The 144,179-nt window shown below is 40.3% G+C and overlaps 1 protein-coding gene across 5 annotated transcripts; it reads left to right on the top strand.

Annotated features, from left to right (window-relative positions):
* Positions 1 to 20,950: 20,950 nt before the first annotated feature.
* LOC124609829 (ADP-ribose glycohydrolase MACROD2-like) lies at positions 20,951 to 121,426 on the top strand. 5 transcript variants are annotated; one of them, XM_047140107.1, is made up of 10 exons: positions 21,045 to 21,084; positions 21,281 to 21,384; positions 21,479 to 21,602; positions 34,885 to 34,977; positions 44,926 to 45,081; positions 70,004 to 70,120; positions 98,100 to 98,203; positions 98,383 to 98,413; positions 120,866 to 120,939; positions 121,053 to 121,426. In XM_047140107.1, the coding sequence occupies exons 4-10, from the start codon at positions 34,887 to 34,889 to the stop codon at positions 121,137 to 121,139; spliced, it is 660 nt and encodes a 219-aa protein (XP_046996063.1). In that variant the 5' UTR covers positions 21,045 to 21,084; positions 21,281 to 21,384; positions 21,479 to 21,602; positions 34,885 to 34,886; the 3' UTR covers positions 121,140 to 121,426. The 5 variants fall into 5 exon arrangements, with proteins under 5 accessions (XP_046996064.1, XP_046996061.1, XP_046996062.1 ...); XM_047140105.1 differs by lacking the exon at positions 21,281 to 21,384 and having other exon boundaries at positions 20,958 to 21,084; XM_047140106.1 differs by lacking the exon at positions 21,281 to 21,384 and having other exon boundaries at positions 21,005 to 21,206.
* Positions 121,427 to 144,179: the final 22,753 nt, after the last annotated feature.

Here is a 144,179-nt window from a genome sequence, read left to right on the forward strand (position 1 = left end):
TCTTGGTGTCTTACTTTGTCGCCGAGACACATTTATCTGCAGTAACGTTAGGTCTGCTGGCTCTAATCCTGAGGCCAGTCCTTCGGAATCTGTCAAGAAAGATACAAACTTTTCATCAAAAAAATGGCTCTGAGCACTATGGGACTGAACATCTATGGTCATCAGTCCCCTAGAACTTAGAACTACTTAAACCTAACTAACCTAAGGACAGCACGCAACACCCAGCCATCACGAGGCAGAGAAAATCCCTGACCCCGCCGGGAATCGAACCCGGGAACCCGGGCGTGGGAAGCGAGAACGCTACCGCACGACCACGAGATGCGGGCTAAAAACTTTTCATCTGTTATGCAGTTCTCAAAATATGATTTCGTACTTTCAAGCATTTCCAAGGTCTCAAATGCATTTTGTCACTGCTTTGGAGAGTCTTACTGGCTGTACTAATGTCAAGCAGTATCTCGTGCCAGATTACCAGAGATGCAAATTTTTATTGTATTCGCAAGTGCTGTGACTTCGTGAGTTGTCATACTATCGAATTCCTCTTATATGTGAACAAGCGCGTCATAAACTCCTCCAATTTTAAACATCAGGAGGGTAAATTCATCGATGTGGCTTTCCCACCTTGTGTCGCTTAGCGGCATCGGCTCAGGTTAGGCAGATACTTCTTGAATCCCAACGGCGAACGAAGGAAGAGAAGAAATCGTACAAGCTCTTCACTGTCGAAAACATGGGGACAGCATATTGGAGATTCATAGCAGAATCGTTTACAACAAGATTCAATGACGCCGACTGTTCGCGAATCTTTCTGTCCTTCGGGAAAAACGTACACTTTTTGTGCAAATTCAGGTTCTCGATAGAGTTTCCATACTTTCGTGACAAAAGGCAAGGTGCCACCAGTCGCTTATACCATTCTTTGCAAATTTGGCTGTAGGTAACTAAGAACGTTCGCAACAATGTCGGAAGACAGCATCCTCGCTCTTTGCGTACATCAACCAATATCTATCTGCTTTTTGTAGAGTCTTTAGAGAATTGCTGTAATGAACAGGGTTCAATCGCAGGTTGTCCGCGTTTTATGACATTCTTCTACTTCTGAAATGCGCTTAGGAGGATCTTACATGAGAAAATTCGTTTGAACACAGACGTTAATAATTTTTGCCCATCATCCATGATCTGAGTCAATTGCCATCAAGTTTTGGCTCGCCTTTAATCCAATCTGTATGGGTGACTATCGCAGCTGATGTCCTTCCCGTATTTTCCGAATCGGGCCGCCTAATTTCAGTTCAGCCTGATGTATGGTTCTCGGAAGCTTCTCTCGTAAACCACGTCTTCATTTGAGTGGAAGCATCTTGTAGATGGCTCACCATCAGCATTGCTGCTGTCTTCAGTGGTCACAGGGATGTTCTTGTCAGCTTTGTGATGGTATCCTGAAGATAAAGATGTAGTTTCAGTAGTTCGACTAGTTCCTTTGGTCTGTGGCTCACCATCCATCTTCCCACCCTTGAATCTGCTGGGTCGTTCTCGCTTTGCTTTGAAATATCGCTGTAGTGTGTACCTTTGTTTCTTATCGTCTTCTTCATTAAGCACCCATCTTTTCCTATACACACTGCTAGACAGTCTTTTTTTTCTGTTGGACATGCCTGTATCTGGTCTGTAAAGAAAAATTACTTGAAACTACCTGTTGTGTCTTCACTTAGTTTTCCTCATCTCTTCTTTGCACATTCCCTAAAGTGAAAAATTAAAGAGAAGTGGGAAGGAAATAAAGCAATGATTTCGGCATTGATCTCATGGAGCTGAGGAATCCTTTTCTTGTCCTGCATTTCATTGAGATTATATTGCATTTCATTGAGCCTACAGAATTTTCCTTCCAAATCACTAATTAGGCCTTCTGAATTTTACATAGATTGGGTTTCTGGCAGTTTGCAGAAATCATTTTTCTGAATGAAAAATCCTTGAACTTATACATCAATAAATCACGTAGGACTTCATATTGTGAATTATAGATGATGTAACAAGTCGAAATTTACACAAGGAGTGAGCTGAAGTACAGTCAACTAAATAAATAACTTGTTGCTACAACAATTTAAATTTTAAGTTCTGCTCAAATGGCTAGGCTGTTCACTCTGATTTAAATATTTTGGTTCAAAAAATACAAATGGCTAGACTGTTCATTCTGATTTTTAAATATTTTGGTTAAAAAATATACACAGACACTATACCTTAAAAGAAATATTAACACTCTAACAAGTTATATTCTTGGTTGATTAGAGATAACTGAACCTACGGAATAATTTACTGTTGTAAAGTTTTTAAAGGTAATTCCACAGATATGGCTGGATCATTCAGCATCGCTCATAGCATTTTTTTATCGTAATCTATACAAATAAAAATCAAATGCTGCATGTATCAAAAAGTTGCCTGAGAACAGCTTGACCAGTTTGGTTGATTTTTTATTCTTGTGATCGTTATTGTCACGACAAGATTTGTATGAAACAAAATTTTCAGAAAATCCAATGGGTAAGTCAGCAAATAATATCAGTTGCTGCATGTAGGAAATATTATCAGTTCAGGACAGCTCAAAATATTTGGTTGAGTTTTGTCTTTGTTGTGTTTGTAATTGTTAGGACAAGATTTGTATGAAAGAAAATTTTTGAAAAATCCACTGGAAAAGTCGAAAATTAAAATCAATTGTGAAAGATCATCACTTGAGAACCGTTCAGCCAATACGGTTGACTTTTCCGTTGTTTTCACAGTTGTGGATGGTAGCGGCATTTTTGTATGAAGAAAAATGAAAAAATTTTTGCACTCACTTTGACAGGTCTACTGTCATGTGTTTTCATAACAAAAAGAATCATATAATCTGATGATGACATATGCCACCCAGGGATACTAGATGTACTGCTAATGGTATCAGTGTCGTCCTCCAACAGATATTGTCATGGAACAGCTATCAGAGCGCCACCTGTGTCTACTTTAGTAGGGAATGCTCACAGCCAGAAAGCTCATTGTAGTGCAAAAGTGTGAAGCAAGAGGCAAACATGGCACAGAGACACTCTCACGCTTCCTGCAGCCAACTGAGTGAGTTTGAAAGAGGTCACATTGTGGTCTTCTGAGGAGCAGTATGGTTGTTTTGGAGATTTGCTAATCAAGTTGGACATGCTGCATCAGTTACGCAACGATCTTGGTATCAGTGGTCACATTCTCACACACATAGACAAGGATCTGGAAGTCCATGCAGCACAGACACCTGCCAGAACTGTCATACTGTGAGTGCAGCTGTGGCCAATCGTGTACCCACCACACTACAAATAACAATGCTTGTCAGCCCAGAAGTGTCAACACGAACAGTTGCAACCCTCTAGTCCATCTTTCACCCACACCACAACATCACCATGCACAGTTCAACTGGCACCGCTGAAAGACCACTTGACAAAACGAATGGCACTCTGTGGTCTTCAATGATAAAAGAAGATTCTATCTGCATGCAGTTGATGGTAAACTGTGGATGTGACATAGATTGGTGAGCAATCCTCTAGTCCATCTTCCACCCACTCCACAAAATCGCCATGCACAGCTCGATTGGCACCGCAGGAGGACCACTTGGCAAAACGAATGGCACTCTGTGGTTTTCAGTGATAAAAGTAGATTCTATCTGCATGCAATTGATGGTCATCTGTGGGTGCGACATAGACTGGTGAGTATTGTTTTGTAGAGTGCATTCGTCCATGACACACAGGCCACACCACGGACCTTATAGTCTGGGATGCGATAAGCTACCACGCTTGTCCATCTTTGGTGTTTCTGGAGGGGGCGGGAGTGGGGGAGGGACGCTACCTAGTGTCTGGTATGTGCAGAACGTCACTAGACAAATTATTTTGTCAATCTCGCAACAGCAAGGTGATGTGTTATGGCAACACGTTTACGCTCGCCCAACCCTGTTCTTGAAACTCAACGTGCTCTGCAAGACATGCAGACTGGCCAGCATGATCTCCGGACTCGTCACCAATCAAGCATGTGTGGGATATGATGGGGCGAGAAGTGACTCGTGCGACTCGTCAACCAACAATTGTTACAGGACTATGTGAACAGGTCGAGCTGGCATGGCATAACTTACCCGAGAACAGCATTCATCATCTGTCGATTGACTGGATGACAGAGTCAGTGACTGCATTGCTGCCCATGGAAGCTACACTATGTACTAATATGGATATTTCAGCATGGGTCGATACCTGATTCCTAAGAACCACTTGTGCTATTGATCTGTAAATATAATCATTTCATGTAAGCCAAATGTACTGTTGTAGTAATAAATCTTAAGCGAACTGGAAACCTCTAACAGTGCATGCTAATTTTTTTCTGGCAGTGTATGAAGGGAAAACCTTGTTACCGAAAATATCGAAAGTTCTTGACCAATTTACTACAACTTTTTACATGACACTCTAGTGAAAGTTTGGACTGACACAGGCTTTTGTAACACACTTAATAAACACTTCTATATGTAATATATAAAGGACGAGTGTAGTTACCAAAAATGTCGAAAAGTCCTTAACCCATTTAATTCAGATTTTTACACAATTTTCTAACATTCAGATGTTCATAGGCAGATGGGCTGTACATTTTTGTAACGTATGTGGTATATACCACAAATCTCAAAAAGCCCTTGACTGACTGCAAGAGGCATTGAAGTGTGTACAAAGCGTAACTTACATTAAAATGAGAAGTGAGAAGAAAACTATGTGAGACAAAAAAACCTACATAAAAGCGTAAGGTGGTGGTATTTTGCACCTTACAACGTTCAATTTACACCCCCGTGTGAAGCGATTAATTGGGAAATTAATGATTCATGATTAATTATGAAATTACACTCTCTATATGATGCTCCAATGAATATTCAGACAGACATAGATTATATGTCTTTATAATATATTACATATATAAATATGTAAGTGATGTATTAAGGGGAAATGTTGTTATCAAAAAGCTCAGAAAGATCCTGCAGGATTTACTTCAAATTTTTAGACAATATTTTACTGAACATTCAGACACAAATGAATATAGAGGAGGTCAAAAGATGGGGAGAATGTTATGCACAGAGTGATTTGGGGAGGGGGAGGACGATATGTATGGAGCTACTGAATATTCAGATGGAAATGGACATAAAGAGGGGACAGGAGATAGACAAAGAGAGGGGGAGGAGGTCATGTACAGGAGGTGGGGACAGAAATTTTGTACAGTGAGGGATGAGAGGATGGGCACAGACAGAGGGTAAATTGAATATAGGATGTATGTGCAACTCCCATACATATTTAGCAAATGCAAAGCATTGCTGGGTTCAGTAGTAATTTCTATAAATCTTTGAACTTATGTGTTTCTCAACAAAATACTGTAGGAGGAATAACCGTTTGAAGTCATCACCCCAACAACCTATTTTCTTGATTGTCTGTACATTAAATAAAATTTGATCTTTGCAAACCAATATATTTAATATTATAATGTTAAAATCAACTTAAATTCCTCTTTCTAGTTCAGGGCTTAACAACCGGTTTTGAGCGCGAGTACTCCCGTCTGCTCAGACACGTGCTCGCGAGCAGCTGCAAGGTCGCGGAGTAGGGAGGGAGGGGGGGGGGGGGGAAATGCGCGCACACGTTTGAACAGGGGCGCAGCGTGCCTATTGAATTCGCGCCGACTGTTTAACGTTTAAAGTACTACGATCAGCTCTAGCAGTCACTTCGCAGGTTAAGAATCATGTCAAGTCGCCGTTGTGTAACTCCAACCATGTTTTCGCAGTTCAACCCCCATTGGGAGGAATTGTATCTGTTTACAGTAAAAGATGGTGTTGCAAAATGCTTAGTACGTCACAAAACGCTGAATTCTTTTAGGAAATTTAATTTGCAGCGACATTATATGTCGTACCACGCGAAAGACTACGGAAGTGGAAAATGTGATGGACCAGATCGTGCACAGGAAGTTATTAAACTTAAAAGGAAGCTATCCGAAGAAGATCTGGATGACGAAGAAAAATCAACTGAGGCAGCTCTCAGAGTGAGTTACAAAATTGCTTTGCTTTTAGCAAAATCCCTGCACCTCTTCACTGACGGCGATTTAATAAAAGAATGTTTGGTAGTTGCAGCGGAACATTTGTGTCCATCTCAAGTTGAACAGTTTCGGATTGTGCCATTATCTAACATGACCATTATACGTCGCATATAGGACATGGCAGACCACGTCCAGAGCCAGCTTGCAAATATCTGTAAAGATTTTATGGCGTATTCTCTAGCTCTGGACGAAAGTGTTGATATCACTGGAACAGTGCAGCTTGCCATATTTATTAGAGGTGTTAATAGAGATCTTCAGGTGAGGGAGGAGCTCCTCGATGTAGTAGCCATGAAGAACACTAGAACCGGAGGTGAAATTTTAAGTAGTGTTGAAGAAAGTGTTGAAAATATAGGATTGTCGTAGAATTCTTTAGTTTCAGTGTCTACAGACGGTGCACCAGCAATGACAGGGAAAAAATCAGGTTTCATTGAGCTGTTGAAGGAGAAAATGAAATATCTGACCGTGCCGAATGAAATAATCACTGTGTGATCCACCAGGAAAACTTATGTGCAAAGAGTATCACTCTAAAAAATGTGATGAGTGTTGTTGTTCGTACAACCAATTATATAAGGAAGCATAGGCTACAACACAGGCAATTTAAAAGCTTACTTGAGGATGTAGAAAGCCAGTATGGTATCCTGCCTTATTACAGCGAGGGCCGCTGGCTTAGTCGTGGCGAATTATTAAATCGATTTTTTTTCCCTATTAGATGAGATAAATATGTTCATGGAAGTAAATAACGTGTGTTCCTGAATTGAAAGAGCCTTCATGGAAATGTGATCTGGCGTTCTTAGCAGATTTAACTAGCCATCTGAATGCTTTGAACATTTCACTGCAAGGTAAAAATCTGCTAATTACTCATTTCATAGATCGAATACGAGCTTTTAAAATGAAATTGATACTTTGGGTGAGTCAGTTGGAAACAGGAAATCTAGCTCATTTTCCTAAATTATCATCCATGCAAGATGTTCACAAAGACTGTGAACGTTATTCACATAGTTTAGTTGCCCTTAAGGAAGAATTTTATCAACGCTTTCAAGATCTGACAGCATTAGGCAGTGATTTTGATCTGTTCTCCTCTCCATATTAAGCGAATATTGAAGAGATTCGTCCTGAGCTGCAACTAGAACTTATTGACCTACAGTGTGACAGAGAATACAGAGACAAATTTCAGAACAAGAAAAACATTTTGGAATTCTGCAGACACTTCCCTCAGGATAGATTTCCTCGTTTGCACTAACTGGCAGCTACAATAATATCAATGTTCGGTTCCACGTATGTTTGTGAACAACTGTTCTCTGGAATGAAATGTAACAAGATGCGCCTGAGAAACGCATTGTCTGATCGAAATTTAAACGGCACGCTGCGCCTACAGTGCACAAGAACAATTACTCCGAACATAGACGCAATTGTAAAGGGCAAAAAGTACAAGATAACCGAGAATCCCCCACTTCAGTGACACCTTTTATTGTGTAACAGTTCACAAATTTATACGAATGTAGAGGCATACACTAAGCTAATAAAATTATGTGGCACGAGTACATTCTCCTTTATTTGTTTCATTTGTCGCAGTAATAGTTCGTGATGATATCCCTGCAGGTGGCCGTGGATTTACATTGACTGGCGGCAGCTGTTGTGTGCCCCACGTGACTCTCCCCACTCTCTGCTCTGGTCCGGTAGTGGGGGTAGCGTGCTCGTGCTGCTCCGTGCTTGCGCCTGGCTGCTCACAGCTTGCTCCACGAATACGTATGTTGCGAAGCCCTGCCCTAGTTGCACTTTTGTCTGCCTGTTATAAAATAAATAAATAAAAAAATAAAAATAAAATATTAATTATTGTATATGTATGATAGTGATTGGTTGTAATTAATATTTGCTTATCTGGAACATGGACGTTTAATTGTTTGGTATCAGACACTTGACAATGGCTTTTTCATAAATGCAATGTTATTCGTAGTTGATCGTGAAATAAGACTCAAATAATCGGACTTCGTATTTAAATCGTTTCCAAAGACTGCTGCGGTAGGTGCGGACTCAAAATGTCAATATTAGAATAATTTGCCAGCCATGTCAATACGTCGTACAGATGTGACTGTTTACTAAACATAAAAAAGTTTACACAGTTAGTTAAATCAGATATATTCAACGAATAAGCCTACAGTTAAATAATTCAACTTACTTTCATAAATATAGAATCTTTACAGGGTCGAGTGCCTAGAGAGATTGCAACTCCCAGTGTTCTTATATAACATCAAAAAGTGAGGTGTGCCAGTTAATAAAATATACGTGCTTCCCGCACCAGCTATTCTACCAGACCTACTTCTTCTTAATGAAACATAAGAGTGTCATAATTGTATTTTGTTTTATCAGCGGCATAGCGCTGCAGTTCTATGCCATAGGCTTTATTTATTTGTGAGAGATTAATGATTTAATTAAGATTTCGCGTTTCCGAGGAAACTCACGCATGGCATGCAAATGTGCCTTTATATTGCCCCCTGAATTGCGAGGCGAAAGGACACACCTGCAGGCGAGCGATTCACCTAAAGGCACAAGAAAATCTAAGTTATCTACAACTATTTACATGACATACATTATACAGTATATTATATACAAAATTTGAATGACGCACATGCGCCGTAAAAGTTTTTATGCTGGCAAAATAAGAGTGCGCGCATGCGCAGAAGCGTCTATGTGACTCTGGCACTGCCGTTATATCGTAAATTTAGATCACGCGTCACAGTATTGCAGTTCATATTGTTCATGTGCGCGCGCTTTCTTAGTCATTGCACAAAGAAAATATTCCACCAAGATTACATATGAAGAGTACATTCTATGACAGGTAACTTAATTTTAAAGTTACAATATTTGTCATAATACAATATAACTTAAGATTGTTGAATGTTCTTAGTTACATAGTATTGCATTGAAATGCTTCAAAGAAAAATGACTTTTTGTTTCAGATTCGTTATTACACTTTATATTCATCTGCTGCACAGTAATGTTTCACAGGTGTCGTGATAAAGTTTTTGATCACAGTAACATCGCTGTATAACAACGTAATTGATACATAAACATGCCCATTTACTATTTCCATTATAGTCGTTGTGATGCAGTTCGTTGTGACAAAAAGCATTGTTTATTACAGATCGGACGTGACCCGTCGAGTAATTGGTCCATATGCAGTTCGTTTTCGATATTCCGTGGAAGCTTCGTTGCAGAACCTCGGACGGCGCATAGCTGGCGTCGATCCTTGGATAGTCCAGGTAAGTGTGTCCATCACATTTCGAGAACATTCCATTTCCTGAATTTCCAACCAAAATTCTTCCACTCGACGTGTTGTTTTCTGGACAGGCATGTTGTGAGCATTTAATTCAGTTAACATCTTGAAGTTGGATACTGTAGTAATGTCACAAGACGATGCACCAATTATGCACTTCACATTTTCAGTTTTTTTTGTTAAATATAGCTCACCTAAATGTTCGTAGTTATTTATCAAAGAAATCGTTCATCGCGTTTACAAAGGTACGATGCATGATGAATATAATAACAGTTTCTCACATACGTAGTTGCGGACTTAGTAATGTACGTTAATGTCTGTGAACAGTGGTTCACTATCCAATTTGTTTTTAAAAGTTTTTCACATTTTGGCACTCGTTATTGTTCAAATTTTTACATAGTAACAGTTACATTATACATCATTTCGAAAAAACATAAGTAATCATACATATACATGTCACATACTTTCTTAGCATAAACATAATACAGTTACACATAAACATGTACATCATCATTTCATAGCTATAAATTATTACATTATGTCATTTGATTACATGAATTGCAGATATTTACATTCTCTTTTAGGGTTTTACTGGGTTTTTATGATGTTTTTTGTGATGTCATCTGAAATTAAGATAGGTTAGACACAGTATTCATTACATCAGTAGGCAAGACTAGGCGTTTTCACTACTCAATAAATATTCAAAATAATAAGAGACAGAAAACTGTTAGATTCCTCATATTTTATGCGTGCGTGTATAGTGTCTGTGTGGCCTTGGCTACTGGTAGATGCTTTTCATGCTGAGAGATGTGCGTCTAATCTATTTCTCGAAGTAAAAGATCACTTTACAGATGACATCTGTCGGTTCGTCAGGTGTCATACCAAGTCAGTGGTACCTACAGTCACATATGTTCCGTGAAAAATTAATATATCATTCACTGCTACATAATCATAAATTTTACCTTAATATTCACTCTTCTTGGTAGTGCCACGACGTTGAAAGAAAAGTTCTTCTGTCTCCAACTGCGTCACTGGTACAGCTGAAACGAAAATTTCTATACTACTTATTATCTATGTTGTAGCAAATGGAGTTTCGCGAGTTGCTTAGCAATGTTTTTATGGATATAACTTTGACATTATTTAGCATGAAATACTCTAAGATCTCGGTGTACGTATAGCCCAATAATTTTGTTCGTTCTAGGATGTTGTAACAGATACGCACCAGGATACAATATTTTAACAATAATATAAGGTCCTTCACATAGCAGACGCCACTTAGCATTGCATCGCTTGAGTGCTAGAGATTTATGATGAGTATGAAGTAGTACAAGCATTCCTGCCTTGAATTTTTGTTTTCTTTTTATTATGTTTGTGTGATGTTTGTTTCGTATCTGTGCATGATGTGTCAGTGTAGTCAATACTTCTCTTACTTTCTGTTCAGGTGTGATTTCCTTGTCTGACAACTTAGGTAATGGTTCTATGATTTTCCAGTCTAACATTTGTTTTAGTTCTTGCCACACAGCAGGTTATTGAGATGACAATACGTTATATGTCTTGTGGTAGAAGATCTTGTGAGGCTTAACTTCAATCTTGTAGACATACGTGTTGATAACACCTAATTGTTTGGTAAAAACTTGTAAATATTTGTATAACACTTCCTGTAGTTTCATATGTTCATGTACACTGAGAGCTGTAGCTTCATTTATCTTATGATCAATCAATGTTTTCAAGTCGATTAGCTCTGTGTCAGATGAGTGTGTGTGCATGTCTTGAATGTCACTGTCAAGTACTAACTGAACCTTGTACCCTGTACAGTGTTTCTCATGCTTTAGAGTTCTCCTGTCCAAATCAATAATAATTACACTGCCTTTATCATTTAAAATACATTTACCCTATAATGCAGTCCTTTTCGCTCATAATATCTAATCCTAATATGCAATTTGTCACAAGGTTTTGTACAACCAGGAATGGCCATTGTATGGTTCCATTACCTATTTTAATGTTTACAAAAACTTGCTTCTCAGCCCTACATGACTTATTACCTAGAGCAGTAGTTATTTTACAGTTCTGGGCAGGAAACTCAGGCACAGGCTCCAATTCACACATCTTTTTATAGAAATTAAAAGACAAAACGGTCACAGCTGCACCTGTATCAAAGATAATAGTAGTTGGAATCCCACCTACTACACCAGTAGTAGAGGCTAAAACAATTTCATTTGTGTTTGAATGACATTGTGTACTGTCTTGCAAAAGTTCATCTGTTATATTCTCATTTTAGTTGTATCTTACAAATAAAACAGGTAGTTTTTGTTTACAATTATTAGGCATATCAATATTTTGTTGTTCAGTGGTGGTGTCAAATAACTGATTAACATTGAAGTCGCCCCCCCAAGAATTCTTCAGCCACAACCTGGGGCATAGAAGTGACAGTTTCTAGTTTGTTGGATTAGCATTTATATTAGGAACTGACACAGATTGAGGTTGTGTATCAGGTGTCACTTTTATTATATTCACATTCGGATATTGCCTGTTGTGATCTCCAAACTTTTGCGGTTGTTGTTGCTGTTGCGCATTATGACTTTCCTGTCGGTCGTAAGGCATGCTCCAATTTTGTCCTGGTGGCTGCTGTGGTATAGCAGTGTTTGAATGAAAGTATTGATCGCTATGAGTCCAGCCTTGATGCTGTCTTGGGTCATAGTTATTATTGTTTCTATTTCTGTTTGTGTTTTTGTTGTTATAATTGTATCCGTTGTTACCATTGTTGTTGTAGTTATTACCACGGTGCCTTTTGTATGGATTGCCGCATGAAGTGTTATTACTGTTGTAACTGTTGGTTGTATTGGAATACGTGTGTTGATTTTGATTTCCGTATTGAGACGGCATGTGAGTTGGCTGTTTTTGCTATACCGCGTATCCAACTGTCGGCGCGCCAGAATTGAGTTGGCAAGCCTGCATGTTTTGCATACCACTAATATAAATATTGTGGCTGCTGTTTTGCCACGTGAAGCGCTGATCTTCTAGTAACATGTCAACCGAATCTAAAGCTGTTAAAAAATAATCTGGATCGTCATCCGGAATATGTAAGAGTTTTTCTTTAATGTTGAAAGGCAATTTGGCCTTCAACGCACGGAGTATATCACGTGTTGCGACTGGATCGACCAAAAAATGTCCCATGTTCAAGTATTTTTCAAAATATCTGCGTAAGTTACCATTTTTACTGTTAAAAGTTTCAGCTTCTAAAATTTGCCTTCTGAGTCGCTCCTGAACGGATTGCGACCAGAATTTGTTCAGAAAGGCACGCTCAAACTCACTGTACATGGTACATACGTCAGCTTGACTGTATGCCCAGACAGCTGCATCGCGTTGGATGTAACCGACAATATATGAAATCTTTTTTCGGTCACTCCAAGTGCGTGGAAATGCGTTACTAAAAGATTTAAGAAAAATCACTGGATGAATGGTTCGTTTTTCTGGGATAAAAGTCTGAAATTGCCTGTGTTTTATTAAGCTTTCTTCTTCCTTTGCATTATGATATGGATTTGTTCCACTGTAATTACCGAAATGTTCAGATGGCGAGTAATTACGGTAATGTTGCTGTGGTTTACCATGACAATAGCTTGTGTTTGTGTTTGCACGTCATGGTATGTGTTATTGTCGTGGTGTGTTTTGTTCTTGTGTGTTTGCCGTGTGCGGTATGTGTGCGTCATACTCCTATGTATATTGGTTTCTAAACTGTGCATTTTGACTGATATTTTCGTTACATTCAGACTGTGGTTGATCCGTGAATTGCTTCATTGGTGCAGTGACAGACTGTACTGCATCACTAATCAGCTGTTTCTTATTAGTGATGTATTCCACTACGGAGTCGTGCACAATTGTTGGTAAATTTTCACGTATGCATCTATCAAAATGTTTGTCATTGTTCTCTACCCAATCATGAAATTCTTTATTAATATTTTGAAAATGAGCTGTGGCATCAGATTGTAATCTGTCAGTCAGGTGTTGTTCAACATTGTCAGATTTATTCTGCACGTCAGTAATTCATTTTTCAAGGTTGTCATGTACTGAAGGATATGTTCGAATTTGTCCAGTAAGAGCTTCACACGTGACATTAAGAATTTTTACTTGTATCTGTAAAAGTGCTATGTCATTTGTAGTCTTTTCTTGTATGGTATTAAGCTTGGAAAATTTCGTACTGAGTTCAGTCATCTGTTTGGTCAGTGTGGCGTCTATAAGTCCCACACTTTAGATAAAGTGTCGTTACATGTCTTGATTGCTATGAGATCAGATGTAATTTCGTCATTTTGTGTCTTTAACTGTTCATTTTGTGTCTTTAAGGTTGCCATATTTTCTGCGTTTTGTTTCATTAGCATTTGTAATATGTTGGCAATGTTTACTGTTTGCAAGGTCTCTGCCCCAGCCGCGTCATTAGACGTGACGTCATGTATTAACATGGGCTCTGACTGAGACTTTGAAATTTTTGTGGTGGACGGCCTATTGTCAAAATTTCCGTTAACACTTGCGTCAATATTTGATGAATCGTCACTACCGGTTGCTGTCGTAAAGTCATTTTCTAACATTTGTCTCGCATCCGAGTCGGATTGCGTCTGAATAGTATGTCTTTGCTGTTCCATCTTTGCGTATTATTTTCTAGTTATGACCATGCCACATGTAAGATATGCTTTAAGAAAATTAAGTTTGACACTGGTTTTAAAATAAAATGCAGTTGAACATGAATCGCTCATAGCAACAATGGCTGTTTGTTAATTTAAAAATGTAAACTGAATATCGGATTATTCTTAATGGCTGCTGGCCATGTTACAACGTATCGTACAGAAGCCGGAAATATTGTACACTCGTGTAATGGTATTGTTGCAGAAGTTATTGTTTAAGGAAAAGTACTGAGAATGAAATTTATCACTGAAAACTGCTATGTGCGAAAGAAATACTACAGAATCTGCTGAAAAGCTAATGCACTGAATTATGCGTCTGGTCAAGCCTGCCAATGCAACGATGCTGCGTCTTACCTTATTTTGCTGGAAGCTTCGTTGCGTCTTCCCGCAAAATTTTGGAATTGGAAAATATATTCAGATTTTTGTTATTTCTCATATATTCAAGTCCAGGTCCAGAAAGTTGATTTTTCGCATGAAACAAAGAGAACAATGTAACAAATGACAAAATAACAAGTCCGACACGCAATCGCCAATATAAAATAAATAAATAAAAAATAAAATAAAATATTAATTATTGTATATGTATGATAGTGATTGGTTGTAATTAATATTTGCTTATCTGGAACGTGGACGTTTAATTGTTTGGTATCAGACGCTTGACAATGGCTTTTTCGTAAATGCAATGTTATTCGTAGTTGACCGTGAAATAAGACTCAAATAATCGGACTTCGTATTTAAATCGTTTCCAAAGGCTGCTGCGGTAGGTGTGGACTCAAAATGTCAATGTTAGAATAATTTGCCAGCCATGTCAATACGTCGTACAGAGGTGACTGTCTACTAAACATAAAAAAGTTTACACAGTTAGTTAAATCAGATATATTCAACGAATAAGCCTACAGTTAAATAATTCAACTTACTTTCATAAATATAGAATCTTTACAGGGTCGAGTGCCTAGTGAGATTGGAACTCCCAGTGTTATTACGTAACATCAAAAAGGGAGGTGTGCCAGTTAATAAAATATACGTGCTTCCCGCACCAGCTATTCTACCAGACCTACTTCTTCTTAATGAAACATAAGAGTGTCATAATTGTACTTTGTTTTATCAGCGGCATAGCGCTGCAGTTCTATGCCATAGGCTTTATTTATTTGTGAGAGATTAATGATTTAATTAAGATTTCGCGTTTCCGAGGAAACTCACACACGGCATGCAAATGTACAGGGAGGTGGGGACAGAAATTTTGCACAGCGAGGGATGAGAGGATGGGCACAGACAGAGGGTAAACTGAATATAGGATGTATGTGCAACTCCCATACATATTTAGCAAATGCAAAGCATTGCTGGGTTCAGTAGTAATTTCTATAAATCTTTGAACTTATGTGTTTCTCAACAAAATACTGTAGGAGGAATAACCGTTTGAAGTCATCACCCCAACAACCTATTTTCTTGATTGACTGTACATTAAATAAAACTTGATTTTTGCAAACCAGTATATTTAATATTATAATGTTAAAATCAACTTAAATCCCTCTCTCTAGTTGCACTTTTGTCTGCCTGTGCAACATAGTCTTTGCCTACCTATTCCTAAGATACAACAGTGAAGTAAGAATTACAGAAAAGTGCAGCCAACTGAGATGGTCTGGCTTCATGCATCAATAAGGCTTAATTTCATAAATTTTCATCACTTTCTTCTGAGTTCCCTGTTACAGACATAGCGTGTAGTAAAGACTAATGGTTCATAGTAGTATCTACAGAGGTAAGAAGAGGCAAGCAAGTGGGATGATGTTCTTTTAATTTTTCATAAATTTTTGCTAATTCTGAAATTAAGAACATAATGTAAGGTAAATAGAAAAATACTAATGCCCTTCACCAAGGTCACTCATTAGAAAGAATCACCATTGGACATATGTCAACCTTTTCATTCATTAGCTCTTTTGTGTCTAATTATTCAATAAAGGATAACAAACACTCTTCATCACAGTTACAGTTAACTTTTCTTCCCAGTTGTTTTTGTGCTAGCTATTGGGACAATGCAACTTTATTTGTGGCCCTGCCAATTTTTCAAGTAATAGTTCATAAGGAAACAAATTTTCCATTCTGCAGCCTTGGAGGGGAAAAAGTATAACTTATGTACTAATTCTACTGTGCATGAAAAACGCGTACATTTACATTAATGTAAATTATGTAATCACAAGTTACAACAATTGTGATGCACCTATTTTTCTACAGTTAGGAAAAGTAATGAAAGTGTGTCTGATCAGTCTTGACTCTCTCGTCCAACTGCCAAAACGAATTCTATATTTTTCAGTCATAAACAGTGCAAAATTACTACAATACATCTTCTAAAAATAAAGATAACAATTGACCAAATAACTATCATACTCAGCGACCACATAAATATAACAATGGCTACTCTCAAAACAAAACAGGAAAGTAATGAGTAATCACAAAATTCCCCTCCCTTCTCTCCCTTGCCTTGTCCAAAAAGGGGTTGGAAACCTGCAACAGACTAGCTGCCCTGCAGTTGTGCCACCCTGTGCAGCTACATGTTTCACACGTGCCTTTTGCCAACCCTGACTTTAGTATTCCCACTTCCAGCTCCTCAAGAAAATGTCATTTTCTGCCGTAAGATGCATAAACAACTATTAAAGGATGTCACAAAAAGGGTCATCTTAGATATCTTTGTGTCCTTGGCACTGAATCAGACTTGACAGTGAAACTGGACTATGAAGAAAACAGTTTGAAAATAACACAAAAAGAGAACAACATATTATTATTTAAATAAACAGTGATTTGCCTCTGATACCTCCATAAATGTAATATGTTTGTATTGTCTCTATTTAGCCTTAATAAAAGCACAGTGGCAGTGTTTGCAATTACATTTATTGTATGACACTTAATTAAATTTTCTATTTGTAATTTTTATAAAAGGATGTTTTCAGGTTTACAACTCATAGTTAAATATTACACAAGACAAAAACATTCTCACATGCTACACAACCTTTAATAGGTGTCGGTATTTCAAATCTGGGAGGGAGAGGAGCAGCAGAAATTTTTTTAGCCAGAGGTGTCAGGAGTCCTAAACACAGGCCAACCTCTGAGTCTCTGTAGAGTGTCATAAAATTCACTGTCTACTTTATTACCATTTTTTTCGTCATGGCCCACTGTCTTCCACTACTTTCTCTCTGTGTACTTCTTCTGATACAATATGAGGCACAAATATGACATTACTTAATCCTCCACCACTTTTAGAGCTCATGCATCTTCCATCCTCTCCTCATGTGTGTGAATCAGTTTCTTAAGGACAGTAGTACTACCTAACTTAAGGCACTTCCAAGAACAACTGATGAAGAAATTGGGGATGGAAGTCTGGTTCCAGATAGTTGGCTGCAAGCAACAAAACGTGACTTGTCTTTGTTGACTCTAAAAAAAGAAGTTCAACAGTTTCTTGCCAAGCACCATTTTTAATGTTTTACCCTGTCAATATCTAAGAACCCAGAAGCACATATAGGATCTTTACTCCTCTGTCAACAGAAGTGTACTATCGTCATCGCCACAAAAATCACTTCCAATAAACAATAAATAGTTTGTGCACGAAAAACGAATTCTGTGACAAAGCGAGTGCACTCTGTTTATCACACTGTAGTTAGCACCAAAGCGGAGAGGCCTCCTATCATGATTCGCTCTAAAACCGACAACCAGCAGATTACAAGTGAACACCTGTGAATGCGACCCACACGCGACCGGAAACCATATGCCTAGCATTTACACCAGAGAGAATTCTCGTTCGCTATTTTCCGTTTACTTGAGTTTGCTTCGGTGGAAAGAAGGTTAACATGTACTCTGCACTACTTATGTGTTGGTGCTCTGTGCCACAAAGCGTCAGATATCAAGTCACCGAACACCGAGGTTTTTTTTCATCTCCTATCTCGCACAGCATGCACCATACCACTTAGTGCTCCAGCTCTTACGCGTGGCTAAAATTCAGAAGCTGCAATCGGCATTTAGCATTTGGCTGGTGTTCACGTCACGTCGCTCACTGTATGGCGAGATCTTTGTCCTGGCCGCCGAATTTACGGAACCATTGTTAACGATTCGACCATAGCTAAATATCTGTGACAAGCAAGAATATAAATGACGCCGGCCGGGGTGGCCGAGCGGTTCCAGGCGCTACAGTCTGGAACCGCGCGACCGCTACAGTCGCAGGTTCGAATCCTGCCTCGGGCATGGATTCTAGGGGACTGATGACCTCAGAAGTTAAGTCCCATAGTGCTCAGAGTCATTTGAACCATATAAATGACATTTCCGCTAATTTCATTCACAGCAATTCAAGGTGTGCTCTTAGTTTCCTGCCTAACCACGCTTTCAGAAATTGTGAAATATTCGGAAAAGATAACAAAGTGTTCATCACAAGCTAAAATATAAATTTCATCGCTGCTCGTTTCACTCCCAGCAACAAAGCTTCATTTTTAGGTTCCTTGCCTGACCACACCCTTGGATATCGCGACATATTCGGAGAAACGGCGAAATATGTGTGGCAATCGAGAATACAAACATCATTGCTGGTCATTTCACTTGCAGGAGTTTCAACATTCGTTTTTCATTCAGACTGAAGTCACAAAATAGAAGAAACTCATTCCTGAGGGAGCACACTCTTATATGTAAATAGTATTGAATATTGCAGAACATGCTTCTATTTACATGACTAAGAAAGAAGCAGCAGCTGTGAAAAACGCGAAGATGAAAAAAAAATTAGCTTGTACCACAGCGCAAACCTACTTCCTTTGACTCCATAATCACACAATTCCAACCACAAAACCACTGATCACATACAAATCCATACATAAGTATCGCTTATCTTAGTATCTGCTAAACGCTTTTTTGTCGTTAATTGATATTTAACTGCAACAAAGCGCACCAAAAGTGACGCTTCTGAAATTCTTCAGTGCTCTATCGCCTTCAAAGACATACTATCATAACAAGCAAGTTATAACACAAAAACAACAAAATTTGATGAAATCCAATACAGATCCCTCAAAGTAGCGAGCAAGGGACATCGTGTGACCTGACCCAAATGTCTGTTGTAGCTTCCGTTCACACACGCATCCAATGTGATCCACAGCTTGTGGCTTACTGTGGTTGCATCGTGAGCTACCATTCACACAGGATGTTACAAATTCTACGTAGTTGCACAGCTTTCACTAAGGTGTCAATTGAAGTCATATCAGCGGGTAAGAATGTTATAGTGCAAGTGATGGCCTCAGAGCTGTGACAAGAGTTAAATACAAGGAAGACGAAACTCACAGACTGCATCCGAAAATATATTTCGCATAGCCATAAATCAGAGGAAACAAACACAACAAAAGACATAGCACTCAGAGACGAAAATGCTGTCTGCAATGGCAAACTAATTTATAGCTGGCATGTAATTATCGTCTGTGCACATGCCGCTCTTCCAAGATTTTAGAACCTTCTTGTATTCGTTGATATTGGCATTTCGAATAACTAATTTTCAGTCTAATAGCTGCCACATCTCACTCTGGGGGTATTTCCTGCATATGCTCCACAATTTATACAATGCTTGGTCTCACATTCACGAACTTTATGCGACTCGCTGTTTTGGTTTACCTGATTTATTTATTCCTTCGTGGGATATGTTTGACCACGCATCCTATTGGTTCAAGGCAAATGGATTCCTGCTGAATGAAAACAAAACACAGCAGTTGGTCTGTAGTCTTAGAGACAAGCTTCTGTCAGACGATCCAAGTTATGTCAAATTTTTGGGGGTATACATTGATGATAAATTATCTTGGGGTCAACATGTACAATATATTAGTGGTAAATTGTCTAGAGTTATTTACCTGTTAAGGCGACTTATGGATTGTGTTCCTGAAAAATATGTTAGAACATCCTATTTTTCATTCTTTCAGAGTATAATAACATATGGAATTATTTTGTGGGGGAACTCTAGCTGTGTACACGACATATTAATACTGCAAAAAAAAGCTATTAGGATAATCACTGGTTCTGCATATAAGGCACACTGTAAACCATTGTTCTGTGAACAGAAAATCATGACTGTTATAAACTTGTACATATACTATGTTCTAATTTATACGAAGAAGAAAGTACCAGAAACAAAAAGCAGAGAAAATGTACACAGCCACAATACAAGAAGGAATAGGTGCCTCTATATTCCTTACCACAGGTTGTCAAAGTCACTCAACAGCTACGAAATCATGGGGTACAAATTATTTAATAAACTTCCTCAATCTGTTCAAGAATTACCTGAACAATTATTCAAACAAACAATTCATGACTGGCTAGTCCTCCACCCATTCTATGACATAAGAGAATTTATCAACTGTAATATAATACTATAATGTTAACAAGAAACCTGTTGTTTCTTTCAAACTATTAATTGTATTTTAGTATGTATATGACGTTGTCTATTGCTGTAATGGCCGAATGACAATAAAATTATTATTATTATTATTATTATTATTATTATTGGTTTGCACACACACATACACACACACTGCTGCAGAAAATGGAATATAGGCTGTTTTTGTCGTAGCTCTAAAAACTGCGAAAATATACCTGCCGACTACTGTTTTCACTCTTTTTTCAGAAATAAAATAAAAACACACTGAAATCCAGCGGAGTAGAGCAGCCTTTACTGCACGTTAACTGCGACAGACTGCTCGTGTTTCGAAGTACTGCCGCAAGGTATCAGTGAGTGGCGCAACGAAGTACAACCAAGCTACGCTTTTTGTGGCGTGACAAAAGTTGCGTCTCTTAAGGTGCGCCACTAAAAACTGGGAGTTCACACAAGCAACTGCAGTATATCGCTAACTGTGGCGACACTTTCGTTGCTCCAGAGATCGAGCCTGTGGACTGAATGTGGAGCCATAATTGCATTGCAGGGGATAGCCACAGAGATTCTATGTCTCCAGCGATGTGTTTACTGAAAGTTGAAACAAATTCCGAGCGAGCGTATTGTGCTTGGAGTTGCACGTTGTTGATGCCTAAGAAATAATGTTAACGGTAGGCATTGTACGGGTTCGGGTTGTTTTAAATAAATACGCTGTGAAGCCTTTCAGGAAAATCTGAAAAGATTGAAAGTGTCGTAATTAAAAGCTATTGTTGCTTTCCGTAGCGGTGAAAAGGTGCACGAGATTTCTATAATTAAGTTGATTTATGACAATAAACAATACGTTTTTTGTTGTTTTGTTGGTTTCAGTAGTAAGGTATTTTATGCATTTATGAGGTCTGGATGTTGTATACAACCGTTAACTTGGTACAAAATAAACCGTTATTGCGTTGCTTACTGGTTTCAGCAATAAGGTATTTTATGCATGCATTAGGTCTGGATGTTTTATACATCCGGTAGCTGCTAGAGAAAGCTTTTACTTACAGTAATTTTAAGCATTTTTGACAGGTTCCCGTAACTAGAAATTTAGCGGCGATTGTCTGTGGAAATAGTCAACCTGCTCGGAAGTTTTGGTATTTGACTTGCAGTTTTACTAATATCGTGGAGAAACGTAATTTTACAGGCAGACGGGGTAAGGCTTTGTTTTCTTTCATTATCATATCCATTCAGTCGTGTATATTGTAGATTATTGCATGTATCTTTGCGATACTTGCTTCTAAGAGAAGTTACATCAACGTCAGTTATGTGATACAGTAACAAAACCATTATGGTACGTTATGTTACTTGTTGCACTGAAACCTTGCTGGAAATTGTAAATATGGTTGCCCCAGACATATTAAGACTTGTCAGTAAGGATAGACTCATGAGCTTTCTGTAGACAGCAAGTCTCAGAAGCTGTAATAGAAACTAATCAATGCCGGCTTTGGTATCTCAACAGTTACTTAGTGGACCTTTTCCCCACATTTTTCGTAATTTATGTATCTTACATGCATCAAAATAGTTACCCCTTATCTGTTATGCGTTTTCTGAATTCACCATGCGGATATTTTTTATGTTGAAAAGTGCTTATGAATTTAGCGTCAGTGTAAATATTATGCTGTGTAACAGCTTAACACAACCATAATTTGGCGCTTGCATTCGTTGGCTTCGCCAGCTCACAAACAAATTATCGCCGTATAACATAACATAGAGGCTTTGGGCTATCCTACAGGTAACTGTCACGATACCTATAAGATCTAATGACGGAGGGGATGGGTGGGGTCATTGCTTTCACACACAATCCCTTGAAGCTACTAAACTGGAAGTAGTTTTCTTCATTAGATCTTGTACGAGATGAAATGGTCTCCATAAACTGTTGTAGTATGGGGATTAGGAAATGGCTTAATGCTCCAGTCATATAATTCTTTCCTGGTGTTTCAATTCACTCACTGATATTTTGCTGACTATCTGGTAGCTGTAAACCAAGTTGCTTCAATGTTATAAAAAAGTTTTCATTTATGCCTCATACTGATTAAACTATGTTGCCAAACACTTTGCAGAAACACATTAAATGACAAAAGTCTCTGTTGGTGGGGTAAGTCGTGTAGCTAAAGAAGGTGCAAGAAACCTAACACCGGAGATGTCTTACCAGGCAGAGGTCACTGCTCACAATAAGATTTATGTTCAAACTTATGGCTCACAATCAATAGGCACTCTAATTTTAATGTATATTTCTTAGAAATGGATGTCTGAAATTTTTTTTTTTTTTTTTTTTAAAGAAGTTGTCTGTATTGTTCTACTAAGGCACATGATACACACTTGAAAACATAAGCAATGGAAAAAAGTAGAAAACAAAATTCAGTGTCCTTTTGCCAGATAATTTTGTGGGTATAAACACTACTTTTGGATTTTGTACTGCACGGAATCCTATTTAGTGATTACAGTGTGTTCATTAATTTTTTTGGGGCCATATTGTAGTGCCAGTGCTGCGTGATTTGTTGGCAACAAATTTTCATCACTGGGCGAGTGACACTGTGGTTAATATTTCCAATTGCTCAAACAGCTGTGTGTGTGTGTGTGTGTGTGTGTGTGTGTGTGTGTGTGTGTGTGTGTGTTTGGGGGGGAGGGGGTGCAAACCCATGCACAGTATTGATTTTCCTTATTTTAAAACTAGAAGAGGATCACCCAGCTTGGAACTGGGAGAAAAAAAAATGGATTTTGTAAGGTTTCCTTGTAGTCCTATGGTTTTGTGATAAGGGGTCATTAGAAATTAGGAGGAAATCAGCTATTTTTCAAGCTATAAAAGTATTATTGTTAATGTAAACAAATGAGTGCCTTCAAACAAGTGTGTAGGTGCTCTTTTACGAAAGTTTATGTTGCTTTTAGGATATTGGCAGAACTCATTTTCAGGAAAATGAAGCAGTTTGGGGCTACCTATCATAAATAATACTTTCGTGTGCATTACGATAATTCAGTGGATTAAGCACTGAAATTTTTTAAGTGAGTTCTTAAACTGTAGAATTGAATCATAATTCTTATTTATATATACAAAATAAATCAGTTAATTCGGTTTGCAATGTGAGGAGCAAATAAGTTTGGTAGTGAGCAAGTCATGACAGCCTTGTTTTTTTCTTGCTGACTGAGCTGTCTAAGCACAACACACAACCTGCTGTACAACTTCTGTCAGTACTTCTGTCCTAGTTTCCAAACTTTACAGAAGTTCTCCTGCATGCCTTGTCGGACTACTACTTGAGTTAGTCAATGGAAATGATACTTGTAACATATATGAAATTTTATGCAATATTTTTTTTAACAGTTTTATGACTGAATGTAATTTCTCAAACAAACTTAACTTTGAATAACCACTAATAAGTGATGACAACTTGCCCTTTGCAGTCATCAGCACTGTTGTTGTTGTGGTCTTCAGTCCTGAGACTGGTTTGATGCAGCTCTCCATGCTACTCTATCCTGTGCAAGCTGCTTTATCTCCCAGTAACTACTGCAACCTAAATCTTTCTGAATCTGTTTGGTGTATTCATCTCTTGGTCTCCCTCTACGATTTTTACCCTCCACGCTGCCCTCCAATACTAAATTGGTGATCCCTTGATGCCTCAGAACATGTCCTACCAACCGAACCCTTCTACTAGTCAAGTTGTGCCACAAATTTCTCTTCTCCCCAATTCTATTCAATACCTCCTCATTAGTTATGTGATCTACCCATCTAATCTTCAGCATTCTTCTGTAACACCACATTTCAAAAGCTTCTTTCTCTTCTTGTCCAAACTATTTATCGTCCATGTTTCACTTCCATACATGTCTACACTCCATACAAATACTTTCAGAAACGACTTCCTGGCATTTAAATCTATACTCGATGTTAACGAATTTCTCTTCTTCAGAAACACTTTCCTTCCCATTGCCAGTCTACATTTTATATCCTGTCTACTTCGAACATCATCAGTTATTTTGCTCCCCAAATAGCAAAACTCCTTTACTACTTTAACTGTGTCATTTCCTAATCTAATTCCCTCAGCATCGCCCGACTTAATTCGACTACATTCCATTACCCTCATTTTACTTTTGTTGATGTTCATCTTATATCCTCCTCCTTTCAAGACACTATCCATTCCGTTCAACTGCTCTTCGAAGTCCTTTGCTGTCTCTGACAGAATTATAAGGTGAGCAAGATATATGAGACAGGCGAAATACCCTCAGACTTCAAGAAGAATATAATAATTCCAACCCCAAAGAAAGCAGGTGTTGACAGATGTGATAATTACCGAACTATCAGTTTAATAAGTCACGGCTGCAAAATACTTACACGAATTCTTTACAGACGAATGGAAAAACTAGTAGAAGCCAACCTCGGGGAAGATCAGTTTGGATTCCGTAGAAATATTGGAACATGGGAGGCAATACTGACCTTACAACTTATCTTAGAAGCTAGATTAAGGAAAGGCAAACCTACGTTTCTAGCATTTGTAGACTTAGAGAAAGCTTTTGACAATGTTGACTGGAATACTCTCTTTCAAATTCTGAAGGTGGCAGGGGTAAAATACAGGGAGCGAAAGGCTATTTACAACTTGTACAGAAACCAGATGGCAGTTATAAGAGTCGAGGGACATGAAAGGGAAGCAGTGGTTGGGAAGAGAGTAAGACAGGGTTGTAGCCTCTCCCCGATGTTATTCAATCTGTATATTGAGCAAACAGTGAAGGAAACAAAAGAAAAATTTGGAGTAGGGTTTAAAATCCATGGAGAAGAAATAAAAACTTTGAGGTGTAAACAAAATTTGCTGTCTCAAGCATCAATTATCAGATTCGGAATTTCATCTGGAAATCTCAGAAAAATTTTTGATAGGCTTGAGTCATCACCTTTTTCTAATCCAATCAGTTAGAGTGCTAGAATATCACATTTAGAGGCCACATGGAGTCATCTTCATCTTCGTTTCCCCTCTATCCAAAATCTGATTGGGTTGGGTTGGGGTATCAAGGGTACTTCGCCACTTTACTCTGTCTTTCCACCATTCTTTTTCCACAATTTGGTTCCATATCAGGTTTATCTTCCTTAAACTCATCTTTATTGTATCAATCCATCTTGTTCTCAGTCTTACTCTTAGCCTGTTGTCCTCAATCTTGAACTCAGTCATTCTTCTTGGTATTCTTCCCTCTCCCATCCTCTTCACTTGACCAAACTATTTTAATCAATTTTTTCAACTTTCTGAGTCCACCTCTCCAGTCCAATTTCCTTCCTAATATCTTCATTTGTCTCTCCTTGTCTTCCCTAGTACACTTCTCAGAAACTTCATTTCACTGGATTGTATCCTACCCTCCTGTCTTCTAGTCATAGTCCAAGTACCTGAACTGTAAATTAGTATGGGTGTGAAGAAAGTCCTGTATAGCACCAGCTTGCACCTCATTGTTACTTCCCTTCCCCACACCATGCCCTTCACACACTGGTAAAATGTAATAAACTGTTGTATTCTTTTGCTAATTTCTGTCTCTAATCGACCACTACCCATTAATACACGTCCCAAATATTTAAAGTTGTCCACTATTTCAATATCCCGTCCCTTAATATGAATTTGTCCCTTGCCCTCTCTATCCACTCTGGTTGCCACCATGGTCTTGCCTTTCTCCACACTAAATTTCATTCCATATTTCACGATCTTATCATTTAGGATGTCTATTTGTTTTTGTACCTCCTTACTGCTTGTTCCCCACACCACAGTATCATCAGCAAATAGTAACAGCTTCATCCCCCTTCCTCTATGGGCTTCTTTTCTCTCTTTGACTGTTTCATCCATCACCATTATAAATAGTAGTGGTGATATCACACTCCCTTGTCTTAGTCCCGTAACATTCTTAAACCATCAGTTCTTCCAACTGGTGTCTCCACACAACTAGAGCTTTTTTCATACAGTGCCTGGATGACTTCAAGTGTTTGCTTTCCAACTCACTTTCTCTTGAATGTTGCCCATACCTTTTCCCTGGGAACACTGTCGTAAGCTTTCACTAGGTCAAGAAATGTCATCACCAGATCATTCCCTTACTCCCAATGTCTTTCCATCAACTGTCTCATACTAAAGATTGGGTCCATTGTTGATCTACCATGATGAAAACCATACTGCTCCTCTTCTAACTGCTCTTCCACTTTTTCTCTCTCTCTTCTTTCCAGTATCCTCACCATTAATTTTGCTACTTGGGGTATGAGTATGATCCCTTGATTGTTATCACATACTTTCCGGTCACCCTTCTTGAAAACTGGGATTATTATTCCCTTTCCCCATTCTTCAGGTACACTTTTATGGGTCCAAATGCATCTTACAAGGGAACCTCCCCATCGCACCCCCCTCAGATTTAGTTATAAGCTGGTACAGTGGATAGGCCTTGAAAAACTGAACACAGATCAATCGAGAAAACAGGAAGAAGTTGTGTGGAACTATGAAAAAAATTAATAAAATATACAAATTGAGTAGTCCATGCGAACATAGGCAACATCAAGGAGAATATGAGCTCAGGAGCGTCGTGGTCCCGTGGTTAGCGTGAGTAGGTGCGGAACGAGAGGTCCTTGGTTCAAGTCCTCCATCGACTGAAAATTTTAGTTTATTTATTTTCGCGAAGTTATGATCTGTCCGTTCGTTCATTGACGTCTCTGTTCACTGTAATAAGTTTAGTGTCTGTGTTTTGCGACCGCACTGCAAAACCGTGCGATTAGTAGACGAAAGGACGTGCCTCTCCAATGGGAACCGAAAACATTTGATCGCAAGGTCATAGGTCAACCGATTCCTCCACAGGAAAACACGTCTGATATATTCTAAACGACACTGGTGACGGCATGTGCGTCACATGACAGGTATATGTTGTCGGCCCACCTAACGTGTACACTTAGCGAATGGGTAAAAAGATTCTTCTACCTTGCCCGATTTAGGTTTTCTTGTGGAAAACCACTCCCAAAAAAGTGATGAAAACATAAGAGTTTGTCACATAAACTGAAAATAAAAAATTAAACTTTTCAATCGAGAGAAGACTTGAACCTAGGACCCTCGTTCCGTAGCTGCTCTCGCTAAGCACGGGACCACAGCGCTCCTTGACTCCCATTGTCCTTGATGTTGCCTATCTTCGAATGAACTACTCAGTTTGTATATTTTACTAATTTTTTTCATAGTTCCACGCGACTTCTTCCTGTTTTCTCGATTGATCTGTGTTCAGTTTTACAAGGCCTATCCACTGTGCCAACTTATAACTAAATCTGAGGGGGGTGCGATGGGGAGGTTCCCTTGTTAGTAGTCTATACAGCCACTGTAGCCCAACTGGTCCAGCTGCCTTTATCATCTTCACAGCAATTTCATCCATCCTAGGTGCCTTTCCTGTTTTCATTTTTCTCAGAGCTAGTTCCATTTCTAGCATCATTACATCCTCCTCTTCTTCCAGACCCCTGCCCTCCTGCTGTACTTCTATTTCCTTTCCATTGTCGTTCTTCACATTTAGTAGTGTATCAAAGTACTCTTTCCATCTTTTCCTTATCTCCTCTGGTTGCATTAATAGCTCTCTGCTTTCCCATTTCACTAGCTTTGTGTGTGTTTTTTTTTCCTTCCTCATACTCTTTGTAATTCCATATATCATCCTTTTACCGCTAGTAACATCTTTTTCCAACTCTTGTGTGAATTTCTCCCAGTTTTTCTCTTTTCTTCTGCTACCATTTTCTCACACTTATTTTTACTATCCTGGTATTTCCTTTTACTTTCAGGTGTTCGGTCTCTGTTCCATTCATGCCAGGCTTTCTTCTTTTCTTTTACCGGCTCCTTTACCCTCTCATTCCACCATGGTGTCTCCTTTTCCATTACCCTTCCAGACACTCTGCCACAAGTCTTCTCAGCAGAGCTTACAAATACTTCTTTGAACTTACCCCATTCCTCTTCCACATTGCCATACTCGGTGTTAGGGATTTTACGCTTGAGTAACTCCTTAAACTTTTCTTGTACCATGCCATCCTTTAGTTTCCTCACTTTTATTTTCCTTTCTCTTTCTTTCTTTATGTCTTTCAATTTATCGAATCTCACCTTTGCCACCACCACTCGATGGTCTCCATCTAAAGCCTCTCCTGGGAGTGCAGTTACATCCATCAACTGTCTCCGATTTTTCTTTTCTACCAGAAAGTAATCAATGACAATCTTCGTCCATCTATCACCCCATCCATATCTCGTAATTTTTGCAATGTCAAAAGAAGGATTCAAGAGGAAAGAGAAATTACTTTGTGGACCACTAAACAAAGATCTTAGGAAAAGACTTGCCAAATGTTACACCTGGAGCATTGCACTATATGGTGCGAAGACCTGGACATTGAGGAAGGAAGATGAAAGAAGGCCGGAGGCACTAGAGATGTGGATATGGAGAAGAATGGAAAAAGTGAAATGGGAAGACTGAGTAAGGAATGAAGAAGTATTAAGAAGAGTTGCAGATGAAAGAAACATGCTGAAAGTAATCAGAAAGAGAAAACAGAACTGGATTGGACATTGTTTGAGGAGGGACTGTTTATTGAAGGAAGGAATAGAACAAATGGTGGAGGGAAAAGGGGAAAGAGGAAAAAGAAGATATCAGATGCTGGACAATATTAAAGGAGAAAAATATTCAGAAATGGAAAGACTGGCTATGGACAGACTAAAGTGGAAGAGGCTTAACCCATGGCAAGACCTGCCATAAGGCAGAATACCATACTACTACTACTACTACTTTTACAGAACCATGTGTTGCCCACAATCAGCCCGTTTCTTTCACAGAAATCAACCAGTTTCTCTCCTTCCTCATTTTTCCTCCCATATCCATATGGGGCAATTATCTCCTTCTTCCCTAGCCTTTCTTTGCCTACCTGCACATTTACGTCCCCCATTACTATTGCTTCCACATCTGTAATTATACTCTCTAATGCCTCTAGAAAATCCTCTGTTTTCTTCTTTATTTCCTGTTTGTGCTGCATATACTTTGATGAAGTCCTTCACTACATTCCTTGTCCTGAGCCGAGTCCTTGTCGCCCTATCACTTATGTATTCCACTGCTTCCACATATTCCTCTAGGTTTGGTTTTACTATGGTACCTACTCCCTTTTTGAGTTCTTGTCCACCACTCCAGTAGAGTGTGTAGCCTTTCCTCATTTTCCTCCCTTCCATCTAACTTCACTATGTCTCATCAGTTCTATGTTCTCCTTTACCATGAAGTCTATCAACTCTTCCACCTTCCCAGTAAGGGTCATCACATTAATGATACCCACCTTCATTGTGTTGGTGCCTAGTCGCCCACTTCTCACAGTTCCCCCAGCACCCCAAGAACTGTGCATCACCTGCAGGGAATGCACTAACCTTTTCTGAGGCTGGTTTTGAAGTACCATTTCAAATATAGGCTATTATTACGATGAGATCGCCACTCCCAAAGGCATTTTAGAGCTGCTACCAACATATGTTTAGGCTGCTAAGATGGAGAACAGACGCCGTTTGTAGCCACACCTTGGGAGTACAGACACTACGGGAAGTAAGATACAAAGACAGTTCTTCCGCTTTTCCACCGTTGGGACTTGTAAAATCCTCTTCCGCTTTCCATCCGTTGTCTGTTTTCACCTGTTACCCTGGTGAGGGGCCCTTACAGGGTACTACCATCTGGAGCCAGATGGACACAAGTTTTTTAACGAGGTTGTTACTCCTCCCCCTCCTCCTTCCCCACCACTTGCAAGGTGAGACTTCGGGCTTGGGACCGGCACTGGCAGAATTTTATAGACCAAAGGGAGTAACATTACAAATAGTACAGTAATACAAAATACTAATTTTTGTATGATTTAAAGGGGCTATTATCTCCCCTCCCCCCCCCCCCCCATTTCCCCTCCCACCTCAGTGAACAGTGATGACTATGTAACATCAACCAACATGTGACACCTATTCTGGTGCTGTGAACATCTGAAAGCACTCAGAACAACAGCCATTATTTTTCCAGAGGGCATGTAGTTTTACTGTGTGATTAAATTATGATGATACCTCTTGGGTAAAATGAGGCCTGGCAGGGACAACTCAGGAACATGTTGTCATCGGTAGAAACAAAACTGGCAGCCTACGAATTGGGGTCACAAATTTCAGATCCCTTTATTGAGCAGATAGGTTAGAAAATTGATAGGGGGAAGTTAGATATTGTGGGGACTAGCGAAGTTCAGTGGCAGGATGAACAGGGCTTCTGGTCAGTTGAATACAGAGTTATAAACACCAAATAAAATAAGGATGATGGAGGTGTAGGTCTAATAATGAATACGAAAATAGGAATGCAGGTAAACTACCATGAATAGCATAATGAATGTATTGTTATAGACATGAAGCCAATGCCCGCCACAGTAGCACAAGTTTATATGCCAACTAGATCTGCAGATGGTGAAGAGATAGAAAGAACTTATGATGAGATAAAAGTAATTGTTCAAATAGTTAAGGGATAGGCAAATAAAATCGTGATGGAGAACTGGAATTCAGTGGTAGGAAGAGGAAGAGAATGAAAAATAGTAGAATTAGGTACTGGGGGAAAGGAATGAAAGAGGAAGGTGCCATCTAGAATTTTACACAGAGCATAATTTAATTATGAAAGAAGGTTGATTAAGTGGAGGAGACCTGGAGACACTAGAAGGTTTCTGATTGATTATATTATGATAAGACAGAGATTTTGGAAGCAGATTTTAAACTGTATGACATTTCCAGAGGCAGATTTGGATTCTGGCCTCAATTCATTGGTTATGAACTGTAAATTAAAATTGAAAAAAAGTGGGAAATTAAGGAGTTGAGACCTGGATAAGTTGCAAGAACTAGATGTGGTTGAGAGTTGCAGAGGGAGCAGTAGGCAACGATTGACTGAAAAGGGGAACGGAATCCAGAAAATGACAAATGAGTAGCTTTGAGAGATGAAATTGTGAAGCCAGCAGAGGATCTAGTAAGTGAAAAGAGAAGACCTAGTGGAAATCATTGGGTATCGCAGGGGATACTGAATTTAATTGATGAAAGGAGAAAAAAATATATATATATATATATATATATATATATATATATATATATATATATATATATATATATATATATATATATGATATGAATATAATAGAGGGAAACATTCCACGTGGGAAAAATATATCTAAAAAGAAAGATGATGAAACTTACCAAACAAAAGCGCTGGCAGGTCGATAGACACACAAACAAACACAAACATACACACAAAATTCTAGCTTTCGCAACCAATGGTTGCCTCGTCAGGAAAGAGGGAAGGAGAAGGAAAGACAAAAGGATATGGGCTTTAAGGGAGAGGGTAAGGAGTCATTCCAATCCCGGGAGCGGAAAGACTTACCTTAGGGGGAAAAAAGGACAGGTATACACTCGCACACACACACATATCCATCCACACATACACAGACACAAGCAGACCTAATTCTGCTTGTGTCTGTGTATGTGTGGATGGATATGTGTGTGTGTGCGAGTGTATACCTGTCCTTTTTTCCCCCTAAGGTAAGTCTTTCCGCTCCCGGGATTGGAATGACTCCTTACCCTCTCCCTTAAAACCCATATCCTTTTGTCTTTCCTTCTCCTTCCCTCTTTCCTGACGAGGCAACCATTGGTTGCGAAAGCTAGAATTTTGTGTGTATGTTTGTGTTTGTTTGTGTGTCTATCGACCTGCCAGCGCTTTTGTTTGGTAAGTTTCATCATCTTTCTTTTTATATATATATATATATATATATATATATATATATATATATATATATATATATATATGAAGCTGATAAGAAGGAATACAAACATCTAAAAAATGAGGCTGACAGGAAGTGCAAAATGGCTACATGGAAATGTAAGGATATAGAAGCATATATAACTAGAGGAAAGGTAAATACCCCACCTATTGAAAGCTGAATAGACATTTAAAGAAAAGAAAAGCAGATGTATGAATATCAAGAGCCGAGATGGAAAACCACTACTAAGCAAAGAAGGGAAAGGTGGAAGGAGGGGCTGAACAAGGGAAAGAAAGGCAGTTTTATAGAAAGGGAAGAGGACTTAAATCATGAGATAGGAGATTTGATATTGCGAGAAGAATTTGACAGAGCACTAAAAGACCCAAATCAAAACAAGGCTCCTGTAGCAGACAACTTTCCCTCAGAACTACTGAAGTTCTTGGGAGAACAGCCATAACAAAACTATTCCACTTGGTTTGCGAGGTGTATGAGACAGGCTTCAAGAGGAATGTAATAATTCCAATTCCAAAGAAATCTGGTGCTGACAGGTGTAAATATTACTGAACTATCAGTTTAATAAGTCATGACTGCAAAATAACAACATTAATGATTTACAGAAGACTGAGAGGACTGGCATGAGCCAATCATGGGAAAGATCAGTTTGTGTTCCCGAAAAGTTCAAAAATACTTGAGGCAATACTAACCCTACGGCTTACCATAGAAGATAGGTTAATTAAAGGCAAACCTACGTTAATGTCTTTCGTAAACTTGCAGCAAGCTTTTGACATTGTCAAATGGAATATCCTATGTGAAATTCTGAAGGTAGCAGGGGCTTAGTACTGGGAGCGAAAGGCTATTTTATTGAAACCAGACTGCAGTTACAAGAGTGAAAGTATGTGAAAGGGAAGCAATAATTGAGAAGGGAATGGGATAGGGTTGTAGTCTACGCCCAATGTTATTCAACATTCAACAACCAGTAAAGGAAACCAAAGAAAAATTTGGAAAAGGAATTGAAGTGCAGGGAGAAGAAATGAAAACTTTGAGGTTTACCGATGCCATTGTAATTCTGTTAGAGACAGCAAAAGGCTTGGAACAGTTGAATGGAATGGACAGGGTATGGAAAGGAAGATATAAGACGGACATTAACTAAACAGATATAATGGAATGTTGTCAGAGTAAAGAAGGCACTGCTAAGGGTATTGATCAGGAAATGAGAAGTAGATGAGTTTTGTTATTTGTGTAGCAAATAACTGATGGCCGAAGTGTTGAGGGTATAAAATGTAGGCTGGCAGTGGCAGGAAAAGTGTTTTCATCTGAAGAGGAATAATTACTTAAAATGAAATGTAGATTTAAGTGATAGGAAGTCTTTTCTGAAGGTATTGGTCTTGTGTGTAGCCTTTTATTGAAGTTAAACATGAACAATAAACACTTCAGACAAGAAGAGAGTAGAGGGTTTCAAAATATGGTGCTACAGAAGAATGCTGAAGATTAGGCAGGTAGATAACATAACCAATGAGAAGGTACTAAATAGAATTGAGGAGAAAAGAAATTGTGGCATAACTTGATTAAAAGAATGAATTTGTTGATGGACACACTCTGACACATCAGGAGGTCAACAACTTGGATGAAGACCACAACAACATTTATGTCTCCCGATCAAAGCAGCTGTGCAAAGTGTCATCATTTTTCTAAAAGTGACATAGCAGAGTTTAAAGACTATGGAAAAAAAAGTCTTCTGATGGGGGTAGCATTAGAAGGACAATTTAATCAGTAAATCAAAATAGTCTTATAGCAGTTGATATATGTAAAGCTTGATCGTATAAAATTTTCTGTATATGCTTGGAGTGAAGATGATGCATGCAAGAAATACATAGCACATAAACTATGTTGACTAACAAGGGGACCGCATCTATTTGTCGTCCCTGATTTCGTCTAAATTTATTGTATGTACTGCTTCCCTTGTTTTATGATTAATATGACTTCAGCATATGTAAATCATCAACTGTAAAATAAGAACAGTTTCTAATTTTATTTAAGAACTTCTTGTGTCCACCTTACAATCCCTTCGTAATATATTTGCAGTCCCGACTTTTCCTTCGCCTTTCCTTTTTATGCCTTCTATGGAAATATGTATAAATACAATATATTCAGCATTATTTTGGTTAATTAGCAGTGTAAGTAATGTAAAAATTGAAAATTAAAAAAGAAGTGTTTGCAGAGGGACTGTCACATTGCCATTCTGTACTTTTCCACTATGCCAACTGCTGCCTGGCTGCTGCACTGCTCTTGTAAGCGTGGCAGTCTAGAAAACCATGAAGCATCCACATTTCATAAAATTAATGAATGAGCCTAAACTATGTGTTTTGTTTTTGATGGAAAACTATTTTTTGAGATGAAGAAAGCAGACATCCACATACAATTTGTCAGGGAATATTCTCTCTTATTTCAGCAGACCTAGCTGTTATGTGAATCTAAAAGACTGTTATCTATAAAGTCTATTAAATCACATTCCAGAATATCTCATGACTTAAGTAAAAAACAGTGGTCAAATTTTCACTCATACAAACAATGGAATACTGAAAACTACAAAGTGAGCATGTGCACATGTTGGAGGACTTTTGTAAGATTTTTATTCATCATTCCTAAACTTGAAAGTCATACATAAATGTAAGATCACAGAAACGAAGCATTCTACTTTCAGGAATGGCAGGTGCTGCAAAAATTGTAAATCTCGAACATGTTGATACATGGGATCAGTACTTTAAGAAGAACAGAGACCGACTGAAAGATCATTGTAAGTACTTGTGCAAGATCTTCATTAAATTTCACAGTTCTATTTATAATAGGCCTGATCATTGAACTTGGTATTTGAACGATATTAAATAGTCATTGCACCCTCCAGTTATGCGTACCTGCAAGGATGGAACAGGAAATTTGCCTTGATTAAGAGGGTGCAGTGGACAGTAATAAGCAGAAAGTGGCATAAACATCAGCATCCAGAATTAGAAACCCCCTTCTGTTCTTTACTGTTATGCATCCCTTAAACAGAAACCCTGAATTCTGTCCTACCTAATCTGAGACTAGTTTCTTCCTAACCTTCTACTCTTTTGTCATGCATCAATTAATCAGGAATCCTGGATACTATTCCTACTTAATATGAGACCAGTTTCTTCTTATCCTTACACTCTTTTGCTGTAGGATGAAACCTCTTGTTCTGGATGCTAGTTTTATGTGACTGCACATGTGTCAGGTGCTGCATGGTAAGTAGAGTTTTTCATCCTTCTCCATCTTTATTTTGATTTATTGTCAGACAGTCTTTTAGTGAGGCATCCTACAAATAGAAATGACCTTCCTGCTGGAAATCAATGCAAAGGAAGTAGCTGTGGTTTCTTTGCTCCAACTGCTGTTGTAGCTCATGAAATGTAACAAGAAATCTGATTGCAGTTTATGTTAAAACTTCCTAACATATTTTGTAATCACTTGTCAGCAGATGTTAATCTTTGTACTACAACTATGACATAATGGGTCGTATTTTATGATAGGATGCAGTGATTTATATGAGTTACAATTTAAAATTCACTAAACAAAAATCATATAAAGCTTTGTGGTGTGATGACTGGAAGAGGCTTTGCTCTTCAGAAACTGAAATATCCAGATACATCATACAAGAATAAAACCATAATAATAGAAAAGTCTTCAGTTTGTCAGAAGTGTTATGTGGTATGCATTTTCTTTCTTCCATCCTTTGAATTAACATGTCGAGCCTATTACAGGGTGTCTCAGGCCTTACTGGGGCTCCAAACCATGGTAAAACTTGACATTTTTTGTGTGAACAGTATCACTAATAGAAGTGATAAAATATAGGAAAAAAGCCTGTGACTGGCTGAGAATTGAACCTTGAACCTTTGTATTTTTAGTTTTAATCATACAACCAGAGCCACACAGGTATAATATAATAATTTGCTCAGAAAAATTTTACATAACCCTCATGGCTTGATAGTTTTATTGTTGTAGTAGTTGTTGTTGTTGTTGGAAACTTTAAAAACTTTGTTCTCAATACTCTTTTGCCCATAGGAAGTCACTGTGGACAATTTTTGTGTGATGGAAGTTAAAGTAAGCCTGCATTCTCGGGTAAGGTCAGCAGAGCATGTTGTGGCTCCAGTCATGAATGGGACAAATATGGCTCTTCTATGCTGTTCAGCCTGCCAACAGTTTTCAGAGCATAAATCAAGCTTAGACCGTGTGCACTGCTGTTGCTTTATGTTCCCACCACAACGACATCATTGGAACATTCAGTAGCTATTGTGAGGTCAGAACATATGAGGCTATCAGCACTATAGTGGCCTAACCCACTGCACACTGGTTTGTGGGAATCGCCATTGGAAGATATTGTCGTTTGCAGAATTGATGTGTGAGGTAGTGATTGCGGCATATAGCAATGAGTGTGGTATACGTAACGTGGTATGGTGTCCGGTGATCGGCTATACATGGAGTTAACAGTAATAGTGTTTTTAGACCGTTTATTGTGTGGGTTAGGCTACTATTGTTTTGGCACACTTGGTCATAATACACAAAATATGTGGGATTGGCTGTTATTGTTTTACACGCCGTAGTCAAACATTGGACAAGATACACGAGGCATTAATGTTCATCATCCTTATCATCATTTACAGGGATGGTGTTGCCACACAGCTGTGCAGATGTCTTCAAGTTATGGTAATAGCTATGGTACAATGAGGGTATGAATTGCAGCAAGTTCATTAAATCGGTCTTTTTCAACGTGCTAATAGCGCATCCATTGGGATATAGTACGCCCAGAGTCTCAATTAATCTCAACCCTCGTTTAGCAAAACTGACATCGGCAAACGGGACATCTGGCTCATTGGAGTACTTCCAAAACATGGTATGTGGAGAGGATGCTTTATACTGAAGCCACTGAGTGTGGAACCGTTGCATCCTGGTTATTTTGTGTCGACACTTTACGGTTACATATGTTTCTCTCTAAACATACTGTGGACATGAAATCGTTTCTTGTCATGGGTATAGTGGTGAAGGATTGTTGTTTATGTGCAGTATTAATGACATTCATCCGGTCAGAGGGTGTGTATATGTTTGGGTGAAATTTCCTGTTCTTTGTGATGATACAGAAGTCCTGTAGGTATGAATGCCCACTGACCAGGAATTTGTGATGGATTACTTCCGGTGTGAGGTCTGCATGCAGCACTATGAATTGACGCAGTAAGGCCATTTTTATATTCTGATATTGCCCGCCACATTGATCCGAGTACATAATCAGTCACTTTGTTTGAACGTTATGTTTAGTGTAATGCATGAGACACAATCCAATTTCTTGCGGTCCTCGGTATGCTTCACCCTCACTCCATACATGGTGCTCTCTTGGTACATAGGTCGTCTATACCCAGGCAGTATGTCCATAGTTGTCACTTGTAGTAACAGATACCTGTTGTAAGTACCAGTGTCGGTAAAGTCCTCATCAAATCAAAGGCAATCACGGTCATATCGTTGTCCTGATGCCCTCTTCAGCTGCATCGTGATGCATTCCCATCAGCGCACTATTGGCCTTTCATTGATGTAACTCTCTTTCATGTTCCCATTTACCCTTCCCTTCTGCGGTGTCGGCTGCAGCATGTTTGATGTTATAGAGATCACATTTATGACAGGAATCACTTACAGGGGGATGAAAGGACAAGATTAAATCTTGTATTAAATATCTAACCAAACATGTAGTACAAGACCGGGTCATCATGCTCGACTTTATATAAATGGTATAACTTCCCCATGCTCAGGTCTGGCGACAAATACTTCCGATCCACTGTTTCATTCATTCATTCATTCATTCATTCATTCATTCATGCATAATGGCTCCGATATGCTGGAAACCGTTTTATGAAGTTCTCTACCTCAACTGTCTCTACTATTGATGTTTTGTTTTTAGCAGGTCATGCACCTCACTTATCGATAGGTGAGGTCTGGTGCTGCACTTTGTGTGAATCAACTCTTGTAATCCTACTATCTGGTATCTGTAAAATGGTGTTAAAGAATGTTTTACACACCTTCACATCCACTCTTCGCTCTGGAAATGGCATAGGTGTGTTGTTACTTGTCTCGACTCTGTAGTACCAGAGGAACACATGCGTGCTGTAGGGGACTACCTTCATCATAACAAAAATGTGTGCCGACTGCAAGTCGAAACTACCTAATGCATAGAACGAGTCAAATATATGTTGCTGGTGTTCAGATGAAAAATGTCGACCACATTCCTTCTGACACGTGCATGCTCAGAGGGTGGGACATTTCTTTGGCACATTTCCCTTCACATTAATGTATTCTTCCCCTTTCGGTCACTTTTCTTTTTGAGTGTTCCGTGCCCACGGGTGTGCATTCTGGACCAGTTTTCTTCCTCGTTGCGGTGCAATTACAATACCAGTACTATGATCCCTCTCTGGTACGTCTATGGTTGATGTAGTGGGTGTGGTATCCTTTCATGTACCAGATAGATTGGGCTGTGCTATCATGACATGTAACTAATCTGCTGTACCACTTGCACGCTGGCTGAATTGGCCAGGTGCACATTCCACGTCTGAGGCATTGGTAGTAGTGTCCGATCCAAATAGGTCTGAAATGGAAATATTCCTTATCTGCACCGGTGTTCATATCTGATCATATGAGTCCAAACAAGGGAACATAACACCATCATTACCTTGTAGTGCAGCTTCGACATCTTCACCAGGGCTACTGCACATGTCGTTCTGTACTACACACACACTAATGACCATTCAGTGGTGTGTCGACCACAATATTGTGAGTCTATACTGCAGCTGTGTCCTCCGCCGGCCGTCACATGCTGTATGACGTATGGTACACTGTCCCACCAGCCTACTCGCTACGCGTTGTTGTTGTTGTCTTCAGTCGTGAGACTGGTTTGTTGTAGCTCTCCATGCTACTCTATCCTGTGCAAGCTTCTTCATCTCCCAGTACTTACTGCAACCTACATCCTTTTGAATCTGTTTAGTGTATTCACCTCTTGGTCTCCCTCTACTATTTTCACACTCCACACTGCCCTCCAATGCTAAATTTGTGATCCCCTGATGCCTCAGAACATGTCCTACTAACCGGTCCGTTCTTCTTGTCAAGTTGTGCCACAAACTCCTCTTCTATCCAATTCTATTCAATACCTCCTCATTAGTTATGTGATCTACCCATCTAAACTTCAGCATTCTTCTGTAGCACCACATTTCGAAAGCTTCTATTCTCTTCCTGTCCAAACTATTTATCGTCCACATTTCACTTCCATACGTGGCTACACTCCATACAAATACTTTCAGAAACGGCTTCCGGACACTAGATGTTAACAAATTTCTCTTCTTCAGAAACGCTTTCCTTGCCATTGCCAGTCTACATTTTATATCCTCTCTACTTCGACCATCATCAGTTATTTTGCTCCCCAAATAGCAAAACGCCTTTGCTACTTTAAGTGTCTTATTTCCTAATTTAATTCCCTCAGCATCACCCGACTTAATTCGACTACATTCCATTATCTTCGTTGTGCTTTTTGTTGATGCTCATCTTATATCCTCCTTTCAGGACACTGTCCATTCCGTTCTACTGCTCTTCCAAGTCCTTTGTTGTCTCTGACAGAATTACAATGTCATCGGCAAATCTCAAAGTTTTTATTTCTTCACCATGGGTTTTAATACCTACACCAAATTTATCTTTTGTTTCCTTTACTGCTTGCTCAATATACAGATTGAATAACATTGGGGAGATGCTACAACCCTGTCTCACTCCCTTCCCAACCACTGCTTCCCTTTCATACCCCTCGACTCTTATAACTGCCATCTAGTTTCTGTAAAAATTGTAAATAGCTTTTCGCTCCCTGTATTTTACCCCTGCCACCTTCAGAATTTGAAAGAGAGTATTCCAATCAACATTGTCAAAAGCTTTATCTAAGTCTACAAATGCTAGAAACGTAGGTTTGCCTTTCCTTAATCTTTCTTCTAAGATAAGTTGTAGGGTCAGTATTGCCTCACATGTTCAAACATTTCTACGGAATCCAAACTGATCTTCCTCGAGGTCGGCTTCTACCAGTTTTTCCATTCGTCTGTAAAGAATTCACGTTAGTAATTTGCAGCTGTGACTTATTAAACTGATAGTTCGGTAATTTTCACATCACTATGCGTACATGGTGCAATAGTGGCCTATGTGCCATAGGCCACTATTGCGCCCCATTTTGTATGGCACTGCACAGTGCATAAACAACATCTGACACTGCCACATTGTCCATGGTGTCCAAATACATGTCCTACGATTGTGGGATGTAATGGTAGGGCGTAAAGTGATTTACTGTGTGAATATCTCATTTTTTCCAAAAAAAATTGTGTTAGGCCACTATTGTGCTGATAGCCTCATACAAGATCTTCCTCAAGTGACCACTCGTGATCTAAACCACCAGCTGGTAAATCCACAGCTCATAAGCATCCTAAGGATAATGTAACAGAACTGCACACTGCCTTTTTGGGTGAAATTAAGAAGGCTGTGTTTACTCAGACACTACAAAGCCATCTCCATATGATCAATATGGTCTCAAGGTATCCATTATGAACAACAGTGTAAACTACCTAGCACCATGGCACACGAAAGAAGTGTGCTAGGAAGTGCCTGTTATGGAACTTTGATAAATGGCATTTGGTTTTCTTCGGATGTGCAAATCTCATGCCTACAGTCCCTTGAGTTCAGCAGACAGGTGGTGCACTCATGTTTTAGGCTGCTGTTTGCATTCAGACATCTTTTATTGGTATCAAGGGTATTTGGAATACTGCGAAGTATTATGACAAGATTCTCGAACATGTTGTCTGGCCTCACAGTCAGCATTTTGGCAATGGGTTTGTCTTTCAAGACAAAATGCGTAATCACACTGCGGCCATATAATGAATGCCTTCCTACAGGAGGCAGTAAGGAACAGGATGGATGACATACAGTCGTCTGCTGACATGAACTCAATTGAATATGTTTTGGACCAGTTGAAACATGCAATACTTCATTGTATGACCTATCTCACATGCTAGCTGACTTTGAAGGCCGTAGTTGATGAGTGGGTCTGAGAGCAGCAACTTCTCTATCATCTGCATAACATGTTTAGACGTATTTAAGGATGCGGTGGCGCGCAGGTGGGAACAACAAGCTGTTGAATGTTGTGAAGCATCTTGCTAAACAAATTCATCTAAGTAGACAGTGATGTGGGCCTTAGAAACTGAACTGCTTCTAACAATTTTTTATTAGGGACAATAAATTGTGGAATTTTACAGTCTAAAACAAGTTCAGTGGAGTGGAGAAAAGTTAAATAAGGTAAAATAGGATATTGTAGGTGAAGCAGAAAAAATATAATTGAAATTAGATAGCTTATTTCATTTCAGAGGTAAAGAGCAGCTAAGACTTCTTGTGTAGGCTTTATTGTGAATAGGGAAGTTAAGTACAGTATTACAGTTGTTGAGGGAATCTGAGACTTCAAAAGATATTCAATAGAAATCATGATGTACTCGTATTCTGATGATGAGGAAGTATAAAGAATGCTATGAAGAAACTGTACAGGAAGTGTCATAAAAAAAACTTTCAACTGGCAGTGGTCAAAACTATACAAGATACTGGCTAAAAATAGGTATAGATTGGAAAGATATTCCACCTTATGCAAAACACTGTTTGTTTCTTTTTTGTAAGGCAGAATTGCTCTTCAATTTTTCCTAACAAGCTCAAAAACAAAGAGTATTAACATCTTAAAACATAATTAATAGATACAAAGCTATAAAGAAGCACTCACCAAGCAGGAAATCAGAAATTGAGATCTTGAGAAGCCTTAAGGATAAGAAGATATATAACACATTCAATGAAACAACAAACTCAGCATCTTAGACAAGGATTACACAGATGAAGTTGTACTTATTGAAGAAATATGCAAACAGCACAGTGTGTTGGAGTGTCAGTTAGAACAGGGCAGTTAGTGGAACAGAAGACGAGAGATTCAAATATGCAAAAAGAGGAACACGGCATAATTTCTTGAAATGAACAAAAATATTCAGATAAGTCTTTCACAGTGTCTGAAAATGTACAATAGAAACAATGACAGAAACAGGTATAAACATTAAGAACTGAGGAAAATAAAAACAAACTGATGCTGGGTAGACATCACATTTTTTGCTCCTAGATGGAAGGTAACTAATAGTAGATAAGAGATTTCTCTGAAACACAGGTACTTAATAATAAATACTTTTGCATTCCAGATGATGGCTATAAAGCCGTTCGAGGTAAGATTATGTGGGAAAACTCTTTGTAGCTAATTCTGTTTCAGTAAATATAGTTGAAGGCAAAGTGATAGAAAAAGAACTTATAAAAAATACTTATAGAATATCTGAGCAGAAAGATGATGCACTGGACGAAATAACACTCATCAGTAAAGTGACAGATTCTGAGTGTTACTCCCAAAGGAAGCTGGGGTGGTACTACAACACATGAATATTAGATCCCTTCAATACAACACGAAGAAGATGAAAAACTTTGAAACAATCTATGTCCAAAGGAATGTCATGAGTATTTATTAGTCACAGAACATCAAATATTAGATCACTTCAATGCAACATGAAGAAGATGAAAAACTTTGTAACACTCTGTGCCCACAGGAATGTCATGAGCATTTATTAGTCACAGAACATTAATGTGTCGCTTGATAACAGAACAAGAAGAAACTTCTCTTTTGTTACAGAATACAGTTGACAGTAAACATTTATGCAGAGTTCTAATACTATATCACATTTTTGACTTGGTAGAGAGATGATGCTGTCATCTTTGGTGATGGTTGCAGACTGGGCTGAGCATTAGTGTTCTCATACATAAGTATGCCTGCTGAGGCAGTTGTGTATGAAAACTCTTTGGGGTGTGTGTACTCAAATTGCACTCATTTCTTGCTGTGTCTGGCAGCGACTATGTGTACTTATTGTTTCATTGTGAGGTACCAATCGTGCCTTGGCACCTCATTCTTTGGACTGCATCACAGGAGCAATGCACTAATTGTACTACACGATAAGCAGACAAGGCATTAAAAGAGAGAGAGAGAGAGATTTACCATCCTCCCCTCTATAATCAAAAAATATTCTCTAAAATTTCCACCAACTGCATACAAAAGATGATGAATTTTAAGTGTGTGTGTGTGTGTGTGTGTGTGTGTGTGTGTGTGTGTGTGTGTGAAAAGTTTCTATTAGACTTCTATGAATAGTGGGAAATTCAAAATTGGGCAAGGAGATTCCATATTATCAAATAAATTCTTAGCAGCCATTGAGAAACTTTTTGGACCATCAAACTGATAAAACAAAAGGATATTAATGAAATGTGTGGTTCACATTTGTGTTTCTTTCAACATTATACAGTTTGCCTCTAGTGTAGATTAACTTCAACAACTAGTGGGAGAATTTAAAAGAGTGAATTTGACAGAAGACATGGAAATCAAGTTAAATAAGATTAAAATGTTGTCTGATCAACACATGAAAATGTAAATGGTGCAGATAAACAGTCTCGTGGAACCAGTTTATTTAAAGCATCTGAAGACAATATCAGGATGGACAGTGAAGGAAATAGCATTTCAAAGAGATCAGTCTTTTTGAAATAATTTGTAATAGTTGCTGTACTAGCCAACCAATGGAGTGGAAAAGATTTTACATAAAGAAATAGAAGAGTAAAAATGGTCTGGAGTGTAAACTAAACAGGATTTCAGAACTATGCTTCCAGTTTTGTCTCTTGGCAATCAGACATAGACTTTTAATCTGTAATATGAAATCCATTCAAAAACCGGTTTCCCAACAAACAATGAAGAGATGCATTTTAGAAATTATTAGGGGAAACAGGAAAGCAAATAAGTGAGCCAGTGAATGGATAGGGGTGGACAATGTGATTATGAACATAATAAAAGTGATATGGAAGTAGAGAGGACATTTAGCCAGGCAAGTGGATGAGGTGTAAGGTGGTAATGGAAGTACTCCGGTATATCCCAATAGATGAGTGATGCCCTAATGGAAAAGGGTAGGTAACAAGAGGAAACATGCAAGAGTAGAATGAGTAAGTATTTCTGAAGATTTTAATGCATGACATTTATTAAGAACTGGATGTCAAATGCCCGGTCATTCACAATGAAGACTTGTGAGATAAATATATATTATCTTGATCAGAATTGACATATGCAAATTATGATTTTATTCATGTACTGTAGACATAAAACTAACTGAGTTTTATGCCAGAGCTTGACAGAACATGACAGGAATATTAGGAAGGAAAAACTTTCCTTGTGCTTTTTATGACATTATCAGGTGAAAACAAAATGTCAAGCTGAAAATGAAATGTCACAAACACAGATAAGACATGTAACTTATACAGATCAATACATCATGAAACACAACGTAAAAAGTAATTATTTCCTTTGTAAAATCTTTGTATCTAATAATTTTGTGAGTTATCTGGATCAGTTATGTCTGTGTGAGTCACTCATCATTTTATCAGCAGTTGTGATATTCAGCTTCCACCTCGTGATGGCCTAAGAACTTGAAATCCATTTCGTAAACAAATAAATAATAATTTGCAGAATATCATAAAAATAATTTCCTTTATAACAATAGAAGTAAAATATAATTGCCATTTAATTACATTGATTGGATAAATTTTAGCTATTGGCCTCCTGTTTCAGTTGCAAATGCCAAAGTGCAATGTGATCCTGATGCACGCTATTCTCCAAATAACAATCTCAGCAAGAAAGTTTCAATATGGCAAGGAGATATAACGAAGTTGGAAATTGATGCAATTGTAAATGCAGCAAATTCATCCCTTATGGGTGGTGGAGGAGGTAAGTCATTAGAAACTGATAGTTTTGTTTTGATTTAATGTGATGAATACTTTAGTCGAGATGTATAAGTGTGACAGTTTTTCTGTTTGTAATTTTGAACTTTTTCTACTGCAGTGCAACAACAGACCTTAATATGAAATAGATAATGTGGGATAGAACAGGAAATTTAATTTCATTATACTACATAATATGCAATGATCCAGTTTTTTCTAAAATACGTCCTCAAAGTTGCAATTTGTCCTTCATGTAAAGAGGAAAATTAGAGCAATGAGCAGTAAAATAACAATAGATTAATAACTTATTAAATTTTAAAGTTTTGTGTTGGTCATATTTAAGTTTAAAAATGCTTGGAATAGTCAAACAACACACAGTAAGTCCCCCGCACATCATACAAACAGCTATTCCTTCTGTTTGAAATTCATTCCATTAATGAACCTGCAAGTCTTTTTACCATAAAGGCTTTTGCTTATTTCAGTTTAGAGGGTTAGATGTGCAGATCCTGTCAAGCCATCTGGAAACACTTTATTTAAGAACCCTTAGTCACCCAACTTTCTTGCTTTTTTCTCTAGGATCTTCAAAGTTTTATAAATATAGTACACTGTGGTTTGTGTGTAAAACCAGCTTTTTATTATTCAGCCAAAATAGAATGAATTAATGGTTTACAGAGTGAAGAATGTCAGTAATTGGATGTAACACCATAAATGTTCATCATGAAGAATTTGAATGCAACAAAACAGGCTGTGTGTGCCATAACAGTAAACAAACGTGAAAACATTGGCCAAAGTACCCCAACTTGACACCCATATGTAAAACATAGGCACCAATATACAGTTAAACCCCTGCTTTTACATTTTTCAAGGGACTTCCAAAAAGTGGTGTAAAACATGGGAAAATGTAAAATGTGGGAAATAACGTTTTACGCTGTAAAAGTTATGTGTAGGACACACACTTGCACTTTATGTATGGTATATGTACATAACAGGCATCAAAAGACTTGTCAGGGACTTGTTTATTATCTAATGAACGTTTATTACCTAATAAAAACGGCTGATGTAACTGGAACTCATAATTGTCTGGGAAGTAGGAACTTTTGACTCAATTTCATCTGTCATAATCGATGTTTTTGAAAGCCTGCAGCTGTCATTCATTATTTAAATAATGAAATCTGCACTAGTTACATATTTTTTCATGCTTAGCTTGAAGTGTTCTGAAAAATTTTTTCTCGTTGTCAAGTGCAAATACTAAGTAAGTATTTTGTGGTGTTTGAATATGTGTTATTCTGTGTTTCTTGCACTGTAGTCGCTTTTTGAGGTTATCGGGTACTGGGCCTCATCAGTTATGTAGAAAACCACACACACACACACACACACACACACACACACACACACACACACACAAAATCACTCACATTGTTTGTGTAACTTTCCAAAAAATACATATATATAAATACTGCACTTGGGAATGAGAATAAATTCTCGAAACACGTTTTGCAGCATGAATAAAATATGTAACCGGCGCTGTGTTTAAACTGAAAACATTTGAGCAATGCAAAGTGAATAACGGTGTAGCCAGACACCGGAACATGCTAAATATGGTTCGACAAAGGTATCAGGTGATCACAACAATTACGAGACTGCATCTGCGTAGTAGACACAGTTTGGAAATGGTTGTGATTTGTCATGATATCTTCATTTGAACGAACCTAGTTTCTCCCATCAGCCACCACGCCAAGTAGAGCTTGGCAGCGGGGGCAGATACAGCACAAATTGTTCCAACTTTTACACATTTATCGGTTCAAATCCACTGAGTAGAGTGTCCTGGTGTCAAGAAACTTAACCAAGTAATATTTGTAAACACTACTGAATGGCCAACATCATCCCAGTGTCATTTTTTCTGCACAAACATATTTTTCGTAATGCATAAATCACAAGAAAATTATAAATTCGTTGACGCAAAATCAGGTGCAAATTAACATTGTGGGCATAGGGCATTTGACAGTACCGTTAAAAAATGTCGTAAACGGCGGAACGTAAAAGCGGGGTTGTGCTGTAATATGAATTGAATCGCCATGTTACTAACAGTACCATTTAAAATATTTGCTCTGATTTAATTAGATAAATCAATCAGTCTTGTTTTAATTTTGTTTATGTTCATCGTATAACTTCTGTTCAAGACATTCTTTTAACTGCTCTTCCAAGTTTTTCGGTGTCTCTGACAAAATTACAAAATCATCGGCAAACCTTAAAGTTTTTATTTCTTCTCCCTGCACTTTAATTTTCTTTCCAAGTTCCTCTGTGGTTTCAGTCACACCTTGCTCAACATACAGATTCAAGAACTGTGTAGGTAGACTACAATCATGTCTCATGCCCTTCTTAACTGCAGTTTCCCTTTCATATCATTTGCCTATCATAATTATAAAGGGGCATTATTGAAATAAATTTGTATCAAGATAATTATTCCTGTAAATAGATTACTCAAACAAATTAATTTGCAAATAAATTATTCATGGATAAAGGAATTATTCCTCTCCACAAATTCAAATAATTATTTGTTATTCATTGTCTGTTACTTAAATAGAAACAGTGCAGAGTACCACCCCATTTTCTTTGTTTACTTCTTGTACAGATGTGTAACTAGTGTTTGCCCCTTACATTGTGGTTATTTTTTGATAAATAAATTATTATTGGTTTTTGTAGTAGTGTCATTCAGTGGCTCAGTGGATTAAGTTCCATACTGTAAAGATGCATTTAATGGTCCTGTTTTTGCTGGTGTATGGCTTTCATTTGACTGCCCTCATATATTTCCACCTGTAATTTGCTGGATAAGCCAGTCCAAATATCTGAGGAAGGCAAGGGCACATCACTTCCAAGAGGACAACACCACTGCAATTTTCAGAAGATTGAGCACAGCTTTATTTACTTTGCAGTCAACAAATGCAACATAAAAACATGTTTTAGGCAGGTGGCCTTAGCAGTTGCAATACTGAAATGGCCCAATTCGACTGACTGCACTTGCTGGTACTTTCGCCTTTCCCCTGCCAAGAAGCAGAAGTACTCCGCCTGCGCATGAATAGACAAAGATAGTACAGGTACTAGACTCTCTTAATCTGCAATACATTCCTCCATTTTTACCAAGATTGCTAACACTTTCGGATATGGCTATTTCATTGAAATAATTGTGCAATTTGTCCAGTTGATAGTACTACAAAATAATGAACAAAGAAAGACATCAGTGGTTGCTAATGACTGACATCAACAGACGTTAAATCTCAAATCTCTTAAAATACCTGAGTAATTCTGTTGGATGCTCAAAGTTATCCAGAAGTGTTTTGGGTCTAAATCAGAGTAAGCTTTCTGTTAGAAGATAGAATAGCTTTTTGATCTGACATGCAAGAATGCAGCTGCACAAAGTCTTGAGATTCAGGAGTTTTTTTGGAACAGAAACTGGGTCTGAGTACTAAAAAGAGTTCATAATATTGCACCACACTGGTAACTTTTTTTTATCAAGAAAGTGTCAAGAGGCTGTTAAAAGACTTTTTTCACTTTCTACACTAATTGCAACTATTTCAGCAATGTTTTACCATTGATTTAAAAACAAATAGTTCACCTATATTGCTGTCCATAACCAAGGGAGGTTTACATTCGCTACAGACATAAAATAGCTAAAGGAAAGTTGAAGAAATTGGGTCATGAGTTTCAAATATGTTACGATGGAAAAGGAAATTTTATTTTTAATCTAGCTGACAAACCTGGCAATGCCTGTATATTCCTTTTTGGCAATTTTCTATTAGAAATGAAAACAAATGAACTGTGTTTGTAGCATACTGTTGAAAAAATTTTGTTTTCATGTATTCGTGAAAACACCTTTAAAATTATGAAATAGCCATACAAAGAAACATGTATAATGTACAGATGTATAAGTACAGTTCCAAATTAAGTAGAACTATTACTGTACACTGGCCACAGCTGCTTCACATGTTTACAACAAAATAGTGAAACATCTCTATGGCAACACCCCTCTATAGACGGCTCTTGTTTTTTACTACAACCATTTTCACTTTGCAGTTGAAAACAGTCGAAAGCATTGCCAGGTATCAGGTATTTCCTTAAGTTGACGTAACTGTAGAAGTATCTTAGTGGTAAGGAATAAATGTATTAAAAGTTCACACATGACGCAACATTTTTTTCATGCACCTCAGTGTGTATACATCATATCTCTTTAACTATATGTCATACAATGAAATATTTGTGTAGGTACTTACATACATGTGGATATTGTCTGTGAAATATGTAGTGAATGGAGTTAGTAGCAAAGAAGTAACAAATTTAATGTCGCACACAATGTGGGAGTTTTTCATGCATCTCATTGTTCATGGCATCATGTTGCTTGAACTATGATAGGTAGTTGATTCTTACACCCGAACGATTGTTTCCTGAGAGCAAGTGATGTATGTACCAAGTTTGGTTGAAATTGGTCCAGTGGTATAGGACGAACTGTGGAAAACACACACACACACACACACACACACACACACACACACACACACATATTTTATAATACCTCACTTTTTATAATACCTCACTTTTTATAATACCTCACAGCGGAATTTAGAGCAACATTATATTATCTAGTTTTGTGTTAAACTTGGGGAATCAGCAAGTGTGGCTTTTCAACACAAGTTTTTGCTGACACTGATCAGTTTTGAAAGGCTAAGAACACATTGAAAATGAAAATGAACCTCACTCAGAGAGATCTTAAACTTCAAAAACCGACAAAATTGTTGAATGTGTGCGTGCTCTTGTGAGATCAGACTGATGTTTAAAAATAAGGATAATGTGTGACCTGTTGAATGTTTACGAAAATGCCATTGAAAGGCTCAGGAAAAGGGTGAATCTAGTGAGACCAGACATTGTAGACAAATGGATGCTGCTTCATGATGACACCCCATGTCACATGGCCACTCCATCACAGAATGTTTGACCTCAGAAGACATTCTTGTTGTTTTACAGCCCCAACTTGATCTGAGTCCTTCTGACATATTATTTTCTCAAAATTGAAAAATGTCTTAAAAGGATATCATTTTGGGACTCTGGAAAACGTTCAGAAGAATGTGACCAACATGTTAAAGGTCCAATCAGTTGAATCCTTTCAGTGCTGCTGCCAAGACTAGGAGCAATGACTCCAACGTTGTATAGTTGCCAAAGGGAATTGCTTTGAAAGGAACAATATTCATATATTTGGAAAAAATAAATTAAAATAAAAACTTTGGTAATAAAAAAAATCAGTCTCATTACTTTTCTCATGGACCTCATATGTATGGATTTCGAACATCATTTGTGGGTTAAACCTAACGTGGAATCACAACAAAGTCACTTCCCAAATACTAGAGCAGAATTGATGATTTCTAATGTTTTGCTAAGGAGGACTGTGATTTGAGAGTCTGTATCAGTATCCTGTAGTAAAAGTGATTTCAGGAGAAATAATACTCTGCTATCCACTTTGCATTTGTGAAACAATTTTTCGGTTTTAAGTATGTCACTGTGACAAGTCTACATAAATCAACTTTCAGATGAGATGCGTGAAAAAAATGTGTTAGTCTGAAAACTAATTTAAAAGCAATAAATAATATTTGTTTAATAAATGACAAAGAATTGAAGCAATCTGAGCTCTTGATACTCACACAGCTGTTCGTCTTTTCTCCAAAGGTGTCTTTAATTTTTCTACAGGCAGCGTCTACAATTCCCTTAGTTATGTGTGCTTCTACAGCCTTGCAGTTACCCTCTTCCAGCTTAGCCATTTTGCACTTTCTGTTGATCTCATTTATTAGATGTCTGTATTCCCTTTGCCTGCTTCATTTACTGCATTTTTTTTTTAATTTTCTCCTTGTATCAATTAAATTCAGTATTTCCTGTGTTACCCAAGAATGTAGCACTGGGGTTTATCTTTTTAGCTTGATCTTCTCCTATATTCTTTATTTCATCTCTCAAAATTATCCATTTTTCTTCTGTTGCATTACTTTCCTTTGTTTTAGTCCAACATTGCCCTAATGCTCTCCCTGAACCTCTCAACAACTGCCAGAGATGGCAGTCATGTGTGCATGAGGTGTGCTTGCATGTGAATGTGCGTGTGTACGTTTCTCTTTATTTTTCTGTTGCAGGCTTTAGCTGAAAGCTAACATGTAAGTGTCCTTTGTGTGTGTCTGCAACTTAACATGTCATCATTACAGTAAGCATTGTCAATTAAGGAATCTAACATTCCATGCTCCATCCCAGGAACGCTAGTCTTATTTTTAATGTTGACTACATCCTCCTGAGTAGTTCCTGCCTGGAGATCTGAATGGGAGACTATTTTGCTTCCAGAATATTTTACCAAAGAGGATGCCATCATCATTAAGCTATACACTAAAGATTCATACTGCTGGGGAAAAAGACAACAGCTATAGTGTCCCTTGTTTTCAGCCATTCACAGTACCAGCACAGCAAGACCATATTGGCTAGTATTACAAGTCTAGATGAGTCAACCATTCAGACTGTTGTTGCCCCTGCGACTATTGAATACGCTGCTGTTCCTTTTCTGGGACCATGATTAGTCTGCTTTCTTCACAGATACCCTTCCTTTGTAGTTGCTCCTACCGTATGGCTATTGTATTGTTGAGGGGTGCAAGCCACCCTACCTCAGAAACGTCCATGTTTCATGGGGCATTAGATCCCGCATACAGTGTGTATACGACCCAGGAGATCCGGGAAAAACCTGGGAATTTTTTCATCCGGGAGAAAACCGGGAAAAACGCGGGATGTTTTTAGAATTCCGGGAATTTTTCATTGTCTTAGTTTTTAGTTAATATTTTTTTAAATTTTGACTGGTAAGAACCAATACTCTAACAAAGGATATTACTGTATCCCGTTACTTCAGAATAATACTTCAGCAATAAAACATAAATGAGAGAAAAAAGAAAATAATTTAAATTGCAAAGGAAATGCGCTATATACGACGATGACACACAGTGCTCATGCAAGTGTCTGCCAATTGAAAATGCGTCAAAGGCTTTAGGAAGACCATGCAGTGCTTCATAACAACAAATTGGCTTGAATGAGCGTGAAGTCACAACTGTTTACATTTGATTTGTTTTAGCAGCTACGCACTGGCTCATACGCATACGCGAATGATCAGCGTTGTTATAATTACTAGCGAAATCCATAGATTCAGACTACCAGAATGGAATTACCCGACTGACAGGAATAACAGGTGAGAAAGATTGTGTATTATCCTCTCGGTGTATCCAAGAAAATGAAATCTTGACAGAAAATTTTTGGCCAGATCGCTACACTAGTAAGGACCAGTAGTACAGTCCACAGCCAGCAGCCGCTTAAGATTCTGTTCTGGAAGTAATTCGGAAAATGTGTTTTTCGAATATGTAATAACGTCTAACCAGAAGCGGGATAACTAAATCTGTGATTCTGGCAAGGTTACTGAAGTTAATCGGCGAACAAATTTTGACAGTGGCAGGAATAGCTACAGAATTGGTGTTGACAAGATTGATTGTTAGAAGAAACGGGGACATCGCCCAAATTATGGAAGAATAAGACGATTCCAAATTTATATAAAAATTTCGTAATACTACTTTTCAATCTCATGCTTGAGAAGCTGGTGCGTATGAATGAAATGTGAAACTATTTCCTAACATAAAACATTTTGCTTGTAGTAGGCCTAATAGGCATTTGATATTGGTACTTCGTGGATTATATTCTGTCGTGTTATAAAAATGGCCATTTGTGCCAAAACAGTCTCATTTATTTGGTGTGTTACAAAATTGCTGCCATATTAGAAAGGCAGACAGTGACAAAATAGACGTAATCAGATCGAGAAACCACACAAGTCTTGGGTATTATTTGTATTAACAGCTTTTTCAGTATTAGATAACGACATGTCGATTTTTCATGTAGCAAAATGTTTGACTATCTTTGATGACGTAATAGTTTCTTTCACAAAAAGGAAAGCACGCCATATAAAGCTGCAGCAAGATTAGAGAGAAAAAAATGCTATGAGCTAAGGTTTGAAGAAATGTATAATTTCTTGCTTATTTCTTGTCAGTATTGGTTTTATATATCCTATATTTAATTTTATGTCACACAAAACAGCAAGTTATTAACCAATAGACAATAAAGAGTTCAGATTTTCTGAAGAGTTCTTGTTCTCTCGATTACAAATAATCCCATCCGTTATTAATTACGAGATTTATTTATTAAGAGGGGCAGGCTGTCAAACCGGCTGACTGGGAGCAGGAGAGGCACCACAGGACATTTCAGTTTCCACTCTCTGAAAATAGTTTGGATGTGCAGTAGAAAAATGCTTTATGAAGAGGTGTGGCACTGCACTTTGGCATACTTAAGACCAAATAATATGTCTTACATTTCCTCGAATACATATGTTTTATGTTTCAGACTTTTCCGAAAGATGTGCGCTACAAGATGAATGTATTTTGAAAATCCGATTTTTTTAGTATTGACCTGGTCGCAAACGTCGTAGATCCGGGGCTGGTGCGCAAAGCAGTCTGAGTTATAGTGGGTAGACTCCACGTGACCTGTATTTACATTTAGTGATTTTGCTGTTTCCCCTTCGTTTACTCTCACGTCAAATGAAAACAAAACGTATATATGTGGCCGGGAGCTATCAAGTGAAATAAAACACATTAACATAATTACAGAAGGCTAAAATATGTCATTACTTTCAGATGTTATTTTATTTCCACCTTTCTGACAGCCTAATCGCCTTGCGGAACAATGAATTTATTTTTGTCTGTTTGCTAAAGAAATTTGACTTTTGTTAACCTTTTCCGCGGAGGCAGTCAATGTATTTGAAACGAAATGTTTAATTTCACAGTACTGGCTAGTTTCAACTGTTCGCTGCGTTTCAAGTGCACATTTTCATTTTCTAGCACGTATGGCATTATGGCATAATAAAGATCCAAACATGATATAATGCAGTACTGGTGCTCCAAGAAAATTTACATCCTGAAAACCACACTGTAAAGCTTAATATCAGATCGAGGTCTACTTCATTGGGAATCTGGACATACAAATATGCACTTTAAGTATGCAATTTAAATGTGCACGTTTTAATATGGTTCACAAAATTCGGATGCTCTTGCAGTATCCTCTGATGTCTTGTTTCTTTCATGACATAATGTATGATCTTTCAGTGTTTTACACATAAGTACATACAGGCTTCCTACGTCATGATAGCTACCCGAGCGCAGTGTTGCCTGTTATCTGAGCTCTCTGGCAACTGCTGAAGCGAACCTATTTCTAACAGGTCACGGGAAAATATTGTGAATAGTGGTTTGAAAAGCGTTACTTTCAAAGTAAATATCCTTTTACGTAAGTTGAACTATGTGCAAGAATGTACCTTGAGTTTATTAAATCACAGAGCGTTTCACTCTCATTAAAAATCAACTCTTTGATGACAAGCCATTTAGAAGAATTTCAAATCCTGAAGATCAGACATTTATGTCATTATTAAAAATTTTACTGGCACATTTGCGTGATGTATCTTAAAGTGTAGCACACGCAAAAAAGATCAACAGTATACGCGAAAGCTTAGCTTCTCTTGCAGCTTGAGACCAATATTATACGTGAAAGCTTTGCTTTTCTTGTAGCAGCACTATGTATATTAATTTAAACTATTAACTTTCCCTGTTTGTGTGTTGCTACTTAACAGTGATGTTGCTGTTGGCTGACTTCATCACGTGTCCCATGCTCTGAATATCCGCTGTCATCGGCTGGTGAGATCACGTGACATGAGCTACGAACGGCTTACAAAAGCGCATCGAAATCTCGATTTCAATTATTCGGAAAGTATCATGAGGTGTTTGGTGGAATTCCAATGTGTACTTTCGTAATACGAAAATACGCGCGTACATGTTGCTGCACATCAAAGATTTTTCCAAAATGTGTCTTTTTCCCTTAGTTTCGTTTTCTAAAGTTCCGGGAAATTGTACGCCCGTGTATAAAACCATAACCATTCAAAGGACTGATAAGGGAAAATATACTGTCACCCAGGAGAAAGTGTATTTTTAACCGGGAAATCTGGGAATTTTTTTTTCCTTGTCCACGTATACACCCTGGCATATGAAAATTTTATTTTGGAGTTAAATATGAAACACTTTGCAAAATATCTGTACTGTTGGTTTTGCATCAGTGCTACCAAAAAAAAAAAAAAAAAAAAAAAAAAAAAAAAACTGGTTGTTACACAGGTGAGTAAAATACATGTTTGTCATCTGCAAGCAGGAGACACAAAAAATCGATCTTCGTTCTTAGTGTATTATTAATATCGTTTCACATTTATACTTCTGCTGAAACTACTTTTCACTTCACCGAACGCTGCACTGGCTAATGTAGCGAAGCATCAGCTCTTGTGGGTAGACAGGTAACTTGCTACCATGTCAGAAGAACTTGGTGTGGTTTATTGTTATCTCATCATTAATACAATATAAAGTTTTATCATCTTTTTGCTCATTACATTTATTTCAGTTGAAGGTCATTTGCCAGGCTTTGCACCACTGATCTTTGTTGGGTCTTTCTGCATCCCACAACAGTTATCTGATGTGACCTCACTGCATACAGTAGTTTGGTGAGGTGACATGAAATGTTAACTTGTAAGTAGATTTAGTAGAAGTAAAATAGCGTACAACCATTAGTAATACATGGCACAAAGTAAGTTAATGCTTACAAAAAAAAGAAAGAATATAAAATCCTGACAAAACTCACAGTGTAGTATAATAACTGGCAGCACTTCTGTAATCATGTTGAGAATGCCAGTACTATTTAAGCCTGAATGATCAATTCAGGATACTGTGCAATATGTAGTGTGTGTATTAGCAGTCCCTCCCCAGTTCTGAAATCAGGAATGTTCCTGCAGCAGTTACTACCTCTGTTCATTGAGATTCTCATGCAATGGATGTTGGTGGTGTATCGAAAGCACAATCAAGTCATGTGACCCTCTGCAGTGAGGGGTAGCTTGCCATCTCAGCTGTACTTGCTCTGGTCAACAAAGTGCAGTGATGCAGTGGCCTTGCATGGTAAACAGTCCCCAGTGGTGCTGTGTCAGATGCTGACAGCATGGCCAGCCATGTACTGAAAATGCAGGCTGCTAGTGACGGGCACTGGCGGGTGATGCTGTGACACCAGGCAGTAGCATAGGGGTGAGTGAGCACAGTGGCCTGAACCCTGGACCTTGGAGAAGGGCGCAGCAGCGACAGCAGGCAGACGCAAGTCTGCGGTGGCAGCGTGCATGTACGCTGGACAGGCAGCGGTTAGGGACTGAGGTGGCATAGCATCAGGCTAAGGTGTGAGGTAATTTAGCTCACTGGTTTGGCAGTCTGAGGTGTTGCACTATGCCGCCTGAGTAATATTGCGGCCTTGGCAGTGGAATTTCACAGGCAGCTAGCTGCACCTTTGGAAGATTTGGTTCACCGAATCCTAGGCTGGTGCTAAATATATGAATTACTTGAATATTACGTAGTACTCTATACATTTTTTGCATATTTAATTACACCTTTCACACTACGATCTTTCCTCATTGTAATCCAGATCACATCGCATGGAGATGAGTACAGTGACATCTACTCTAGTCCTGGAGGTGATCCACTCGGTCGTTCTGTAATGGACGGGGAATTCGGGTGGATGGCTTTCTGCCATAGACAGATAAATGCTGTACAAATGAGAATCAGGATTACAATAGTAACTGAAGATGAGATTTCTACCACCATGACTCCGTGATGGTATCTATTACATCACTGCTAAATATTTTGAAACATTTGCGCCCCGTCTGTACAGATGCAAGCTCGTCCAGAGACCTGATATGTCGGAATCCTAGGTATTGCTCAGGAAGGTGATGTTCCTAATAGATATACCGTAAAAGCTTTGTCGGGTAGATGCTGCAGTTGGTATATTAGACGCAGAGCCGTAGTCTCTGTTATTGTTGCTAGAAGCCAAAAATTGAGTTCCAGGATGTCACATTCTGTACCATTTAGTAGGAACTCTTTCTCCCATGGCCCTAATCATTCTTTCAATTTAAACCACCCTTGCTCACAGCAATTTGTGATAGCTGTAACTGGAGTATATACGGAGTATACCCATTGACGTCCTAACCGCTGAAAATGAGGTTATGTAACAAGGACATTTTGTGGGGATCCGTCTTTGGACCATTCTGTATGGGCAAATAGTAACTTTCTCTCACTTACATCACTGTAGCTCCTCTGCTATCAGCCTACTTATCGAGTACTGTTTCCTCTGTGCCCTATGATTAAATAAACATGTTTCCGAATCACTGCATACCAAAACAACTCAACTGCCACAGTTTCTTCAACGCTACACTACATGCAACTGCGCATCACTTCACTCCCCATGTTATACTTAAATCTAAAATCTGAAAATATTCATAACTATACACCACTTACACTACATAACAAAGTAAACAAACATCATCTCCTGGAACTATCATGTGAACTAAAATGAACCCTCAAATTTCAACCCTAACTAGAAACATAAGCAAGACTCCAAACAAAATACACAAAAACTACATCACCCATACATCATATATTTCTCTATCTGTATGATTTGGAGCTTGGTATAATCTCGTGCAAAAATACAAATTAAAACAAATCCTTCATAAAAACAATTCTTGTAACAAAGCCCCCAAACTTCATAATACACTATCTTTTTTTTCATTGCCATAACTTCCTTTCTTATTTGATACACAAATGTGCACGTAGTTTGCGCGGACTCAGTTTGCTCTACCTTGTACGACCGTAGGATGGATAGACAGTTCACTAGTGAGGTCATTTCAGTTACTTGATACAGACCCTGATATGACATGAACAACTGTTTGTCCTTCCTTTTGGAGTATACAGATTTGTCAACATTACCCGCTGTCCTACTAAGTACTCAGGTAGCTTTGCATTCCACTACGCTGTCCAGTCCTGTGTTTGAGGTCCTTTGCATTGGCTTTCTGTACCTGCTTCCATACCTTCCACAATGTGCTTTTGAAATTTCACACTGACTCTCCATTCTTCTGCACATTAGTTTTACATGTCTTGAACAGTAATACCATTTTCTGACCATATACTACGGTGTTTGGGGCTAGGCCTTTACTTTGGTGTATCTTTGGTAAATTATAAGCTGCAACCACATATGGCAATAGTGTATCCCACTCATCATAATGGCTATTTACATAGTGGCTTAACATTTCTCCCACTATCCAATGCACACACTTTGTTCTTCAATTTGACTGTGGGTGCCGTGCACTTGTTGTTAACTTCCGAATGCACAATAGATGACACAGCTATTACATCAGCTCCAACATAAAATTGATGCCCAGTCTGTAGCCAACATTTTTGGAACACCAAACTTGAACAGCTGTTACCACACCATTTGTTGGCTTTCTGATCCAGGATAGCTACCATTACCATGTAGCATGAGAAGTGGTGTATGGTTGTCAGCATGTAGCAGTTCCCTACTGGTGTTTGTGAAAAAGAACCTAAGATTCCATAATAATAATAATTTTAAATGGCCTACTACCCTCCAGTAATATTTGCAATGGAATACACAGGTAACTCGATTCAGCATGCTCTGCACATGGAACACATTTCTTCATGTATTGCTCCACATCCTGCTCACTGGAATGCAACCAGTCCTGTAGTTCTACGAACCCCATGTCCTGGCAACACTTTCAGTAGTTCGTCACACATCATAGCTAGAACAACTTGCAGTATGACCTTTGTTTTCTTACATAGCACATCTTTGTGCATTGCTTTACATTGCAAATAATTTGCAGTCCTTGACAACAACTTGCATTTTCTGCCACTCCATCACAGAGTGATCTTCTCTCCACAACACCACACCAATCTTCCTACTGAGGCCATCTATATTCCATATTCCTATGATTCTTTCCCGGCTTATGAATTATGTCAAAATGGGATTCAATTAGCCTCATTGACCAATATGATGGCCTATTAGATGAACCCAATAATCATTTTAATGTCATGTGATGCGTGATAACTTTAAATTTTTTGCACTGTGGATAGTACTGGAAGTATGTCACACCGTAAATGAGGCTCACCATTTCCTTCTCAGTGGAGGAATAATTTCTCTTTGCAGTTTTCAACTAATGTTAGTCATGGAGAACCACATGTTTTATCCAATCTATTTCTTAGCTTAATATGCAGCCAAGCTCATGATTACTAACATCCCATGACAACATGAACACACACTCATAATTTGGAAAAACCAGTACCATACTAGTTGTCAACAATTCTTTCAATTTTTTGAGCACTTCTTCACATTCTGGTATGCATATCTTTTTTCAAGTGAGTGAGAGGTCATGCTATTTCCACAAACTTTGGGATGAATTAATTGAACTAATTTGCTAACCCTGAAAATCTTCTATGGCTCTCACTAACCTATGATCTGTCCGTACTCCATAGTGATTAACCACTTGCCCTAAATATTGCACATCTTGTAATGCAAAGTGACACTTCTCTATAGTTAGTGTCAGGTGTGTTGTATGTAACCTTTTAAATACTTCCCTTAAGTGTAGCACATTCTCCTCCTTGTCCTTTACATAAACAATTATATTGTTAGCCTCTTAAATACTTCCTTAAACGCATAGCACATGCTCTTCCATATCCTTCGCGAAAACAGTTACATTGTCCAAACACACCATACACTGCCTTGGATTCAGCCCTCACAAAACTCCATCCCACAAATGCTGAAATGTGACTGGTGCATTTTTGAACCCAAATGGTCTATGACAATACAGGTAGTGTGCCGTAGGGACCTTAAACATCACTTTTGGTTGGTCCTACGGTGCCAGTTCTAGCTAATGGTAGCCACTTTGTAGATACAAGGTGGAAGAATACTTGCACTGCCCCAAATTGTGTAAGGTTTCAATTACTTATGGGACTGGAAATGTATCCATAATCATACAATTATTAAGATTATCTGTAGTCACAGCAATAACAATAAGCTCTGATACAATTATGACTGGTTCTCCGCAAGGACAAGTACTTTCTTCAGTAGTGCCATCCTGTAGCACATGCTTAACGAACTACTCCATCACAGACTGCACATGATGATGTACACATTGTGGTTTATAGTTCATGTCCGATTCATTCCCAGTTGATTTTCTCTGTTGTATGATTGTGGTCACTGGAAAAGGCCCATGAGGATTAAACAGTTCTTCAAACTGTAAGAACAACTCCACCATTGCTAATTTGTGCATTCTTTCTGAGTGTTTCACTTTCGCCCGCAATGCCGTTATACTTGAGGCTCGCTAATGCTTAGGGTCCAAATTCATTCTATCCAGATAATTATCTTCTAAAATCTCTAAATTGGCAACCAGCAAAACCTTAGGCAAATCCAAGTCTTCAGTCCCAAAGTTACCTATTCTGACAGTCACCACCTGCTCAATGTTTATTTCCTGAACACTTACAACACACCATGTTTTGTCTCATTCATCTCCTCTCTCAGTGGCTCAATGACACATAATACGTTTACTGGCAAATCAATTCCTACACTCATCTGTAGCTGTTTTCCCATACATTTCAGTATTTAATTGCATGTATTCATCTTTAGTGACCTTACATGCAACCTAATTGGTTAATCATGTGCGAGAAGTGTGGTCCCGAGAACAGTTTTCCCTAGATGAAACATTGTCCCACTGACTTGTACTGTGAGTTGCCCAGGGTCAGTTTTAGCATCTTGTTTATACAGATAATCCAACCTTAAGGGCACACAGTAACCATCACCAATAAGAGGGAAAACTTCCATGCATTCCTGGAAATTCTTTCTCCCCGCCTGAAAATCCAATATTGCCAATCCCAGGAAACATGGGTCATTACCCCATAACTCCACATAACTTATGCCACGGTGGGTTATACTGCCTTTCGCCCATCGGGCCAAACTTGCCATAGACAATTGCACACCTGTGTCTAACAAAACATTGTCTTCTCTTCCACCCACTAAGTCAGTTAAGCAAAATTTCACCTCTTCACTTGTATCAATTTTGCTAAACTTTACTGGGAATGCCATTTGACAGTCCTGGGTCCCCCATTGCTGCTTGATGATTAGCTATGCTGCATACTTCACTAGCCACCGCACGGTGTGTGGCAGAGGGTGCCCTGTACCACAACTAGATGTTTCCTTAACTATTCCACTCTCAGATGGAGCGAAGGAAGAACGACACTCTATATACCTCTGTATTTCTCATATCTTATCTTCATGGTCCTTGTACGAAATGTATGTTGGCGGTAGTGGGATCATTTTGCAGTCCGCTTCAAATACCAGTTAACTGAACTTTCCCAGTAGTGTTCTTCAAAATGAATGGTCTTCTTCCCTCCAGGGATTCCCACTTAATCTCCTGAAGAATATACGTAATACTTGCTTGCTGATCAAACCTACTGGTAACAAATCTAGCTGTTCGCCTCTGAATTGCTTTGATATCTTCTTTGAATCTGACCTGGTGTGGGTCCCAAACACTTGAGCAGTGCTCAAGAATAGGTCACACTAGCATCCTATATGCAACACTTTCCTAAAATTCTTCCAATAAACCGAAGTCGACCATTTGCCTTCCATACCACAATCCTCATATGCTTGGTCCATTTCATATTTCTTGGCAAAGTTACACCCAGATATTTAAAAAACGTGACTGTGTCGAGCAAGACACTACTAAGGCCATATCTGAACATTACGGGTTTGTTTTTCCTACTCGTCCACATTAACTTACTATTTTGTACAGTAAGAGCCAGCTGCCATTCATCACACCAACTAGAAATTTTGTCTAGGTCATCTTGTATTAACCTACAGTCACTTATCTTCGCCACCTCCCTGTACACCACAGCATCATCAGCAAAGAACCACAGATTGCTGCCCACCCTGTCTGCCGGATCATTTATGTACACACATCAAAAAAAGTTTTGCGTCACCTTGGTTCTGAGAGTTCCGAAACCTGTACAGAAAATTGGAATAGAGATCAACATAAACATCATTTCCGCCCCTTTTATAGCTCATGAAAACCACACATTGCATGTTGTACCACCATACAGTGAGACTTTCAGAGGTGGTGGTCCAGATTGCTGTACATACAGGTACCTTTAATACCCAGTAGCACATTCTCTTGCATTGATGCATGCCTGTATTCGTCGTAGCATACTATCCAAAAGTTTATCAAGGCACTGTTGGTCCAAATTGTCCTACTCCTCAAGTGGTTGGTGGGTCACGTCATCCATAAACAGCCCTTATCAATCCGTCCCAGGCATGTTTGATAGGGTTCGTGTCTGGAGAACATGCTGGCCACTCTAGTCGAGCGATGTCATTATCCTGAAGGAAGTCATTCAAAAGATGTGCACGATGGGGCGCGAATTGTCGTCCATGTAGACGAATGCCTCGCCAATATGCTGCTGACATGGTTGCGCTATCAGTCGGAGGATGGCATTCACGTATCGTACAGCCGTTATGGTGCCTTCCATGACCATCAGCAGTGTACCTCAGCCCTACATAATACCTCCCCTAAAACAGCTGGAAACCTCCACTTTGCTGCACTCGCTGGGCATTGTGTCTAAGGCATTCAGCGTGACCAGGTTGCCTCCAAACACTCCTCCGACGATTGTCTGATTGAAAGCATATGCGACACTTGTTGGTGAGAGAATGTGATGCCAATCCTGAGCAGTCCATTTGGCATGTTGTTGGGCCCATCTGTACCGCGTTGCATGGTGTCGTCGTTGCAAAGATGGATCTCACCATGGGCATTGGAAGTGAAGTCTTGCATCATGCAGCCTATTGCGCACAGTTTGAGTCATAACATGACGTCCTTTGCCTGCATGAAAAGCATTTTTCAACATGGTGGCATTACTGTTAGGGTTCCTCTGAGCTATAATCTGTAGGTTGCAGTCATCCACTGCAGTAGTAGTCCTTGGGCGGCCTGAGCGAAGCATGCCATCGACAGTTCCTGTCTCTCTGTATCTTTCCATGTCTGAACAACATCACTGAGAGATGCCTGGACACTTGCCTTGTTGAGAGCCCTTCTTGACACAAATTAATAATTCTGATGCGATCAAACTGTGGTATTGACCGTCTAGGCATGGTTGAACTACAGACAACATGAGCCGTGTACCCCCTTCCTGGTGGAATGACTGGAACTGATTGGCTGTCGGAGCCCCTATGTCTAATAGGCGCTGCTCATACATTGTTGTTTACATCTTTGGGTGGGTTTAGTGACATCCTTAACAATCAAAGGGACTGTGTGTCTCTGATGCAGTATCCACAGTCAATGACTATCTTCAGGTGGTCTGGGAACTGGGGTGATGCAAAACTATTTTTGATGTGTGTATATAGAAAATAGCAGCAGTCCTATCATACTTCCCTGGGGTGCTCCAGATGTTTGCCCTGTCTCCAATGAATCCTCGTCATCGAGGGCAGCATACTGTGTTCTGTTATTTAAGAAGGCTTCAAGCCAGTCACATATCTGGGAGCCTATTCTGTACGAACATACCTTTGTTAACGTCTGCAGTGGGGTACCATGTCAAATACTTTTCGGAAATCTAGAAATATTGAATCTACCTGTTGCCCTTCGTCCATAATTCGCAATATATCATGTAATGCTTTCTAAAACTGTGCGGATTCGTGGACGTGAGCTTTTCAGTTCCTAGGAAATTGGAATATATTGTAGAATTCAGCAGCAAACCGATGTTAAGGATATTGGTCTGTAATTCTGCGGGTGTGTTCTTTTACCCTTCTTACAAACAGGAGTCACCTACGCTTCTTTCCAGTCGCTTGCCACTTTCACCGGTTGAGAGATTAACGATAAATGCAAACTGAGTAAGGGGCCAATGGCGTAGAATAATTTTTGTAAAACCGAGTTGGGATTCCATCCAGACGTGGTGACTTTATTTGTTTCCATCTCTTTCCGTTGTTTCTCCACACTAGGGATGCTTATTACACTATCATCTATATGAGACTCTGTGCGATGGTCAAATGATAATGTGTTTGTATGATTCTCCTGGATGAACAATTTCTTAAACAGGGGGCTTAGAACTTCGGCCTTCCTTTTGCTATTCCCTGTCTGTACCTCCGTGTCCTGCACCCTATTCTGCCTACAGTCTCATTCCCAGTGCCCACTTTTTCTAAAAAAAAAAATCGAGTCCCTTACTCCGTCCATGAAATTTTTGGTGGATTCATGCTGGCCATTGTGACATGATTGAACTGCTCCTGTTAATATCTGCAAATATTTTATCTCCTATGATGCTGCAGTAAGCTTTTCCTCAACACTTCTAATCTTTGAACATTTATTAACTTTCTTATCTTGTATGAAGTGTAACTTAACCATATGTAACAACTGTCTCTTACCAATAAGTCACAGCTGTCAACAGGTTGTCCACAAATACTAACACAGCCTCCTGTTGAGAGGCCAGACAAACGTGTGGTTCCTGAAGAGGGGCAGCAGCCTTTTCAGTAGTTGCGGGTGCAACAGTCTGTATGATTGACTGATCTGGTCTTGTAACACTAACCAAAATGGCCTTGCTGTTCTGGTACTGCGAACAGCTAAAAGCAAGGGGAAACTAAAGCCGTAATTTTTCCCGAAGGCATGCAGCTTTACTGTATGATTAAATGATGATGGCATCCTCTTGGGTAAAATGTTCCGGAGGTAAAATAGTCGCCCATTCGGATCTCCGGGCAGGGACTACTCAAGAGGACATCGTTATCAGGAGAAAGAAAACTGGCGTTCTACGGATCAGAGCGTGAAATGTCAGATCCCTTAATTGGGCAGGTAGGTTAGAAAATTTAAAAAGGGAAATGGATAGGTTAAAGTTAGATATAGTGGGAATTAGTGAAGTTCGGTGGCAGGAGGAACAAGACTTTTGGTCAGGTGAATACAGGGTTATAAATACAAAATCAAATAGGGGTAATGCAGGAGTAGGTTTAATAATGAATAAAAAAATAGGAGTATGGGTAAGCTACTACAAACGGCATAGTGAACGCATTATTGTGGCCAAGATAGACACGAAGCCCAAGTCAACTACAGTTATGCAAATTTATATGCCAACTAGCTCTGCAGATGACGAAGAAATTGATGAAATGTATGATGAGATAAAAGAAATTATTCAGGTAGTGAAGGGAGATGAAAATTTAATAGTCATGGGTGACTGGAATTCGAGAGTAGGAAAGGGGAGAGAAGGAAACGTAGTAGGTGAATATGGATTGGGGTTAAGAAATGAAAGAGGAAGCCGCCTGGTAGAATTTTGCGCAGAGCATAACTTAATCACAGCTAACACTTGGTTTAACAATCATGAAAGAAGGTTGTATACATGGAAGAACCCTAGAGATACTAGAAGGTATCAGATAGATTATATAATGGTAAGACAGAGATTTAGGAACCAGGTTTTTAATTGTAAGATATTTCCAGGGGCACTGACCACAATCTATTGGTTATGAACTGTAGATTAAAACTGAAGAAACTGCAAAAAGGTGGGAATTTATGGAGCTGGGACCTGGATAAACTGAAAGAACCAGAGGTTGTACATAGTTTCAGGGAGAGCATAAGGGAACAATTGACAGGAATGGGGGGAAAGAAATACAGTAGAAGAAGAATGGTTAGCTTTGAGGGATGAAATAGTGAAGGTAACAGAGGATCAAATCGGTAAAAAGACGAGGGCTAGTAGAAACCCTTGGGTAACAGAAGAAATATTGAATTTAATTGATGAAAGGAGAAAGTATAAAAATGAAGCAGGCAAAAAGGAATACAAACGTCTCAAAAATGAGATCGACAGGAAGTGCAAAATGGCTAAGCAGGGATGGCTAGAGGACAAATGTAAGGATGTAGAGGCTTATCTCACTAGGGGTAAGATAGATACTGCCTACAGGAAAATTAAAGAGACCTTTGGAGTAAAGAGAACCACTTGTATGAATATCAAGAGCTCAAATGGAAACCCAGTTCTATGCAAAGAAGGGAAAGCAGAAAGGTGGAAGGAGTATATAGAGGGTCTATACAAGGGTGATGTTCTGGAGGACAATATTATCGAAATGGAAGAGGATGTAGATGTAGATGAAATGGGAGATATGATACTGTGTGAAGAGTTTGACTGAGCACTGAAAGACCTGAGTCGAAACAAGGCCCTCGGAGTAGACAACATTCCATTAGAACTATTGACAGCCTTGGGAGAGCCAGTCCTGACAAAACTCTACCATCTGGTGAGCAAGATGTATGAGACAGGTGAAATTCCCTCAGACTTCAAGAAGAATATAATGATTCCAATCCCAAAGAAAGCAGGTGTTGACAGGTGTGAAAATTACCTAACTATCAGTTTAATAAGTCACTGCTGCAAAATACTAACGCGAATTCTTTACAGGCGAATGTAAAAACTGGTAGAAGCCGACCTCGGGGAAGATCAGTTTGGATTCCGTAGAAATGTTGGAACACGTGAGGCAATACTGACCCTACGACTTATCTTAGAAGAAAGATTAAGGAAAGGCAAACCTACATTTCTAGCATTTGTAGACTTAGAGAAAGCTTTTGACAATGTTGATTGGAATACTCTGTTTCAAATTCTGAAGGTGACAGAGGTAAAATACAGAGAGTGAAAGGCTATTCACAATTTGTACAGAAACCAGATGGCAGTTATGAGTCGAGGGGTATGAAAGGGAAGCAGTGGTTGGGAAGGGAGTGAGACAGGGCTGTAGCCTATCCCCAATGTTATTCAATCTGTATATTGAGCAAGCAATAAAGGAGACAAAAGAAAAGTTTGGAGTAGGTGTAAAATCCATGGAGAAGAAATAAAAACTTTGAGGTTCGCCGATGACATTGTAATTCTGTCGGAGACAGCAAAGGACTTGGAAGAGCAGTTGAACGGAATGGACAGTGTCTTGAAAGGAGGGTATAAGATGAACATCAACAAAAGCAAAACGAGGATAATGGAATGTAGTCGAATTAAGTCGGGTGATGCTGAGGGAATTAGATTAGGAAATGAGACACTTAAAGTAGTAAAGGAGTTTTGCTATTTGGGGAGCAAAATAACTGATGATGGTTGAAGTAGAGAGGATATAAAATGTAGACAAGGAAAGCGTTTCTGAAGAAGAAAAATTTGTTAACATCGAGTATAGATTTAAATGCCAGGAAGTCGTTTCTGAAAGTATTTGTATGGAGTGTAGACATGTATGGAAATGAAACGTGGACGATAAATAGCTTAGACAAGAAGATAATAGAAGCTTTCGAAATTGTGGTGCTACAGAAGAATGCTGAAGATTAGATGGGTAGATCACATAACAAATGAGGAGGTATTGAATAGAATTGGGGAGAAGAGGAGCTTGTGGCACAACTTGACTAGAAGAAGGGATCGGTTGATAGGACGTGTTCTGAGACATCAAGGGATCACCAATTTAGTATTGGAGGGCAGCGTAGAGGGTAAAAATTGTAGAGGGGGACCAAGAGGTGAATACACTAAGCAGATTCAGAAGGATGTAGGCTGCAGTAGGTACTGGGAGATGAAGAAGCTTGCACATGATAGAGTAGCATGGAGAGCTGCATCAAACCAGTCTCAGGACTGAAGACCTCAACAACAACAACAACAACAGTACTGTGCCCAGCAAATTACATTGTACACACCTAATTGGGTGCGTATCAGCATGTTCTCTAGTGTTCTCCCCAAACTCCTTCAAATCATTGCCTGAGTCCACTTTCATGAACTAAACTCTGAACGCGATTCTCCCAAACAAACGACCAGACATTTTTAACCACTGGGACAGAAAACAAACAATTTGTTGTCACTCACCATCATTCACCACAATATGATGATGAAGTTGCTTGCTGTTCAATGTCACTGATTCTCCTGACACCATTGTAATTGCTGGCAGCACTTATGGCACCAATGTAATTGCTGCATAGTTGTGGACACAACGTAAGCCAAGATGGTCAATTCAGGATGCTGTGCAACACGTAGGGTTCTTACTACCAGTCCCAAGGTTGTCAGTTGTCAGATCAGAAATGCTCCCTCAGTAGTAACAATCTATACTCATTGAGACTGTTGTACTGTGGTGTTGGTGGTGACTTGAATGTCGTCAGGCACGACCCTGCGACACTCGGTGTCGGGGAACATTGTTGTGAAGATGGCAGCAGCTGCTCCACTCAGCATAAGACAGCAAGTTTTCTTGTGTGGTAACCATTCTCCATTGACGCAGCATCAGATACTGATACGACATGGGTGGCCAAATACTGAATGTGCCAGTTGATTGTGACAGACGCTGGCAGGCTGGGCTGTGGTGCTAGGCAGAAGTGTAGGGACAAGGTAGCACAATGCCCGTGCCATGCAAAAGCCAGAACATGGGTGAAGCAAGAAGCATCAGAGGCTGCTGGACGCGAGTAAGCAGTGGCAGAACTTGTGTACACTGGACAGACAGTGGTTCAACAGTGGGTCAGAAGCGAGGAGAGCTGGTGCACAGACTCTGAATCAGAGATGCGCAGAGGCTGGTTGGTGTCACTCTGGGGGTGATCCCAACTGGATAATTCAAGCCCTGCAGCATTAGGTCTAGGAGCAGCCCACAGACCAGTAGCTGTCATAAGCAGCAGCTGGCTGTAGTTGAGGCTGGGTGATCTTCATTGGGCTGTCTGTTGGCATCAAATACCAGTATGTCTCGGTGTCAGTAGCATTGGAATACGTCATACTGCTAGGTCTGCACTGTGAGTATTTATGGTAGATTTACCCAGCTTTGTTGTGACCAACCCCCACTACTGGTCACGTAGGGACGAAGGCAGTGCAGTACTGTGCCAAAATGTGAGGTAATTCAGCTCACTGCTGTGGCGGACTGAGGTCTCACACCGTGCCACCTCAGCAGTATTCCAGCTCTGGCAGTGGAATTCCACAGTAGCTAGCTGGTCCGCCTGAAGTCTTCTTGGAGAGGTGTTAGCACGACAGTAGAGTTGTCCAACAGGAGTCCTTATCAAGCTGGACTAATTTGAAAAAAGGGAAGACTGATTCCTGTAGAGATATGTTCATTGTGAAGTGCTTGTTTAGAGTTTATTTAATCAATGTGAGAACATCCCAGAAAACCTCACAAAATCTCAGTGGGGATGTTAAAGAAATGTGCCATATGTGGAAAGGACCGTTGCTGTTAATATTCTTAATAGTCTGTGAGCCTGCACTGCTATACAAAACAAAAATATATTACTCTCAACATTCTATATTTTACTTGATACTCAGAAAAAAATGGAATAAAAGCAGGTGTATGCAGAAGATTATTTACTGTATTTCTTCCCTCACAACATTCGCAAAAGGAAAAGGAGATGTGAGGGTAGATCGATTCTGGTACACTATATACACACCATATAGTGGCTTGCAGTGAGTACAATTGTGATCGTAGATATCAGTGGGAAAGCATGTGAATAAAATTTGTGCACCACATCTTCATAGTAACTTTATTTAAAAATAATCAGTTGTATTACTCTGAACCTGATAAACTGCACATTCATTTTGGAAGTATTTTCCTACACTACAAGAGTAACTCTGAGCAATCTATATGTCTCTCTTTGCATATACTCTTCATTAAATTCATTGACAAATATTTACCTAAATATTTTCAGTAGATATCCTTTGCATGTCTCTCAGGATGATGTTGCCATGCAGGTGTGTGTGTGCGTGCGTGCGTGCGTGCGTGCGTGCATGCGCGTGTGTCTGCTGTATAGTTTTGAAGAAAGAATTGCCATAAAGCTACTTACATTCTCAGTCTTATGTGCCTATTGATTTCTCAGGGCATCAGCTGTCTCTTCCATTATTAATATTCTACCAATGGCCTTCCATTACCATATTTGAATTTTCCTTTTTAGTTTATAATGAATATTTAACATTTCTTTACTTTGGTATTCCCTTGTTTTCTTAAAGTGGATGGTGCTATTCATCGGGCAGCTGGTCCAGAATTGAAGAATGAGTGCAAAGGACTTGGAGGCTGTGAGGCTGGTGACGCAAAAATTACAAAAGGCTATAAATTATCATCAAAATGTTAGTAAGTTTTGACTATAGTGTAATCAGAAATATTAGTTTGCAGTAGTGAAATATCGTCATGTAAAAGTAAAATTTCTGTTTATAAAAGACAAATTAAAGGTATGAGAAATAAACACACGCGCACACACACACACACACACACACACAGAAAATATTTTGAAAATTACAGCCAGAAGTTGACAATAAGTCATATTTTACAAAGTAGGATATTATGTGTTTTTACCCAGTGACAGCACCTGTAGATTGCTTCCTTTCGTGAAATGGCTAACCTGAGTTGTCTGTGCTAATCTCATCACAATGTTCTTCTTTTTACCACCCTTCCTCTTCCTTTTTGTTGCTCCCTTTCTTCCCAGTGAACATCACTTTTTTTGCTTGTCTTTATTAGTATTGCTTAAAAAGGAAGCAATCTATGGGTGCTGCCAGTGGGTGAAAACGCATAATATCCTACTTCGTAAAATATGACTTATTGTCAGCTTCTGGCAGTAATTAATAGACAAAAGTTTGTTGGTTAGAGTTTTCAATTACTGAGAACAACTAATCCCATCCAGGAGCTTAAAAGTACCAAGTAAATAATTACATGTGTGTTAACAAAGAGGCAAATGGGTTTGGCTAATATTTGCTTTCAGGAAGCACAGTTATCAAAACAGCTAGTAAAAATGCATGTTGTTGTTGTTGTTTTAACTTACTCTATATCAGCTGTACTGTGTGTTGCTATTCATGTAGGTATGTACATCCACATCTGCACTCTGCAAACCACTGTGAAGTGCGTGGCAGAGGGTATGCGCTACCATACCGTTTATTAGGGCTTTTTCCCATTCCATTCGTATAGGGAGTACGGGAAAAATGATTGTTTAAATGCCTCTGTGCATGCTGTAATTAATCTAGTCTAATCTTATCCTCATGATCCCTATGGGTGCGATATGTAGATGGATGTAGTATATTCTGAGAATCATCATTTAAAGCCGGTTCTTGAAACTTTGTTAGTAGACTTACTTGGGATGGTTTCTGTCTGTTCTCAAGAGTCTGCCAGTTCAGTTCTTTCAACATCTCAGTGACACTCTTCCACAAGTTAAACAAAGCTATGACCATTTGTGCTGTTCTTCTCTGCATATATTCAGTATCCCCTGCCAGTCCTATCTGGCACAGGTCGCACACACATGAGCAGTATTCTAGGATGAGTACATGAGCGACATCTAAGCATTCTCCTTCGTAGAATGGTTGTATTTCCCTCTTATTTTAACAATTAACCGAAACCCGCTTTACCTACGACTGAGCCGACGTGATCTTTCCCCTTTCGTGCCCTACCTAAGTGTTATATCTAAGTATTTGTTTGAGTTTACAGATTCCAGCTATGACTCACTAGTGTTATATTCATAGGATACTACCAGGTGTAGAAGTATGAAACCAGAATTTGGTTGCAATAATTACATAACTGTTGTTTGGAGGGGGGAGGAAAAAAGAAAAGACAGTTCTTCTCTTGAGGTGAACCAGTCAGTGAGCCATTTTTGTTCCATTTCCTATGAATTGGAACATTGTTCAGTGAGAGCTTGTCCCAGTGGTGCAAATAGATGATAATCGGATGGAGCCAAGTCTGGGGAATAACCTGCATGCTCTAGTATTTCCCAGCTGAATGCCTCAGTTGTTTCCCTGACCTATTTGGCTATGTGGGTAATGGGGCATTATCTTGGACCAATATGACTTTCTGACTCATTTTTATATATTCCGGTCATTTTTCACATAATGCTGGTTTAAATCAATCATTTGCTGTTGGTAGCAATCAGTGTTATCAGTGTCACCAAGTTGTAAGAGCTCATAATAGATTACATCCTTCTGATCCCAGCAAACACAGAGCATTGTCTTTTTTCCAAAGCAATTTGGTCTCGCAGTGGATGCTGATGGTTTGCCTGGATTCATCCGTGATTTACAATGCTTAGGATTTTCAAAATACATCCATTTTTCATCAACTGTCACTATTCGATGGAGAAATGACTTTCTTTTGTATCTGGCGAGCACACAAGTGGTCTTTCGATTTGCTTGTTGTCTTTCATCCAGTTCATGCAGAACGCATTGTCCTACTTTCTGCACCTTTCCCATAGCTTTCAACCACAGATAAACAGCTTTCTACATCACATTCAATTGCTCCGCGAGTTCCTGTTGAGTTTGAGTACCATCTTCATCCAATAAGACCTGCAATGTTGTCTTCAAACTTTTTTTGGTGGGTTCCCATACTCGTCATTTCTAATGTCAAAATCACAACTTTTGAATTTTTTGGACCACTCAAAACACTGTGTTTTCCAAAGAGCGTGTTCACTGAAAGCTTCAACAAGCATTTGATGTGATTCCACAGCATTTTTCTTCAAACGATAAGAGAAAACCAATGCTGTCCACTAATCATAGTTCGTAGGCACAAAACTCGACATTTTTATGGATTTGAAGCAGATACCGATGTATGAAACTTGGGTTACTGTGTGTAGACATTCGTCGTCAGCCATTACAGGAAGCAGATAGCTCTGTAGATGCGGTCTCAAGGGCCCTGTAGTGTTTTGAGTATTTCCGCGTAAATTCAAGAACCACTCGGCCTTCCACCTTCTCGAACACACGATATTTTAGATGTGAGTGGGAGAAAGGAACACTGTCTACTGCACATCACCTTTCTGTGTGTGCAGGTGTGAAATCAGTCGCGAGCGAAAGGTCGACGTGGCGGTTGAATGGCACCGACAGGTACTTGTCAGGCGATCCATGGAAGTCGTAGTGAAAGCACACGGAAGAACCAAGGAACTTCTGTGTTATTCTGTGCTGTTTTTAATTGTGACTATTGTTAGTGACAAAAGAACAATTGAGATTCTGAATTGTGAAAAAACTCTTCATCTTAGGCTTACTGAAGGCAAGATGTATTTTACAATATGTTTGTAGTAGAGACACGGTTGTTAAGCCAACTCATTTCTAAATGGACTTAAATCTGTTTCTTATGAGAGACGATAAGAGTTACTTACGAGAAGCTGAATGTTATGTGTGAAGTGTGAATTTCGTTCTTTATGCAGCTCATATATATCCGTAGCTATTGAGAAGTATTCCCTGAGTACCTTATTATTTCACAAAGAGAGAGAGAGAGAGAGAGAGAGAGAGAGAGAGAGAGAGAGAGAGAGAGAGAGAGAGTCTTAAAGGTTCCTGTGACTAGCATCATCCCTTGGAGAAGTTTGTAGAGATTTCAGAAGCCGGCTATCCGGAGGAGAAGATCGGCTGCGTATTCCCAAGTAAGTCAACTCGTGTGAGAGAAGTGGGGAGTTTGCACATACACTTCACATGTTCTTCTAGTCGTCAAAAACGTTAGAACATGGCGACCGTGACAGGACCTGAAAAACTGGAAATTTAAGACCAGAAACGAGAAACATGTATGTTGATGTTGTCATAGCACCCAAACCAAATGTGATCAAGATTTTGCTCCGAGACTTCGGAACATGACCGAGTATTCAAAAGTAAAAAAAATCTAAATTGAGAAAAAGTGGAGGAGATTCCTGTGTGTTTCTTTAAGAAGATATGCACCGAGATCACTCTGATTAAGATGATCTGGGGTAGGGAATATACAGCTCTCACATGCATCGCGGGGACGCAGACGCGGAAACCAACACCTGATGCTGCCGGCACTAGTTGCTGTTCACCAGTGCTGACCTGCTTCCACTTCCACTCATCGACACCTATGCGGAAACCAACAACCAACGCCACTGGCACCAGTTGCCGTTCACTGGTGCTGATTACACATCCACTCACCGATGCAGCCCAGATTCTACAGGCCTAACTGGTCTGAGGTAGTAAATGTAATTAAAGCTCAGAATCTTAAGATAGACTCATTACATTCTAACTCAAATGCTCAGAGGGAAGCTTGGAACATCTAGAATCTTAAGTTAGACTCAGTAAATGCTCAATTAAATGAAGCTTTAAATGCTCAGAGTCTGCAGTTAAATTTTAAACTAGATGCACAGAGTGTGACTTTAAGTAGAGAACTAGACTTGGTGAAGTCCCAACTGAATGCCCAAACAACAAATTTAAGATTGTTAAAGTCGACTCACAGAGCAAAGAATGTGGTAATCTATTCAAATACATGGATGCTTCAGAGACTGAATTTGACACCTTGAATAGTAAAGTAGAGGATTTGAAATTAGACTTTAAGAAAGAATTAACCAATTCCTTGGACATTCATGTAAATCAACTGTTCACTGACTGTAGTCAGAAACAGAATGATCAATTACAAGATTTAGCAAAAAAGTTAGAATTTGATGTTGAGGAAAAATGTAATACTGTAGAATCAGAAATCAATGGAAAGTTAGGATCATTTGAAAATGTATGCAATGTTAAGTTTGATGCTGTAAAGCATGGATTGCTTACTTTAAAAGATAGTGTTGAAAAGCAAGATAAGTTAATGCCAATAATCCAGTCGCATAGTACAGGTATAAGTATACGAGTGAAAGAAGCTTCCAAGAGAAGATAGCAAACTCTGATATAGTAAATATAGGTAGTTTGGAGGAGCAATTTAAAGGGATCATATATCTAAAAGGCACCGAGAGAATGACATTTGGTAACGTGTCGCCCATTGTTTCTTCCGAATGTTCAGATACTCAAAAGGTTATAAATGACTTGTGGAAAGAATTCAGACTTATCCAGGACAAAGTGGAAAAATGGATAACTTCACCTAATGTTATGCTGACAAGTGAAGTAGTTACTGATTTACAATGGGGAGTGAATTTGGGACTATCGAGACAATTCCCTAAATTCAAGCCTCCGAATGGGGAACCGTAAATGTTGAGAACTTTTCCTCTTGGGGAGATTTTCAAAGGAACTTTAAAGAGAAATATTGGTCTGCTAGTGCCCAGGAAAAACTAACATCAGATCTGTGGGACCCGAAATACTACAATAATACTTGGGGTACCATGAGGAAGTATTTCGATTGGCATCTAATATGGGCGAAGTACTTAGATAAGTCGAAGGAAGAAGGGGGGGTTAGTGCGAATTTTAATAAGACGATTACCCATTTATGTGAGTAAAGATATATTATGTAGTGGTTGGAAAACAGTAGAAGAGTTGTTGTCCTTTGTGGATGCACTGGATGCATTAAATAAGGGCCGCAATGAAATCTTGCACCGAAGTGATAGCCCGAACTACAAAAGAACAGTGGTAATAATTTTAAAAAACATGAGGCTAACCTAGCTAGAGTACACCAGTGCAACAGGAAAAATAGTAACAACAGTTATCAGAAAAAGCACCCACCTTCGAATTTAGGTCCAGTAACTTCTCAGGAATTTGTACCGAGTAGTAATAGAGTAAAAAGTGATAACATAGTACCTCGCTTCGGTAACCAACCTGTGATTACGGACAATGAGGAAAACATAGTGCGATCTGGATCCAGGGCCGGGACCCAGGATGTGGAAATACACTAGGAGGCCTTAGTCCATACAAGTATTTTAATTTTACCCACAAAATACCTACAAAGGAATGGTTGCTACTGGAAGAACTGAGCTTGACTACCAACAATCCACAACCTATAATAGCAGGGATCATGGAAAGTTCCAAAGTCAGCATATATATTCAGGGAGTGAGGTATCACTCATCTCCAATACATTCTTTGATTCATTACAGACTAAAAATCACTTACCGTTATTACCAGTGACCGGAGTTTACTTAGTTGGAATAACAGGAACAAAAAGTAAGATTGTAAAGTAGGAAACTCGAGTGAACTGCAGCATTGGAAATAGATTATTTCATAAAATGCTGTTAATAGTAGAGAATATCAATATAGATGTATTGTTTGGTTTAGATTGGCTATTAGAGTTTAAAGTTATCTTGAACTTTCATGAAAATCTTGTATGTTTTGGTAAAGGGGACTGTTTGTGACAGATAACTACATTGGGAAACAAACAACTGAGTGTCAATGTTTGTGATTAACAGCTACAGCACAATTGTCACCAAACATTGATAATGTAAATCATGTATCATATTGAGCTGATATACATGCCAAAGTTAATGAATTCCAAATATTAACCAAACAACGAAAGACGATGTTTATGTAAAATTCTAATGGAATATGAAATAGTGTTTTTTGATCGTTCAGTTAATCCTCTCTCTCTCTCTCTCTCTCTCTCTCTCTCTCTCTCTCTCTTTCTCTTTTAGCTGTATCCGATACATGTAAGTTTGAAAGAAGTAGTTAGGGATGAAATCAACAAAATGATTGACAATAATATTACAGAGTGGAGTTCTAGAGTCATGAATAATCCATTGGTCGTGGTAAAGAAAGCTGCAGGCAGAGTATGATTAGTATTAGATGCTCATACATTAAATAGACATATAGAGACAGAAAGAGACAGACCAATTAACATCAACAAATTGTTAACCAAATTTGAAAAGGCAAGGTTCTTTAGCACGATGGATTTGGCTGCGGGATATTGGGAAATAAAATTAGACCCGGAATCCAAAAAATATACATCATTTTTGTTTGATGGTAAATCATATCATTTTAATGTATTACCATTTGGACTACATATCTCAGTGTCTGTATTTATACGTGCACTAGATGAAGCATTAGGGAGAGATCTGCTAAGGATTTGATAATATATGTAGATGATATCCTAATAATATCGGCTACTTGGGAAGAACATTGTCAGAGTAAGACTCTGCTAGCTGTAGTCTAAATAAGCATGAATTAAATGAATATAATAGAGGGAAACATTCCACGTGGGAAAAATATATATAAAAACAAAGAAGTGAGTTTTAAGGGAGAGAGTAAGGAGTCATTCCAATCCCGGGAGCGGGAGGGGGAAAAAAGGGCAGGTACACACACACACACACACACACACACACACACACACACACACATCCATCCGCACACATACAGACACAGGCAGACATATAGTTAAAACCATATCAGCATGGTCTTTTCTGAATGTACTTCTGAACAAAAAGCAATCTGGTAGCTGGAGTCCAACCTTTTTGTTAATCATGCCTTTTGCATCCTTGTGGAGGTATTTCTATAGCAACTTTTATCCCCTAACAAATATTTTCTTATATCTGACCAAGAAATGAGATACCAATTTTCATAAATGTAGCTGCGTGAAGAGTGACAGAGCACTGAAAGACCTGAGTCGAAACGAGGCCCCCGGAGTAGACAACATTCCATTGGAACTACTGACGGCCTTGGGAGAGCCAGTCCTGACAAAACTCTACCATCTGGTGAGCAAGATGTATGAAACAGGCGAAATACCCTCAGACTTCAAGAAGAATATAATAATTCCAATCCCAAAGAAAGCAGGTGTTGACAGATGTGAAAATTACCGAACTATCAGTTTAATAAGTCACAGCTGCAAAATACTAACACGAATTCTTTACAGACGAATGGAAAGACTAGTAGAAGCCAACCTCGGGGAAGATCAGTTTGGATTCCGTAGAAACACTGGAACACGTGAGGCAATACTGACCTTACGACTTATCTTAGAAGAAAGATTAAGGAAAGGCAAACCTACGTTTCTAGCATTTGTAGACTTAGAGAAAGCTTTTGACAATGTTGACTGGAATACTCTCTTTCAAATTCTAAAGGCGGCAGGGGCAAAATACAGGGAGCGAAAGGCTATTTACAATTTGTACAGAAACCAGATGGCAGTTATAAGAGTTGAGGGGTATGAAAGGGAAGCAGTGGTTGGGAAGGGAGTGAGACAGGGTTGTCTCCCCGATGTTGTTCAATCTGTATATTGAGCAATCAGTAAAGGAAACAAAAGAAAAATTCGGAGTAGGTATTAAAATCCATGGAGAAGAAATAAAAACTTTGAGGTTCGCTGATGACATTGTAATTCTGTCAGAGACAGCAAAGGACTTGGAAGAGCAGTTGAATGGAATGGACAGTGTCTTGAAAGGAGGATATAAGATGAACATCAACAAAAGCAAAACAAGGATAATCGAATGTAGTCTAATTAAGTCGGGTGATGCTGAGGGAATTAGATTAGGAAATGAGACACTTAAAGTAGTAAAGGAGTTTTGCTATTTGGGGAGCAAAATAACTGATGATGGTTGAAGTAGAGAGGATATAAAATGTAGGCTGGCAATAGCAAGGAAAGCGTTTCTGAAGAAGAGAAATTTGTTAACATCCAGTATTGATTTAAGTGTCAGGAAGTCATTTCTGAAAGTATTCATATGGAGTGTAGCCATGTATGGAAGTGAAACATGGACGATAAATAGTTTGGACAAGAAGAGAATAGAAGCTTTCGAAATGTGGTGCTACAGAAGAATGCTGAAGATTAGATGGGTAGATCACATAACTAATGAGGAGGTATTGAATAGAATTGGGGAGAAGAGGAGTTTGTGGCACAACTTGACCAGAAGAAGGGATCGGTTGGTAGGACATGTTCTGAGGCATCAAGGGATCACCAATTTAGTATTGGAGGGCAGCGTGGAGGGTAAAAATCGTAGAGGGAGACCAAGAGATGAATACACTAAGCAGATTCAGAAGGATGTAGGTTGCAGTAGGTACTGGGAGATGAAAAAGCTTGCACAGGATAGAGTAGCATGGAGAGCTGCATCAAACCAGTCTCAGGACTGAAGACCACAACAACAACAAAGCTTTAAATTATTTAATGTAATGAAATATTTTCTTTAAAATTTTCCTCCCCTATTGCATTCGCTTAGGGGTTGAATTTCCAGAAAAACTGAAACTCATATTTTTTTATGTCGTACTGAGAAGTCAAGTACCAGTTGTCATAGATTTAGGCTTAAAAATCCTTTAGCAATTCTTTAGTAATTATTTACTTACAAAAGTTTCACCCACTGTTTTACCCCCTTAGTGGTTGAATTTGCAAAAATGCTGAAACACATATTTTTTTTATTTTCTGACTGAGAAACCAAATGCCAATTTCTGTAGTTCTAGCTTCAAAATTCCCTTAATAGTGACACACTTTCAAAAAGCCTTTCATCCTCTATTTCATCCCCTTAGGATTGGAATTTTGGACAGCCTTTTCCTAAACAATGCCTTCAGTATAAGATCCACACCCTCTCCAAACTTTCAAGTTTCTGTTCTTAGTGGTTTGGGTTGGGCAGTGATGTGTTAGTGAATCAGTCTGACCTCCTTTCATTCCTTAGGGGTTGAATTTCCAAAAACAGTTAAACATGTATGTTTTCATCTGTAACCAAGAAGCCAAACATCAATTCTCTAAGATTTAGCTGTAAAAATGCTTTTGCCATGAAATGTTTTCAGAAAATGTTTCGCTCCCTATTTCACCCCCTGGGGGCTGAATTTCCAAAAACAGTAATGTGCGTATGTTTTATTTCAAATAGAAAAGCCAAATACAAATTTTCATAGATTCAGCTTCAAAGATGCTTGCATGATGAAATATTTCCATAAAAACTTTCGTCTCTTAGTTTATCACCTTGGGGATTGAATTCTTTTATTTCTAACTGAAAAATCAATTTTAAATTTTCATAGTTTTAACTTTAAAAATGTTTTCGTAATAAAATATTTTCATTAAAAATCTTCCCCTATTCCATCCCCTACGGGTTCAGTTTCCAAAAACACTGAAACATGCCTTTTTTTATTTGTAACCCAGAAGTCAAGCACCATTGTTCATAAGTGGAGCTTTAAAAACACAGTAGAAGCCATTAGTTATGACATGTGTTTTTTTTTTTTTTAAAAGCTTCCACCTACTACTTCACCCCCTTAGGGTTTAATTTCCAAAAATGCTGAAACACATATTTCTTTATTTTTGACCAAGAAACCAAATACCAATTTGCCATAATAGTATTATTTTTGTTTTAAAAAAAGCCTTCATTCCATGTTTCACGCAATTTGGATTGGAATTTCAAGAAATGTCTTCCTAAATGACATTTGCAGTATAAGATCCACACCTTCTCCAAATTTCAGGTTTCTATCCTTAGAGGTTTGGGCTGGGTGGTGACGTGTCAGTCAGTCAGTCAGTCAGACATTGCCTTGTATATATATAGATATGTGGCTGTAGCATTTAAGTAATCTACAAGGAGCTAACCATCCACTTCCTATTTAGGGAAGCTCAGTGAAGTGCTGTGTGACGTAATGGCTTCATGATATTACTGTTAAATCCAGGGGAAGATAACATAAATCACTAACAAATAATTGTTAGCTTTACCCTCAGTTCCTCTTTGAACAAATAAGCCACACATGTCCATTCTGTAATGCAGGTATCTGATAAATAACTTTCATTTTGGGATAATGAAGTAGTGTTTCATATTTAGGAACTGGATACTATTGGTTGTGGCTATGCAGCAAGTAAGCTATGCCACATAAGGGGGCTCCTTCCATCTTGAAAAGTTCATATGCCACTACTAGACATGATTACATATTGCACCAATGCCGTAATTAATTACCCATTGTAAGCTTTCTTTTTGAGAAATATTTTTGTGTTCAAACCATTTTGCACTTAGCATTCCATGTGATAGAGAAATAAATAATGAAAATTAATTTCAAATCTTCACCTGGGCAGGAAAATGACAGAAACATGCAAACTACTCAAATCTTCATAAAATTCTTCTGGAATGTACACCTGTCCATGTTTTTAAAATTATGCAGTAGTGTTTGCAGACTACTGAAAGTGGCCATAGTTAGGATACGTAATGTTGCTCATGAAGGCCACTTGTAATAGTAGGGAAACATTGACACATCATTGTACAGCCTGTGAAAGCCTAAAAACTTACTTTAACCACTCACTTCTTCCGATTAATATACAACAAGCAGAATTAGTTCTTTTTTTCAGATGACACTAGTATTGTAATCAATCCAAGCATACATATGGTAACAGAAGAAATGGTAAACAGTGTTCTTAAAAGTATCATTGACTGGTTTTCTGTGAATGGTCTCACTTTCAGTTTTAAAAAGACACAAAATATTTAGTTCTGCACATCTAGAGGTACTGTGCCAGTAATAAGTGTTGTACATGACAAGGAAATAATTACTAAAGTGGAAGCTTCAAAATTCTTGTTTCCTTATTGGCGAGAATATAAACCGGCAAAAGCAAGTTGGTCAACTCTCAAAAGAATTTAATTCAGCCACAGTTGCACTTAGAATAAGTGTTGTGGAGAGACAAATCAGTAAGTTCACATATTCTCTATGTTTCCATTCAATAATGTCATAGAGGATAACATTCTGGCATAACTCATCCTTAAAAAGGAAAGTCTTCATCACTCACAAATACGCTATGAGAACAATATGTGTTGCTCACCCATGATCATCTTGTAGACATCTGTTTAAGGAGGTAAGCATTTTGACTACTACTTCGCAGTATATTTATTTCTTCATGAAGTTTGTTGTAAATAATCCACTGCAGTTCAAAAGGAACAATGATGTACATAATTTCAGTACCAGAAGAAAAAAGTGATATTCATTATGCCACATTAAGGGTGTCTTTAGCACAAAAAGGGGTGCGCAGTATTGCAACCAAAATTTTTAACACTTGCTCAATGATAATACAAAATGTGTTGCAGACAGCAAAGTAAAATTTGAAAATAAGCTGAAAAGTTTCTCCTTGACGGTGCCTGTATTTCATAGAAGAATTCCTATTACTGTAATGTGTAAAAGTTAGTGGCTAGGAAATAACAACTCACATATGTAAGTCTTTAAAAAACCACTTTAAATTATCAGCATGTAGGCATATTTACAAAACAATTTTTGCTGTGAATCAAAGAGAGAGAATGTACATAGAGAGGCTGTGACTCATTGTTCAAAACTCCTTGCAGTGCCACACTGTACTATTATCAACCATACTCTCGGAAGTAATTGTGTACGAGTGACTAAAATGAGGAAGTACTGCCACTTGCAGTTGGTATTCAGAAAACGGTCATCTGGCGTCAGTTGCTTGCTGTGTGGTGCGATCTTTGTCTTGACCACCAAATTTACGAAAGCATTGTTAAGGATGCCATGGCATCTGAATATCCATGACAAACAAGACTATTAATATGATTGCTGTTTTTGTAGTATTGGTACACATGTCCCGAACCTATGTTCACAGTTTCAAGTGTACAGCATACTTTGTTTGGTTTTGAAGATAGAAAGGTTAGATGTGTTGTAGTGTGCTCGGCAATTTTTGGTTATTATAAACAATGGAGCAAAGAATTTGCATCAAATTTTGTGTGAAAAATGGAATCAAGTGCCCTGAAACGCTTCAAATGTTGACAGTGGGATACAGCGAGTCTGTTTACAAGTGGTACATGCTCTTCCAAGATGCCTGAGAAGATACTAATGACAAATCTCGCTCTGGATGCCCAGCAAATCAACAACAGATGATAACGTTGAAGCTGTGAAGAAAATTGTTTTGGAAAATCATGGAATTACTGTAAGAGAAGTTGCTGAGGATGTTGGCATTTCGGTCGGTTCATGTCATGCAATTTTTTCGGATGTGTTGGGCATGAGACGCGTGTCAGCAAAGTTTGTTCCAAAGCTTCTCTATTTTGATCAGAATAACCGTCGCATGAGCATTGCTCAGAAGCTCTTGAATGTCAGTGATGAGCCTGATTTGCTCAAAAGGGTCATAACTGTTGATGAAACATGGGTTTACGGTTATGGCAGCGAAACAAAGCCCATTCGTTCCAACGGAAGCATCCCATACAGTCAAGACCGAAAAAAGCATACCAAGTTGACCAAATTAATTTTTGCCTCAAAGTCGTACGGTCAATAAGGAGAATTACCTTCATATTATGTGCAGTTTTCGAGAAGCAGTATGCAAAAAATGTTGAGAATTGTGGAAAAACAGTTCATGGCTTTTGCATCATGATAATGCTCCTGCTCATTCAACGTTGTGTGTGTGAGATTTTTTGGCAAAAAAAAACTCGACAGTTGTTCCTCAGCCACCATATTCACCAGATTTGGTTCCCTGTGACTTTTTCCTGTTCTCAAAACTGAAGAGACCTATGAAAGGACGAAGATTTTCAACGATTGAAGAAATAAATTTGCATGACTGGAAGTACTCAAGGCTGTACCAGAAAGTGCATATGAGAAGTGCTTTGACATTGGAAAAAGCATTGTCTCAAGTGTATTGCATCTGAGGGGGATTTCTTTGAAGGATACACCTCATAAACACACCTCATAAATGTCAGTGCTGCTTGTTTCACTCACAGCAGCAACATCTTTCATTTTTTAATCCAAATGAAGTTGGGAAATTGGAGAAACTCGTTCCTGATAGATCATGTTTTTGTATGCAGATAGCATTGAATGTTGCAAAATATAATTCTGTTAGATTAATAAGAAAGACACAGATTGTGTTGTTATCATTTGTCTTAGAATCTCCTTAACTGACATTTAATTATAGAAATCCGGATCTAGAGTGATGTATTTATGATAAATCTTCAATGCGCCACTGCCCTGAAACAGCGTACTGTCATTAAAAGCAAGTTATAATACAGGAACAATGAAATACGATGAATCCTCTGAAAATTAGTGAGTGTGAAATTTCATGTGACTGATTTCTGATTTCAGATAAACATCAGTCAAAAGCGGTTGTGGCTCCCTCATTTTAGTCACTCATCATTCTGTGATTGTTTTAAAAGTGCGATAGTACGTGTGCAAACTTTTAAGATGCGCATTTACCAAATTTCATTTTGAAATTATGCCTAAGTTTGCGCAGTGTATAGCTAAATGCACAAAAGCAGTAAAACTACAAATATATCCCATTTATATATAAAAACAAAGATGAGGTGACTTACCGAACAAAAGCGCTGGCAGGTCGATAGATACACAAACAAACACAAACATACACACAAAATTCAAGCTTTCGCAACAAACTGTTGCCTCATCAGGAAAGAGGGAAGGAGAGGGGAAGACGAAAGGAAGTGGGTTTTAAGGGAGAGGGTAAGGAGTCATTCCAATCCCGGGAGCGGAAAGACTTACCTTAGGGGGAAAAAAGGACAGGTATACACTGGCACACACACACACACATATCCATCCACACGTACAGACACAAGCAGACATATTTAAAGACAAAGAGTTTGGGCAGAGATGTCAGTCGAGGCAGAAGTGTAGAGGCAAAGAAGTTGTTGAAAGACAGGTGAGGTATGAGTGGCGGCAACTTGAAATTAGCGGAGATTGAGGCCTGGCGGATGACGAGAAGAGAGGATATACTGAAGGGCAAGTTCCCATCTCCGGAGTTCGGATAGGTTGGTGTTGGTGGGAAGTATCCAGATAACCCGGACGGTGTAACACTGTGCCAAGATGTGCTGGCTGTGCACCAAGGCATGTTTAGCCACCGGGTGATCCTCATTACCAACAAACACTGTCTGCCTGTGTCCATTCATGCGAATGGACAGTTTGTTGCTGGTCATTCCCACATAGAATGCATCACAGTGTAGGCAGGTCAGTTGGTAAATCACGTGGGTGCTTTCACACGTGGCTCTGCCTCTGATCGTGTACACCTTCCGGGTTACAGGACTGGAGTAGGTGGTGGTGGGAGGGTGCATGGGACAGGTTTTGCATCGGGGGCGGTTACAAGGATAGGAGCCAGAGGGTAGGGAAGGTGGTTTGGGGATTTCATAGGGATGAACTAACAGGTTACGAAGGTTAGGTGGACGGCGGAAAGACACTCTTGGTGGAGTGGGGAGGATTTCATGAAGGATGGATCTCATTTCAGGGCAGGATTTGAGGAAGTCGTATCCCTGCTGGAGAGCCACATTCAGAGTCTGGTCCAGTCCCGGAAAGTATCCTGTCACAAGTGGGGCACTTTTGTGGTTCTTCTGTGGGGGATTCTGGGTTTGAGGGGACGAGGAAGTGGCTCTGGTTATTTGCTTCTGTACCAGGTCGGGAGGGTAGTTGCGGGATGCGAAAGCTGTTTTCAGGTTGTTGGTGTAATGATTCAGGGATTCCGGACTGGAGCAGATTCGTTTGCCACGAAGACCTAGGCTGTAGGGAAGGGACCGTTTGATGTGGAATAGGTGGCAGCTGTCATAATGGAGGTACTGTTGCTTGTTGGTGGGTTTGATGTGGACGGACGTGTGAAGTTGGCCATTGGACAGGTGGAGGTCAACGTCAAGGAAAGTGGCATGGGATTTGGAGTAGGACCAGGTGAAACTGATGGAACCAAAGGAGTTGAGGTTGGAGAGGAAATTCTGGAGTTCTTCTTCACTGTGAGTCCAGATCGTGAAGATGTCATCAATAAATCTGTACCAAACTTTGGGTTGGCAGACTTGGGTAACCAAGAAGGCTTCCTCTAAGCGACCCATGAATAGGTTGGCGTACGAGGGGGCCATCCTGGTGCCCATGGCTGTTCCCTTTAATTGTTGGTATGTCTGGCCCTCAAAAGTGAAGAAGTTGTGGGTCAGGATGAAGCTGGCTAAGGTGATGAGGAAAGAGGTTTTAGGTAGGGTGGCAGGTGATCGGCGTGAAAGGAAATGCTCCATCGCAGCGAGGCCCTGGACGTGCGGAATATTTGTGTATAAGGACGTGGCATCAATGGTTACAAGGATGGTTTCCGGGGGTAACAGATTGGGTAAGGATTCCAGGCGTTCAAGGAAGTGGTTGGTGTCCTTGATGAAGGATGGGAGACTGCATGTAATGGGTTGAAGGTGTTGATCTACGTAGGCAGAGATACGTTCTGTGGGGGCTTGGTAACCAGCTACAATGGGGCAGCCGGGATGATTGGGTTTGTGGATTTTAGGAAGAAGGTAGAAGGTAGGGGTGCGGGGTGTCGGTGGGGTCAGGAGGTTGATGGAGTCAGGTGAAAGGTTTTGCAGGGGGCCTAAGGTTCTGAGGATTCCTTGAAGCTCCGCCTGGACATCGGGAATGGGGTTACCTTGACGTTGACCTCCACCTGTCCAATGGCCAACTTCACACGTCCGTCCACATCAAACCCACCAACAAGCAACAGTACCTCCATTATGACAGCTGCCACCCATTCCACATCAAACGGTCCCTTCCCTACAGCCTAGGTCTTCGTGAGCAAACGAATCTGCTCCAGTCCGGAATCCCTGAATCATTACACCAACAACCTGAAAACAGCTTTCGCATCCCGCAACTACCCTCCCGACCTGGTACAGAAGCAAATAACCAGAGCCACTTCCTCGTCCCCTCAAACCCAGAATCCCCCACAGAAGAACCACAAAAGTGCCCCACTTGTGACAGGATACTTTCCGGGACTGGACCAGACTCTGAATGTGGCTCTCCAGCAGGGATACGACTTCCTCAAATCCTGCCCTGAAATGAGATCCATCCTTCATGAAATCCTCCCCACTCCACCAAGAGTGTCTTTCCGCCGTCCACCTAACCTTCGTAACCTGTTAGTTCATCCCTATGAAATCCCCAAACCACCTTCCCTACCCTCTGGCTCCTATCCTTGTAACCGCCCCCGATGCAAAACCTGTCCCATGCACCCTCCCACCACCACCTACTCCAGTCCTGTAACCCGGAAGGTGTACACGATCAGAGGCAGAGCCACGTGTGAAAGCACCCACGTGATTTACCAACTGACCTGCCTACACTGTGATGCATTCTATGTGGGAATGACCAGCAACAAACTGTCCATTCGCATGAATGGACACAGGCAGACAGTGTTTGTTGGTAATGAGGATCACCCGGTGGCTAAACATGCGTTGGTGCACAGCCAGCACATCTTGGCACAGTGTTACACCGTCCGGGTTATCTGGATACTTCCCACCAACACCAACCTATCCGAACTCCGGAGATGGGAACTTGCCCTCCAGTATATCCTCTCTTCTCGTCATCCGCCAGGCCTCAATCTCCGCTAATTTCAAGTTGCCGCCACCCATACCTCACCTGTCTTTCAACAACTTCTTTGCCTCTACACTTCTGCCTCGACTGACATCTCTGCCCAAACTCTTTGTCTTTAAATATGTCTGCTTGTGTCTGTACGTGTGGATGGATATGTGCGTGTGTGCTAGTGTATACCTGTCCTTTTTTCCCCCTAAGGTAAGTCTTTCCGCTCCCGGGATTGGAATGACTCCTTACCCTCTCCCTTAAAACCCACTTCCTTTCGTCTTCCCCTCTCCTTCCCTCTTTCCTGATGAGGCAACAGTTTGTTGCGAAAGCTTGAATTTTGTGTGTATGTTTGTGTTTGTTTGTGTATCTATCGACCTGCCAGCGCTTTTGTTCGGTAAGTCACCTCATCTTTGTTTTTATATATAATTTTTCCCACGTGGAATGTTTCCTTCCATTATATTGATATCATTAATTTGAATCCAACAATCACGTTTGTTATTGTCACTGTTGCATTTCGAAATCTTTTCTGTCATCTTATTTTCCTCTTTCTGTTTTTGCCAGTAGTTTCACTTTGTATTCACCTTCTCCTTTTTACCGTAATCTGCTATACTATTTTATCCCGCCTGTATATATATACTCAATAATACGTAACCCACTTCCAAACCATAACCAAAAAAATATTTTTTTTTGCCGCTTTCAGCACTACCGTCGCTATAATATCCACCGTTTCTAGTTCACAAACAGCTCCTTTCACCTTTTAAACAATCATTTCGGCCAGTTCTAATAACTTTCGCTTTATTTCCATTTCCGTTTTTCCCACATCACTGATCTTTTTAGCCGCTTCCCACAGGTTTTAACGCCATTATTTCTTCGTCAGACAATTGTTAGCCTCATTTTCATAATCTGCCACCACAATACCACTCCATTTAATATACTACACGCAGTTTTTTCGAAATTTTCCCGAATTTCTCCGTCCTTTAAAGTGTTTTGGCGGCAACACAACCACCTAACCTTTATGCACATCGTTGTCTACCAACCCAAGTCCAACATAGCCCATCTGTAACCAACACCTTTTCGCCTTTTTTCATTCCAGATCTCTAGTTTCTTTCCGGTTCACCTTTATCTCTCCCCATATATTTTTATTTTCATTTTCATTTCACCTCATGTTACACTTTCCACCTTCTAATACCATGTCACCCTCACAACACCCCCACAATGACCCCATTAAGTTTTATTTACATTCCCTCCGCAAACATGCCTTCGCCCTAGCCAGATTACGCTCGCATATTTTATTTTCTCAGGCTTGTCTGACATTTGGCATTACCCCCAAAGGCTTCACACTCAAAGTTCCCATCTCTGGCTGCAACCCTTCCTTCCATCAGTCCCTATACCAGTTCCAAACTGAACAATCCATTGCCCTCACCCACCTAATCCTTCACCTACACATCAACTCAGCCAATGAACACACCCGTCAACTCCTATCCTTAATAAAAGTCCTTAATCTTTCCTCTCCCACATCCACACCGGCTGTTCAGAGCATCCTCCTACAGGCCAACCGTAAATTAGAACAGCATGCCACCCTCCACCTCAAAAAACTATCCAATCTCCTGGTTTCCCACCTCCGGAAAGGCAACTCGCTCACCCTTCACAACCTTTCCAGCAAACCTCAACCTCCTCTCATTGCACACAAACCCAGTCTCTCCCATCTACTCAATCTCCCACTTCCAGCTCCACTCCCTCCAAAACCTCAAAATTCCGATCAACACAATCTGGAACCACAACACCCTAATTCAGTAGTTAACCTTTCCTCCAAACCTCTCTCCCAATCCGAAACCTCTGTCCTATCCAAAGGCCTCACCTTCAGCCCCACTCCCAGATTCAACCAAACAGCCCTCGTCAAAGATTTACTGTCCTACACTCGTACTCTCTGCTGGAAGTATCACTTTGCCACGAAGAAAAATGATCCTAATCCTACTCCTAATGATCCGACTCCTCAAGACACCATCCAAATTGAACCCTGCCTGGAACAGTTCCGTCCTCCGTCACAGCGGGACCCACCTCCTCTTCCTCAAAATCACCCTCTCCAAACCTTCCAGGAATTTCTGACTTCCAGCCTTGCATCTCAATCCTTCTTAAAAAACCTTAATCCTACACCCAACATCACCACTGCTGAAGCCCAGGCTATCCGTGATCTGAAGGCTGACCGATCCATCGTCATTCTTCCGGCGGACAAGGGTTCCACGACTGTGGTACTTGATCGTCGGGAGTATGTGGCTGAGGGACTGCGTCAGCTTTCAGACAACACCAAATACAAAGTTTGCCAAGGTAACCCCATTCCCGATGTCCAGGCGGAGCTTCAAGGAATCCTCAGAACCTTAGGCCCCCTGCAAAACCTTTCACCTGACTCCATCAACCTCCTGACCCCACCGACACCCCGCACCCCTACCTTCTACCTTCTTCCTAAAATCCACAAACCCAATCATCCCGGCCGCCCCATTGTAGCTGGTTACCAAGCCCCCACAGAACGTATCTCTGCCTACGTAGATCAACACCTTCAACCCATTACATGCAGTCTCCCATCCTTCATCAAGGACACCAACCACTTCCTTGAACGCCTGGAATCCTTACCCAATCTGTTACCCCCGGAAACCATCCTTGTAACAATTGATGCCACGTCCTTATACACAAATATTCCGCACGTCCAGGGCCTCGCTGCGATGGAGCATTTCCTTTCACGCCGATCACCTGCCACCCTACCTAAAACCTCTTTCATCATCACCTTAGCCAGCTTCATCCTGACCCACAACTTCTTCACTTTTGAGGGCCAGACATACCAACAATTAAAGGGAACAGCCATGGGCACCAGGATGGCCCCCTCGTACGCCAACCTATTCATGGGTCGCTTAGAGGAAGCCTTCTTGGTTACCCAAGTCTGCCAACCCAAAGTTTGGTACAGATTTATTGATGACATCTTCACGATCTGGACTCACAGTGAAGAAGAACTCCAGAATTTCCTCTCCAACCTCAACTCCTTTGGTTCCATCAGTTTCACCTGGTCCTACTCCAGATCCCATGCCACTTTCCTTGACGTTGACCTCCACCTGTCCAATGGCCAACTTCACACGTCCGTCCACATCAAACCCACCAACAAGCAACAGTACCTCCATTATGACAGCTGCCACCCATTCCACATCAAACGGTCCCTTCCCTACAGCCTAGGTCTTCGTGGTAAACGAATCTGCTCCAGTCCGGTATCCCTGAATCATTACACCAACAACCTGAAAACAGCTTTCACATCCCGCAACTACCCTCCCGACCTGGTACAGAAGCAAATAACCAGAGCCACTTCCTCGTCCCCTCAAACCCAGAATCCCCCACAGAAGAACCACAAAAGTGCCCCACTTGTGACAGGATACTTTCCGGGACTGGACCAGACTCTGAATGTGGCTCTCCAGCAGGGATACGACTTCCTCAAATCCTGCCCTGAAATGAGATCCATCCTTCATGGAATCCTCCCCACTCCACCAAGAGTGTCTTTCCGCCGTCCACCTAACCTTCGTAACCTGTTAGTTCATCCCTATGAAATCCCCAAACCACCTTCCCTACCCTCTGGCTCCTATCCTTGTAACCGCCCCCGATGCAAAACCTGTCCCATGCACCCTCCCACCACCACCTACTCCAGTCCTGTAACCTGGAAGGTGTACACGATCAGAGGCAGAGCCACGTGTGAAAGCACCCACGTGATTTACCAATTGACCTGCCTACACTGTGATGCATTCTATGTGGGAATGACCAGCAACAAACTGTCCATTCGCATGAATGGACACAGGCAGACAGTGTTTGTTGGTAATGAGGATCACCCGGTGGCTAAACATGCCTTGGTGCACAGCCAGCACATCTTGGCACAGTGTTACACCGTCCGGGTTATCTGGATACTTCCCACCAACACCAACCTATCCGAACTCCGGAGATGGGAACTTGCCCTCCAGTATATCCTCTCTTCTCGTCATCCGCCAGGCCTCAATCTCCGCTAATTTCAAGTTGCCGCCACCCATACCTCACCTGTCTTTCAACAACTTCTTTGCCTCTACACTTCTGCCTCGACTGACATCTCTGCCCAAACTCTTTGTCTTTAAATATGTCTGCTTGTGTCTGTACGTGTGGATGGATATGTGTGTGTGTGCCAGTGTATACCTGTCCTTTTTTCCCCCTAAGGTAAGTCTTTCCGCTCCCGGGATTGGAATGACTCCTTACCCTCTCCCTTAAAACCCACTTCCTTTCGTCTTCCCCTCTCCTTCCCTCTTTCCTGATGAGGCAACAGTTTGTTGCGAAAGCTTGAATTTTGTGTGTATGTTTGTGTTTGTTTGTGTATCTATCGACCTGCCAGCGCTTTTGTTCGGTAAGTCACCTCATCTTTGTTTTTATATATAATTTTTCCCACGTGGAATGTTTCCTTCCATTATATAAATATATCCCATTTCACGTACATACTGTTAAAAAATATTATATGTTGGTGGGTTTGCTCATTTGTGTTATACACCAGTGAAGAAAAAACATTCGAGTGTTTTGCTTTACGTGAATATGTGAATTTATTATTTTAAGCTAGGTTTTATAATTTCCTTACATCCCATCATGTTCCATGTTCCCTTTGTTTTAACTTCCAAAAACATGGCAGAGGGTTGTTCACTCTGATCATAGTGTTGCCTCTCTGTGATATTCTATGTCTTTGATGGGAATATAAAATGACTTATTCCACATCATTACTATTTGAAATTTTAAACATTTTGAATTGACTGTGAGCCAGCAACCATACGCTTTTTATTACAGGATGTATATACAGCCAGATCGGTTGCACAAAACATGCAAATTTTGTGCAACCGATGTGGCTGTGTATACATCCTGCAATTCATCACTATTTATTATGTAAATGAGCCATGGAACATAAAACTAACTAACTTACTTCAGTTTCTTGATTTAATGGAATTATAACTAAAAACCATAAATACTTGTAAACTTCATAGTAGAATGATTTTTTGACACACACAGCTTCTTCAAGGCTAATGAGATCCCAGTTGGAAAGTATAAATCCTTCCACTCTGTGACCACGGTGCAGCATAGAGTGGGAAACACGGTCTAGGTTGCAAAAGCATCATAAGCTTTATTGACATGTTTCGCCTTTTTGAGACATCTTCAGAATTCCCACATGGGAAAAATATAGAAAAGCAGATCATGGTTATGACCATGTCTGACATAAAAAGATGGTAAAAACTTTTTTAAAATACTATGATACATCAGACAAGGTAGACTTAAATACAGAAACTACAGGTAATGCATTAGTCATAAGTAGTCAAAATTTTGGTGTGCACCTAAAACGATAAAGCAAAAGGATTTTGAAAAACATTGCCCTAGATTAGTGACAAGGAGCCAAATTGCAAATTTGTGGTGAAACTGTGAAAGAGGAGATGATCCTTATCTTCGGCAGAGGCATGCAGCTGTGCTTAGATAGGGCCACACTTCCAATCTTGACTCAAATATTGGTATATAAGTTGTGGTGGCCATGAATATATGACCGCATGTGTGCGCACAATGTAAGAATGGCGGGCAGGACACTGCTGCAGCCGACGGAAGCTCCACTACAGTGCATTTACATGTTTGAAAGTACAATAAATCAGGATAAAGTAAAACATATAGTGACAATTAACATCAATACAAATGAAAAATAGATTTAAAGTCGGTGATAAAAGTAAAACATATCTAAAAACAATTAAAGACAAAATAAAGTATCTAAAACATGACACCCTATGTTGGCATCACAAGTAAGGACAAGAAATCCACAAGAAATATGTTGTGACAATGCCACGAGATTTAAAAGTGCCGCTATGTCAGTACGCGAACACGGCGATAGAGGCGCTCCGCAGCTCGGCCGAGCGCGGGAGCGCCACCTGGCTATGAACGGCGCCGGCCGCATGTCACGGCACGGCAGTCGAATGACAGATACGGAGCTAGTAGCATGTAACCCGCTATTGTTTCTACTTTGGTATATCCACGCAATTTATTAGTGATTAAAGGTTATAACACTTTTTGGCGACGAGGTCGGATATTTTTTTTCCTGCGTTGTGGGATTGTGTGTTCGTGTCGGGGCAGACATGGAACAGATTCTGCAAGCGCTCATTGAACAACAAACACAGCTGACGGCTGCTATTCAGGCGTTGTCGACGTCGCTTTCTCATCGTCTGTCTTCCTCTTCTCCGCCTCCGTTCCCTCCTTACGACGAGGCCGCTGAAGGCTGGGAGGATTATGAGAAGCGTTTGCGGAAACACTTCTTGGCTTTCGGTGTTGTCGACGCTCCTATGTGTAAGTCGTTATTTCTATCTTGGATTTCCCCACGGATCTATCAGCTGGTATCTCAGTTAGCCCCTCTGCGGGAACCTGCCCCTCTGTCCTTCCAGGAAATGTGTGACTTATTGTCTTAACTAGTACCGAAAAAACACCCACGTCGTGGCCGCCCGCGTGGCGTTCTACCGGTGTCGTAAACAGCCCCATCAATCTTACCGGGCTTGGGCGGCGGAACTACACGGTCTGAGTAGGAGATGTCAGTTTGTCACGGACACTCATCATGAGTCTTATGCTGATTCAATGGTTCGGGACGCTATTCTACGGCTTGCTCCTGATAAAGAAGTTCGGCAACGTGCCTTACAACTGCCAAACCCATCGTTGTCGGAAGTTCCCAGCGTCGCTCAATCTTTTGAAGTGTCTCACGCTGCTGGTGCCCAAATAAACGCGTGGTGTGATGTAGGCACCGTACAGACCACTTTCGACGCGGACAATTTGCCTGTTTCACAGGGGAACGACGATGTGGCGGTGGTTCACTCGCGTCAACAACGTCGCATTGGGCCGCCACGCTCGCAGCGAAAACAGCAACCACAGAAGCAGGTTCGTTCCGCACTTCCTTCTTGTCCACGTTGTTTTGTACAGCATGACAGGGCCGCGTGTCCAAAACGTTGGGCCACGTGTATTTCATGTAGGAAAAAAGGCCACATTGCTTCTGTGTGTCAGTCCCCTAAAGTTCCTGTCGACGAGGACGAGGCATCGGACATGGATGTTAACTGTGTGCTTTCTCAAACAAATAAGTTGTTTGTTATTGTTCGTGTTCTGGATAAAGACATTCGCATGCAAGTGGACACTGGCTCTGCAGTAACTCTCATTAATTCTCGCACGTATTTGGAGTTGGGCTCCCCTACCTTGTCTCCAGTTATGCGAAATCTACGAACTTATAGTAAGCAGAAAATTCCTATCGTTGGCCAGTTTGATGCTTCCACTGCCTACAAGTCTGTTGTTAGCCCCCTCACGTTTTATGTGGTGGACCATGCGGGCACTGAAAACCTGTTCGGTTATGATGCTTTCCAGTTATTCGGGTTCTCCATTGATGATGATGATGTGCACCTCATATCTGAGGATATTCCGTATCAACAGCTGGATGGATTGTGTTCTGAATTCTCATCCGTGTTCTCTGCTGGTCTGGGTTGTGCCAAGGATTTTGAAGCCCACATTACTCTTAAACCTACAGCTCACCCTAAGTTTTTCCGGGCACGCCCTATTCCGACGGCGTTGCGTGCACCTGTCAAAGCTGAGATAGGCAGGTTAACTGCTTCGGGGATTCTCCTTCCTGTTACCTCCAGCGAATGGGCATCGCCAATCGTGGTGGTTTCTAAACCAAACGGGAGTTTGCGATTGTGTGGTGATTTTAAAGCCACTGTCAACGCTCAGAGCCTCATTGACACTTATCCTCTTCCCCGTCCTGAGGAGTTATTTACCAAGTTCGCTGGGGGCCAGTTCTTTTCCAGACTTGACTTATCGGAGGCGTACCATCAATTGCTGTTGGATGCGTCTTCCAAGGAATTTCTCGTCATCAACACTCCTTGTGGGTTGTATCAGTACCAGCGGTTACCATTTGGCGTCGCTAGCGTGCCGGCCATTTCCATTTTTCAGGGGTTTTTGGAACAGCTCACGGCTTCCGTTCCCGGCTGCATCAACTACCTGGATGACATTGTTGTCACGGGGGCCTCCGCTGAGGAGCACCTTCGCAATTTGCGTTCACTGTTTCGGGTTCTGCATTCGGCTGGGTTGAAGTGCAATCTGGACAAGTCACAGTTCTTCCAACCCTCCATTGTGTATCTTGGTTTCCACTTGTCCCGTGAGAGTATACGTCCTCTACGACAGCATGTTGCGGCCATTACCGCTCTACCCCGGCCGTCTACGGTCAAAGAACTTCAGGCGTTTCTAGGCAAGATTGCTTATTATCACAAATTCTTTCCATCCGCGGCGGCGGTGGCTCATCCTCTGCATCAGCTGTTACGCAAAAACGTCCCTTTCTGTTGGTCTGACGAGTGTGAACAGGCTTTTGTCCGCCTGAAGGCTCATTTGCAGTCGGCACCTTGTCTTGCCACATTCCGTCTGGGTCAGCACTTGGTTCTGGCGACTGACACGTCGCAGTATGGCCTAGGGCTGTTCTCGCCCATCGGTATGAGGATGGGTCGGAACGACCCATCGCCTACGCTTCCAAGACCCTCAACGATGCCTAACAGCGTTACTCTCAAATCGAAAAGGAGGCGCTCACTATCATTTATGCTCTAAAAAAGTTCAGCGTTTTTTGTATGGTTCTAAGTTTCACCTCATCACCGAACACAAGCCGCTGGTCTCTCTGTTCAGCCCCTCGGCGTCACTTCCGGATAAGGCAGCTCACCGCCTGCAACGTTGGGCCTTATACTTGTCTCGTTTTCACTATGAGATCCACTATCGCCCCACGGCCCAGCACGCCAACGCTGACGCGTTGTCGCGTTTGCCGATGGGCCCCGACCCGGTTTTTGATCGAGATGAACTACTCTGTTTCCACATTGATGAGGAAGAACGTCGTGCGGTCGAGGGTTTTCCACTTACAGGTTCACAGGTCGCGTCGGCTACTGCGCGGGACCCAGTCCTGCGTCAGGTGATCGGTTTTGTTCAACGGGGTTGGCCGGACAGGACCAAGGGCCGGGCATCGGATCCCCTTCGCAACTACCATGCCTTGCACCTTCATCTGTCTGTTCGTGAGGGTGTCGTTCTTCTGGCCACGGATGGCGCATCTCCACGGGTCGTGGTGCCAGCCTCTCTTCGCAAGGATGTTCTCAAACTATTGCATGAAGGCCATTGGGGGATTTCTCGGACTAAGTCCCTGGGCCGCAGGCACATTTATTGGCCCGATATTGATTCGGACATCGCCCACATGGTCGCTGCGTGTGGTCAGCGTGCTCAACAACTGGCTGCACCCCGTACAATGCCCTCTCCGTGGCCTGATCCGGCGCAGCCGTGGGAACGGGTGCACGCTGACTTTGCCGGCCCCTTCCTCGGCACTTATTGGCTACTGTTGATTGACGCCTTCTCGAAGTTTCCGTTTGTTGTTCGATGTCCGTCGCCCACCACTGCGGCGGTGACACTGGCTTTGTCCAAAATCTTTGCACTAGAAGGCCTTCCGTCCACGATTGTCACGGACAATGGCCCTCAGTTCTCTTCGCAGGCGTTCCGTGATTTTTGTACTGGACAAGGGATTCATCATGTTACCGCACCGCCCTTCCATCCGCAATCGAATGGGGAGGTCGAGCGCCTTGTCCGCACTTTCAAAAGCCAGATGAAAAAATTCCTTTGTGATTTTTCCACAGATGACGCTCTGTTGCAATTTCTGAGTTCTTATCGCTTCACGCCTCTTGGTGATCGCAGCCCTGCTGAACTCTTGCATGGCCGCCAACCGCGCACTCTACTGCACCTGCTTCACCCTGTCAGGCCTTGTACTGTGTCCCCTCGTGCGGGAAAATACTCGGTGGGTGCCGACATGTGGGCACGAGGGTATGGATCTCGCCCTAAATGGATTCCAGGGGTGGTCCAGGCTCTTCGCGGCCGCCGGCTTTGTGAAATACGTACAGACGACGGCATGGTTGTTCGCCATTACGACCAGATGCGCCCACGAGTGGTGGCCACGCCGGTGCCACCGCCCCTTCTTTCACCTCCACCAGCCCAAGAAGCCAGTCCTGTCGCTGCTGCTGATCTTCCGTGCGTGTTGCTGCAGCCGACGTCGCTCCCGCTTCCGAGTTCGCCGGAACCGGCCCCAGTCGCGACGCCGCCTTCTCCGGGACCCATCTCGCTGGAGCACACCCCCAGGTCCACGACACCTATGGATTCTGCTCCGGAGTTTTCACCCATCATCTCGTCCACGAGGCACGTTCCACGCGCAACCTTCCGTCCTGGACATTTTCGACCATACTCTCGTGTTTCTCCGCGGGATCTTCTCGGGGCCTCCCAAGAGGCCATGGATGTCTCCGCACTGTCCGTGTCTCCAAGGAAGTGAGTGTTTTTTTTTTTCAAAGGGGGGAAAAGTGTTGTGACAATGCCACGAGATTTAAAAGTGTCGCTAAGTCAGTACGCGAACACGGCGATAGAGACGCTCCGCAGCTCAGCCGAGCGCGGGAGCGCCACCTGGCTATGAACGGCGCCGGCCGCATGTCACGGCACGGCAGTCGAATGACAGATACGGAGCTAGTAGCATGTAACCCGCTGTTGTTTCTACTTTTGTATATCCACGCAATTTATTAGTGATTAAAAGTTATAACAAAATACATGGACATAACAGCTTGTTTACAAAATGGACAAAATATATAAAAAATTTCCAAATGTTGACTGTAGGATATAAAAATAAATTAACATTTTTGTGAAGAGATTTATGCCAGTGCCCAGTTATACTCTCTGAAAACTTGTAATCATTGACTCATAAAATGTTGACTCTTGGTAATCAGTTGGTCTCTAAGACTTAGGTGTTTAGCCACAAGAGTGTTTCACGATCTCCAATTCCAGTTGGATATTCCAACCTTATCTTCCCTCTTTTAACTTTTACAACCATATTTGTCATTGCAATGTTTCGTCTTCTCTAATAATAGTTTAGTTTTGTTACTCCATTTATGTGTGCATGTTCAATTTTTTTTAAAGTAGCGTTGTACTGTCGCATAAAGTTTTCATTACCAGTAGTTATTTTGTGTGATTGTTTTTCATCTTATTTGTTATGACTATCTCCCCTGATTTTTCTTTTTCTGTTAGAGGACTTTAATCTTCCTCCTTTTCCTTTTCTTGACCTGTTCTGCTCCATGTCTTTGCATGTCTCTTGTAACAGGTGTCATTGGTATGTCTTAAATATTTCAGATAATGCCTTCCCACTGTATTTTACAAATTATTTACTTATTTATTTATTTGCAGATGTTATTCACACTGTTGGTCCTCGAGGAGAAAACCCAGGCCTTCTTAAATCTTGTTATGATACGTGTTTGAATATACTCGTCAACAATAATCTGCGAACAGTTGTAAGTGAGGCACCTGTTTCATAAGTAAAATTTGTTAGATTTTGAATTCGACTAAGCAATGAAGTTAGTTTAGCACTTACGTAAATATTTTAAAAATCATTGTAATCAGTGATACTTAAGCAATTCATTATATAAATATTTTTAAATTGCTAAATACTTAATAGAAATTTTTGTTTCAGGCCTTTCCCTGCATTTCAACAGGAGTTTATGGTAAGTGGGACTTAAAATGTGTACCCTAAATACATAAACTGAAATCTCAATGGGCACCCAATGAGTATTATATCAGGGCAAACTCTGCCCCCATCCCCCCTTTCATCTTCCTAACTCCCTTTATTGTAATATTGGTGGTTGTTTTTCCATGAGAGAGACTGGAGATTTTGAAAAACCTACATATTACAGAGTGTAACTGTGATTGATCAAATCTCTTTGTAAGTTTTGTTAGCCAAGCACTGTTATTTCCAACAGACATTATGTTGTTGTGTGATAGGAATGAGTCTGTTGCTACAGATTTTCATTTTTCTCTGTTTTATTTTAGTTTGCATTAATCAGTTTCCTGCAGAGTACTCTTAACAGTTTACAATCTTCACAAACAGGAGCCTGCAAGGAAGAAAAGTTTCAGGCTAACATTTGGACCTTTGTTGTATAACATTGACACGTCTATTCATCGTACATCTACATCAATACTCTGCAAATCGCATTTAACTGCCTGGCAGAGGGTTCATCAAACCACCTTCACAATTCTCTATTATTCCAATCTCACGTAGCGCCCAGAAAGGACGAACACCTTTATCTTTCCGTATTAGCTCTGATTTTCCTTATTTCATAGTGGTGATTGTTTCTCCCTGTGTAGGTTAGTGTCAACAAAATATTTTCGCATTCAGAGGAGAGAGTTGGTGATTGAAATTTCGTGAGAAGATTCTGTCGCAACGAAACACGCCTTTCTTTTAATGATATCCATCCCAAATCCTGTATCATTTCAGTGACACTGTCTCCCATATTTCACGATAATATAAAACGTGCTGCCCTTCTTTGAACTTTTTCAGTGTACTCTGTCAGTCCTATCTGGTAAGGATCCCACAGTGCGCAGCAGTATTCTAAAAGAGGATGAACAAGTGTAGTGTAGGCAGTTTCCTTAGTAGATCTGTCACATTTTCTAAGTCTCCTGCCAATAAAATGCAGTCTTTGGTTAGTCTTCCCCACAATATTTTCTGTGTGTTCCTACCAATTTAAGTTGTTCGTAATTGTAATTCCTAGGTGTTTAGTTGAATTTACAGCCTTTAGGTTTGACTGATCTATCATGTAACCAAAGTTTAGTCAATTCCTTTTAGTACTCTTGTGGATGACCTTACACTTTTTGTTATTTAGAGTCAATTGCCAATTTTTGTACCATTCAGATATCTTTTCTAAATTGTTGTGCAATTTGATTTGATCTTCTGATGACTTTATTAGTTGATAAACGACAGCTTCATCTGCAAACAAGTGGAGACGGCTGCTCAGATTGTCTGCCAAATCATTTGTAAGGATAAGGAACCGCAGAGAGCATATAAAACTACCTTGGGAAATGCCAGAAATCACTTCCGTTTTACTCGATAACTTTCTGTCAATTACTACGAACTGTTACCTCTGACAGGAAATCACAAATCCAGTCACATAACTGAGAAGATATTCCATAAGTGCGCAATTTCACTACAAGCCAGTTGTGTGGTACAGTGCCAGAAGCCTTTCAGAAATCCAGAAATACGGAATCGGCCCCTTGTCAATAGCACTCAACACTTCATCCAAATAAATAGCTAGTTGTGTTTCACAAAACCAATGTTTTCTAAACCTATGTTGACTGTGTGTCAATAGACCATTTTCTTTGAGGTAATTCATAATGTTCGAACACAATATATGCTCAAAAATCCTGCTGCATATTGACGTTAATGATATGGGCCTGTAATTAAATGAATTACTCCTACTACGTTTCTTGAATATTGGTGTGACCTGTGCAATTTTCCAGTCTTTGGGTACAGATCTTTCGTCGAGTGAATGGTTCTATGTGATAAGTATGGAGCTAATGCATTAGCATACTCTGAAAGGAACCTAATTGGTATGCAGTCTGGACCAGAAAACTTGCTTGTAGAATCTTATAACATATTCTGAGCTTAGATTTAATTATGTACTATTAACAGAATGGCCTTTTCCTCCATGCAAATCAACATGGATTTAAAAAAAAACCAACTATCACATGAAAAGGAACTCGTACTGTTCTTACATTACATCCTGTAAGCTTTGGATAAAAGTAGTCCTGTAGAAGCAGCACTATTTACAGTATTTCTTGACTTCCAAAAACCATTTGACTCATTGCCAGACCAACACTTACAACAAAAACTCCATTATATGGGGTATCAATCAAAATATGTGACTAGATTGAGGATTTTTTGAACAGGTACAAAAGTAACTTCCAGTTTGCCCCAGGTAAGTGTTCGGTACCCATGCAGACAATATTAATAGTAATCTCAAGCTTTTTGCAGACAATGTGGTTATCTATAGTGAGGCACCATGTGGGTAAAGCTGCACAGATATTGAGCCATGACAATATTTCAAAATGGTGCAAAGATTGATAACTTGCATTAAATGTTCGGAAATTTAAATTTTTACTTAACAAAATGCAGAAACATAGTATTCTGTGGCTACAGTATCATTGAGTGACAATTGACTGGAGTCTCTCGAGCCTCCTGGCATCAGTCCAATCTGTTATCAAAATATTTTCTGGTCAGCCATGATGATCCAGCCATTCACCTTAGGACTTTTCATTCAGAAAGAACACACAATGAGAGACACAGAATGTGTCCTTAGTTCAGCTAGGTTGGGCAGGGGAGTTTGCCTACAAAGAAGTTTCTGTTCTTTTTTTTTCCAGCGGAAATATGCTATTATAAGAGCTAGTTGACAACAGGTATAAGAAGTGTTGTAATGCATGATACTCAGTGTAGAGTAACATTTCTTTGTTGTTTTTTTTTTTTTTTTTTTAAACAACATAAATTTTTGTAGTCTACTATAATTTTTAATGTGAAATAAGGAGAATACAAGACGTCCTCTGATCTGTGCATATAGTGCGACATGAGAGACAGGCAAGATGTAGGCTCAGAATTAATCACCACCTTGGATCAGTGATCTCTAGCTCATACAGCAGGGACATGCAAGATGCAACTGTGGCATCTAATTAAAAGACTTGCTTCAGGCCATTGGGCCTTACAACATCATCATCATCATCATAATCATCCATGAACCATGGTCCTTGCCTATGGTGGGGAGGCTTGTGTGCCTCAACGATACAGATAGTCGTACCGTAGGTGCAACCACAACAGAGTGGTGTCTATTCGGAGGACAGACAAATGTGTGGTTCCTGAAGAGGGGCAGCAGCCTTATCAGTTGCTGCTGTGGCAATAATCTGGATGTTCGACTGATCTGGCCTTGTAACACAACCGAAACTGCCTTGCTATGCTAGTACTGCAAACGGCTGAAAGCAAGGGGAAACTACAACCATAATTTTCCCCCGGGGCATTCGGCTTTACTGTATGGTTGAATGATGATGGCATCCTCTTGGGTAAAATATTCTGGAGGTAAAATAGTCCCCCATTCGAATCTCCGGGCAGGGACTACTCAGGAGGACATCGTTTTCAGGAGAAACAAAACAGATAGGAGTGGGAATGTCAGGTCCCTTAATCGGGCAGGTAGACTAGAAAATTTAAAAAAGGAAATGGATGGGTTAAAATTAGATATAATGGGAATTAGTGAAGTTTGGTGGTAGGAGGAACAAGACTTCTGGTCAGGTGAATGCAGGGTTATAAATACAAAATCAAATATGGGTAATGCAGGAGTAGGTTTAATTATATAAAAATAAAATAAAATAAAAACAGGAATGCAGATAAGCTGCTACAAACAGCATAGTGAATGCATTATAGTAGCAAGGATAGACACACAGCCCGCGCCTACCACAGTAGTACAAGTTTATATGCCAACTAGTTCTGCAGGTAATGCAGATGTTGAAGAAATGAATGATGCAATAAAAGAGATTATTTGGATAATTAAGGGATACAAAAATTTAATGTTCTAGGGGTACTGGAGTTCGATAGTAGGAAAAGGAAGAGAAGGAAAAGCAATAAGTGAATATGGACTGGGGGTGAGGAATGAAAGAGGAAGCTGCCTGATAGAATTTTGCACAAGGCACATCATAATCATAGTTAACACTTGGTGTAAGAATCCTGGAAGAAGATTGTATACAGGGAAGAGGCCTAGAGACACAGGAAGGTTTCAGGTAGATTATATAATGGCAAAAATCAAGCAATGGAAAATCCAGGATGGTATGTAACAATATTAGAGAAGGAAAGTTGCTACTCACCATATAGTGGAGATGCTGAGTTGCGATAGGCACAACAAAAAGAGTCACACAATTATAGCTTTTGGTCATTGATGTCAGTAACACACACACACACACACACACACACACACACACACACACACACACACGCAACTTGCACACGTGTGTGCAGTCTCAGATAGCTGAAACCACCATGTTGAGCTCTATCTGCTAGGAAATCCTGAATCAAATTAAATTTTCCTAAACTGTCTTGTATACCTATATTGAATGCCTTTCGGAAGCTATCAAACATGACACCAACTAGGTCTCCACTGTTGTTACAGCCCTGTGGTTTCTGTGGACAAATATAACAAACTGAGTTTTGCAAGAGTTCTGTTTACAGGATTAATGTTGATTATTTTGATTTTTGTTGAACAAAAGGATCTGTAATATGTGAGCATAAAACATGTTCCACAATTCTATAAGAGACTGGCATCAGTGATGTAGGCCTATAATTATGTGCATGTGTCCAGCAATCCTTCTTGAAAATGAGCGTGTTCTGTGGTTTTTGCTATTCACTTGGATTACTTTGTTGCTCCAGCAACCTATGAGAAACTGCTGCTAGAATGGTGGCAAGTACTTTTACATTAACTGTATAGAAACTCGGGATAAATTCTAGTGTCTGATTGCACCCATCATCTTTTGACTAGTGACATTGTAGATAACCCAAAGATGCCACAGGAAAGCAATACTTGAAATCAAAACTTATTCTTAAACAAACAAATATAGCAGGAAAAAGATAATACATGTACATACCATAAATTACAATCACAGTACACACAATTACCTACTTACCTTTTTATGATAAAAAAAAGACAGACATATATACATATGTGAAGTAAATTATCATCACAGATTAGGTGAATAAGTAAAAGAACCACAGACAGGCTTCAGCTTCCACGACAATACTCTGCATCATAAACTCATGACATTATAGAATTGTGGTAATTTTTATTAATAAAATAATGTTGAATCCAACAGGAATGCTGCAGCAAAGTGTATTGTGGGGACAAATTAAAATTTAACACAACAACTGTAAAATTAAACAGATAGTAACATATACAAAATATGAATATGACAGCAACAGGAAAAAGCAGGAAATCTACACAGAAATCCCCCTAGATACGTAACGAAAATTCGGGAAAAGTAACAAAGTGTAGAACTGACTACTGGAATTCACCTATATAGGTTATTTCAGTTGCTGATTCCAAGGTATGCTATTTTTTGCATTTTCACTGTTGGTGTGTACCATGTTTTCTTGTAGGATTTTCATTTTTGGTGTCACTCTAATTTTCAGTTCCATCTTCTATTATTTTTTGTGGGTTTTATTAGGTGTGAATTGATATTTCATTAAAAATTTAACTTTTTGTTAGTGTGTAGAAACACGAAAAATGACAAACCGTGGAATCTACAAGTAGAGTTCACTTACACAGGACAATTCTAGTTATTGATTCCAAGGTTTTTTATTTTTCGCCGTAGTATGGAGAACAACACCGAAAATGAATATCCTAAACATACACAGCTGCTCCAAAAATTGAAAAAAATAATATACTTAGCAGTTGATAACTGGAATTGACATATATAGACGAATTCTTGTCGTCAATTCAAGGTTTGTTGTTTTTTGCATTTCTACAATAGCTGTGTGAAGTGCTTGCTTTTAGGCTTTTTAATTTTAGTGTAAGTATATTGCCAGTTCAACATTCTGTTATTTTTTGTGGTTTTTATTGGGTTTGAATTGTCATTTCATTAAAGATTTAACTTTTCATCATCACACTCTGTAGTAATGCAAAAATGCAAAAAATAACTATCCTTGGGATCAGTAACTAGAATTTATTTATTTAGATCAATTCTAGTTTGTCATTGCTGAGATTTGTTAGTTTTTACAGTAGTATAGAAAGCAACATGAAGAACGTATTTGTTATAAAATGCAATGCACATACATTCTCCGAGTACAAGAAAATAAACTTGAAATTTTCAACTAAAATTGACCTATGTAGGTGATTTCTAGTTATCAGTTGTGAAGTTCATTGGTTTTTTACATTTTTTCTGTTCCTATATGCAGGGCTTTCTTTTAGAATTTCCATTTTTGTTAACAATATTTGTAATTTAGCTATTTAGATCAATTAGATGTCATGTTGTTTTGTTATTTGTAATTTTTTTGGGTGTGTAGTGTTAAGTTATAATGGATTTAACTTTCTGGTATTGCTTTTTCTACTACTGGAAAAATGCCATAACTTAGAAACCTTGGCATTAACAACTGGAATTCACCTATACATATCAGTCGTAGTTTTCTATTCCAAAGTTTGTTATTGTTTGCATTCTTGCAGTAAGAATGTACTCTTGTAGGATTTTCATTTTGCTATTGCTCTTTTGTACAACCACAGAAATGGAATAGATTAACCTTTGAATCATCAACTAGAATTGACCTGCATAGCTCACCTACAAAGAGCAACACCAAAAGAAATAATTCCTAAAAGAAATAACAACTAAAGAAATAAATCCAAAAGAAATAACAACAAACACTGAATGGAAAACTGTGAATCTGAGATGTAAAATGAAAAGGAACGTCTTGTCGGAGAAGTGAAATTTTCAATACAAGCAAAATTACCTGATAATGTCTGAAATGTCTATTTTTCATTTTTTTTTTTAATTCTAGTACTTTTTTCATTCTTTACATGTTCATATTGATTTGAATAATATCATTAAAAACAATGTGTGCAAGTCTTCTGAAAAAGGACCTCTTGTCGTTATGGGGAAATAACATTGGTTCAGGAAGAGGCCCCCTTTCCTAGATCTCGCAGCTGTGTGTGCAGTGCCTGACAGAATATTATTAGCTTTGTATAAAAGAACATTTTGTGAATACAAGAATGCCAAACAAGACAAGTAATGCCTTTTTGTGTGAGAGTTATAAATGCCTACAGATGTTACTAAATTTGCAATTGGCAGTCCTAAAATGCCAGGTGGCAGCCAATGTTACTGTACCAACAAAAACATGCACCTGCAACACACATTGATTCTGCTGTTACTGCTAGAGATGAACAAGATGATGTTGCTGTGAATACATATGATTGATTAAATGGTGGAGAATAGTAATCCTAACAAAGTACCTTACATAACTAAATATAATAACTTTGAGTTCAACATCAGCTACAAAGATAGTGTATGTTGCAAAATGGACATTGATGGAAATTAATTTCCACATTACATCTTTGCTAAAGAAAATAGACCCATTGGGTTTTCTGATGCAGTAATTCCAGCATGAATGACAAAACCCGAAAAGGTTATCTTTTTATAAACATCAGGACCTATTGCATAGAGGAATAAAAAGACATTCTGTGTCCTGAAGTAGAACCAGAACCACAAGTCAGTGACAGTGAGGATCATGAGGAGAAACCTTACCAGCCACATATTCCAGAATCAAACAAGAAGAGATGAAAATGCTCTTTGTGAACAATCTTGAAGTCCTTCAGCCACAAATAGTTTAGAAGTTGAAAATTGAATCCTTTGGCCACTATAAAATATGGGATCTCAGGACTCAATTTTTGAGGGTTCTGTGAATTCAGAATTTTAAGCAGCTTTGGGCCTATAATGGCTTGAACATCAAAATTTGGTGTGAAACATGCCATAACTCAGAATAAAATTACCAATATTTTGCCAAAAAAATCTATGCAGGGTACACTAATTGTTCTCAGTGTGGGCCTGTTTATTTGGCTTTAAATTTTTGTACACTGTAATGTGCTATAGGTCTGAAGGGGGCTAACCACTTAATGTGTAATGTTAACTTGAAAAAGGGTTGCCATTTGACAAAGAAAATTTTAAGTGTAATATATATTCAGAATTTGTTTCTTAACTACATCACATTAAATGCCGGTAATAAACTTTAAAATGCGCCATCTCAAAAAACCTGTTTCCCATCAACTACATTAAACATATTATAACTAACTCAAATTTAGAGGTCCCTTTTCACTTTCCGTCTGGCAAATAGATTACTACATTTTACATAAACAGCTTAGATAGATAAAACAATAAAAAAACAAAAAGAAGTACATTACAAACATGTACTGACTTGGCAGAAAATCCTAAGAAATTTTGTTCTTATGTCAAAGCAGTAGGTGGATCAAAACAAAATGTCCAGACACTCTGTGACCAAATTGGTACTGAAACAGAGGATGACAGACTAAAGGCCAAAATACTAAAAGTCTTTTTCCAAAGCTGTTTCACAGATGAAGACTGCACTGTAGTTTCTTCTCTAGATTGTTGCACAGATGACAAAATGGTAGATATCGAAATAGACGACAGAGGGATAGAGAAACAATTAAAATTTCTCAAAAGAGGAAAGGCCGTTGGACCTGATGGGATACCAGTTCGATTTTACACAGAGTACGCGAAGGAACTTGCCCCCCCTTCTTGCAGCGGTGTACCGTAGGTCTCTAGAAGAGTGTAGCATTCCAAAGGATTGGAAAAGGGCACAGGTCATCTCCGTTTTCAAGAAGGGACATCGAACTCGTGTGCAGAACTATACACCTATATCTCTCATGTCAATCAGTTGTAGAACTTTGGAACAAATATTATGTTAGAGTATAATGACTTTTCTGGAAACTAGAAATCTACTCTGTAGGAATCAGCATGGGTTTCGAAAAAGACGATCGTGTGAAACCTGGCTCGCGCTATTCGTCCACGAGACTCAGAGGGCCATAGACACGGGTTCACAGGTAGATGCCGTGTTTCTTGACTTCTGCAAGGCGTTCGATACAGTTCCCCACAGTCGTTTAATGAACAAAGTAAGAGCATATGGACTATCAGACCAATTGTGTGATTGGATTGAAGAGTCCCTAGATAACAGAACGCAGCATGTCATTCTCAATGGGGAGAAGTCTTCCGAAGTAAGAGTGATTTCAGGTGTGCCACAGGGGAGTGTCATAGGACCGTTGCTATTCACAATATACATAAATGACCTTGTGGATGACATCGGAAGTTCACTGAGGCTTTTTTGTGGATGATGCTGTGGTATATCGAGAGGTTGTAACAGTGGAAAATTGTACTGAAATGCAGGAGGATTTGCAGCGAATTGATGCATGGCAATTGAATCTCAATGTAGACAAGTGTAATGTGCTGCGAATACATAGAAAGAAAGATCCCTTATCATTTAGCTACAAAATAGCAGGTCAGCAACTGGAAGCAGTTAATTCCATAAATTATCTGGGAGCACACATTAGGAGTGATTTAAAATGGAATGATCATATAAAGTTGATTGTCGGTAAAGCAGATGCCAAACTGAGATTCATTGGAAGAATCCAAAAGAAATGCAATCCGAAAACAAAGGAAGTAGGTTACAGTACGCTTGTTCGCCCACTGCTTCAATTCTACTCAGCAGTGTGGGATCCATACCAGATAGGGTTGATAGAAGAGAGAGAGAAGATCCAATGGAGAGCAGCGCGCTTCGTTACAGGATCATTTAGTAATCGCGAAAGCGTTACGGAGATGATAGATAAATTCCAGTGGAAGACTCTGCAGGAGAGACGCTCAGTAGCTCGGTACGGGCTTTTGTTGAAGTTTTGAGAACATACCTTCACCGAGGAGTCAAGCAGTATATTGCTCCCTCCTACGTATATCTCGCGAAGAGACCATGATGATAAAATCAGAGAGATTAGAGCCCACACAGAGGCATACCGACAATCCGTCTTTCCACGAACAATACGAGACTGGAATAGAAGGGAGAACCGATAGAGGTACTCAAGGTACCCTCCGCCACACACCGTCAGGTGGTTTGCGGAGTATGGATGTAGATGTAGATAATGCAAAAATGTTGACAACAATAATTGACCTATATATATATATGTATATAGCTCAGTTACAAAAAAGATAGCAAAAAGAAAATAAATGTTGAAACACTGCAACACATGCCAGTTTTAACACAAATTGACAAAATTTACAGCATCAAACACAAAAAAGACAGCGAAAAAACAATAACTAAAACCACAAAAAATAGATTGAGTGCAGAAGTGAAACTTACCAAACATTTAATTCCAAACAAATGTAGAGTCAAGCTGACAAGAACAACACAAAAAGTAAAATGTAGATATGGAAATAAAAATACTACAAATAATAACCCAGTTTACAACTATCAAAATGATGATAAACTTGGGGGGAGGGGCGGGGGAGGGGATGAAATGCTAGGCATGAAACACCTCCCACTCCAACCAAAACCGCCTCATCTTTTTTATAAGAACAACAAACAACATCCTGCACTAACTGAAGCAACCTCCCACACTAACTGTCACAACCAGTGAAACTCCACCCTCCCAACCCAACCCAAGCCAGCCAAAAACATACAATTATGTAGTGAACTAACTGAAGAGACCACCTTCAGTGTTTAATTCTTTTCCCCAGGATCTTCCATTTGGTGCCAGTATGATCACTTAATGACTGTATGCATGATTTTTATCAGTTGTGACTTTACATAAAACAGTTTTTTTTTAAATTTTTCATAAGTCACCAAAATTTTATTTTTGCTTAGTGCTGGCATTGTTTAATCTTGGGCTGATCCTCTCTTTCCCATTCCTCATAGCTGGGTTTGGCTTGTACTTGACCACAACATATTGTACAATACTTTTTAATTGTGTACAATGATACTGCACATCTCTGTCTCCAAAGATGAATGGTTGATGTTAGCTTTGCAGATAATCTGCAATCTGTGCCTTGTTAGTGTCATTTGCTTGGTAGATAATTGTGTATGTGTGTGTGTGGGGGGGGGGGGGGGGGGGGGATGGAGAGAATAAAAACATTATAATTGCAATTTGCAGTCTAGTTTGACCCTGGAAAGAAGTTCTTTGCTCACCACAGTGTGTGTACGTGTAATTGTATCAGTGTTATTTTTCACTTACGGATTACTCTGAATATTGTTTTCTTAGTACTGTCTACCATGCTTGCTGTGAAAACTGGCCAAAACGTGACCATTTTTGTCATGTTATATTTTCTTATGTTGTGGCAAAACTGTGTATTTGTCATTTGTATGTTTTGGTAAACTATTGTAGCAAATATGTGGTCTCTCAGAATACGGCATGGCATGTTTCCCCTTTCTTTTGATTTTTTCCTCTGATATTGTATAAGCTATAAGAAATTGATTTTTGTTTTTCACGTGATGATGCTACAGTTTACTTGTGATTTGAAAGATCAAATGTACTGTGCCATTTATGAGGTACAGATGCATTTCTGTAGAACATACGTTGGGAAATGGACGCCAGTGACTCACAAGATATTGTTACTATAAGTACATTCATTTTGTGTACTTTCATTTGGTGAGGAATGAGTGACATGTGATAAAAGCAAGAAATGGGTTATGTATAATTTCCTAACTGGCGTTTTTTCACCGTTTGTTTAGCATTCAGCTGGTGATGGTTTGGGAGGTGTCAAGCATTCATTCCATTTGTTGACTAGATTTTGCCTCACCCCCCCCCCCCCCCTTCTTTGTTCCCCTTCCACAACATTTGATGGAATGTTTAACATCTGACAGTGGCTGAAGTGTATGAAAAGTGGCACCATGATTTAACAGTGTAAATCACAAGAACCTATCATTGTGGAATCAGTAGGTAATTTATTTTGAAACAATGTTGCAGACTACAGTTGCAGGTGTCTCAGACAGCAGGTCATGATACTGTCAGTGAAGAAGCAATATTGCATGAGTAGCAAAACACGACTTTTGCAAGAGAGACAAGAAACTGTGTAGAATACCTGATACATTTCATTGGGGCACAATATTTGCGTTGCAGTGCTACAGTGAAATTTTTTATCATATCAAAAAGTGAAACAGTGAAAATACTTTTTGGAAAGCTTAATTACAACAGATACATGGAACATTCTTGGCATTTGTGGTAGGGTATGTTACTTCTGTGGTATTTGTCAGTCTCTTGTATAACTTTACACTGTTACATTCATTTTGGTGCTGATAAAGCAAGTAACAATACCCACTTGGAAACCTTAACCAATTTTTATTAAAATCCTTCATGGAAGCGCACATATAGTTGTGAAACTGTCACCTCTTTAGGTATCAAGGTGTATGGGCTAGGAACTTCAACTTCACATCCTTCAAGCTTGCGCTAGATGGAACTGTGAACTAAGTCACACTCATTTTGAGTATGTCTTTTCTCCAAAACTTTTGCGGAATCAAAACTCCAATATCAAATAAAGAGCATTTGACAATAATGTCACGTAGAAGAAGGTGTAATTAGATGAATGACAAATACTAACTTCACTTAACGAAGGTTTATTCAGCACTTGCACATACAAGAGCGTGGAGCGAACTGCCTCCGGACAGAACACATACAGTATATATACAGCTACAGAACAATCCAATGCAATAATTCTTGACATTTGTGGATACTTCTAAAATGTACTCAAACCGAATATAGAAATTAAAATTGTACAGTCCAAGTGAGTTTTGGACTCAAGGCCCTCCATGCAACAGTTTAGTATCATAACCACTACACCACAGTGCTACTCAGATTCTTCTGAGACATTGGTCCCTCCTTAAGAGAACAGCATCTCGGTGTTGCGTCCTCCTAGTCCAGGAACGAGTAATCGGCCCTGTGTACTCTGACTCCCGATGACTGATGCTCGCATGGACTGTGACCTTCTTAGAACTTCTTTTGCTGCTACACTCTTCATCACCTTTCCACTTGTTGCCTGCCGCTGGAGCTTTGAATTTACGCTGGGTTTCAGGATCCTTGTAGGGCTTCATTCGAAGTATGTGGATGGTATCTCTGATCTTTCATCATCTTATGTCAGGGTCGAAATATTCAACTTCATGAGTAACATCAGACAACTGCCTTACAACCTTATAAGGTCCTAAGTAACGTCTGAGGAGCTTCTCAGAGACACTAATCTTCTGAACAGAAGTGAAGCTCCAGATGAGGTTACCAGGCTGGTAGACAGACAACAGGGCGTTGGCTCGCGTCATACCTTCGGTGATCGTTTTCTTGAGCCTGCAGTGTGCGGACTCAAGCTAACTGCCAAGCTTCCTCAGTTCTGGTTAACACCTGGCCAATATAGTCATCGTCCATGTCATCAGGATGCAACAGAAACACAGTATCCATCGTCGTAGTTGCCTCATGCCCGTGCACCAGGAGAAATGGCGTAAATCCTGTGGTGTCTTGTTTGGCGGTGTTGTAGGCAAATGTCACAAAAGGTAGCACCTCATCCTAGTTGCTCCGCTCAACATTGACAAACATTGATAGGACGTTGGCCAAGGTCTTATTAAGGCGTTCAGTAAGCCCGTTAGTTTGTGGATGTTAGGCAGTAGTCATGTGATGAGTAATGTAATTAATGACCTAGGAGCACCGTGTTTTAATATAATGTCTTCCACGATGAATTTGGCTATTTCGGGAGCTTCGGCTGTTTTCACGGCTTTTGTAATCGCATAGCGTGTCAGATAATCAGTGCAAACAATAATCCATCTATTGCCACTAGCAGACGTTGGAAATCATCCGAGGAGGACAATCCCAACACGCTGGAAAGGGATTTCGGCTATTGGAATTGGTATGAGTCGGCCAGGTGGTTTCTGAAGAACTGCCTTTCTCCTCTGGCACCCTCAACAGTGCGACACATAGTGACGGACACTCCTAAATAAACCTAGCTAGAAAAATCTCTTGCGGATTCTATCATAAGTCTTAATAAATCCAAAGTGTCCAGCCTCAGGTGTGTCATGGAATTTTTGTAGAACATCTAAGCGCATGTGTTTAGGAATCGCCGGTAGCCATCTCTTTCCAAATGGATCAAAGTTTTTCTTGCAAAGTGATCCATTAACTACCTTAAATTGTCCTTTCACATCCTCTGACCGATTTAAGGCAAGTGTAATTTGAGATATCTTGGCATCTTTCTTCTGCTCAGCAGAGAGATCATGGAGTGCAGCAAGATAGTCACTATCTTCATCAAAGTCTTGATGATCTTGCACAGGGTTTCTTGAGAGATAGTCGACATCTTGGTGTTTTCTTCCACTTTTGTACACTATGGTAATGTCATACTCTTGAAGACATTTCCACCTGGCGAGACCTCCTGTTGGATCCTTAAGACCTGTCAACCAACAAAGTGAATGATGGTCTGTAACAACGGTGAATGGCCTTCCATACAGATACTGTCAAAATTTGCACATGGCCCAGATCACAGCAAGACCTTCTCTTTCTGTAGTTGAGTAGCCTCTCTCAGCTTTTGTAAGTGTCCTAGAAGCATAGGCTACAACCTTCTCTCTTCCATCCGAAATTTGCACCAGAACAGCACTGATCCCGTACCCACTGGCATCTGTGTGTAGTTCTGTTGGTGTTCTCTCATCATACAGACCAAGTACAGAGTCAGTCGTCAGAGCTTTTCGCAGCACATCAAAAAACTTGTTGTGCGCCACCCCAGATAAATTTAGCATCAGCTTTGAACAACTCTTGGAGTGGTCTGGCTTTGATACAAAACTCTGATAAAACGACGCTAACAAGAACATAATCCGAGGAAGCTTCTCACATCTCTAATGCTTTTAGGAATAGGAAATTCCATTATAGATCTGGGTCTGGCCGCACACCTTCATTTGACACAAGGTGTCCAGGTATTTTGATTTCTTTTGTTCCAAAGAGACACTTTCTTGGATTAAGTTTCAGTCCACCTTGTTGGAGACACTTAAGAAGACCCTCAGTCTTTTTATATGTTCATCAAATGTCTCTGAGAACACTATAATGTCATCTAAATAACAAAGACACATCGTCCACTTCAGGTGACTTGGAAGATTATCCATTATCCGTTCAAAAGTTGCTGGTGCATTACGCAAACCAAACGGCACTAGCTTAAACTCATACAGGCCCTCAGGGATGATGTATGCAGTTTTCTCATGATCAGCCTCATCTACCTCGATTTGCCAGTATCATTAGTACATGTCCATGGTTGAGAAAAACTTAGCCCCCTTCAGACAATCTAGTGTCTCGTCAATTTGTAGAAGAGGGTAAATGTCCTTTTTAGTTACCTTATTAAGCTTCCTGTAATCAACACAAAAGCGCCAACTGCCATCCTTCTTCCTGACAAGGACCACTGGTGACGACCATGGGCTCTGCGAAGGCTGAACGATGTCACTCTTTCATCATTTTCTCTACCTCGTCGCGAATTGTTCGATGTTCCACCGCGGACACACGGTTTGCTCTCTGGCTTATTGGTTGTTGGTCTACAGTGCTAATCCAGTGCTTCACCGTCGATTTGCCTAATTTTCTCTTAACCTGCGGATTGAAGCATTCAGAGAACTCTTGGAGAATGTCATGCAGCTTCTTCTGTTGTTCCTTAGTGAGATCTGGTGATAGTTGAGCTAGAAGATCTTGTCTCGTAGTGGTAGTGCTAATTTTGCCCACAGAATCAGCATGGGAGGTTTCTATGATGCTCAGCTGTTCTTCAATTAACGGCGCAGTGTTTCCTACGCACATGTGTCTTGTAAGGATCTGCAGTTCTCGGCGACAGTTAACTATCCACAATTTACCGAATCCATTCTTAAACAAGATGACAGAGGCTGGGATGAGCAAGTTATTCTTCAGTGGTATGCTTCGCTTACATTCCACAACAAGGTCCATGGGTTGATGCATGGCATGACACGTAACAATTACCTTTCTAGCACTGACTGCAGGAATGATCACTTCATCCAGCACACATAGTCTCCACACACTCGGATGCATATCTTCCTATCCACAGTATCTCATCTCATCTAGCATAATCTTCGAGTGACCACAATCTATAATTACCTGAAAAGCTTTCAAAAAGTCCCATCTGAGAATGACGTCATCACTACACTCTTGTAAGACGATGAATTCTAAGGGCTGTGTATGGCCAGTTGTACCCACATGATTGGTACATCTTCCTGTAGGTTTTACATATTTCCCATTAGCCACCTTCACCAGAGATGTTTTGTTGTTGGTGAATATGGTTTTCTGCAAGTGGCGATGGCACTTCTCCGAAATCACTGAATGTGATGCTCCAGAGGCCACAAGAGCTTGGGCTGGTCAGCTGTCCATGAGGATATCGACATAGTTTTCTATCGTTTTTGTAGTGATCTACGGCAGAGGATTTTTCTCTTTGGCGACCTCACCTCCAAGGAAGGTTGCAACCTTTATCTTTCCAGGTTGCGGCGGCTAGGTGATTGGCAATGGAGACCTTGATCTGTGTGTTGGGGAGTGTCCTCTCCAGCGGCTAGCTTGCGGCAATGGTGACCTACGTCATCTTGCACCCACATCTTCTTGTTCATCTTTGCTGTCCCGGAGTTAGCGTCGGATAAGATCAGTCTGCTTTTTTCTGGCACAGGCGTCATCAAATATCCGCCAACTTTTTCGACAATAGTGCACCACGTGTCCTGGTCATCTGCAGTGGTAACATACTGGTTGGTTATCCTGGGTCCTCCAGATGTCAGTCTTCCTTGGTGCCCAAACAGGTTCTTCATGCGGCATTGTAGGAATATAACTTCACCTGTGCGTCAACTTTTTCATCATTTTGAAGGGAAATGAAGGACAAGAGATTGGGTTCAATGTCTGTTCCACTTCCTCCCTTATGACCTCTTGAAGCGTCTTGGTTCTTTGCTCGCCATGCAATCCAAGTGCCTTCCTGTCACTATCTGATAAAGAACACTTGTGAAATCAGTTGTCTCCGGTAGATTGTGATGTGTTGACTGTGGCTTGAACTCAAGTTTCTGGCCACGTAAACAGCGGCTCTGTCGTGGCCTGATGGGGGCCATTGTATCGTCAATAATGTGCGTTATCACACATTCCAATACTCGGAGCCTCCACCAGAATCCATCACAGACATCGATACGACATTTGGAAGCTGTTCAAACTTCTTGCTTGTAATTATTTTGTGATGCATTGTCTCGATATAGTGGCACCATTTTATGAAGTCGTCTGCTGTCAAAACTTCATTCAGGAGTAGGGTTTGATAGACGTCCTCAGCAACGCCCTTCCTGAAATGTGCAACTTTGTCTTCCTCCTTCATTCTAGGATCCTCTATTTTACACAGCTCCAAGGCGTCTGGAATGTAGGATGCTGTAGTTTCTACTGGACACTGTGCCCTGCACTTTAATTTATCTTCAGCCTTGCACTTCTATAATTGTGTGTCGCCGAAATACTTGCGCCGTTCTGCCTGGAATACTTCCCAGCTTGTGAACTTCTTCTCGTTCTTCTCATACCATTGCTTGGCAGTGCCCTCCAAGTAGAAAAATACGTTAGCCATACACACGGTGTCATTCCATTTGTTAAATTTGGCTATACGCTCATATACCTTTAGCCACGCGTTAGGATCTTGGGCATCATCACCACAGAATGTGGAAAGATATTTCATGTGGTGGCACACAGTTGCTGTCATCATAACTTCTTCTTCTTCTTCTTCTTCTTCTTCTGTCTCTGGTAGATTGCGATCTATTGACTATGGTTCGAACTCGGGTTCCTCGCCATGTAAATGGCGGCTCTGTTGTGGCCTGATGGGAGCCACTGTGTCGTCGATAATGTGCACTTTCACACATTCCAATACCCTGCACCTCCACCAGAATAATGTCACATAGAAGAAGGTGTAATTAGATTAATGACGAACACTAACTTCACTTAACGAAGGCTTATTCAACATTTGCACATATAAGAGCGCAGAGCGAACTGCCTCAGGCCAGAACACATACAGTATGTATACAGCTACAGAACATTCCAGTACAATGAGTCTTGACATTTGTGGATACTTCTAGAATGTACTCGAACCGAATATAGAAATTAAAATTGTACAGTCCAGGTGAGTTTTGAACACACAACCTTCCATGCAACAGTTTAGCATCATAACCACTACACCACAGTGCTACTCAGCTTCTTCTGCGACAATATTGTGTTCCTGTTCTAATATCTGCAGCCATCAGAATACAAAATGATTGGACAGAATTTTCCTAAATTGTTCTTGACTGGGTGTCCTATACACATGCAAAACTTGATGCAACCAATTCTCATGTTGTGTTTGATCAAATGGTAACACACTGCATCATGAATTTCTAAATTATGCATTGTAAAATTATGAACAACTAATTTTAAATAATGAAATATGCAGGATGGAATGGAAAATATAATGAAAAGAATATTTGCTACTCACTATGTAGCAGAGATGCTAAGTCACAGGTAGGCATAACAAAAAAATCACAGACGTGCTCGACAAAAAGACTGTCAGAAAGTGAGCTTTTGGCTAACTAGGCCTTCATCACAAATGACCACACACACACACACACACACACACACACACACACACACACACACACAAAACTCACACACACATGACCACAGAGTCTGGCTACTGAAGCCCAGAGACTGCTGTCGTCTGTGTCATGTAAATTTGGGAACTACTGTCACAACCTGTAAGTCCAAGGTTTTCCATGAGTAGATGTCTGGGTGGTGTTCTTATCTAGATCATTGTGTGTCCTTGTCTGCTCTTTTTGTTCTGTGTGCTTCTTCCCCATGTCTTCACCCACATTTCGAAACCTGTAACTGTAACACAGGTCGCACTGTTATTTCTTTGGGGAAGCTAAGGTAGCACTCTTATAACATAAAGGTGATCCCACTTAATGGTGGAACCTCCTGTGTATTACAATTTTCCTTGTGTTATCCGTACAGCTTTTGCATTGTGAAATAGGCTCAAGGTACAGCTTAAAGGGAGATTTCATGCTGTAATGTAATGTCAGTTTTGGCAGGTAGTTCAGGAATTCTTTTGTTAAGATTGTCTCATCTTTTTCTTTAATTTGTTTTATTTGAGAACATGACAGTTTTGAATCAAGGCTCATTCCACATGTGGAGTTACCTTACCCAGTTTGTCATTCCATTATTTAATCTTAAGAGTATTGAGAAATGTCTTTTTTGCAGGCTTTGTTTTCCCATCTCATTTTTCAAATGATAAATCAGCATCCCATTCTGGATTTGCCAGTGTATTTTCGTGGTTATTTGTTCGGATTTATATCCACAAGACTGATTACGTAAATGTTCCTCTGATTCCATGGCACCATTTCCCAGAATGTATTAAATACTGCCTGCCTATCACCAACAGAAGGTTTGTGACACTTCCTTTCAACTGATTTTGACACATCTTTGAAGTCCACATCAACCTAATCATCTTGACCTAATCATCATACCCCTCTTGGAGTATTTGAATAATTTTGCCATTATTATCTTTTTTATATGCATTATACACATGTCCTCACATTTTCAGAATTTTGTTAGTGTTTTTCTTCGAGTCTTAGCAGCAAGCTTTAGATTTCCTTTTCCTGTCTCTGCTGAAGTCACCATAAAATTCTTGGTCTCCAATTTAGGAGTCCTTGCTTCCCTTGTCTTCTGATAAGTTCCCTGATTTTTCTAATTAACAGTGAGCACCATTGTTTACCGATGAATGGAACGAGTACAGTCATCTTGAGTAGCAACTGTGACGGTATCATTATCAGCATTTTTTGATTTGGCCACCACTGTTTCTAGATTAAACATGCACAGTAGCAGATGACTGTTTCCCTGCAATGGTTTCTGATTAGTGGCTGATTTGCACACCTACAAACAAACACTTGTTTGATAGGGCAGCACTATAGCAAAGATGTATTAAAAGTATGTTACAAAATAGTACTTAAATTTAGTAAAGTTTGATGAATGGAACTTGTTGTCCTAAACCTAACACAGCGATGTCTAAATAACGTTGCTGCTCTTGGCAGTCTATATATTCTCACTCTAACTGATTGTAAATGATCAAACACTCAATAACACCATCAATATTGACTAGTAGGTCAGACAGTAGTCTTCAGAGTACTAAACTGGGCTGACTTTAGGCACTGCTAATTGCTGGTTGTAACTTGCATCCACCAATACAAGATGGGAGCAAAGTAGTGTGCAGTTAACAGCATTCTATATTGGCTGATGTCCATCTATCAGCAGATGTGCAACTGGCTGAACGAAGTGGTGCAGAAACAGGACGAGGTCCGCGCATGTGAGTGCCACCTGGAGGCTGTTGCACAGACGTGAGAGATGCCAGGCATGTGGTTGGACCTGTGTGGTGGCGGGGCCCCTTTCAGTATTTGTTGTGCACCTCTTGTTTGATACACAACATTCTCCCATGAAAAAGTGGGGGGGGGGGGGGGGGGGGGGGGTTGGCTTCATTAGCATCCTGCTTCTGGAAACTTGAAATTATTATCACAAAATCACAATTAATGTATTCTCTAATGCTTCTTGTTATTGTAAACTACTTCTTTAACATTGAAAGAGTAGTATACAAGATCTGTTCAAAAAATTCTGGAACTTTGTCCACAAAATTTTTTTACACCACTCCCAACACTGTTTTCACTTCCGGAAGCAGTCTTGTTATACCTCTATCTGGATAGCGTGAAGCACCAACATCTGCAGGGGTGGCCAGGTCTGAAGAGTACGGAGGATGAGGCAACACAGTGATTTGTTTTTTTCGTACAATAGTCACGCACCTAAAGGGTTGAATGTGCAGGTGAATTATTGTGATGCGAGAGCCATGAATTGTCTCGTAACATTTCCGGCTGTTTCTTTCTCACATTTTCTCGCAGGTGTCGCAACACTTCCTGATAGTACTACCAATTATCCGTTGGCCCTGTGTCACGAATTCATGTTGAACTAATCCTTCAATGTCGAAGAAAACTCTCAGTATGGCTTTGACATTTGACATGACCTGACAAGCTTTTTTTTGGTCCTGGAGAACCTTTCCCAACCCATTGTGAAGATTAAACCTTGGTCTCACCAACATAACCATAGGCCCACACCTCATCACCAGTTATGATTCTCTTAACAAACATATCGTTCTCACTTGTGCGATGCAAAAACTCTTCACAGATTGTGAGGCGAAGGTCTTTCTGATCTTGACTCGTGAGTCGTGGGATGAACTTGGCGGCAACATGCATTCCAAGATGCTGTGCTAGGATTTCATGACATGATCCAGCTGAAATGTTACATTCTTCTGCTATCTCTCAGACAGTCAGTCTTTGATTGACAAGCGCAATTTCGGTGGCATTGCTGACACAAGCACCAACGGTACGTTTCGAAGGGCATCCTGAACGAGGGTCATCCTTTAACTTCCTGTCCGGCCAGTTTTAAACCATGTGAACCATTCCACCAAGTACAGTTTAAACATTCATCACCGTAGGCTTCCTACATCATTTGGGGTGTCCCTATAAGGTTTTTTTTTAGTTCCACACAAAATTTAATGCAGACATACTGTTCTTCCAACTCTACCATCACGAAATTTGCAAACTGTGCAACACAAAATTCTACTCAATACAGCACTGAACAATAACAGACATACAAGAGTGAAACTCCCGCCTTTTACATATTAAACACAGGCGTGTTCAGGGATGCCAACCGCATTTCACTCCAATATACCATTGGCATGAAATTACCAATGTTCCGGAATGTTTTGAACGGGTCTCTTACAGGTGTATTAGAGTCATAACATGACACTGAATAATGACTTCTCCCATGAGCTAATCCATCTCTGGCATAAAAGGGGGTGAAATACACCAATACTAAAATCTTCAGTCCTCAACTGATCGACTGATCAATTGTAAATGGATGAAAGAAAACCGATTGTAATTTAAACATAAGCAAGACAACATCCCCAAGACCTTCCTCTCTACTCTTCATTAAAAGTATGTGAAAGTTTTTTTCATGTCTGTGCAACTATTATAATAGTGAAGTTAATGGCGCATTGTTAAAGAAGTTTATCAGTAATTGTTGTTATTGACTGCTAAAAACTTAATTGTCATTACCTATGTGCCGTGTAAAATCTACGCTGACTTGTCCCACATCTAGATGATATAGCCACACCGTGGATCCATAGAATACTTATAAAACAATTAAGTGCTGTATTAAACTTATATCCCTTCGTATGCTTTTTATGTTTATTTATTAGCCATTCAGCATGTTTACCATGCAGTTGGCTTTATCAAAATACATTTTACATATTCATAAAAGTATAGTTGTTACTCATTTTTACATTATACATTATGCATGTATACACATACATCTTTTTATTAGTTAGTATTTTTTCACTTTACACACATCATTTCACATAAATGCATAAACTTCGCACTAGTGAGGAGCAAACTAAGTGTACTGATTCCATATCATAGGACAGCAAGCCCATATCATTTTCACTACAACCATATCTGAACATGACATTCTACAGCTTCCTTTAGATTAATGACATCTTTGTTTGTTCTTTTTGACAATGGAAATCTTGTTTAGGATATCCTCCGAATGCTGCAGCTAACGTTGCTCTTAAAACAGTTCGGAGTTTCTTGGAGAAGCAAGGAGATTCAGTAAGTAATGCATTCTGAAATAAGTAGGCCCTAATGCAGTTAGAAATACAGATGTATAATAATTATGTTGCTTTTATTGAATGACCCGAGATATGGATATTTTTCTTTCACAGGTGGACAGAGTGATATTTTGCTTGTTCCTGGAAAATGATGTGAAGATTTATGAATATCTTCTGCAGGCCTACTTCCCAGTAGAATAAACCATTAATAAAAATTGTTTGTATTTGATACAATGTGAGAGACTGGTCCTGATAAATAGAAAGGAATGTGTCATTACTTTGATTTGGATCTTGCACATACTGTTTTATCAGTAAATAAAAATTTATTTAATTTGAATAAATATTGCCACCATTATGATGGACATAATTTGGATTTAAAATATGTGTACATTTATTTATTACATAATTGTCTTTTTTCACTTGATTTACTACTTGTTGCAATTGACTTATGTGAACATACATTGAAATAAAATTCTTTGCAACATATAGTATACATTTTGCAGTGTTAACAATTTATTCATTTATAATTAATAGCATTGTCACAGAGAGTCTGCCTCATTATGATTTCACCAAATGGAAAAACCAGTTTAGAAGTAATCAACCATATTACTTCTTTACATGCTGATTGCTGCAACTTATCTGCTTCTACATAACAGTGCTTTTGGATTTAAAACTGTCATGCCTTGTTTAAAGATGGATAGGAATAACAAAAGTGGAATATCCAGAGAGAGTGTTTATTCATTTACTTGAGTCAGAGCCATACAAAACTCTACATTACATAACTGTGCAATATTGAGAGATACTGCTAAATCAGTATGCAGTTTACTTAGTTTAAATAATTGAACAAATGAGTAGAGAACTAAATGTTGTAGTGATACATCCCATTCCTTGAATGAGAGGTATTATGTCCTTAAATACGTATGTCAGAGAAAAGATGTTCAGGACAAAGTAGTCGGTAAGTGATGAGCACCCCAGTATTGGGAGGTGTTATAAATTGTAGGTGCTGATACCAGAGCTAACGATCTAGTGACTGTACGAAAGTTGGTAGAAGTCAGACGACCCTACCTGCTGAGGAAAGAGGAGTTCCATGGAGCAGGCGGTGCGGAAGAAAAAGCTCAATGAAATCTTAGAACGCAAAATATCAAAGGTAATATGTGTATTGTAATTGATAATGTTCAATATTAGATCTTTTATGTGTGTAGTACAGAGGTGCAGTATAAGAGTTGGTAACTGCCCTCATTTATCATTTATTGAGTAGTAATTTTGAATATAATATAAGAAGGTGAATTACATCTCACTTCTTATTTATGTGGTGGAGTGAATGAGAATGAGAAGTTAATTTTGAGCAGCTTTATCTGCAGCCTGTGCAGAGGCGAAGTCTGAGCCAAATTGGAGGAAGAAGGCACATAGATTCAGGCCACAGACTAGCTGGATCCTGATTAAAATACTTAACGTTGACCAAATATTCAGTAAGCAACATTCATCATATATAAAAGGAATGTCCAGGTGGCAAATTATTTAGGTGTTTGATGCTTGAGATAAAATGTAACGAAAAAGACAAGTCTAGTTTTCTAAGAAAGCACCAAGAAGAAAATGCATTGCCAAGGGCAACGGGAATAAAACAAGATGTTCTGTACAGTACAAATGCCAAACTGAATCAGAAATGAATAATAAAATTGAGTGAATAAGGAAGAAGAACTTTGTTGGGGAGAAACAAACCGGTATTCACCCAAGGACAGTACACAATCTACAGGAAGTCATCAAAAGATTGCAGCGCACACACTGTCGTTGGCACACTGCAGCCTACATGCAGTTAGTCAGCAACACACAATATAAAGTTAACAGTGAGCTGTGTAGGCGGCAAATTTAAAAAGGTTGTATGTGTTGTCAGTGATACAATAAGACAAGTGTAGAATACAATTAATTTTACAATTAAAATCATTGATATAGACGATAAACATACTGAGATGAGAAATAAAATATTTGTTCATGCCTGCCATCACAAGAAAGAGGGTTACCAGTACATGGGAAAATTTGATGAATTTACTAAGCAGATGCAAAATCAGTTTAAAGACATTGATAATAAAATATAGTCATCCAAGAAGGAGGTACTTACCAGTAACAATGACAGATTTTCTCAATTTGATGTGAGATTTGAGCATTTGGAGGAGCATTTAACGAATACGCTAGATCATAAATTAAACTTTTTTAAAAACGAAATTCATACTACAGTGCCACCTTGTACGTAACGAAATTCAAGAACATATTAGGGAAATTCATATTGGAGTAAATAGATTGCGAAAATTTGCAGTAAATGAGTGTAAACTTGCAAAGGATCGTATCTCAGATGCCCAAAATTGTATTGAACTTTTAGAGCAAAGAAGCGAAAATGGAGATTCTGTTTCTGTTTGTACGACTTTCTGGGGATGAAGTAACTCATCCAAATAATAAATTTAAACAATTGTGGGATGAGCTAGCTAAAACGAGGCACAAAATCCCGGAAATTCGGTGTACAGGAAATCTTTGGATACAAATACTTTACTAGAACAGCTACAGTTAAGCAGTAGCATGAATCTATACAAGCGTTTACCAAAGTTTAAACCCTGACGGAGGTGTACATCCAACACCTCTTCTCAAAAAATATATTTTGCATTAAGTTATGTAGTAGGGCATCCTGCTGAGTGGGGCAAGTGCAATCGGAAGGATTTTCAAAAGAAAGTTAAGACGTAAATACTGGTTACAAATAATACAATAAAAATTAACCTTAGATTTACTCTGTCCAAAGCGCTACACTAGTTCATGGGGAAATTTTAAAAAGAATATTGAGTGGCATTTAACACGATCTAAATATTTAGTTCACTTAGCTAAAATGCTAAGCTGAGTTCATAGTGGCACTGACAACTGTCATCATTCGCCACTGTCAAAGGTTGCTCGATAACATCAGCCAACAGCTTGGTCACTGTGCATCTGATCTCATTCATCAGTTTTTGACGGGATCGAGGAGGTTAGGTTAGAATCTATTCTGTGTGAAGTAGGTTAGATTTTGGCATCCAAGGACGGGATGGTTACCACAATACCTCTGTCCTTTGACAAGAGTGCTGTTGTGCCGCATATGCTATTAAAAAGATGCCAAATGCAAATAAGCTATAACTCTGTCGAAAAGAACGTGGTGAGTACTGTACACTCTGCCCTCAGTCACTGGTGTTACGGGACAAGTTTTATGAACGTGCAAAATGAAGGGAATAACACCATGCCATAAAAGTTAAAAACACTTTAATTTTGTGAGACCTTTTTCCTTCTCTCAACAGCGATTAGTGTCAGAAGGGACCACCACCTTAGAAACTAACAGGTAGTAATTGATGTTTTTCGTATTTATACGTTTGTATTATGAAAATATGTAGTTTCAAAATGAGGATAATGGAATGTAGTCGAATTATGTCGGCTGATGCTGAGGGAATTAGATTAGGAAATGAGACACTTAAAGTAGTAAAGGAGTTTTGCTATTTGGGGAGCAAAATAACTGATGACGGTCGAAGTAGAGAGGATATGAAATGTAGACTGGCAATGGCAAGGAAAGCGTTTCTGAAGAAGAAAAATAGATTTAAATGTCAGGAAGTCATTTCTGAAAGTATTTGTATGGAGTGTAGCCATGTATGGAAGTGAAACGTGGATGATAAATAGTTTGGACAAGAAGTGAATAGAAGCTTTCGAAATGTGGTGCTACAGAAGAATGCTGAAGATTGGATGGGTAGATCACATAACTAATGAGGAGGTATTGAATAGAATTGGGGAGAAGAGGAGCTTGTGGCACAACTTGACTAGAAGAAGGGATCGGTTGGTAGGACATGTTCTGAGGCATCGAGGGATCACCAATTTAGTATTGGAGGGCAGCGGGGAGGGTAAAAATCGTAGAGGGAGACAAAGAGATGAATACACTAAGCAGAGTCAGAAGGATGTAGGCTGCAGTAGGTACTGGGAGATGAAGAAGCTTGCACAGGATAGAGTGGCATGGAGAGCTGCATCAAACCAGTCTCAGGACTGAAGACCACAAAAACAACAACAACAACATTTGTATTATGAAAATATGTAGTTTCAGTGGTATAGTACACTAACGATCTCTCCAAAATACACTCCTGGAAATTGAAATAAGAACACTGTGAATTCATTGTCCCAGGAAGGGGAAACTTTATTGACACATTCTTGGGGTCAGATACATCACATGATCACACTGACAGAACCACAGGCACATAGACACAGGCAACAGAGCATGCACAATGTCGGCACTAGTACAGTGTATATCCACCTTTCGCAGCAATGCAGGCTGCTATTCTCCCATGGAGACGATCGTAGAGATGCTGGATGTAGTCCTGTGGAACAGCTTGCCATGCCATTTCCACCTGGCGCCTCAGTTGGACCAGCGTTCGTGCTGGACGTGCAGACCGCGTGAGACGACGCTTCATCCAGTCCCAAACATGCTCAATGGGGGACAGATCCGGAGATCTTGCTGGCCAGGGTAGTTGACTTACACCTTCTAGAGCACGTTGGGTGGCACGGGATACATGCGGACGTGCATTGTCCCGTTGGAACAGCAAGTTCCCTTGCCGGTCTAGGAATGGTAGAACGATGGGTTCGATGACGGTTTGGATGTACCGTGCACTATTCAGTGTCCCCTCGACGATCACCAGTGGTGTACGGCCAGTGTAGGAGATCGCTCCCCACACCATGATGCCGGGTGTTGGCTCTGTGTGCCTCGGTCGTATGCAGTCCTGATTGTGGCGCTCACCTGCACGGCGCCAAACACGCATACGACCATCATTGGCACCAAGGCAGAAGCGACTCTCATCGCTGAAGACGACACGTCTCCATTCGTCCCTCCATTCACGCCTGTCGCGGCACCACTGGAGGCAGGCTGCACGATGTTGGGGCGTGAGCTGAAGACGGCCTAACGGTGTGCGGGACCGTAGCCCAGCTTCATGGAGACGGTTGCGAATGGTCCTTGCCGATACCCCAGGAGCAACAGTGTCCCTAATTTGCTGGGAAGTGGCGGTGCGGTCCCCTACGGCACTGCGTAGGATCCTACGGTCTTGGCGTGCATCCGTGCGTCGCTGCGGTCCGGTCCCAGGTCGACGGGCACGTGCACCTTCCGCCGACCACTGGCGACAACATCGATGTACTGTGGAGACCTCACGCCCCACGTGTTGAGCAATTCGGCGGTACGTCCACCCGGCCTCCCGCATGCCCACTATACGCCCTCGCTCAAAGTCCGTCAACTGCACATACGGTTCACGTCCACGCTGTCGCGGCATGCTACCAGTGTTAAAGACTGTGATGGAGCTCCGTATGCCACGGCAAACTGGCTGACACTGACGGCGGCGGTGCATAAATGCTGCGCAGCTAGCGCCATTCGACGGCCAACACCGCGGTTCCTGGTGTGTCCGCTGTGCCGTGCGTGTGATCATTGCTTGTACAGCCCTCTCGCAGTGTCCGGAGCAAGTATGGTGGGTCTGACACACCGGTGTCAATGTGTTCTTTTTTCCATTTCCAGGAGTGTATGTTGTTCAGAGTGTGGTTTATTATGCTACATTGGCAGTATATGTGACTTTGTAGTATAAATTTTTTGCCAATGACGTTATGAGCACATAAATGTTTCTATTGTGTGATGCATGGATAAAATATATATGTAAGCAAGCAAATATTATCTAATTAACAAAATGTAGATTTGTGGTTTCACAGCAGCTCAATTTATTCTAAAAATGGTGAAAATTAATGTAGTATTGGCTGTACATTCAGATAAAAAGATTCTAGTACAAATCGCTGCTCTCTATACGCTTACTTAGTGGATTTGAGAAAGGAAGTGGCAATATTCCTGGTGGCATTATTATTTCAGATTAAGTGTTGCTTTTAATAAAGAAAATCAAGAACATTTCAGTGTCTTTTAGTGTACTTGCACAGCTCCAAAATTCGATACAGAAGGGGACTGATGACCTTAGCTGTTTAGTCCCCCTTAAACATCCCAACAACCACCACCATCGATACAGAATAAATTAAAACTTTCGTAGTACAGATATTCCACATGCAACAGTGACAATATTGGATTTGAAATTAGTGTTTGGAGCACCTTAAATAATGTCAAACGTATTTGTAATTTTGTAATTTATTTGTGTGAAACATGTAATTACATGTATAGCAATTGGTAGTAGACTACAACAGTATACAATCTGAATTTACTTTATAATAGGACCTTAAGAATGTGGTCCAAATTATTTGACATAATAATACTTTAGATATTAGTTTCTACAGTAGGCTATAGAAGCACAGCTCAATGAGCCATAATTTTAGATGTTTTTTTGAATGTCTCTACAGGTATTACCTTCAATTCATTTGGCAGTGCTTTGAAGTATTTTGCTCCATTAATATATGGACTGTTTGCTGTTTTTTTTCAGTCTTCTGTTTATCGTATAGAAATTTTGTACTTGTCTAGTATTGTGATCATGAATTTCTGCATTACTACATGTATCTTTCTTATCTTCTACAGTTAATAATACTATTGTTTCGAACATATACATAGAATAGATAGTATTTTAAAATCTATAAACAATCCCTTACATGATGCTCTAGCATCTTTTTTGCCTAATATTCTCAAGTCTCTTTTCTGGAGTTTAAATACTCGGTCCACATGAGTTTTGGAAGCCTCGCCCCACAATGAAAGACCATATGCTAGAAATGGATGTATTAAACCAAAATACTTCGTCCTCATCGTTTGGTTATTGACGTGTGGAGCTACACTTCTGAAAACATATAGGCTAGATGATAGCCTTGCACATATATTGTCAATTTGTTGTGTCCATAGTAGTTTGCTATCTATGTATATACCTAGGAATTTACACTAACTGCAGGTTTTCCCTAAAATATTACTATCTTGAGAATCAATACAAGTTCGCAAATCACCAACATTGAAGGGGATTATATTTGGTTTTTTTAAGTTGACTTTTAGAGTGCCATTTTCAAACTTTCCTTTGCAATATCTATAAATATTTTTACCTCTATGCTGAGATTAAGAAAATCATTTCCCCAACAAAGGCCTGAAGTGTCATCTGCATACATTGTAATGAAGGTATCTGAGCCGTGCTGCGGCTTGCGTTGGTGCTGTTTTGTAGGTTTCCGCCCTCTGTTAGAGGCCAAATGGTAACGTTTAGCTGGCATGGTTGCGGTTGTTTGTTTTCTTCTGGTGTTGACTGACACCACACAGTTTCGCAAGTGTTGTGAGTCCACTACTAGCAGCAGCAGTTATCAATATGTAGTAACTGTTGCCCTATCTTTGGGGTGACATCGTCGTTTTTCCGGATCGTGTGAGTGGGCCACTTCGGTTGGGGACTCAGTAGTAGCCAGGTCCACGCAGTGCCAGAACACGCCGGGACTGCTGGTGGCACGCATGGACTACCGGATGGAAGGGCTGTGGTCACGAGGGTGCACGACCTCATTGTAAACCACATCCAGCAAGCTTTAACATGAGTGCATTTCAGTCCAAGTAGATAAACTTCCACAATTGTGGCATCTCGTGATTCTCCAGCAACTTGGGTTCATGTTGCTGCTCGTAGTGTAGCCGAGGCGAAGAGTAGCGAGTGGAGTGCTTGGGCAAGGCAGATCTGATTTGGCCGCTAACACCCCAGTTACCTGCCCTGTGGGCGGGGGGAGGAGGGGGGGTCGCTTAGTGTATGTAATGGCAGTGTACATTTCTTGATTGTAGGCCGGTTGGTGATTCTTCTATTCTGGTGGTAGTGGTTCCTTTCTCATTCCGGGTGCTCTAAACGTAGTATTCTGGGGACGTATTGCAGACCATCAGTTCCAGCTTTGGCATATTGTTCCATCGTTGCATTTGTTTTATCTGACATCAGGTAGCTTCAGCAAGATTATCATTAGTCATTCATTAGACTGCCACTAGTCTGAGTTACTATCCTGTGAAGTGAATGCAACTCTTGGCTGCCTATCTCATCGCTTGTGAAAGTGTTTGTTGCTGAACCTTCTCAGAGGTCGATTCCTGGAGCACCTGTGGCCCCTTAGTTCTTGTAAGACATGTGTGTTTTAAAAGGGTGTCTGATGGCCAGAAGTTCAGTGTAACACTCCTTCAGTCCACACCTTCTGCGGGTATAATCTGCCTCAGTAACCTTTAAGGAACTCGTGTACTGGTACTTGTGTTTTATTATTGTATTATTTATTACAATACCTTGTAATGCCTACATTAAAGGTTGTATATATCTAGTTAATAGTTCTGGTCGCCTTCTGAAATAAATCTAGCAGTGTAGTGTTCTGTGGATGTTAAGGGTTGTGTTACAAAGCTTACCATCATCTTATTTCACCCATTTGTTGATCAGTTGCTTGTTTTTTAATTAACCTTTGCTATTGTATTTGCTGTTTTACAGCGGGTTTCTAAATTTTTTATATTATTACCGTTCCTGGTGTGTGTGGCCCTCAGCCGTGATTGTGGTTATTTGCCTTAAAATTCTAATTTGTTATCTGTATCTTAGCAGTAAGCCTTAAAACCTCATTTACTGCCATTCCTGGTGTCCTCTGCTGTGTTTGGGGCAACTTACCTTTAATATTTCAATACATGTAATTTTTAAGTTGCAGTGAGTTTTAAAGAATTCTTAATTTATTGCCATTTCTGGCGTGTAAGGCCTTCTGCCCAGATCAAGTGGCTTGCTTTTAAAACATTATCTGCTGTATCTGTATTTAATAATTTTCTAAATTGTAACTCACTGAAAACACTATTATTTACACAGTTGTTTATTCCTTCATTAATAATGTGCGGTATTTTTATTTATTGTTGAGTCTCGAATTACTGGTTTAAAATAAATTGTGTGTAATTGTAAAAGGCAACCAATAGTAACTGATTACAGCCCTGCCCACAATTGTAACCAAATCCTGGCTTCCCTTGACTTCCAGGCTTCAGTATCATTTTTTATTATCCTTCGGTAGTCATTATCGTAACATATAAAAAGGAAGGGACCAATTATCGACCGAGCGAGGTGGCGCAGTGGTTAGCACACTGGACTCGCATTCAGGAGGACAACGGTTCAATCCCGTCTCCGGCCATCCTGATTTAGGTTTTCCGTTATTTCCCTAAATTGCTTCAGGCAAATGCCGGGATGGTTCCTTTGAAAGGGCACGACCGATTTGCTTCCCCATCCTTCCCTCACCCGAGCTTGCACTCCGTCTCTAATGACCTCGTTGTCGACGGGACGTTAAACACTAATCTCCTCTTCCTCCTCCTCCACCAATTATCGATCTCTGAAGCACACCAAATTTAATATTTCTGTCCCTTGATGTATAACTTTTTAATGTTTCTCCATTATTGTGTGAGATTGAGGCACACTGTCTTCTGTTTTTTAAATATGATGTGATGAGGTGCAATAGTTTTCCACTTACGCCATCTCTGGCCAGTTTCGACAGAAGTACCTTATGATCAACCCTATCAAAAGCTGTTGATAAGTCTACAGTGTACCACATTCCCCTTCACAGAAACAGAGTGCTATGGCAGAGGTTCTGCTCTCCGGTTACTGGTAGTGAATTTCTGAATGATGTTATTTCAGGCTGACACTTTCAGGTTGGTGCTGAGACAGAGATTTCATTATTTCAAAGACCTGTCTAAAGTGATGCCAAGGTATTTAAGCATAAAGGAATGCTACAACTTGCTGTCGTCCTAATTTTAGTTTTTTATCTGCCTGTCTGTTTTGGAGGTGGAAAGCACAGACATCCATTGCCTGAGTATTAGGTTTCAGTTGGTTATTACTGTACAATTCAGTGAAAGGTCCCAGTGCTTTTGTAAGAATTTTCTCAACTTCCTCAAACTTGTTTGCCCGGATTACTAAAGCAAGATTGTGTGCATATATTAAGCTTTTGCACATGTTAGGTCTTGATTGGCCGTTATTGTATATATTAAAGAGGGGGGGGGGGGGGGACACTTCCTATGAGCAAGCCATTATTTTGGTTTCTTCAATGACTTCTTCTTTCTTGAAATGCAACAAAACTTTCGGGTGTGCAATAAAGTGTCAATTATTTCCATGAAGCCACAATCGCCTATAATGCTGTAAATCTTATGGTGAAATATATGCTGCATAATGGTGTAGCAGTCTGAAGACAGATTACTAAAAATGACTCCATGGATGTCTCGTCTTTCAAATCCATCATCCACGTATTGTGTTAAGTTGGTGGCTTGAGCTGTCAGCGTGTATACGACCCGGGAGATCTGGGAAAAACCCGGGAATTTTTATCCCAGAAAACTGGGAAAGACCCGGGAGTCTCTTAGAATTCCTGGAATTTTTCGCTATTTTAGTTTTCAGTTATATTTTTGTAACTTTGACTGGTAAGAAACAATACTCTAAAAAAGAATATTACTGTATCTCGCTACAGCAATAAAACAAGTACAAAAGGAAAAAAAAAAAACGAAAATAAAACTTAAATTGCAAAGGAAATTCACCATATACAACAACAAAACACGGTGGTCACACAAGCGTCTGCCAACAGGAAAATGTGACAAACGTTTGAGGAAGACTGTGCAATGTTTCATTACAACAAATTGCCTCCGATGAGCTTGATGTCACAACTGTTTATACTAGATTCGTTTGAGCGGTTGCGACCGAGCTCATGCGCAGGTGGGTCACGTATGAGTAGTACCTTCTCCCGCTTCTGGCTACAGAAGTGTGGTAATTAGCTGTATAAGCAACAGCAGCAAGTAGCCAGATGCTATCCGGAAAAATTTTATTGGTGGGACTAAGCTGCCAGATTCACATATGTGCAACAGGCCCGGAACTAGGGGGCGGGAGCAAACCGGGGTATCTGCCCTGGGTGGCAGTTTCAGGGGCGGGGGGCGCCAAGTCCATATTATTGAGCAAAGAGACCGTGTTTCACAAAGCGCCTAGCATCCAGCGCATGTTGTCTATCCATTACTCATATGATTTTGTACGCACCCCTGTTGGTTTTTGAACATTTATGAATGTATCATAAGTTTATTTTTGAATACGCACATAGTGCAAGTGATGCCTCTGCCAGGGGAATCCCCGTCGCATCTAGAAATAAACTTTCCTGCAGACAAAAGGGGACGGGGCTATACGGGCTGATCGGAATAAAGCTGAATGGGTTAGTGCCAATCGCTGTTTATGTGGTTAACTGGGTTTGCAAATGATCAGCATTGTTATAATTACTAGAGAATTCCATAGATTCAGACTACCAGAGTGGAAATAAACGACTAACAGGCAACAAAGATTACGTATTGCCTTCTCTGTGTATCCAAGAAAATGAAATTTTGACAGAAAATTTTTGGCCAGACCGCTACACTATTAAGGTGACTGTGGCAGGGTTAGTGGCGTTAGAGGATAAGTTTTGACACTGTCAGAAATAGTTACAGAATTAGTGATGACAATATTGTTTGTTAGAACGAAGAAGGAGAAGAAATGGGGCCTCACACAAATTACAGAAGAATATGAAGATTCCAAATTTGTATAAAAATTTCGTAGTACTGCTTTTCGATCTCATGCTTCAGAAGCTACAGAGGATGAATCAAATGTGAAGCTATTTCGTAACATAAAACTTTTTGCTTGTAGTAGGCCCAATAGGCATTTGATATTGGTACTTCGTGAATTATGTTCTGTCGTGTTATGAAAATGACCATTTGTGCCAAAACAGTCTCATTTATTTGGTGTGTGTAACAATTGCTGCAATATTAGGCAGGCCTATTTCATTTTATCTAGCAGACACTGACAAAATACACGTAATCAGATCGAGAAACCACACTAGTCTTGGGTACTATTTTACTAACAGTTTTTCTAGTATTAGACGACGACATTTCGTATTTCCATGTAGCAAAACGATGACGAACTTTGGTGAGGTAATAGATTCTTTGCCAGAAAGGAAAGTATGCCTTATAAAGCTGTGGCAAGATTAGAGAGGAAAGAAAAGCTTAAGGATTGAAGAAATGTGTACTGTCTTGCTTGTCTCTCGTCTTTGCTCATTTTATGTATCCTATATTTAACGTAACGTTAGCGACAGCCCCGGACTGTGCACAAGTACCGCCCAATCACCCCCCTCCACAACAATCCATATCCTAAGCTCCGCCCATGATCTGCCGCATGTTCCAACATCAAAGTTGTTCGTATCACAGATATGCCAGTCATAACAAGGGAGAAAATCAGTAGTTAGTACGAAATGCAGTTTTTCCGGTACCATCGTGAAAAGAATTAGAAATATGTTCATTGAATATGCGAGTTGAAAAATCATCAATAAGAAAGAAAAATAAAAATGGTATCCACACTCTCTTTTTTATTTCATGAGCTTTCATCTGCACTATATCAAAAAATCTGATATTTGTTGACTGCAGTGAGCGCAAATTTCCGTCACATCGCGTAGTTTAAGAAAATCTGTTGGGAAATATTAATTGGTAGTATCGCCAAGGATGCTGTCCATTATCTCGATTGTCTACTCTAAAGTCAATGTTGTGCATAAACAAGGCAAAATCGATGTCTTGGTTTGCTTCTGATTACCTCATTAAGACTAAAGAATATAAGAGCGGGATAATGTAGAAATGCGTAATGCGAGCAGTCAGATATTTATACAGTGACTTTCTTCATTAATATTTGCCTGTGTAATGGGTGAATTTTTACTTGTGAACTCTTATGACTGCTTGCTTATAGCAGACACAAAATTACTTTGAGTTCTTCTTCAGTGTTTGAGAGCTTTAGAGCTGCCTATTGTTAAGCATATGTACACAATTTCGTCAGTGTCATTCCAACACATCTTATCGTACTTTAATGTCTGTTAGGTATCAGTTTTGACAGCAGTTGGCCACAACAGTCAAGAGTAGGTACCTTGTGTATGATAATTTTATTGAGAGTGCATATCTGTGTTTCATATTGACAGTATTACACAAACTGCTAAGAAGTTCTAACAGCATAACAATGCTAGTATGAACAACCACGGTAAAACAAAAAACGACGAACAAAACCACGACAGCGACGAGGACTACCAAAGATCATATTGATGCGCTCTTGGTTGGTGTGGCGGGCGGTAGGTGTGGAGGGGGTAAATGGGTGGGGCTTGTGCAAATGTCCGGGGCTGTCGCTAACGTTTCCTTATATTTATGTCACACAAAATAACAAGTTATTAGCTGATAGACTGCAAATTTTCTGAAGAGTTCTTCTGCCGGTTTCCACAGAGTGAAATACAGAGACATGCGATGGAAGAATGCTGTTGTGTGAAGAGGTGTGGCACTCCACTTTGGCACACTTAAGACCAAATAACATGTCTTACATTCCCTCGAACACACGTTTTATGTATCAGACTCTTCAGAAAGATGTGCGCTACAAAATGAAGATATTTTTGAAAAGTCGATTTTTTGTATATTTTTGGCGTCCTACGTCAAACGCTCGAGGGTAGGGGAGTGCCAATATCTAATATTGCCCAGGTTCGGAAATATCGTAGATTCAGACCTGATGCACATAGCAGTCTGAGTTGTAGTCGGGAGGTGGTATTCTCCACATGACCCATGTTACCGTTAAGTGGTTTTGCTGTTTCCTCTTCATTTATTGCTCTCACGTCAAATGAAAACAAAATGGATTTCTGAGGCCGGGAGCTATCAAGTGAATTAAAATACATTCACATAATTACGGAAAGCTAAAATATGTTATTAGTTTCAGATTTTATTTTGTTTCCACCTTGCAGAACAATGAAGTTATGGTTGTCGGATTGTTAAAGAAATTTTGCTTTTATTAATCTTTTCTGCTGATGCAGTCAATTTATTTGAAATGAAGTGTTTAATTCCACATGATTGGCTAGCTTCAACTGTTTGCTGCATTTCAAGTTCACGTTTTCATCTTCTAGCACGTATGGCATTATGCCATAATAAAGAACAAAACATGAGGTAACACAGTACTGGTACTGCAAGAAAATTAACATCTGATTCTGGACATACGAATGTGCATTTTAAGCCGAATTATGCATTTTAGTATGGTTCACAAAATTCCCATGCTCTTGGAATATCCTCTAATGTCTTGTTTCTTTCATGACATAATGTAAGATCTTTTAATGTTTTACATCCACGACTTAAACAGGCTTCCTGCGTCACTGTAGCTGCGTAAGCGCGGCGACGCCTGTCATCTGGTGCAACTGCCGAAACGAATCTATTTCTAACAGGTCGTGGGAAAATATTCCGAATGGTTGTTTGAAAAGCATTACTTTCAAAGTGAATTTCCTTTTGAGCAAAATGAACTCTGTTCGCAAATGTCCGATGAATTTCTTAAATCACTGAGCGTTTGACTCTCATTCAAAAATCATATCTTTGAGGACGACCATTTACAATATTTTTGAGCCCAAAAGATCAGACATTAATATCGTTGGTAAAAATTTTAGTGGCACATTTGTGTGAAAAGCTTAGCTTTTCTTGCAGCTTATTGATCTTAGAGACCAATATTATACGTGAAAGCATTTCTTTTCTTGTAGCAACACTGTGTATATTAATTTTAACCATTACCTTTACCTATTAGTGTGTTCACGCTGCTTAACAGTGTTGTTAACATTGGCTGACTGTCACATGTCCTATGCTCCGAATATCCACTGTCATCGGCTGGTGCTATCACTTGACCTGAGCTACGACTGGCTTACAAAACCGCATCACAATTTCGATTTCAGTCCTTCGGAAAATAACATGCGGTGTTTGCTAACGTGTTTTCTCTCCTGAGTCTCGTTTTCTAAAGTGCCGGGAAATTCTACGCCGCAACCATCTACGCCACAACCATCAAAAGGATTGATAAGTTTTACTGTTACGAGGAAGTGTACTGTTACTTAACATGGAAAAAAGTGTATTTTCATCCGGGAGAAAGTGTATTTCTAACCGGGAAATCCGGAAAAAATCTGGGAATTTTTTCCTCGTCCACGTATACACCCTGGCTGTGCAGTTCCTTTGAGGTCTGCAGCCTGCTGCCCAAGTGTTAATAGACACTCAATCACAGGGGTCAAATGGTTCAAAAGAACTCTTTCAAATACCTCATAAAGATGGCATGGGAGCAAAACACGCCAGTTATGTTTGGGGTTTGATGGAGCTTTCCCATATTAAAATGTCAACTACATTCCTTTTTCTCCATATTTTAGGGATACGCTTCTGTCACAAGCAGTTAAAGAATTTGACTAGGCATTTCATGGTTATTTGTTGAAATCATTTTATTTGCTCCACTAGTATATCATCCAGTCAGCTACTTTGTTTCTTTCATTGTAGAATGGATTCCTGCATTTCTTTTTCACTACATTAGTAAGAGAGTTCCTTAAGTTCCACCTCAACATGTCTCATATCTTAAATCCAGCACCACATTTGTCTGTTCTATTTAGCACAAGATGGTGAGCAATCTGGTTTGGAGATACATTTTCATCAATTATAAACGGTTGTTGCAAACAATCACAACAAAAATAAGTAAGTTATGTTTTTGTTGTAAGTTATGTGTTTTTTTTCCCAGTGAAAGAAGATGGTTTGTTCCCTATGGAACCATAGTAAAGTTGGATTGGCAATGCAGTGCAGACGTTAAATTCTCTTTACTTAGCAACAGCTTACTCTGGAAAGGAGGATCCAGCTATGCAATTTCATGTTACTTAGCAACAGGTTACACTGAAAATGAGGAATCAGCTGAGTTGCTGACATCATGGAGGGTACGCGAAAAAGAGGTTTTTCAGATTAGCTTGATCTCTGCTAGTAATCCCCATAACAAGTGCATCTGGAGAAAGCAATTTTAGCTGAGTGGGGCTGACTATCAATGAGAAAAGATCATTGATCAGTCCACAAAATCTTGGTGACCTGCTGATTCGCATAACTTCTGTTTGTTAAGATTTATTCTGCAGAAACTGTGTGATTTCCAAGAGTGGTTTATTTAGATGATGCAGTTCTTGTTTTCCAACAAAAATTTATGGTGCATTAATTTTCAAACAGTGCAAAGCAAACACACACTGTCAGAATAAGAAACATTCCTTTCTCATAGAAATGCGACTCTTATAATCACAGTTATTGTAGTAGTGAATAGACTCACAGTGGGAATCACATAGTGCGTAATGTGAATGAGTCATTCTCTCCCTGTGTATCTCAAGATGTTCCGAATAGATGCAAGATATGCTGCAGCACAGTCAAAGGGCTGCAGCAGTATCGCGATCAGGTCACAGGGCGCAGTGGAATGGTAAGTCAAAAGGCTGGCCCATCAGGTTGCTGTCTCTGGATCGCCAGCTCAGTGGGCCAGGCAGGCTGGCCCGTGGCTCTTATGGGACAGGACACAAAACATGGGCTGGACAACCTGAAACCAGCACTGTGCGTGACTCTACTCAGTGGATCACACTGGTACTTGGCTGAAGTTAGACTATATAGCTGGTGGTAGCTCAACCTCAGTAGTGCAATAAGTATTGTTGTAAGTTCATCTGATGATTTACAAAGTATAACTGTGTACAGTAACATAGGAAGTGACTTTGAGTGATGCTCAAAAATTGTATTTTGAACTGTGATGATGATTTCAGATTTAGACATGGTCAGATCAGAGGAGCAAAGATATTTCATGCTGATACTACATCATGTCTCACGTTAGTACTGGTAAGTAGAGCTGCACTTATTATCATACTTTGTATATTCTCGTTATTGTGATAGACAATCGCAGATGGCCTCCTGGTCATGGTTTTGCATCAAAATTTGATAGCAGTGGGATATTTTGTGGGTCTAAGTACTAAGCAATATCAGAACTACCCTAATGTTTCTCTTATTAAGTCCCCCATGGCAGCATATTTTGTTTAATATCCCATTTTGGTTGCTAGTTCATCGGTGTGATGTTGGGACAATTACTTTGAATTGGTTCCTTCTATAAAGGCTCCCAAATTCTGGCATGATGCGTATTATCTTTGATTTGAAATTGGAGTACACAGGACCTTGACAGTATACTCTTGAGGGAATATGGAATAGTTGTAGGTAAACAACTAGAATTCTCTCAGATACAGATTTATTCACACTTAGCTTCCACACAGATACAAGTCTGGAGGCTAACTGCCGTTAGCGTCCAACATCCTGCCCAAAGCCCTCTTCTCAAAGATAGCACACTTAAGCACAGAACAAATATCGATATTTATGATATTTATGGCGCTCTACGCCATATAGCCCCCCCCCCCCCCCGCACAGTATGGAGTACGTCCCTGTGAATGGGGGGGGGGGGGGGTGAGAAGTTAGGAAGGTAACGCACAGTTCTTCTGCATCAGGCGGAAGCGGTCGACTGGTAGGAGACCGGGGGGTGAAACCCGGTACGTCGATGGTGAAGTCAGCAAGCGACGCCGGCGGCTGAAGACGACGTCCCGTCCTGGAGTGGAGGTGTAGCACTTCGTCAGCCGGCAGGCGGAGAATCACCTTGCCAGAAGGCCTAACAAAGGCATGCAAATTGCCACACGCAGCACTTCTGCTCAATTTAAAGCGGCGCACCACACCAGATTCTGCACTTCCTCACTCAATATTGTCACACGTGAGTACCACACTCACTGTATCGCCATCTACGACAACAGATAATTTATGTATGTCATCAGGGTGCACATGTGTTGTGAATTCTTGGATGGCACCTGTACGAGCAATGGTAGGGAGGCAGGGAGGTGTGGGAAAGCCATGGCAGGGGGAAGCATCTGCTAAGTGGGGGGTGGCAGGTGCATTGGACTGTGCAGGAGACAACCTCGGGCGATCAGCTGACAGACGAGGGAGCGTGACCGAAGGCAACGAGGAGCCAGCGTGGATTGAACGGCGTGACAAAGAGCTGTCACACGAAGATGATAACACAATGGTAGAATCCGAGTGGTTGGCAGTTCAACTGCGAGGGCTGTGAGGAGTGAAGCCCTGAAAAGATTGGCCACTCGAATTAGATGAACGCGGAGAAGGAGCAGTGCTCGGCAGAGAAGCACGCTGTGGAGAATCAATACCCGAATGCATGGTGTGGGAAGATGGACTGCCACTCGAAGCAGGAGTGGGAGAAATAGGGGCAGAATCAGGGAGGTTCACCTGAGGCTCAATGAAAGCTGGTTTCACTTGGTTGAGTGAGACCGTGGTTACAGAGTCTTTTATGAGGAGATCCATGTTATTCTCAGAGCGTTTGACGACCTTGTAAGGACCTGTGTAGGGCGACTGCAGCGGGGCTTTGACTGAGTCGTCTCTGAGAAACACGTACTCACAAGAGTCTAGCTTGCGCGGTACGTACACGTGTGGAGGTGTATGAGCAGCCGGAGGTGGCGGCTGAATTTTGCTGCAGTGCAAGCGCACCCACTGGAGAAGTGAAGGGAGTTCAGAGGGCCATGTAAGTGGGGTCGGAGTGACTAATTCTCCAGGCAAAACCAGAGGTTGGCCATACACAAACTCTGCTACGGAACCCTTGAGGTCTTCCTTGAAAGTCGCACGAAGGCCAAGAAGCACGAAGGACAGTGCCTCTGTCCATAGTGAGTCATGGCAACGCAGGGCAGACTTCAAGGTGCGATGCCATCGCTCGACAAGCCCATTGCTTTGGGGGTGGTATGCAGAAGTATGAATTTTGACGATACCACACATTTTACATAAGTCAGAGAAAACTGAAGACTCGAATTGTCGCCCCTGGTCAGTGGTGAGGTAAACAGGTGAGCCAAACTAGAGATCCACGAATCTAAGAATGCTCGACTTACTGTCTCAGAGGTAACGTTCGGAATAGGCACAGCCTCAGCCCACCGAGTCATCCTGTCAATAGCTGTAAACAAGTAACGGAAACCCTCGGAGGGGGGCAAAGGGCCTACGAGGTCGACATGAACATGGTGAAACCGGCCTGGCTGTTGGGCAAAACAGCCAAGAGGTGGAGAAGTGTGCCTGGAAACTTTGTTCTGTTGACACACCATGCATGCCCTTGCCCAAGACCGACAGTCATGGCACATGTCTCTCCAGACAAACCGTTCAGTTACCAGACGGGTGGAAGCTTTGACACCAGTGTGTGCTAATGTGTGTAGTTTGTCAAAGACCTGGCGTTGAAGGGGCTTAGGAATGAATGACCGCAACGTACCAGTCGATTCATCACACCACACTAAGTCAGATATGTCAGGGAAAGTAGAGCGTACCGGTTGGAGAGAGGAGCTGTGGTCTGAAATTAACTGCATGGTATCGGGGTCTGCCGATTGCAACCGAGGTAGGTCCGTTAAGTCAATTAAGGTTGTGACAGCACCAACACACGAGAGAAAATCAGCGACCACATTGTCCGCTCCTCGGATGTAGCGAATGTCATTTGTAAATTGCAAGATGTAATCGATGTGACGAAAGCGTCGTGGGGGCGGATCAGCTGCAGGATTTTTTATGGCAGGAACCAATGGCTTGTGATCAGTGAGCACATAGAAATCTCGTCCCTCAACATCAGTTCTGAAGTGTCTTATGGCCTCATAAACTGCAACTAATTCTCTGTCAAATGCTGAGTATTTCTTCTGTGCGTTGTTTAGCTTTTTTGAGAAAAACTGCAGGGGGGTCGTAACATCGTTGTATGTCTGACTCAGTACTGCGCCAATAGCATTGTCACTAGCGTCAGTAGTGATAAACATTGTGACGTCCGCCCGTGGGTGAGCAATAGTGACAGCGGAGGCCAACAGCTGTTTGAGTTCATTAAATGCCTTGTCCATGTCTGGTGTCCATGGTACCTGGCGGGTGCCAGAAGTTTGGGGGCCAGCGAGAGCATCTGTGAGAGGAGCCTGCACCGCAGAAGCGGCTGGCAAATGTTTCCGGTAATAATTAACTGTACCGATGAACCTGCGTAATTCCCTATAGGTCTGAGGGCGTAGCATCTCGAGAACCGGCTTGATCTTGTCCTGTGGTGGTGTCAGACCGTCTGATGACACAACATAACTTAGGAATGTGACGGATGACTGGTGCAATTGAGTCTTTTTATTGTTCAGTTCAATACCAGCGGCTGCTAAAATATCTGTCATGACTTGAATACGCTCCTCACTCTGTTCCAAAGTAGAAGCAAAAACCAATATGTCGTCCATGTATACGAAACAAAAGTCTAGATGGGATAAAGTTTGATTGATGAAACGCTGCCACGTTTGGGGGGCGGTTTTCAACCCAAACGGCATAAATTTGTATTGGAACAGCCCAAAGGGAGTGGTTATGGCAGTCTTCTCAATATCCTCTGGAGCCATAGGAATCTGATGAAATGCGGGCTTACAGTCCAAAACAAAGAAGTATTTTGCACCTGCGAGCGCATGATTGAAGTCTGCAATGTGTGGGACCGGATATTTATCAATAATGGTGCGGGCATTTAAATGCCTATAGTCTCTGACCATTCGCCAAGTACCGTCTTTCTTTTGGTCAAACAGGATAGGACTAGCCCAGCAACCGGAAGAAGGTTCAATTATTCCCTTTTGTAACAGATCGTCCAATTGTTCTTTTGAAATTTTCATAAATTCCGGCTTGAGGCGGCGTGGGCGTTGCGATATGGGCGGCCCATCGGTTAGACGTAACCGATGAACTGTGCCATTAGTGACTACTGCAATACGTGACGCGACACGACAGTCAGATGTCCGTGAAGCGGAGCAGGCAGTGGCGGACGGGCCAAGCTGTGGCACTGAGGGCACGGAAGTACAGGTGTGCCACCCACCCGTAGGCTGCGTAAAGGCCGCACACGTGTTAACATGGGCGAGGTTGGTACACTGGTTCTTGGTAGCGGGCCGTGCCGCTACGAGCGCTGTAGGCACGAGTGGGCGTGGCCGAACAGCAGATGGCCGTAGTTCATTGCCACGAGCTTGGCAAGTTAATTGTCCATTCGGACCGCAAGGAGGATGAGCACTCGGGCATACCCTATCATTACAAAAGGGGGTGCTGACACAGTTTACAGAGTTCACAACATTGTCGTTAACGTGCGCGGGCACAGGAACACCAGATTGGCATGGACTGACCTTGTCTGTAGCCGACGAGTCGTCTGCTTGCAGAGCCGCGAGGCGTTGTTGTGTGGAGGCCAACTCGTGGTGTATTTCGCGCAAATGCAGCAGCATTTCCGTACGTTCCATCCGCAACTTCGAAGACTTGGCGCACTCGAATATCCACTTATTTGTCCAAGATTGCAGCTCCAAGGATAGGTTTACACACTTCTTAGCACAGCACACATGTTTGGTGTTAGCCGAACTGTCACTCGGCGAAGCGAGAAGAATATGTAAGTTAAGGGGGAGGGGTAAAACACAGTATTTTGCACAAAATCTAGTGACAACTGATAGTGCTTGAGGAAATCAATTCCGAGAATAGGTTCTTCAATTGTTGACACTAGAAACGTCCACTCCAGCTTGCACTCGGGCGAAAGTTTCACTGTATAAAAAGTGGAACCCGAACACTGTAGGGTAGACAAGTTCACTGCACGAAGTACTGTTTTGTGTGGTTGCACTTTATTGGTTGCTAGGCGAACTGGCAGCAAAGAGACATCTGCGCCAGTGTCTACCAGAAAACATACACTTGATCGTAAATCGCGAACATAGACTCGACCACACTTACTGTTATTGTCCGAAACGCAGTGCAACGTGGGATGGTGCCCGTTGTTTACATCGCAGGAGGTGGCACCGTAGCCTACCTGCGGTTGGAGTTTGGGTAAGAATACGGTGACTGGCATTTGCGAGCTTGCTGCCCGAATCTCGCGTGGAAGAAACAGTAAGGTTGGGCGGGCCTGTGCTCCTGTGGGTAGTTGCTAGGTGACGGAGTATGTGCCCCAGAGTCTTCCACAAAGGCCGATGCACTATCGTTGCGGGGAGTTGAAGGTGCAGGCAGGGCGGCTAGTTTAACAAACTTGTTATTAGCAGCACCAGACAAAGGCGTGCTGTCAGAATGCGTCTTAGTGCGGTCACATCCAGAATGCAGTGCACGGAGCTCACGTTGCCTGGCGGAGTATGCTCTGTCGGCGGCGCGTAAACGTTCATTTACTGGCCGATCTTCATACGCAGAGATTGCAGTCTGGACAGGCAAAGGCAGCTTTTCAGTCCAGATTTCTGCGAGCGTGTCATCAGGCATAACTTGCTCATCGACGAGCAGACGGATGCACTGCCACAGCTGGGACGGAGACCTGTCGCCGAGACGCTCTTCGTAGATGAGCTATCGCACATTTTCTCTCCTGGTTTTAGAGACGCGCTCCAGTATCGTCTGTTTCGCCACAGCATACTTCCCTGCTAGAGGGGGGTGCTTTGACCAGATCGTAAATTAAATCGACGCAGTCGTGAAGATGGTTCATGAGGCAGGTGAAGCGTGCGTCGTCGTCCAAAGCACAGACATTGAATGTTTGCTCAACCAGGTTAAACCAGAACTCCGGGTGAGTGGGTTTGAAGTCTGGTAATTTCGGCAGATTCGGCACTGCAGTCACTGCGGAGATGCACCTATTACTTCGGACGGAAGTAGAGCATGCAGAAGATTGCGAATCCGAATTATTGGCGTCTCGTAATGCGGGAATCGCGAAATTCACTTGATGCCAGGGGGGCGGCTGAGAAGCGACGGACGCTCGAACGGTGTGAGGATCGTAGTCAAAATGTGCATTCTCATTGACGTGGTAGCTCGGAGAGAAGCCACAAGTGCTTAAGTACGCCGGTGAATGTCCGTTATGCACACAGTATTCACTCGACCGTGAGTGGTGGGGCTGGTTGTAGATGTCGGAGTAATTACCGTCCAGCACAGAATTGTTGACTTGATTAGAAGCAACACAAGGATCCCCCACACGTCCACTAGGATGCACACTCGGTGTGATATTTGCTGTTTGGCGAGCATTGAACACCTGTTGACTAGCCGGCGCGGAAGGATACACACGTGGCGGGACTGATTCGAGTTTGAATTTACTACTGGATTTTCCAAAGTAGCAAAACCTCGCTCGACGCCATGAACTGTATTGAATTGTGTGTTTGACACAGGAGTAGGAATGTTCCGACCAACACTCTGTGGAGAACATGTGGGAAGGTCCAGGCTAACAAAGCCAGAGTCCACGACCGTTGGCGGTTGGAAGAAACTGGCGGCACTCGATGAATTCCACTGCATGTTCTGGCTGAAGGATTCCAAAGATTCTTGCGGCATGTCCACTATGACGGCAGGAGTGCTGGAGAGATGTTGCTGGAATCCGGGCGGCGGTGAATGCTGAAAGGCCATTGTCTGGAGCTGAACAAAGGCCCTCGCGATCGCGGAGAAACCCGACGCGGTAGACATGTAAATAACCTTCGGGCGGTAACTCAGACACG

This window comes from Schistocerca americana, chromosome 1 (assembly GCF_021461395.2).
Source record: "Schistocerca americana isolate TAMUIC-IGC-003095 chromosome 1, iqSchAmer2.1, whole genome shotgun sequence".
NCBI lineage: Eukaryota > Metazoa > Arthropoda > Insecta > Orthoptera > Acrididae > Schistocerca > Schistocerca americana.

Bases quoted from the DNA above. Each gene is read 5' to 3' on its own strand.
- LOC124609829 (XM_047140105.1), top strand. The intron at 21,603-34,884 runs GTAAGGCTTTGT...TTCTACTTTCAG, and splicing joins TAATTTTACAGGCAGACGGG to GAATGGCAGGTGCTGCAAAA. The intron at 98,204-98,382 runs GTAAGTGAGGCA...TTTTTGTTTCAG, and splicing joins ACAATAATCTGCGAACAGTT to GCCTTTCCCTGCATTTCAAC.